At 44.3% G+C, this 121,896-nt stretch overlaps 1 protein-coding gene across 1 annotated transcript; it reads right to left on the minus strand.

Moving 5' to 3' along the window:
* Positions 1–49,595: 49,595 nt before the first annotated feature.
* Positions 49,596–121,090, minus strand: CLIC4 (chloride intracellular channel 4). Its single transcript, XM_031962571.1, has 6 exons — positions 121,050–121,090; positions 77,556–77,665; positions 66,475–66,600; positions 58,572–58,678; positions 54,054–54,235; positions 49,596–52,856 (listed from the first exon to the last, which is right to left on the minus strand). Exons 2-6 carry the CDS (start codon positions 77,609–77,611, stop codon positions 52,692–52,694), a joined length of 636 nt encoding a protein of 211 aa, XP_031818431.1. The 5' UTR covers positions 77,612–77,665; positions 121,050–121,090; the 3' UTR covers positions 49,596–52,691.
* Between the last annotated feature and the right edge of the window lie 806 nt (positions 121,091–121,896).

The raw sequence follows: 121,896 nt of genomic DNA on the forward strand, positions 1-121,896 counted from the left end.
AAACTGGGTCCAAAATGCACAAAAAGAGCCTTTCTTAAGGCAAAGAAAAAAGAAAGAAAACACAGCACACATGGTCAAGTCTCTGAAAAATGGAATACTTTTCTGTGGCTCTCAGTGGAAAGCACCTTTCGAAGGGGAGGCAGCAGGCCAAGGGGAAACAGCTGGAGCTAGAGCCAGGAGCCCTGGATTCAAATCCTGCCTCTGATATTTTCTAGCTGTGGAATCTGGGACCCATCACTCCTGTTCTGGATGCCAGAAAAAAAAAGTGGGTGGGACTAGACCATCTCAAAAGTCTTTCCCAATTTATTAATAAGCCACCTACTGTGTGCCAGGTTCTGTAAGGACACAATAACAAAACTGGGACAGTCCCAGCCCTCAAGAAGTGTCCGATCTATTGGGTGAAAGACAAATGGCCAGAGGTGGGAAAATGCAAAATATAAGGAGAAGGGATGGACTGAGTTTCAATAACGAAGGAATTCTGGGGTAAGGAAATCACTCTGTCAAGGCTAGAGGACACCTGCTCAGTCAGTCCAGGATAACTTTCTACTTATTGATTACCTTCAGTATGCGAGTCACTGTATTAAGTGCTGGGGTTATAAAGAAAGGCAAAAGCCAGTTCCTGCCTCTGAGAAGTTTAGAGTCTAATGGCAGAGACAGCACGCAATATCTGAGAACAAGGGAGCTCTAGGGATGCATTTGCTCTGCAACTTGCCTAGAGCACTGACTTGCTCAGGGTCACACAGTCAGTATATGTCAGAGGCAGAATTTGAATGCATGTCTTCCTGACTGTAAGGCCATCTTTATATCTATTTACCAGGGAAGGAAGGAAGGAAGGAAGGAAGGAAGGAAGGAAGGAAGGAAGGAAGGAAGGAAGGAAGGAAGGAAGGAAGGAAGGAAGCACTTGTACTTTCTTGTATCCTAAGGTCACACAGCTCCTATATGTCAGTGATGGAGCTCAGCATGTCTTCCTTCCTCTGATAGTGGGCAACCCTCCATCACCCACAGCAGTCTCCCAGTCCTTCAGAGAACAAGCTCTGCACAAGATCCTGGGTTGGACTGAAGCCATTGAAAGGACAAACTGCCTTTGGCCAGCTGGATGGCCTTGGGTTAGTCCTTTTACAATGTCCCAGTCATGGTTTCCTCATCTCTACAAGAAAAAGGTTGGACCAGGTTCTGGTCGGTAGGTACTCCCAGTCCTAACACTGCTCCGACCTTGACATTCCCTGTGCTCACGTGGTATTATGTCAGGTCTCCCTGACTCCGACTAACAATTCTACTATTGACACCCAGAGTGCACTGGGTGCAGTGGTTCTCAGGAGCACTTTTTCCTGACTGGGATCTGAAGCAATCGGGGCTGAAGCTCCCAAATTTTGATTTTCTGTTTCTCTTTGGAGAGGATAATAACAGTTACCTCAACAAAGGCATCCCACTTTCCCTGGCTCACTGACCACAGAGACTGAGCCCTTGCTATAGCACGCAGGACTTAGTGGGATTTTCTGGCATTAAAATACATCCATTTAGAAAAGGTTATTTTTAAAGCGCCCTTCATTTCACGCCCCACCCTCTACTGCTCCCTAAGGAAGGGCCTAGACTGCCCAGCCCTCGTCTCAGCTTTGACCGACGTTCCTAAGTTCGGTTGTCTTCTCCCTCACTTTCCAAAAATAGCATCGCCACAGTCCAGGACTTTCCAAAAGGAGCCATTTCCATAAGTTACCACATGTGAAGGGAAAAGTCTCTTCACCACAGCCCTCCCCACCTTGAAGCCCCCTCTGCCCGGTTACCTACGGAAAAGGCCGAGAATCCTTCAGCCCCGGGGGGCAAGGCGGCAGGCCCAGAACACAAGGGGCAGGGAATGGCTCTTCCCCGATGGGTCTGTCCCCCCATGTCAAGTGGTGACACAGGAATGATCTAGGAGGTTTCCAGGCTCCCTGTGCCCAAGTCCAGAGCAGCAAGGTAAACACCGGCAGGAATGTCTCACCTTCCCCAGGAGCGCCCGGGCCCAAGCAGGGCCATTAATCTTGAGGGGAGAGAGAGAAGGAATGTGGGAGTCAGCAGCCGTCTGGAGGCGTGGGGGGACCAGGCCGGCCTGGTGGGTGGTTCTGGTTCTCCCCAGCATGGCGATGGACTGGCCCAAAGCTCGGGAGACCAGAGCGGGGGTGCTGGCCCCTGGTGCTGCTGGCTACTAGGAGCTCTCAGCACCATTCGTCCAGCCGATTGTGCCGGCCTCCAGCCTGGCTCCCAGGCTTGCCCTTTGGCAGCCCTTGGGTGCCCAACCATCATCCTGAGGCACTTCCTAAGTGGCCGGGAGCCTCTCCTGCTCGTGGGCCCTGAGTGTAGCCCTATCGCCACAGGATGGGAATTTCTCAGCCTGGAATTTAAAGACGTTCACATTCTAGCTCTAATTACTTTTCCAGCCTTTTCGCACTCTCGTCTGGAGAGATCCGGCTGTTTCTTCACCTGATCCTGCCTTCCCCAGGCTTACTGTATTTGCCTAAGCCGGCCCGTACATGCAATCGTCCCACTGTCTCTTGTGAAATCCTTCTCTTCTTGAAAGCTGAGAGGCCCCGTTTGGGGGCCACACGCTCCGGGAGAGCCTTCCTTGACCCTGCTCCCTAAGCTGAAGGCCTCTTTGCTTCTTCAGATTTCCTAAAGTTCCTTGATTTTTTTTCTTTTTTTGTTACTTGTTTTTCAAACTCATGAACACACATGTTCATATGTTTTCAATCATCATATCTTTACATTTAGCGGGTTTTATGGCAGAAATGCTCTATCTTCTCTTCTGTTTCTTAGTACCCCTGGTTTCCTTTAAGGGAGGGAGGAAGGAAGGAAAGATGGAAGGAAGGAAGGAAGGAAGGAAGGAAGGAAGGAAGGAAGGAAGGAAGGAAGGAAGGAAGGAAGGAAGGAAGGAAGGGAGAGAAGGAAGGAAGGAAGGTCTCTTCAAACTGGAAGTCTAATAATTTTAATAAAATGTATCATCTCCATAGAGCCTAGAAGCCCTCAATAAACCTTGAACTTGAACTCAAAACCTGCAGTCACCACGAGCTGCTATAGCATTCAATGCAGTAATGGTCTGAAGCCAAACTTAAGAAATGTCATTGGGGTCAGTTCATAAATGGACTGGTCCACTCTCCTCACAGATTAATTCTGCCTCTCCTTTGGCTCTGCTCACATCTGCCAGCACTTTTTTTCCTTCTGCTAATTATCTCTTTCTATAGGTTTTCCTCCCTTTTCTTCACCTCCATAACTTCGAGCAGAGAGCACAACCATAGCACAAAGGTCTGGAAGGTGCCCTTGGCATCTAATCACTTTGTCATCTAGATTCTGGCCATCCCTCCCCGCTTCCCCCTGGGGCATCTCCACCCTTGCTCTGACAGGTGAGTTTTTGCCTCCTCAGGCCTATGGGTCATTTCCCCGGCTCCTGAACTCCTACCATCCTGCTCATCTCTCCCACATTAAAACCTTGGAATCGTCTGAGGCTTATTCCCTATCCTCCTCCATAGGTGAGCTTTTGCTCTAGCTTGCTGAGAAGTTGGATTTTGTACCATTTCTCAAATATTTTTGACAAATCCCAAAAAAAAGCTTTCCAATTCTCCCTCAGGTGCTGTTTTCCCTCCTTAGACTATAAGCTCCTTGAGGTTGAGGGCTAGAATGGTCACTTGAATGGACATTTTGTCTGACTAATGTTGTCATTTGGTCATTTTCAGTTGTGTCCAATTTTTGGTGTCCCATTTAGTGTTTGGCAAAGTGGAATCTTTGCCATTTTCTTCTCTGGCTCATTTTCCAAATGAGAAAAGCAGGCTTAAGTGACTTGCCCAGGGTCACACAGCCAGTAAGTGTCTGAGGCTGGATTTGAACTTGGGGAAAATGAGAGTTCCTGACTCCAGGGCTGTCACTCTATGCATTGTGCCATCTAACTGGCTGGCTAATATTAAGTGCTTCATAAATGTCCATCTGTCTATCTGTCTCTGTCTATCCACCTCCATGTGTCAGTCCTCAATCTGTTTGTCCGTCTGTCTAGTCCATCTTTACTTCGGGACCTCCAGAGCAGTGACGGACCACTGGGTTTCCCAGGCTGGGAGGGGAGTAAAGTATGGTTGACCTGGGCCTGTCCACAAATTGTGGCCCCCTAGAAAGAGCTCACCAATGAGAGAAGGAGGCAGCACGGCAAAGCACAAAAGGCTGCTGAGTTACGGTGACAAAATCCAGGGTAGTTGGAGGAATAGTCAGGTGGAAAAGGAAGGGTTTCTGGGACACGCTTTTGATAAGGGCTTGTTGGCTCTGTCTTCACAGGGCTTGTGCAGAGCCTTTCCAGTCTGGCGGGGCCTCCCAAGAGTCTTCTGTTAGCAGAGCCCTAGACCAGGGACTTCTTGAATTTTTTCCTCTCATAACCTCTTTTGATCCGAGAAATTTTTACTCATCCTCAGATACAGATACATAGGGAAATAAAACAGGTACACAAATCAAACACTTACTGATAATAAGTCACAATTCAGTTATGTGACCCCTATGGAGTTAAGAAGCTTTGCCCCAGAGAACCCAAAGTCCCCTCCATGGCCCAGTAAGCCAGTGACTTCAGGAAGGAGAGCTTTGATTAAAATTGAGCAAGTATTATTACCCTAAGAGAAATCTCCAGGGCAGAATGCTCAACCTGAGCTCCGTGGATCAGCAAGGGAGTCTGTGAGTAGATGTCAGAGGAAAAATTTAGATGGAGGAAAAATTTATTATTTCAATATGTCAAATCAGATCAGATCAAAAAGCAATTATGATGTGCCTACTATATACCTGTGCTAAACCAAGGAAGTCAAAAATTGGCCCTGCCCTCAAGGAGCTTACCATTTAAGGGGGGAGAGATGCAACCATGCACGGGTTTCTTTTGTCATGTTGTAGATCTTATTTTATAGATTTTTAAACATCATTTGGAGAAGGGATCCACAGGCTCCAGCAGACCAAGGGCTTGTGACCTTGAAAAGATTAAGATCTCCTGCTCCGGGTGGCCGATAAATAGGAGAGAGATGAGTTTCAGAACCTGACATCCATTGTGTAAAACAAGCATTTTGCTCAGTCCCAACTTGGAGCATTTCCAAATCCTGTGGGCTTTTGTAACGAACTTGTAAAAATCACAACTGGTCTGCCAGAAGGGGAGCCTCTGTCCACACGCCAGCATCACTGTTAGCCAGGATCCATCTGGGGATAGATGATGGAAAATGCGCCATTGTCTGAAGGGCCCGGGGAGGGGGCCCTGAAATGTCGGGCCCACTTCAGAGCAGACCCCGTCATCAAGCTGGCTTTGTCAGGAGGCAGAGGTGCAACAGGGTCTGCTCTAGACGAGGGGTCAGTGGAGGCTTAAAGATATACATGTTTTGATAACTTATTTCAGTGTAGTGTTTCCTTTGCAATTGCACGCATTTTATTCTAATCCCTTAATAAATGTTGTTATGAGAAGGGATTTCCCAGGCTGCCAAAGTGGGGAGGTGGGTCCGTGACACAAAAGTAGTTTAAGATCCCCTGTTCTAGAAGGAGATCCTCTCCCATGAAGCCGGGTGGTATCAGGTAGGTCTGAAGCCAGGGGCCCCTCCGGCCAGATAGCAGCTCTGTTCTTTTACTTACAGCCTGCATCCCAATGGGCCAATGGCTTTGTCTCTTGGAGCCTCCGTTTCTTTATCTATAAAATGGAGATGATAATACTTACAATACTCACCTGACAATGATTTCTCTCACAGGGTTGTTGCAAGGATTTCCCTGTGAAAGGAAGGTGAGACAAAAAAGAATAAAAGGCAGAATGTTGTATATGTTGTCAAACATGTTGTGAAGTAATTTTTTCAGTCATGTCTGACTCTTCATGACCCCATTTGGGGTTTTCTTGGAGAGTTTGCCATTCCCTTCTTCAGCCCATTTTACAGATGGGGAAACTGAGGCAGTGTGAAGTGACTTGCCCAGGGTCACACAGCTAATAAATATCTGGGGTCACATTTGAACTCAGGAAGATGAATTTTTCTGACTCAAGACCTGACCTTGCTGCCCCTAATGTCAGACCTGGCCATTTTTTGAAGTGTTTTTCTATCCTCATCATCATCATCACTCCTCCTCCTATTCATCCTCCTGCTCCTTCTCCTCATACTACTACTGCTAGGACTCCTACTCCTACTGCAATTCCTACTCCTACTACTTCAAGGGAGGGCTTAAGTCAGTTGGAGGGAAAGAGGGAAAGGGCCATAGTTCTATAAATAACTCTGCTGTAAGAACAAAAGACATTTTTTAAAAATATTTTTGTATGAGTAGGGAGCTCAGAACTTAAAGTGTAGCCAAAAATAAATAAATTTAATTTAATTTAAAAATATGTTTAAAAAAGAAATGATATATAATATTAGATTTTATATATTAATATTTTTGTTGAATTTTTTCTTCTTTTTTAATCTTTGTTATAAGGGATGGCTCCCTGGCGAAGGGGTAAAGAAGGCCTAACAGGGGAAATTGGGTTACATTAAAACAAAAGATAAGAATGAAATCTATTTTAAAAGAAGAAAAGGGACTAGATAGAAATCAGCCCAGCCCGGCAGAATGAGAGAGAGTGCTTTGGAATCAGGCGTCCTGGGCATGAATTCTAACTCCAATTCTTGGAAGTGAGATGGCCCGACAAGTTCCTTCTTCTCTGAACCCTAACTTCCTCTCCCTACAAAAATGGAAATCCTGCACTGCCCCATGGGGAGCTGTTGCTTCGGGGTCGATTACTCCTCTGATTATTCGGTGAAGCCTTTGGTACCAACCAGGATGCTGCCGGCGGGAAAGTTCTCTTAGCTATGTAGGGGTTTGGATGTGAGTATTTGGAATTTGTGTTTAGATAAAACCTAATAATAAGAGCTAAATTTTACATAGTGAAATAATTTCCCCGCCACACAAGCCGTATTCCCGGTCACAGGATTAAACTTGGAGTTGGAAGCAAAGGATTTAAGTCATATTTCCGGACCCTGACCCCAAGCTCTTTTTCTACACTGGAGTCCCTTGGCAGGAGTATTTCCAGGACCCTGATTCATGTCCACAAACAGTGGCGCGAAGACAACTGGCCGTGTGGCTGAGGAGATGAACAGAGAGGGATCATCAGGGAGTCTTTCCCCAGTGGTTGTCCTGCGGAAAAGTCTTCAAGAACTTGGGGTCGGGGCAGTTAGATGGTGCAATGGGTAGAGCACTGACCCTGAAGTCAGGAAGACCCGAGTTCAAATCTGGTCTCCGACACTTAACACTTCCTGGCTGTGTGACCCTGGGAAAGTCACTTAACCCTAACTGCCTCAGCAAAAAAAATAACTTGGGTCCCCTCTACCCCACCAAGAAGCCCCTTTCTGACTCCCCCTAGTCTCTGCCCTTTATTTCCTGAGAGACACTGGGCCAATCCTTGTACCTCTGTGGTCTCTACTTCCTCGCTGACTAAATGTAGAAGCCGGACCCCATCCAAGCTCTGAGGGCGGGTCCTGGGCCCTTGTACTTCCCCAGTGCCTTATGGGGCTTTACGTGGCCTGCCTGTGTCACTTAAATGTGTGCACAGATGGGACTCAGCCCCGGGGCTTCAGCCTCCAAAGATGGCTCCATCCTTGTCTCCCAGAGCAACACCAGAACGCAGAGGCGACTCTGGCTCAACAATCAGGGTCCTGGGTTCACGTCTCGACTCTAACACACACTGACTGTGGGTGACCCTTGGGGGTCTCAGGCAACTGTTCTAAAGAGACGTGCTAACATAGACTCACAGGTCAAAGCTGGTTCAGAGATAACAGGGCTAATAAAGAGCAGAGCTAGGATTGATCCCCAAACCCCAAACTCCAGCTGCCTCCAATCCCCTAGAGCCTGGGGGAGCACCATGAGAAACAGGGCTGACGGGGTGACGGGGCTGGCAGGAGTCCCTAATAAAGGCTCCTTGTGTCGTTTGAGAGCTTGTGTGAAGCACTTGGAAACCTTACAGCATTTCATAAACGTGCTGTCTCAGAATATAGATACATACGTGAACATGTGTGTGAGTGCAGATGTGTCTGACACACGTATGTGTGCGGGCGTCCTGTGTGGGTGGGTGTGTTTGCAGAGTAACAGCCAAAAGCAACAACAAAGCCCCATGCTCGTTCCACCGCCCGGTCCAAGGTGGACATCAAGAGAGGACCAGAGATAACAGGAGCTGAGTGTTTGAGTGGTGCTCCTCTCTCTGAGAGAAAGAGACAGACACAGAGAGACAGAGACAGAGACAAAGAGAGAAACAGAGAGACAGAGAAAGAGAGAGAGACAGAGACAGAGTGAGACAGAGACAGAGACACAGAGAAAGAGACACAGAAACAGAGAGACAGAGAAAGAGAGAGAGACAGAGACAGAGTGAGACAGAGACAGAGACAGAGAGAGACAGAGACAGAGACAAAGAGAGAGACAGAGAGTCAGAGACAGAGACAAAAAGAGAATCTCAAGCTTCTGACCCACAGCCACAGAATTCCGGGAGGGATCAGGATAGATTAAGAGAGCTTCTTTGGCATTAAAATATTAAGGGAATGAAAAGAAGCTATAAAACCAAAAAGTGTTTCCGATTAAGGCAGGGAGTGGAGATGGGGGCTGGGGGAGGAGAGCAGAATTTTTCTTCTGACACCGTCTTCCTTTGTAGGACACCATGGAGCAGCCAGAAAACAGGAAAATGCTGCCGTGTTGGAGACCAAGAAGGCTGGTGCCTTGGCTTACAGTGACCCCTACAGACATCAGTGATCTGAGCCGCTCTTTCTGAAACAGAGACCTTGATTTGGTCTCGGGTTTGCTGCACTTGGTTAATCACATGGAGAATGTCAGAGCTGGGAGGGCCCTTAGAACATGGGATGCCAGAGCTGGGAGGGCCCTTAGAGCCCAGGAGGTCAGAGCTGGGAGGGCCCTTAGAACCCAGGAGGTCAGAGAGCTGGGAGGGCCCTTAGAACCCGGGAGGTCAGAGCTGGGAGGGCCTTAGAGCCCAGGAGGCCAGAGCTGGGAGGGCCCTTAGAGCCCAGGAGGTCAGAGCTGGGAGGGCCCTTAGAACCCAGGAGGTCAGAGCTGGGAGGGCCCTTAGAACCCGGGAGGCCAGAGCTGGGAGGGCCCTTAGAGCCCAGGTCAGAGCTGGGAGGGAGATGAGAACAGAGAACTCGTGTCTGGAATGCTCTCCCCCCTCATCTCTGCCTCTTCCTTTCATTTTTTTCAAAACTCAGCTTAAATGCCATCTTTTGCAGGAAATCATCCCCCTGCTTCCCAGAACTTCCAGTGGTTACAATCTTCCCCACTACAGTTACTGCTGTTTTGCTCTGTATAGATCTTGTATATTCCCCATCAGAATATATGCTCTTTGAGGGCAAAGAATGTTTTTGCCTTCTTTATATTCTCATGGCTTAGTACAGTCCCCAATATACAGTAGATGTCTAATAAATGCTTCTTGATTTATTGAATTGAGAGGAACCTTAGAATATAGAATGACAGCAGTAGAATTTTAGAACACAACGTTAGAACATAGAATGTCGGCATGGCAATGGCCAGTAACTAGAAGGGACCTAATGACACAGAATACTGGAGCAAAAAATGTTGTAACAAAAAAATCTTAGAACATAGAAAGTCAAAGCCAAAAGAATATATGTGAGAGCTGAAAGGGTCTTTGGAACACAGAATATTAAAACATAGAATGTCATGGCTGAAATGGCCTTTAGACTGTTAGAACACAGAATAGCTCTGTTGGGAAGCACATGAGGATTAGAAAAAGGTTCGAGAGCCATAGTTTCTGGATAACTTCATCGTTTTATTAATAAGGTCGGCATGTAATTAATATAAGGATGTAATTTGGCCATTTCTCTTAGACCAAAGACCCTTACTGGTGGTGGGCTCACAGTTCATACACCCTTCAAAGAATAGGTATCCCTGAGAGATGGAAATCCGCTCAGATTGATTAACACACTAGGAGGAGTGGGCTATAGTAAAATAAAAGCTTTGGAGTACCTGACTTAGGTCATTCAAATCTTGGTCAGAGAGACATCAATTTCCACATCATCCATCTTGATGATGGGGAGAATCAACTTTTCTCCAGACCTGTCTGAGCAAACACAATCAGCAGGAATACACCCATTAGCCCAAACTTAGAATTTTGTTTACTGTGTGATGAGATCTTGTCCTGGGTAAATCTTTTTTTTTTTTTTTTACAGATTTAATAGTTTTTTTTTTTATAGTAACTTTTTACTGACAGAATCCATGCCAGGGTAATTTTTTTTTTTACAACATTATCCCTTGCACTCACTTCTGTTCCGATTTTTCCTCCCACCTCCACCCTCCCTAGATGGCAAGCAGTCCTATATATGTTGAATATGTCCTAGTGTATCCTAGATACAATGTATGTGTGCAGATCCAAACAGTTTTCTTGTTGTACAGAAAGAATTGATCTAAAGGTAGAAATAACCTGGAAGAAAAATAAAAATGCAAACAGTTTACATTCATTTCCCAGTGTTTCTTTTTTTTCTTTTGGGTGTAGCTGCTTCTGTCCATCATTGATCAATTGAAACTGAGTTAGGTCTTCTCTTTGTCAAAGAAATCCGCTTCCATCAAATTACATCTTCATACAGTATCGTTGTTGACATATATAATGATCTCTTGGTTCTGCTCATTTCACTTAGCATCAGTTCATGTAATTCTCTCCAAGCCTCTCTGTATTCATCTTGCTGGTCATTTCTTACAGAACAGTAATATTCCATAACATTCATATACCACAATTTACCCAACCATTCTCCAATTGATTATTGTCATTTTCTTGGGTGAAGTTATTAATTATGTCTATGATTTAGGGTTTAAGAGAGATTTCCCACACAGATCGGTTTCTGGATGAGGAAGAAAATCTTGGCCCTAACGCAATAATTAGTTATTAAATATGAGAGAAATATTCGTTTCTCACAGAGATGCCTTAGAACACAGAATTTCAGAGCTAGATGGGAGCCTATAACACAGAATATTGGGATAAAATATGCTATCAGAATGTTAGAACACAAAATGTCAGAGTTGAAAGAGCCTTTAGAACATAGAATGTCAGAATGAAGACTTAGAACAAAAAATGTCAGAGAACTTTTAGAACACAGAAGGATGTTGGAGCTGAAAGGGATCTCACATTATAGAATATTGGTACAGAATATTGGGATGTAGAATGTTAGAGCATGAAATATGAGAGCCAGGAAGGATCTTAGAACACAGAATGTCAGAACCAAAAGGGACTTTAACTCCAAATCCCTCATTTTATAGAGTAGGTAACCCCAATCCACTATATAGAAGTGGCTTTTTTATAGATTAGGTAACCTCTCTATATAAAACCTCTCTCTCTCTCTTTCTCTCTCTCCCTGTCTCTCTCTGTTCTTGTTTCTTCTTCTTCTTCTTCTTCTCTCTATATATATATATATATATAGAGAGAGAGAGAGAGAGAGAGAGAGAGAGAGAGAGAAGTATCTTGCCCACATTCCACAATAAATGAACAGCTGGGGGTCCTTGAATTCAGGTCTCCTGACTCACTTTGTGTTCTTTGTTGTCCTTATCTGGCATCAATAGGCAATGCCCCAAACAGGAGTTGGCTGGACAGGATTAATCATCCTTCAGGTGAATCTTTAAAGCTTTGGAAATCTGGAGTCAACAGCGAAGAGACCTCAGGAAGCCGTTGCCCTACAAATAGTGAGAACCAGTGGTTAGAACCAAAATCAAGCCCAAGTTCCAGAGCCAGCTTCATAAATAAAGTCACTGTGTGACCTTGGCCAAATCAGCCCTTGATCTGGACTTGAGCTTCATCAATGAAGTGAGACAGCTGGACTAGAGGGATTCTAAAGTGCCTGATGAGGAGACAAGAGACTAATGTATATGAAAATCAGCTAAGGGAACTGGGACCTAGAAAAGAAATTTGGGGAGCACATGAGAGCTGTCTCTGGTATATAAAGGATTAGCTTGTGGAAGGAAATTATGCTAATTTTTCTTGGTCTTCAAGCAAAACTGGATTAACCCCTTGTCCCATAGGGCTCTGGAGCGGACTCTGTTGTTGAAGGTACATGGATGAACTAAATCCTTTCCAACTCTGGGATTTGGTGACTGATCCTCTAAGTTAGAGGACAGAATATTGCTCGATGGAAGGCCATATTGTAAGGCCATGAGAGCTGTCCAGCAGAAGAAGTAGCAGACCCTCCGCCACTTGGAGCTCAAGCCTATGGCTGACCATTTGTCCAGGTAATTATAGAGCAAAGTTTCTTAATTTGGGGGTCTGTGATTTTTAAATAGCTTGCTCATTTTGTTTCAATATTAACTGGTTTCCTTTGTAATTTAATGTGTATCATTTTATGCATTTAAAAATATTCTTCTGAGAAGAGGCACATGGACTTCAAAATCCAAAGGGTTCATGATACAAAAAAAAAAAAAAAAAGTTACAAACCCCTGGAAATCCACGTATCAACTGAGTTATTCCTATAGTTCTTCCTATTCAGTAGCTCCCAGAGCCAGGAGCCTCAGAAAAAAAGGGAAAAGGGATTTTTTTATCTTTCCTTGATAACATTTCTCTGGTACTTTTCTCGAGGCTTTAGGCAGATCCTTGTTTGATCTGCAGGAAGACCCTGTGAAACCCTTTGGATTCTTTGCATTTTACAAATGAAAAAACTGAGGTTTTACGAGATTAAGGAGCAGATTCTAGACCAGAGTACTGCAGTCCAAATCTAGGCCTTCTGAATTGAGGTTAGAAACTTATTTTGCCACGCCAAAAGGACAAAGCAAGACCAAAAGCATCTTTGTTTGAAGAGGTCTCCAGCTATATTACCTAGCTGGGTATTGGTACCTGCAACATAGTGAAGCAGAACTGGATAGTTCTGAGTTCAAGTGCTGGCTCACTTTAATTCAATTTTTAAAATATTAATCCCATAAACACTGTGTATTAGGCACAAACATTAAAAAAAAAAAAAAAACTCACATTCCCTGTCAAGGAGTTTACATTTAATTTACATTTAAAAGATCATCTATGTGAGCATGAATAAGTCACTTCCCTGTTTCTTTATCAATTAGGAAGTGGTCTCCAACATCCCTTTCGTTCCTATAATCCTTTAGTATCCAACATGACTCTCTATTGGAAAATAGGCAGCTCAAAGCTTCCCCCAACTTGTAGTCCTGTTTTGAATGCCCTTCTCTGGGAACTTTTCCAAGGCTTCTTGGGGGAAGCCTTGGATGATTTCCTTTGATCCCCATCTTCCCTCAGTCTGTCTGCCACACCCTCCATCTGGGTCCCAGCAGATGATAGGGAATCCTATCGAGGGGAAGTCATTTCCCAAGCACCTTCTGACAAGTTCAATGCTTTTGAAATAAAATCCAGGGGCCAGTAATAATTCAGAAACAGCCTGAACCACCTCACTCCCCAGTCTGCACTGGCAGAGGGAGGAAAGAGCAAGAAGACAATCCTTGACAAATTTAGCAGAGAAAGGGTAAAGGGAAGAGCAAATGCAGATTTTCTATCCCACTGAATTCCAAGCATCTCTCAAGCACCAGAGCCAGAAACCCCCCTAAGGCCCCGCTCACCCTGGGTCTTTCTCCTTCTCCACCTTTGTCTAGACTAATCCTACAGGCGTAGAATCCCTCTTTTTCTTTCACCTTTCCATGGACACTTCCTAACCCAATGGCTGAACGAACCTTTGGGGAGACACAAATGAAGCAGAATATTGTTGGACAAGAAGAAATGAGGGATTTGAGGAATTCAGAGAAACTACATGAACCGATGTAAAGCAAAATAAGGAGGGCCAGAACACATACTATGATTTACAACAATGTAAAGGGCAGCGGGGGTGGGGGTGGGGGGGTGGGAAGTAAAGGAATAAATAGGAGAGAAATAAAAGGAGGACAAATTCTGAGCAAGAACCTGGATGTGAAGGTCAGGAAAACCTAAGATTGAACTCTACTTCAGATGCTTCCTGGCTATATGACCCCTGGCAAGTCACTTCATTTTTGCCTCAGTTTTCCTATCTGTAAAATGGGGATTAAAAACACATATCTCCCTTGGTGTTAGAAGTTGATGAAAAGGGTATTCCAAAAATCTGAGTGAAGTTTTAAGTTATTTTGTAGAATCCTTTGCAAATTCCTTAAAAACCTACATAAATTTGGTTTCATTGACTAGTAAATGATTGTATTTTTAGTAGTCATATATTTATTTAAATGTTATTATATATATATTAGTAATTATTGTTATATTATTATTACCTTGCCCAGTTCTCTCCACAAATCTCGGACAAGTAGTCATCTAGTCCCTTTTAAATATTTCCAGTAACTAAGAATTTCACGTGGAAGAGGACATAACCATAGAATTTATTAAGTACTTTAAGGTTTGCAAAATGCTTTATAAATGTTATCCCATTTGATCTTCACAATTACAAAGATGATCATCGTCCTCAACTATTACAGGATCCCCTATATCACCAGATTCCAAACTGGTCATTTATAGGCATAAAAATAATAGCTTGATCATCTCATGAAAGAGGGATTAGCCATGGCATTGAGATTCTAATATTGAGATATTAAGTTTAATTATTAATTAATTTTAATGTTGAGATATTAAAGTGGATAAAACTCTTAGCCCGGAGTCAGGAAGATGAGTTCGAATTCAGCCTCAGATACCTGCTAATTGTGGGACCGTGAGTAACTTTCTTCCTCAATTTCAACTATAAAATGGGGATAAATAATAACATCTATATTCCAAGATTGTTGTGAATTTCAATTAAGATATTTAAGTACTCAACCAAATGCCTGGCACACAGCGGGTATTTTAAAAGTCTTTATTTCTTTTTCCCCTTGTCTGTCTTGGTTCCAAAAGACAGAAATAGGAATTATGAATAGAAATCAGAAAGGGACAGATTTAACTTTGTCAGAGAAAACTTGCTAACATTTTGAGTTATCCTAAAGTAAAATGAAGGGTCAGGTGATGAAAGCAGTAGGTTCCCCTTCAGAAAAGGTAAACTGAGTTTTTGTCAGATTTATTGAAGAAGGAGTAGTGCTCTTCAGGTATCTTCCTACTCTGAGATTCTGGGAAGGCAGCCCCATTCAATGGCTGACTAGTCAATCAAACGACGCATTTTTCTAAGAACAACTCTAAAAATCAGTAAGATTTCCATGTGGAACTGAAATTTGCCTCCCCAATACTTCCTCTCCTTGTTTCCAATTCTGCTCTCTGAAGCTAAAAAGTCTAATTGCACTTCCCCAAGAGAATGACTGTGTCCTTCAACTCATTCTCCCATGGGGAGCAGTCAAGTCTTGTCACTCTCCTGGCTACCCTCCCTAAATTTATTCTCAATTATTTTTCATCAATTATTTGTGTAAATGTTTGTCTTCAGCACTTAATATAGTGCCGAGCATATAGCAGGTGTTTAATAATTGCTAATTGTCCTCCTTATTAGACTGTAATCTTCCAGAGGGTAAGGCCCCCAATTTCTAGGCCTTACATCTAATATTCTAAGGTCAATCACCCCAAGATGATCAAAGAAATAAGAGAAAGACCCTTACGCATGAGAATATTGATGTGATTAAAGAACTGCAACTAAAGGAGAGAATGGCTGAACAAGTTGTAGTACAGGAACAGAATGTCACTGGGAAGTGTGGGATAAGAGAGAGGACAAGAGGGGCAGTATTTGGGAAACCCACAGAAGATCTGTCTCCACTGATACAGAGCTGGATGAATAGAAATCAAAGGAGCGGTTTGTACAATAACAACAATAAAAGACAAAGATTTAAGAATTCTGAGCATCACAACGACCAACCACGACTCAGAAGATGAATGAGGAAGATTGCTTCCCATCTCCTGACAAAAAGGGCAAGATTTAAGGGGGCAGCCAGGTGGGGCAGGACGTGGAGCCCAGTCCTGAAGTCAGGAGGATCTGAGTTCAAATCTGCCCTCAGACAATTAACACTTCCTGGCTGTGTGACCCTGGGCAAGTCACTTAATCCCAAGGCAAGATTTAAAACTAAGACATAGGCTTCTTTCAAGGTCAACGTGGAAATTTGGGTATTTCTAACTGAAATTTTGTTTTTCTTTTATCTTTTTTGTAATAGGGAGCAAAAATAAACACTTATTTAAAAAATTAATTTTTAAAAAATGGAAGAATTTGCTTTCTCTGGTTCCAAAAGAACAGAACTTAGAGCATTGTTCTTAAAACAATAGATGGGAAGTATAAGGAAGCATATATTTATCAGAGAAAATCCTTAACACTAAGAGCAGACCAAAAAGGGAGTGGGCTACTTTAATAAATAGTGACCCATCGCTGAGGAGGTATTCAAGCAGAGGAGGGCTGTCTCTGGTCGTCCTCATCTATTTCTGGCCACTGGACCTAGATGGCCCTGGAGGGGAAAGTGAGGCAGGGGACCTTGCACAGCCCTCCCCCACTTCAATCCAACCCACTTGTATGTCATGGCGTTCCCTCCCTGAAGTCAGGGTCCTCTTCAAGAAGGAAGGACCAGTCCCAATTGTTCAGTGAAGAATAAAGCCATCTGCATCCAGAAAGAGGACCATGAGAGGACTGAGTGAGGACCACAACATAGCATTTTTACTCTTTTTGTTGTTGTTTGCTTGCATTTTGTTTTCTTTCTCAGTTTTTTCCCTTCTTGATCTGAATTTTCTTGTGCAGCAAGATAATTGTATAAATACGTATACATACATTGGGTTTAACATAATTTGACTTATTTAACACGTATTGGATTACCTGCCATCTAGGGGAGAGGGTGCGGGGAAGAGGGGAAGACTTTGCAAGGGTCAATGTTGAAAAATTACCCATGCATATGTTTTGTAAATAAAAAGCTTTAATAAAAAAAAAAGGACAAACAATAACAATAAGTATTTTTTACTACCTATTGGAGATATAGGCAGGGCAAGGCAATAAGTATTTAAGTGATTAATATGTTCCAGGTACTACCCTAAATCCTAAATATATAAGCAAAAACAAAAACAAAAACAAAACCCTAACTCCTGCTCTCAAGGAGCTTACATTCTAAGAAGTGACATTTATGTAGCACTTCCCATGTGCCAGGCACTGTACTAAGGATTTTATAATTATCTCAGGTGATCTTCACAACAACCCTGGAAGATTGGTATAATTATTACAGGTGAGGAAACTGAGATGAAGTGACTTGTCTGGAGTCACACAACTTATTAGTCTCTGAAGCCAAATTTGAATTCAGGTTTCCTGAGTCCAGGCCCTGTGCTTCTATCCACTGTTCCATCTAGGGGCAATGTACCCCCCCCCAAAAAAAAGGAGCTAAAAGGGGAAAGAGGTTAGGGTACCTGTGTGGAAATATGATATTGGAGTCCACAAAGTCAGAAGCACAGCCAGAAAGGGACTGGTTTGGTTGCACTGCGCCATTCCCTAAAATGGAAGCAAGGGGTCAGCATGGCCAAGAGAGACTCCACTGTGAAAAGACTGAAGGGTATGTGGATATTCTGGATATATAAGGTCCCAAGGCTGAGGAAACTTCTTTTTTTTAATTTTTAAATTAAAGCTTTTTATTTTCAAAATATATACATGGATAATTTTCAGCATCCATGCTATAAAACCCTGTGTTCTAATTTTTTATCTCTCTTTGCCCCACCTCCTTCCCCAGTCAGCAAGTGATAAATGTGTTATATTAAATATATATTTATATTATGTATGTTAACCATGTGCAATTTCTCCATACATAATTCCACAAATATCAAGCTGCACAAGAAAAATCAGATCAAAAAGGAAAAAATGAGAAAGAAAGCACAATGCAAGTGAACAACAACAAAAAGAGTGAGAATACTATGTTGTGGTCCACACTCAGTCCCCACAGGCTCCTCGCTGGGTGCAGATGCTCTCTTCATCACAAGATCATTGGAACTGGGAATTTCTAAAAGGATTCCTGCTTCAAGTAGAACCTGCACTCGGTACACCCTCTGAGATTCTTTCTAACTTTGAGACTTGATTCTCCCTTTGCAAGTGTTTGCTGAAAAAAGTAAGTAATTTATCCAAGTCAGCTCCTACTGAAGACCGGAGCGAGGGTCCCTCCCTGGGCTTTCCCCCGCTCCACCCCCATGGCTTTCCCCATCCTGGTAAGGCTGAAGTGGCGACCGCTTCTCCGGGACATTGTCGGGATTGTTGTTCAAATATGGGTGGCTCAGGGGCTCCAAGGCTCTCGTCCCACCTGGGGGTTCCATGATGTTGTGAGGCCCCATGGAAGTCAGACAATATACCACTGATCCTAGGTCAGGCCTGGGTTCTCCTCAGGCTCCTTCCTTCTTGTGGGCATTTCATCTCCCTCATTCACAGCCTCTTCACCTGTAAATGAGAAGGTCAGCAGATGTGTTGCTGTTCAAAATTAGCATCTTTCTCTTTTTTTCTTCTTTTTAAAATGATTCAAGGTAGGCTGAGAGGGATTAGGATCTCCCCGGCAGAGTCACTCACAAAGGGGTTGTGTGCATTGTACCTTTGCTGTTGTAGCCCTGACTTCCTCGGTGGGGACAACACAGCCATTCAGCAAGAGGGGCCTCCAGGTTCTTAAAGTCTCCTGGCCTTTCTTGTCCCACCCACGGGGCATGAATAGACCCCTTTACACTCACTGGGGAAATTGTATCATGACGCCAGGAAGATGAGGGGGCTGGACCAAATGGTCTCTGGGGTCTCTCCTATACAGCTCCGGAACTATGAGCCTGGGAGCCTCTGAAGATGCCTCCTGGGGCCATTGCACGGAGCTCAACACACGGACAAAAAGAGTAGTGAGAGAGATGGAGACAGAGAGATGTATAGATAGACAGACAGACAGATGGACCAACAGATTGAGAAAGGGATCAATGGATAGATGATGGATGGATGGATGGGGAGAGGGAGAGAGAGAGAGAGACAGAGAGAGAGAGAGACAGAGACAGAGAGAGAGACAGAGAGAAAGAGTGAGAGACAGAAAGAGAGAGAGAGAGACAGAGAGAGACAGAGAGACAAAGAGAGAGAGACAGAGAGAAAGAGTGAGAGACAAAGAGAGAGAGAGACAGAGAGACAAAGAGAGAGACAGAGAGACACAGAGAGACAGAGACAGAGAGAGGGTGAGAGACACAGAGACAAAGAGAGAGAGACATAGAGAGACAGAGACAGACAGAGACAGAGACAGAGAGATGATGATGGATGGATGGATGAGATCAACAGATAGAGAAAGGGATAGACAGATGGATGGCTAGATGGCTGGATGATGGATGGATGGATAAACTATTGTTTATTGTTATTGTTTGCAAAATAAAAAACCGTTGTACGGATAGACATGAGACTGACAGACAAATGTGAGTGAGAGAAGGGAACATGATAAGTAGCTGTAACTAACAGGTCAGGGAGACAGGAGGCGAGGATGTCAGTAAGTCAGCACTGCAGTAACCTGCTATGAGCCGGGCTCGGAGCTAATGGGCAGGGAATCAGAACAAACAAAGCCCCGGCGTCTCAGCGCCAGCCCAGTCTCTCAGCGCCCGGACGGAGTAACGCGCAGCCCAGCTGGAGCGAGACCGCACCAGGCTCCTGGCCACGGAACAGCCTCCTTAAAACCCAGCTGTGGCAAACGCCCGCTGCCCGGACTTCACAAGCATCTCCACCGGCTGCCTTTCAAAAGTGAATGAATGAAGGGACGGACGGACGGTCAAACAAAGTAACAAGAGATAAAGAAAGAACAAATAACTGAATGGACAAATAAAGGGGTGGGTGGGCGCCTAAACAGAAATGAATAGTAACTGAATGGAGAGCAAATAAATGGATGCGTGAATAAACGGATGAATAAATAATGTGTGAATGAATGAATAAATGCACGCATAGACAGACAGATGACAGGCAGAGATCCGATTTCGCGGATGTGCCGCTTTTGCAGGTGTTTAAAGCCTCTTAGGAAGCCGCTTTCCTCTTGGCCCTGGGGTCTGGGATAAGCGAGGGGGGGGGGAGAAGTGGGGGGATCCCAGCGAGAGCTAAGCCCTCCAGACCCTTCCGCGCTGCGCCCCCCCAGGGGGCGGCCCCCAGGGGGGGCCCCCCAGGGGGGGTGGCGCCCAGGTGACGGCCCCTCAGGGGAACCCCGGGTGGGTGGCGCCCAGGGGTGGGGCCCCAGGGGTGGTTGGCCCCCAGGGGTGAGCGGCCCCCCGGGGTGAGCGGCCCCCCAGGGGGGCCCCAGGGGTAGGCCGCCCCAGGGTGAGCGGCCCCTCGGGGGAGCGGCCCCCAGGGGAGGGCCCCCAGGGGGAGCGCCCCTCAGGGTGAGCGGGCCCCAGGGGAGGCCCCCAGGGGTGAGGGGGCCCCCCGGGGAGAGGCCCCGGGGTGAGGTGGCGCCTCCCAGGGTGGCGGCCCCTCGGGGGAGGCCCCAGGGGTGAGTTGGCGCCCCCGGGGGTGAGCGGGGCCCTCAGGGGAGGCCCCCAGGGTGGGTGGGCCCCAGGGTGAGGGCCCCCAGGGGAGAGGCCCCCAGGGGTGGGGCGCCCCCAGGGGTGGCGGGCCCCTAGGGGGAGGCCCCAGGGGTGGGTGGGCCCCCGGTGACCCCTCAGGGGTGAACCCTCAGGGGTGGGTGGCCCCAGGGTGGCCCCCCAGGGTAGCGGCCCCAGGGTGACGCCCCCGGGGAGAAGGCCCCCGGGGGGGTGGCCCCAGGGGTGAGGCCCCAGGGGTGAGGTGGCGCCCCCCAGGGGTGAGCGGCCCCCCAGGGGTGAGGTGGCGCCCCCAGGGGAGGGCCCCAGGGGTGAGAGGCCCCCTCAGGGGTGGTTGGGCGCCCCAGGGAGCGGCCCCCTGGGTGGCGCCCCCAGGGGTGAAAGGGGGCCCTCCCCCCTCCCCGGCCCGCCCACTGGCCCGCCGCCAAAGGCGGAGGACTGCCGCCCCCGGATCGCCACCCACAGGGGGGAGGGGAGGGGAGGGGAGGAGAAGGGGCGCCGCCGCCGCGGGGGAGGGGCGGTGCGGCCGCGGCTGAGGGCAAAGGAAGGAAGGGAAGATGCTTCCGGCGCTCCGGGAGAAAACCCAACTTGCGGCCGCCCGAGGAAGGCGGGGGTGGGGCCGTCCCTTGGACAGCTTCGGAGCCGCGGTGGGAGAGGGAACCGGGAGCGCAGCGAGTTCGAATTTGATGGAGCGCCCCTTCTCCTCGTTATTGCGGAGGAGTTTTTCCCCTAGGCAACGGGGTTGACTTCTCCGGGAAGGGTTATGTCTGAGGGGGTTTGAACTCAGGCCCTCCTGACTTGGGGCTGGGGCCACCCCCCCTGGGCCCCAAGGGGAGAAGCCTGACTGGACCGCCCCTCCCACCCCAGTCCCTATAAAAGGGAGCGTTTAAGAGGGACTTGGTCAACTTCTCCCGCCACCGCTTCCCTGCGCCTGCGCACCGAGGTTTTGGTCTCTGTTCCCTCCCACTGGTAGGATCAGAGGCGGGTCCTGTTTAACTTTCAGCGCCCTTCCGGCTGGGCCCGCCCTCCCTCCCTCCCCCCTCCGGGAAGACATTTTCCCCCAGAACTCAAAAGGTGAAACAGAACAAATAACTGGGGGCAAAGTTGCCCCCCGCCTCAGCCTTAGGTCAGAGGGCGCGGCTCGCGGAGGGATGTCTGCTCCGCCGGGTCCCAGGACGCGCTGCGCGGCGCTCCGAGGGGCGCCCACCCCACGAGGGCGGCTGCCCGACCTGAGCCATAATCTACGTCAGAGCCTCTGCGGCGGCGCCTTCGTCCTGTAAACCTCCCGGTTCCGCCTCCAAGCGGGAAAACCGAGTCACCGATTAATGTCAACATGCAGCAGCAGCAGCAGGGCAGGCGGGGGTTTCCGGGGGAACCCCTTGGCCCCCCATGGCCCCCCTGGGCCAGGGCCATTCCCCGGGGCCCCACAGATGGCCTGGCCCGGCCCCCCACCCCCGGGGAAGGGGGCGGATCCTGGGGCGGCCCTGGTGTCCCCGGATCTCCGGGCCGGGACCGGACCCGAGCGCCCGGCCTAGGGCGGGAGGGGTTTGCGGGCGCTGACCGGTTTGGCCTCCGGGGCCGGGGGGTGGCCCTGGCTAACGGGTTCCGCCTGGGGTTCGGCCCTGTTCCGGGCCATGTCGGTGTGGTCCCCCCCGGGTTCCTTTTCTGCTGTCTGTCTTCCGAAGAGCCGCTAAAGGTAGAAGATACAACGGCCCCTTTCTCACCCGTTGCACTAATTTATAAGCAAAAGCAACAAGACAAAGGGCTTTTCCCTGAGAAATCGGGGGATCGAAAAAGTTCTCAAACCCTGCTAGTTTCAAATTAATTAATTTAGTTAGAATCATTAAGGAATTAAAAGGAAAAGGGTAGCCAGGACCCGCCCGATAGGGCGGGCAGGGCTTACTAACCCCTCTGGGAACCCGAGCGGCCTGATTTTCCGCGTGCCGGGGCTCGGGGTGGGTTAAGGTCGGTTCCAACTCAAACTGGGCGGGGGATGGGCCCGGAGGGTCAACCCCGTCAGTCGACGCGCCTTAAGGAGATTATCTTTGGGGAGCCCGGCTCAAACCCCGGACATGTGGGCTTGGGCGGAGCTCAAACCCCCTTCTAGCAGAGTCCAGGTACAAGTTCTGGGCCGTCCTGGTCCCCGGCTCTGGGACAAAGAGAACCGTCACAAAGTCTGAGAGTCCGGGCGGCACGGACTCTCTAGCCCCTCTGTATGCTGTCTCGCCTTCCCCTTCAGAGAGCCTAGGCCCGGTGGATCCGCTTTCTCTCTCCCCTCTTGATTCTTCTCCTTCAGCTGCTGTTTCTGCCCCCCCCCCCCATGCACCGGCCAGTCTCCCCTTCTGCGTTATCCCCTGCCCGTACTAGGGGGAGGCTCCACGAATGGAGTGTTGGAAGCCGCAGATTCTACCTCCCATCACCCCTGCACTCGTTCCACCCCCACTCCTCCTGCAGGCCCGTCCCACACCCCACTTTTCCCCTTCCGACAGATCCCTCCTAGTGGGGCGCGTCCCGGCCCCTTCATGCTGTAGGTTCCCCGCCTGATCTCTATAATAAGCCGAGAACCCTCCTCTCTGAGAAGCCGAACCCCTATTTCCTGTTGGAATCTCCTTTTCCCACTTAAGATGGCCGGGCAGCTCCCTGCCTCCCCCAGTAGGGAGGGAGAGTTTGGGAGGCCCAAAACAGGTCCTGCCGGGTGGCCCCCGACAGATTTGGGGACTGCCCCCTGCCCGAGTCCCCCTTTGGGACCCCAACACCGCCAAGGAAGGTATCCCACTGTTAGAAGGGGCAAACCACCAAATGTCCAAAGAGGAGGTTAGAAGGGAAGGATGGTTTGCAGGGACTTAGAACCCATGGAAGCTTAGAACCTGCCCCTACTGAAGGGAATCCCACAATCAGCGGGCAATTGTTATAGATTCTGTCCACCCCCCGCATCCATAAAAAATCCAAAGTTGGATTTAGGAAAGGGTTGACAGAACTCTTGGAAGTGGCCAAGAGAGTCTTTAACAATAGAGAAGACAGGCCTGAAAAACACACAAAGACTGTCCCAGGTTGGGGTCGATTGGCTAAACTCAGGCCAGCGCCCCGCCGGGGCCCGGAGGAACGGGAGTTCCAGATTCACCCAAAGCGGGAGGGGCCAACAGGGCCCCTGAGTCGGGCCACTTTGCCCAAAAATTGGGTCACTGGAAGCCCCAAACCGGGGCCCCAGCCTTTCCTGTCCCCTAGGGGGCCCCAGTCCAGATGGTGCCCCCCCAGGAGCCAGGTCAAGTGGGGCTCCTTCCTTCTGGGTTGGGCCCCTTTTGGGCCTTCAGCAGCCTTTCCTTAGTTCTCCCTTCTCCGTTCAGGGAGCCCCGGAAAGTTCCCGTTGCCCAACCCAAACCTGGAAGGGGGGGGCGACCTCCTCGCTGGGATGTCCCTTTCCCCGAGAACCCCTCCCTGCACAAGCCCCTTACCCTCTGAGGGGTTTTCCCGGGACCCCGGGCCCCCGTTTGACATACTTGTCCTATTGGGGAACCGGCTTGTTAACCCTAACCATGGCCGGGCGGCGGTCCTGCCTCGCTGAGTTTCGAGTTTTCCGAGGTTGGGCGAGTCCAACCCTTGGTTTTCTCCTCTCGACCAGTGGTGGTACAACCCCCCCCCGTTGAGTTGCCCACCCTCTGGGACCACTTGAGGGGAAAACCCCACATTGATCAACTACTTCTGGGGTCTGGACCGCCCAGCCCCCTAACCCCCTAATCCCCACGCAACCTGGGTCTGGGGACCCGGGCCGGTGCAGGACCTCTGGAAGCAACCCCGTTGACCACCCCAGAATCCCAAACCCTTAACCCTTCCTCTTTGACCCCGCCAAAAGTTAAATTGAAAGATCCCTTTTCCATTCCCGGCTCCGGAGCAGCTACTTCCTTCCACCCGAAGACCCACAGGGATTAACCCACCTTACCGGACTAAGGCCAAGGGCCCAAGGATTCACCCCCGGGGCAGTTTATGAAGCCCCATTTCCCCCTGGCAACCTCCCTCCAAATGCGAAGTCCCTGGTCGCTCTAGACTTTCTTACCCCCTACCTCCTTGAAGGGCAGTGAAAAACCCCGAAGAGACAGCCTTGCCCTGCAAAACGGTCCCGCCCATTGGGAAGGTTTTTGGCTTTGGGAAAAGAAGTGGGAATGAATAGACCCCCCGGGTTGACGTTCCCAAAGGACCACGGGTAAGGGTTTCCGACCCAGATGGAAGGGGACCTGTTCAGAAAACGGACAACCCGCGGGGGGGGCCCCGACCAGAAACCCCCAAGTTCCCATAAAGGTCCAGGCCCCAGGGGCCCCACCCTAAACAGTTAAAACAAGGAGTTGGGGAAGGAATCCCCGGGGTAATATCCTGAAGTTTCCCTTGAATGGTTTGACACCCCCACTGGGGGGAGGGCCCCTAATTTTAACCACTTTTAGGTCCTTCACAGGCCCGGGGATGGGGTGTCCAAAGGTGGCCCAGGCCAACCGCCTTCCCTGAAAGAACCCCGGGGGTACCCTCCTGAGAATTGGGAGATTTCCTGAAATGGGACAGAAGGGGGGGTTTGCCTGAACTTTACTGGGGGCCAGGGGCATTTTAAACAACACTGAAACCCAGCAGTGGTGCTAAGGTTTTTCTTTAAATGCTCCCCAGTTAAAGGGACCCTTTTTCAATAACCGGCCATTGACTGTGGGAAAGTGGAGCCCATTCTACAGACCCCAGGTTCAGGGCGGTGGAAAGGAGAAAGGACCCAAGGAAACAACAAATTAAAAGGGGTTTGGAAACAGGCGAGTCCTGGGTGAGCCTCCTTCCCTTTACCCTTTTCCGGCAGGTGCCCTCCTAATCCATCGACTCTCTCTCTCCTTTTGAAAGTCTGTTTGGGACACCTCCTCCTATTGTTTCCTGTGTAGGGGAACAGCCCCCCCTCAATTTCACTAACAAATCTTTGCTTCAGTCCTTACAGGCCCTGTTGGAAGTCCAGAGTGCTCCAAAAAGCCTTTACCGCGCTGCAGCCAAACCTGCATCTCCCAAGTCTGATAAATCTGGACATCGAACGGGGGACTGGGTCCTCACCAGGAAGCTGCCCCGAGGATCTTCCCTGGAAGCAGGTGGACAGGGCCCTACCAAGTGATACTTAGTGACCCTTCGGCTGTGAAAGTAGCAGGACGAAAAGCCTGGATTCTCCAGTTGCATATTAAGAGAACGGAGGCCCCAGACAGCTGGACATCCACTCACACTGGTGACCTAAGACTGTGCCTGGCTAAGCCATAATGTTCTTCCTAATTTCGTCTTGTTGCCCCTAGCTTTAGGGAACAACCCTTACCTCCCTACTCAATATAACTGGACATTGACTGGAACCAGTGGTGGGACAGTGGTGGCCTTCAGTGCCACATATGGCCAGCCCATCCTGTATTTTGATTTACGCTCCCTGCCAGGTCCTGGTTGGAATGTAGCAAACGACTGGGGGAGCAAGAACACAATGACTTGGTCTGAAAATGATGGGAAGTGGAATGGGGACCCAGGTGTGGGGGAGGGGTGCTGGCCCCTGCTGAGCATGAGCGGCCCTCAGGGATCATGGTTTTTACATATGTCCCTCAGATGGGCCCTCAAAATGTCGGGGAAAAGATGAGTTCCATTGCGGGACCCGGGGTTGTGAGAACATCGCTAGTTGGCTGGGAGGGGAGGGCAAGGACCCTAATATCAATCTGATACAAGTGAGCCCTGAAAATCCAACCTGTAGAGTAGGTTCTTGTAATCCAATGATCCTTCATGTAAAAACTTGGACCTCTGACTCCTGGCAGACTGGTAGGTCATGGGGACTCCGAGTCTATTCAAAAGGATATGATAACAGGGGCTATTTAACCTTACAGAAGACCATCCTACTGACTCCCTCCCTTTCCATCGGGCCTAATCCTGTGCTAACTGCATCCTTGGAGGAAAACAGGCCTCCCCCTCACCACCGCCCATATCCCATAGCCCTAATGAGTGTCCAGTAACAGTGAGTGCAGGAAGAAGGGCCAGTTAGGAAGCATCTGGGAGGAAAGAATCCACAAGCCCCACACCCTGGGAGCCCAGACCCCTCCCCAATGCTGAGCACCCCGGATGCTGTCTTTGCTTTCTCACATCAGACTATCCCTCACTTAATCTCCTCGGGTTGGCTGTGTCTGAGCCCAGCACCACTGTTCTTTGTGGGGCTGGGGACCACAGGGGTCTTGGGCAGCAACGATGGCTCCATCTGGAAGCAAAGTCTGTCGGATAATATACTGGCCCCAACCCGGCCGGGTTCTCAAGGAAACCACCATCACCTATCCTGACCCCACAAGATGTGGGGGGCAGTGCCACGTGCCCGCCTCCCCAGATTTTCAGTGGTCCCGTTCCCCCTACAAGGAGCTGCCAGTTTCGGTTGCAGGTTTCTCCCGCCGACCACTCCCCCAATTAGCTTTTTGCTCCCGCCGCTGCATGGTTTGCCTGTCCTACAGGACTAGCCCCCGGCATCTCGGAGCTCAGGTTCTGTAGGAGTACCGAACTTCGCATCCTGGAACATGTGCTGCCCCACGTGTTCCTTTATTCAGAAGAGGGAGCCGAGGAACACTTTGGATTCATTTGTTTGACGCGTGGTGCCCACATTGGTTCCCCTGCCCGTAGGGACAGGTGTCGCAGGCTCAGCGGTGGGAACAGCAGCTGGTTAAGGGGAACGCAGATTTCAACCTCTGGAGCTCCTGGGTAGAGCAGATCAGGCCCTGGAAAGTCTCATCACCCATCTAGGAAAGTCAGTGAGCTCCCTGGCTGAGGTTATGTTACAGCCACCGGGGGCTAGACTTGCTGTTCATGAAACAGGGGGGGACTGTGTATGGCGCTGGGGGAATCATCGGTCGGGGTCATTAGGGCATCGCTGGCCTCCTTATGTGAGCATTTAGATGACCAGGAGGCCAGTTGTAAGGCTTCCATGTCCTGGCGTGAGTCACTCTATGACTGGCCCCCCTGGCTGACCACCCTCCTTTTGGGACTCACGGGCCCAGTCCCTTGTTCTTTCTCCTCCTCCTCATGGCTCCCTGCGTAATCAGGTGCCTCATCTCTTACGTTCAGGATCGCACGCAGACCCTGGAACTTTTCGCCCTCAAGATGACTTATCCCCCACTGGCCTCAGATGAGTCACAACTGTGAACGTAAAAAGGGGGGGAGTGAAATGGGCAAAGGACTGGCCTCCTCTCCCCTCCCTCAGTCTTAGGTCAAAGGGCCTCAGGCTTGCAGAGATATGTCTCCTCAGCCAGATTGGAGGAGTTGTTTTGTACTTCAAAGTATGTGCTCCACAACCTCCAAGGGAAATCTATTCCATGAGGGTAGTTGCCTAACCGTCTGCCATTGTGCCTTCTCCTCACATCCTGTAAACCTCCTGTTTTTCACCTGTAAGCGGAAAAACCGAATCATCGTTTAATGTCAAATGTAACAGCAAAGCTGAGCGAGAATGCTTATAAGGCTGTCTCTAGGTCTCTTCGAGGCAGAACTCTATCAGAGCTCCGGCCTGGCCAGTAAAATAAACTCTCTCTAAATTACCCCCGTCTTGGCTGTCCTGATTCTATTGCCTGGGCTGTTCCAGTAACAACATGCTATTTAAAACGTTATAACGTTTTAAGGTTTGCAAAGCACTCTACACTGGGAGGTAGGTGCTATTATCATCCCATTTTACAGATGAGAAAAACAAGGTAGAGAGATTTGTCTAAGGTCACTAGGGAACATCTGAGGCAGAATCTGGACTTGGGTTTTCCTGACTCTGTTCACGGACTCACCTAGCAGTACAATTCATTAAGGCTAATTAAAGGCTGCCTTCAAGGGTTTAAAACAATTTAAACTAAAAACAATTAAAAGTTTTAACTTTTTTAGGGTTTGAGGAGGGTTTCGGGGTTGGCGGGATTTTTCTTTATTTTCCCCTTCTGGTGAATTTGTTGTCCAAACACCCTGCATTTCCCCCCTTTCGGGGGTGGGGGGGAAAACTGGGGGGGCTTTTATTATTTTAAAAATTGAAACAATTTAAATTTATTTTTAAAGGGGGGTTTTTTCCCAATGGTCAAAACCACTTGCGTACAACTAAGGTATTAAAACTTCTCCCAGGTTTTTTGCATTAATTTTTAAAAACCCTTTTAATTTTTTTTAAATGAGGAGGGGAAAAAAATTCTGACTTGGTTTCTTTAAGTTCTTCCTAAATAGTATCCTCCCCTTGTCTCCCCCCAGGCCCCTTTCCCTTTGCCTTTTTTTTTTTTATTCCTTTTTTTCTTTTTTCATTTTTCTCCTTGAAAGGTTCTTCCTGTTTCCCATTTGCTCCCCTTTCTGTTTTCCCGCTAGCTTTTTTCTCCGTTTTTTGTAGGTGTCTCCCTGTCTCTTTTTCTTACTTTTCTTTTTTTTTTTCCCCCTTTTCCCCTTTGGCCTTTTCCCCCCTTTGTCCGTTTTTTTTTTCCCTTTTTTTATCTCCCGTTGTTTTCTTGCCCTGCCGGTGTTTTATCCTGCCTTTTTGTTTCCTTTTTTTTTTTTTTTTTCCCTTTTCTTTCTCCCTTCCCCCTCTTTTTTCTTTCCCTCTTCTCTTTTCTCTTTTTTTTTTTCGGGTTTTTTGGGTTGGTCAAATTTGTTTTCCTTTTATTTCGTCGATGAAACGAGGTTTTCCTTTTTTTAAATTTTTGAAATATAGCCCTTTCTTTTTTCTGTTCAGGGCTAATAATTTTAAATTTTTTCTTTAATTTTTAAAAGGGGAAAAGGGGGAATAGGGGGGGGGGAAAAAATTTAATTTAAAAAAAAAAAGGGCGGGGGGGGTGGTAATAAAAAGAGGACCAAGTTCAAATTGGCCCAAAAACTTCCTAGCTGTGTGACCCTGGGCAAGTCACTTAACCCCAATTGTCTCAGGGAGGAAAAAAAGAAAAAGAAAGAAAAGGTAAATCTTGTGTGTGCGCGTATGTAGGCAGAAAGAAGAAAATCTTGGAGATGAGAGGTGGGCTAATTGTGAAGGAAAATCTGCTGGAGAAGATGGAAGGGAAAGGAAAAAATGGCCACAGGGAGACCTTGATCTTGAGCAGAAGTTCCTTTGTCAGTGATGGAACGGGATGATTCAATGAGACACGCCCAGGGGGAGAAGAGAGAGACGGGGAAGGGTCTTCCCCTCAAGTAGGAGAGGAGCTCCTGTCTGAGTGGGGCAGGGCCGAAGAGCCCTAGCATAGTCATTGTGGCCGCCAGGCCGGGAGTCCCTCAGATCAGCCGGCTCTCGGCAGAGAGGTTAGATGGCCTGCGCTCGTAGAGCGCCTTCTCAGCTCGGTTCTGTGACAACCTCCCCACACACACACTGCTAAGTGATGAATGAATGGGAGCATGGGAAGCTGAGGGTGGGAGTAATCCCAGACCTGGGAGCAGGGAGTCAGGGTCAGAGCATGGAGTTGGGCTGGCCAGAAGGACAGGGAGGAGAGCACAGTCCTGAGGGCCTGGAGATCAGAAGTGCCTGGGGATGGTGGACAGATGAAGGAATTCAGGGACTCTGCTTGTGCTCGATGGCAAAACATGATCATCCCTGAGTGTGTAAAGCAAATGCCAAAAGAGACTGTGACCATAAAGAATTACTCCGGCGGCAGAAACTCAGAAGGAGGCAACGACAGCTGCAGACAGATCCTTAGAGAAAAATGCAGGTTGGGCCCAAGCCCAACAAGAATTCCTGGAAGAGTTCAAGAAAGAGACCAGAATGATAGAGGGAAAGATGGGAAATAGAAATGGAAATGATGCAAGAAAATTATGACAAGAGAATTAACAGCTTGGTAAAAGAAGCACAAAAAAAACTGGAAAAAAATCTTTAAAAATAGCATTGATTTAATAGTGAAAGAGACATAAAAATTCATTAAAGAACTTAAGAAGCAGAATAGGACAAAAAGAAAAAAAGGGGTGCAAAAATTCACTGAAGAAAATAATTCTGTGAAGAATGAAAAAATAAGGGGCAGCTAGGAGCGCAAAGGATAGCGCACTGACCCTGGAATCAGGAGGAACTGAGTTCAAATCCAGCCTCAGTTGACATTTACAAGCTATGTGACCCTAGGTAAGTCACTTAACCTTAATTGCTTTGCCTCCCTTACCAAAAAGGAAAAAGAAAAGATAAACAGAAGAAAATGTGAAATATCTTATTGGAAAAACAATTGCTCTGGAAAATAGAATTATTGGATTACTTGAAAAAAAAAAAAAAGAATCCTACACATAATATTTCTTTTCTTTCCTTTTTCTTTTTCTGAGGCAATTGGGGTTAAGTGACTTGCCCAGAGTCACACAGCCAGGACGTGTTAAGTGTCTGAGGCCAGATTTGAACTCAGCTCCTTCTGACTTCAGGGCTGGGGCTCTATCCACTGAGCAACCTAGCTGCCCCCTACACATATTTCAAAAAATATATAAAAGAAAACTGTCTCAAAATTATAGATCCAGAGGGTAAAATAGGAATTGGAAGAATCCATTAATCACTTCCTGAAACAGATCCCAGAATAAAAGCCTCCAGGAATATTGAAGCCAAATTGCAGAGCTCCTAGGGCAAGGAGAAAATATTGTAAGCAGCTAGAAACAATTAAACTACTATGGAGCCACAATCAGGATTACAAAATGTCACGAAATGACAAATGTTGGAGTGGGATGAGGAAAAAGAGCTACACTAAGGCCTTGTTAGTGGAGTTATGAACTGGTCCAACCATTTTGGAGAAATTCGGAACTACATCCAAAGGGCTGTAAAATACCCTTTGACCCAATAATTCATCTCCAAGTCTGTATCCCAAAGAGATCAAAGGAAAGGAGAAAGGACCTATTGGTACAAAAATGTTTGTAGCATCTCTTTTTATAGTGGCAAAGAACTGAAAAACAAGGAGATGCCCATCAATTGAGGAATGGTTGAATAAGGTGTAGTATGTGGTTGTGATGGAATATTATTGTGCTATAAAAAACGAAAAGGATGATTTCTTTTTTTATTAAAGCTTTTTATTTTTAAAACATATGCATGGATAATTTTCCAACATTGACCCCTGCAAAACCTTTTGTTCCAAATTTTCCCTTCCTTCTCCCCACCCCCTCCTCTGGATCGCAAGTAGTCCAATATATGTTAAACATGTTAAAATATATGATAATCCAATATGTATATATATATATATTAATACAATTATCTTATCTTGCTGCATAGGGAAAATCAGATCTAAAAGGGAAAAAAAATGAGAAAAAACAAAATGCAAGAGAACAACCACAAAAAGAGTAAAAATGCTATATTGTGATCCTCACTTGGTTCCCACAGTCCTCTCTCAAGCAGGATGATTTCAGAAAAACCTGCGAAGATTTATATGAAGTCATGCACAGTGAAGTGAACAGAATCAGCAGAACCTTATGCATAATAACAGCAAGATTTTAACAATGATCAACTGTGGAAGACTTGGACATTCTTTTTTTTTTTCTTTTTCTTCTTGAGGCAATTGGGGTTAAGTGACTTGCCCAGGGTCACACAGCCAGGGACTGTTAAGTGTCTGAGACCAAATTTGAACTCAGGTCCTCCAGACTTCAGTGCTGGTGCTCGATCCATGTGCTGCCTAGCTGCCCCAAACTTGGCTATTCTAATAAACAAAATAATCTAAGATAATTCCAAAAAACTCCCAATGGGAAAAAAATGCTATTTACCTCCAGTAGGAAATATTATTGTATACTTGTATTATTGTATACATACAAATTGATGTGTACTTTCTCACTTCCTTAATTTTTCTTCCCTTTGATAACAAGGCTATTATGGACACATTTTTGTGTGATTTTGCATGTATAATTATTATCATACTGCTTTGCCTTCTCAATGGCAGAGAGAATTTGGAACTCAAATTTTTAACAAAGAATATTTAAAATAAATTAATCCATTTTTAAAAAAGAAAACAGATCTCTCCCTTTCTCTTGACTTAAAAAAATATAAGTTCCCATCCCACTTCAAAAAAGCTGCTTGGGAAGAAGGCACTGTCTAAAATATAAAGTACTATTTCAATGTGAACTATTACTTTTTATGGATGAATAATAACTGTGAAGGTTTATTTTTTTTTTAGTTTTTTTTTTTATTTAATAGCCTTTTATTTACAGGATATATGCATGGGTAACTTTACAGCATTAACAATTGCCAAACCTCTTGTTCCAATTTTTCACCTTCTTACCCCCCCCCACCCCCCCTAAATGGCAGGATGACCAGTAGATGTTAAGTACATTAAAATATAACTTAGATACACAATAAGTATACATGACCAAAACATTATTTTGCTGTACAAAAAGAATCAGACTCTGAAATATTGTACAATTAGCTTGTGAAGGAAATCAAAAATGCAGGTGTGCATAAATATAGGGATTGGGAATTCAATGTAATGGTTTTTAGTCATCTCCCAGAGTTCTTTTTCATGCAGCTGGTTCAGTTCATTACTGCTCCATTGGAAATGATTTGTTGATCTCGTTGCTGAGGATGGCCTGGTCCATCAGAACTGGTCATCATCTAGTATTGTTGTTGAAGTATATAATGATCTCCTGGTCCTGCTCTATTTCTACCTCAGCATGAGTTCGTGTAAGTCTCTCCAGGCCTTTCTGAAATTATCCTGTTGGTCATTTCTTACAGAACAGTAATATTCCATAATTTTCATATACCACAATTTATTCAGCCATTCTCCAACTGATGGACATCCATTCAGTTTCCAGTTTTTAGCCACTACAAAAAGGGCTGCCACAAACATTCGTGCACATTCAGGTCCCTTTCCCTTCTTTATGATCTCTTTGGGATATAAGCCCAGTAGTAACACTGCTGGATCAAAGGGTATGCACAGTTTGATAACTTTTGAGCATAGTTCCAAACTACTTCTCCAAAATGGTTGGATTCTGTTCACAACTCCACCAACAATGCATCAATGTCCCAGTTTTCCCAAGATCCCCTCCAACAATCATCATATTTTTTTCCTGTCATCTTAGCCAATCTGACAGGTGTGTAGTGGTATCTTAGAGTTGTCTTAATTTGCATTTCTCTGATTAATAATGACTTGGAGCATCTTTTCATATGACTAGAAATAGTTCTGTGAAGGTTTAAGGTATGAAAAAGTAGGCCCTAGAAAACAGGGAACATGGTACCTAAAAGAATTGAAAGGTTTCAAAGCAGTAGCATGAACACGACCAGTGCAGGAAATCTCCCTTCCTTGAATAGGTCAAGCTGTGATCTGTAGCCCCTGGCAGCTGTAAAAACAACTTAAACCTAAGAGTATAGGGTCAGGTAGGATGTCGGTGGATTTGCTCTGTAGATAAATAAGTATTTGTTGAAGGGAGGGAGGAAGGGAAGAAGAAAGGAAGGAAGGAAGGAAGGAAGGAAGGAAGGAAGGAAGGAAGGAAGGAAGGAAGGAAGGAAGGAAGGAAGGAAGGAAGGAAGGAAGGAAGGAAAGAAGGAAGGAAGGAAGGAAGGAAGGAAGGAAGGAAGGAAGGAAGGAAGGAAGGAAAGGGGAAGGAAGGAAGGAAAGGGAAAGGAAGGAAGGAAAGGAAATGAAGGAAGGAAGGAAGGAAGGAAGGAAGGAAGGAAGGAAGGAAGGAAGGAAGGAAGGAAAGGAAGGAAGGAAGAAAGGAAGGAAGGGAAGGAAGGAAGGAAGGAAAGAAAGAAGGAAGGATATGGTCATAGACTTAGGAACCAGGGATGTGAGTTGGCCACTTGGATTTCTCTCTCTAGTTACAAGTAGACTACATTGTGGAACCTCTTTCTACCCTTTGGATTAGATAATTCTATGGTCAAATCACGAATTTGGTAGACAGCCCTAATACACAGAGCTACAATCTAGGAGACCCCCGTGTTTCCCAAGCCAAATATTTTAGAATAAGGCCCCAGAGGATAATTAATTAAAATTTTCCTAGGTCACACCTCCTGGAAGCTGTAACCCCAAGCTTTATTTTAAGAAAGAAAGAAAAAAAAAAACTGAACCAAGCGGAAAATCATTAAGAAATTGGTTTTTAGGGTTTCCATTGCCTAATGAATCCACTGCTAGGTTTTGGCTACCGCTGTAGTAATTTAGGACCTCCAGGCTTAGTAAAACTGCTGCTAATGACCACAGGAACTGAGCTTCAGCAGGAAATCAAGGCCTTTCATCAATAATGTCACATCATAAACAGGTTTTAAAGCCAAAGGGAAAAAAAGATGCTGAGGCTGCAAGTGAAATATCCATCTCAATTATTAAGGGAGATGAATTCTTACCACCAAAGTAAACTATAATTATTCAGCACCGAACCCTTAAGTATCTCTTGGAAAATAGACTTTCCGTACTGGGAGCCAAATTCTATTAACAAGTTGGAAGCGATGGCTGCCCCCGGCCTCAGTACCCCAACCCAGCTGAGTTCAGCTTCCTTTCTCTTTCCAGTGCCACAGGCTCCCAACAGCTCAACTTGATTAACTAGTAGATTAAACTCAAGGGCTTGAGGACAGGCTCTCCCAGGCCGGGCACAGGGTGGCCATTTGTTGAAATGATGCATTAAAATCAATAAGGAAAATCACCACTATCTCTAAAAAGACACTTGCAAATGGACCACAAGCAGCGTGTGCAGGGATTTCAGGTCAAGATGGAGCAGAGTTCCAGCAGCCATGGCTGTCCAATGACAGGAGAGGATGCCTGGGGGACTGGGGGAGAACAGGAGAATGGGGGCAACTATGGGAGGCAGGTTACTTCTGGGGGATTTAGCTCCAAGATGTAGACTTAGAGGAGGGCTGCTCGAGGAGGTGCCTTCTATGGTAACATCCCACAGTCTATGGAAGGCTTTTCTACCCCGAAAATGCTGGTTCTCAGGGGCTAAGGCTGTTTCTAGCCTTGGTGATCTTGGCCAAGGTCTCTTCCACCTCCGACTTGCTGAGTTCTTACTTCTGTTCCAGTTTTGATTTCTACATTAAGGTCTTTTTCAGCTCTGACTTTCTATGTTCTAAAGGTCTCTCTTCCAGGTCTGTTTACTATATTCTAAGGTCACTTCTAACTCTGACATCCTGGGCTCTAAGGGCCCTCCCGGCTCTGACCCCCTGGGTTCTAAGGGCCCTCCCAGCTCTGACATCCTGGGTTCTAAGGGCCCTCCTGCTCTGACCCTGTTCTAAGGGCCCTCCTGGCTCTGGACCCCTGGGTCTAAGGGCCCTCCCTAGCTCTGACCCCTGGTTCTAAGGGCCTCCCGGCTCTGACCCCTGGTTCTGACCCTCCCAGCTCTGACATCCTGGGTTCTAAGGGCCCTCCCGGCTCTGGACCCCTGGGTTCTAAGGGGCCCTCCCTGGTTCTGACCTCCGGGTTCTAAGACCCTCCCAGCTCTTGACATCCCGGTTCTAAGAGCCTCCCCAGCTCTGACCTCCTGGGTTCTAAGACCCTCCCAGCTCTGACATCCTGGGTTCTAAGGGCCCTCCCGGCTCTGACCTCCTGGGTTCTAAGGACCCTCCCAGCTCTGACCTCCTGGGTTCTAAGGGCCCTCCCAGCTCTGACCTCCTGGGTTCTAAGGACCCTCCCAGCTCTGACCTCCTGGGTTCTAAGGGCCCTCCCAGCTCTGACATCCCTGGTTCTAAGGTTCCTCTAGGTTCTTTCCACCTCTAGAATTCTCTGATTCTTGAAGAATTCTCAAGATTCTCCAGGATATACTTCTTCTATTCTTGCAGCAGACCAGGACTCAGGGGACCTAGATCCTAGACAGAGAGAGTGTGGTGTGTACAGTACAAAGCGTTGGACTTGGACTCAAGTCTCTAGTTGTCATATAAACCTGGGTAAGTTACCAACTCTGAGGCTCAGTCTCCTCCTCCACAAAATGGGCACAGTAATAGGGGCACTAATTACCTCTTGGAGATGTCATGGGAAAAGTTCTTCCTAGAGCTCCAGCCCCACCAGTGGCTGTTCTTGGCCAGCGGCTGGTTAGCGCTGTGGGTACCGTGTTTGGTCAGAAAGACCTGGACCCAAAGCCTGCCTCCGATATTCCGTGTGACCAGGGCCTAATCATTTCATCTCCCTGGACCCCCAGGGGAGGTTCTGCCCAGGGCACCGTTCCTGTGCCCCTTCCTGGTGGGGATGCCCTGGGGCCGGGAGCCCCAACTGCTGGTAGCTCTGGGAAGAATGCACTTTGTCTGCATATCCTGGCTGTCGGCTCAGTTAGAGGGACTGAGTCCTCCTGCCTCGGGTTTAAAAAAAGATTAAATAATCTAAGAGCCCAGCCCAGATTCCGTCATGCTTCACGTGGACAGAGAAAGGGGGGCTCCCACTGGGGAGATTCCCTTTGCCAAGGAGAGCTTGTTTCACTTAAGGAAGTGACAGTTGCCTCCAACACCTAGAGGTTAAGTGACCGCTCGTGGCCACGTTACCTGGACCTTGGTCTTCCTCACTGATGAAGGAGAGGCTATGAGAGCCAGAGAAAGGGGGAGCCCCCGGCAAGGGTCGTGAGGAGCCAGGAGCGCTCCCACCCCTCCCCCACCCTGACTGTGAGAACAAGTGGGGGGCAGCCAGTGCTGGAGACAAGGACTCAGGAGGCCACGAGTCAGCGAAGAGCCCGCTTCTGGTGGGAGAGGATTTAAAATGAGGGGAAGTTTATGCCCAAAGGGCTGTCAGACTGTGGACCCCCGACCCAGCAGCGCCATTCCTGGGCCTGTATGGCAAGGAAGCCATAAAGGAGGGGAAAGGACCCCACGCGCAAAAATGATTGAAGCAGCCCTTTTTGTCATGACAAAGAGTTGGAGCTTGATAGATGCCCATCCGTTGGGCAACGGCTGAACAAGCTGTGGTTCACGAAGGTAATGGAACATTACTGTCCCATAAAAAATGATGAACAAGTTGGTTTTAGAAAAGCCAGGAAAGATTTACATGAAGTGATGCTGAGGGAAACAAAGAGAACCAGGAATACACTGTACCCAGTAACAGAAAGATTGTGCAATAATCCACTAGGAAAGACGTGGTTCTGGGATCCAAAGCAATTCCAGCAGACTTTGGACAGAACCGGAGAAAGGAAACTGAATAGAAATCACCCCGTGCTATGTTCAATTCATTTGTCTGTTTTTTCATCTCTCCCACGGTTTTTCTTGTTTCCTTTTATTTTTCTCTCCCAACAAATTCATAAATAAACATAATTCATAAAACAATGTCTTGAGCTGATACAGATGGAAGTGGCTGCTTTGGGGCAGGTGGAAGAAGCCAGCCTGGCCCCAAGCAGCCTTTCTTCAGGTTCTATTCTGCACCAAGAAGGAGACGGAAGGCTTCAGGCACGGGCACATTATCACAGGCAGGAGGCCCCCAACTTTTATCCAAAGCTTTATTCTTTCTTCCCCACCGAAACCAGTTCCACAATGAATGCAAAGAATAAATAAATACATATTTATCCAAGTGAGGAACAAAACAGAAATCAGAGAAAGTAAACATGGGAGAACTGCCAGACAAGACAGAATTTCTCCCACCGGCAGCAAGGTAATTCAGCTCAGTCGTGAGAGACAGTCCTGGATCCCACTCAAGGGGCAGCTCCCCAGAGTCTCTAGTACAGCATGATGGAGACTGATCCTCCTCACCTATCAGTTTCTCCCCTAGTCTTATTCTCCCTTCAATAACCTGAGATTTTTCCTCTCTTGAAGCTGGAGGCCAGTCTCGCAGCTTGAAGAGAACCCCAAATTCTCCTCTCTCCTCTCCGACTCTGCTCCTCCCCTCTTACTGGGCAGGCCCTTTATCTCCCCCACGGAGAAGTCCCAGGGCACTCTGCAGTCTAGCTGACATTTCTTTTGCAGGACAAGGGTTGCAAAGGGCTTCATCTCTAATATCTTCATTCTAATATCAATAAAAATAATGGTTAATAATATCTAACATTAAATAGTGCTTACCATGTGCCAGGTACTGTGCCAAGTATTTTTAAAATTTTATCTCATTTGATCCTCATAACAATCCTGGGAACTAAAGTACTATTTTTATTCCCATTTTACAGATGAGGAAACTGAGGTAAACAGCGGTTAAGAGACATAGCTAGGAAGTGCCTGTGTTGGAGTCTAGCTCCTGTAGTGCTGAAAGATGTGACAGACAGGGGCCAGGCAGAGAAGTCCTGGTTTATTGATCAGAGCCATAAATATATACCTCAAATGCTCATAGGTTTGATACAAAGTACACTCTTAAAATTCCTATAGCCTAACAAAATTCTGCTGTGATATAAATGATTAAATCCCTTAAGCCCCGGATCTTGGTTACTTAGAGGTATAAATAGTTGAGATGCACATCAGAGTAAAGTTTATTATACCATTATCTCAGGTATCTTTCTCCCAAATACCTTTAGTCTCCTTGTGGACATTCTTTCCTGTCCTAAATTCAAAGGTTTAACTTTTAATCCAAAGAGCGGTGTTTGCATTTTGCTTTAGTCACTAGTTTATTAATTTATTATGTTGACAAGCAGCCTCTGCCATTTCGATGAGCCAAGTTACTATAAGACTGCAAACTCCTACCCCTCTACAATTCTTCTCTTTTTAAATTAAAAATGAAATCTATGAACTTCAGTTCTCAGAGTTGAGAATGACGACAGAACATACTTGACAGCACAAGGGCTAAGCCAATCAATAGCAAAATAAAGCATGTGAGAAGAACAAAATGCAGAAGCAGAGGGCAGATTATTTACAGGATTTATCTTTTTTAACCACTCAAATATTTGGTTAGCTACATTATCAGGATCAATTCCATGGACATTGCTTCTTGCCATGTTTTTTGCTAAAAAGTTGGCTGAAATTGAGATTCCAAATGGTTCACGTGATTCCCTAACAATATTAATGATTGTTCTAAAAGTTTAATGCTTGTTTTAACTCATAATCTATATTAATTTGTTTTTAAAAGCTTATGATGTACTTTTTGCTGATTCATCTGTGAATTAAGCAGTCTGAACAGTTTTTGTAAGAGCTGTAGCTGAAACAGCAAGTGTTATCATCGGTGATTTATCTGCTAGAATTCCGTCACTGAGTAATTCCACAAATCTCTTCTACTATTACTGTTTTCTAATTTTCTTTAATGTTGTCTCAAACCTGTTCATCTGCTGATTTATACCAATTGTGATTGATCTTATTAGACATTATCACATAGGATGGATGTTTCATAATAACAATCATAGGTATAGAATTTGACAAACATCTGAATAGAAGTAAGACATTGGGATAAAACACAATTGTAACATTTTACATCCTTCTAACACATTCATGATTTGGATTCTAGTGCCATTCCTTAAAATAGTATCTGCAGTTAGGAATACCTGTGCTTGTTTTTAAATATGTTGCACACTATATCTCTGAGGGGTTTGAAAAACATCATGGAATCCCTCGTCTGAAATGTGAAAATTTGTGCCATTCTAAGTCCCAGATACATTGAAACAGAAGACTCATCCAGAGACTGAAGGATTTGGGGTCCATTCACCAGTCAGTTCCAATTCTCCCCCTTTAAATAAATGGGGCTCAAAGTCCCCTGGGTGCCAGGGGGATGATCTCATCTTCTGAAACTGCTTCCTGCTGAGAATGGGCTTAGATTTGAGTCACTTGCAGGGTCCCATCTTTTTATGGAGGGGTGGGTGGCAAGTAGGAGCTGACTGAAGTGCCCAAAGGGTGATTTAATTCCTTGAAGCTACAAAGCAGCTGTAACAGACCAAAATCTAGAATATAAAACAATTCTAACAAATACAGGTTAGGATGATCTGAGATAAAAAGACAAGTCCATAGGGACTTCTATAAGATGTACAAAGACCAAGGTATATTGAGCAGCAATGTTCAGGTAATGAAATATATTTGTATCACAGGACATATGATATATACCAGTCTTAAAGATGTTTCTGTTTTAGTTTCAAATGAACAATAAAATAACAGTTCATTCTTATGGACAATCATGTTAATTGTTCTTACATTATTTTGGAAACCTATAAAGAATTTATTTCACCAAACATTTCTATGTATCTATAACAAATGGATGACTAGGCCAAATACTCATTCATCAAATTATTTAGGATATATCGACTACATATTTTCATATTGAAAACAACAAGAATTATATTTATATACTTGAATTTGTGTTGACCAAAATTTGCTCTTATCATAGGAATTTCTCATAAAAGGAAAATATGGAGATATGATAATATCATCAAAATACCATCAAAACTGATTCTTTAGGCCTCAGCCTGAGAGCACACACACACATAAAACTTCCTTAGTTTAGCTCGACATCTAATTCTAATCGTTTTACTTTATCAGACTCAGGGATGATCGAGTATGAAACAAAGAAACAGAATTGGGAAACTGAGTCAGAAAGATCTCACTTTGAGCAAAAGCTCCCAACTCTTATCCTATTAGATTCACATTTCTCTGAGTAGCTTATGACATTTCTCTCAAGTGGCAGGTTACTACTGCCTTAATGATCAGGCAATCAAATTCAAAAGTCAGAAATAACATATCCGTTGCTTTCCTAAGAGGTTTCATCTCCCATATTAAATTCTCCTAACTGCAACTTAAGGCTAGATAAATTATCTCTTTTACCAAAGTTCACCAAAAGTTTACCAAAATTAAACATATAAAAGATTGTTTAACTTGTTTCATATGTTAAACTCATCCTGATGTAAAGGATTGATCATTAAATGAACTTATAGAATTTTTGTAATAATTTCCTTATTATATATGTTACTATATCTCTTAAACAGGCTCTTTTCTCAGGACTGATGCCCTTATCTATCCTGAAAGTTTAAGAAAACTGACAAGCTTAGAATTGAAAGGTCGGGCAGTGGTCCCAGGGAAGGAGCTGAGCTGTTTGTTGCCTGACCCCCACCCTTCATCCAATTTTGATGGGCTATGCTGTATACAGTAATTATCAGATTTAGGTTTAACATGATGACAATAGTTCCAGATAACTTGGTTAACAAGTTTTTTTATTTTTTTTCCTGAGAATAGCCAAATACTTTTTGTTGTAAAATTTCTATTAATTTTTTGGAGGCAGTGAAACATTTACATTTACAAAATAATTTGAGATAGGATGAACAAGGCTAAATAGAGTTTTCACCTTCTTAATAGTTGCCACATCTATTCTGTCTCCAAACTGCTGAGCTGAGAAGTTCTGAGTTCTTCTCATTGTCTTAAATAATTTTACTTTTTTGTTTAGAGAGAAGGCAAAGCAATGGATGTATATATATGTAGATACACACCTGTATACACATACACACATATATACATACATATATATAGTTGTTGTTGTTGTTGTTGTTGAGCTAAAACAGATTTGAGATTTATATGACTTTAATTCATGAAATTTCCTAAATAACAGTCAAATGTTCTGGACCAACTGAATATCCATTTTGAATATTTTCCAATTTTATACAAATCATTTTTCCCTGGTGAGCCAGGAAAGAGTTAAGATGTAATTTTTTTGTTTTTTTGGTCTAGGATAACTCAAAAGCAGGCTGATTTTTTTGACAGTTTTTAAGTCAGCTGTGAAATACTTTTCTGTTTTCCTAAATTTAGTGCAAATAAATTACAGTTTACATATTCTTATAATGGGCTTTGATTAAAGTTCCTTTAAACCACTTTTATCATCACATCTCAAATAACAAATTATATTTTCTTTCTCTCCCTTTTATCCCTTCTTCAGGTCAGGGAAGGAAAAAGGAAAGAAAAAGAGATTCTATACACTATCTTCCTAGGCCTAGTGAGGTCCTAATTGAATTTGCTTAATGTAAGTTACACACCCAAAAAATTACTCATCTCAACATTAGCATTGCATATTGGTCACATCTAAAACCCATAGAGTTATCAAAATATGAAGTAATTTAACATTCATATATCATTTGCTTTTTGTTAAGCAACAATCAACATTAGTTGTCTTTACAAATCAGAAAATTGGTCAGATAGAAATTAATTTGCCAGAGATTACATAGCCAGTGCATTTCTGTAACTGAAATAAAGAATGGTGAATTTACCAAAAAAAAGAAAAGATGTTGAGTGTCTCACACACTCCCCCACGCTGACATGCTGAGTGCCACCAGGGGCACCCAGATCCTTCTCAAGCAATTGTTGGACAGAAGCTGAGGAAGCTGGGGTGGCTGGAGACAGGATTCTGAGAATGGCGGAGTTTGACCCACCACCTGCATTCCTCCAAGCCTGGTTGGGCAGGAATTTTTTGCAGGCTTCTGACTCTACCGCTATTAAAGCTTTTTCTACAATACTCATATGAGACAAGTTAGGAAATAATGATAAAGATGACAACAATCCCCTCAGCAATCCCTCCAGAATCTCATTCCCACCTGGAGCAGGACAAGATAAGATTCAAAGAAAAGTTAGTAAAAACTGCTATTTTCCTAATTGTTGTTTTTGACTAATTTCCAAATTCTGTAATCAATTTTCTCAAAAGTTTGAGACTTTTACTAAGGCGTTTTGCTCACAAAACTTTTGAAAATCTGTAAGATATTATTTTAATTTTATTTTCTATTCACTTTTTCTGAGCATAACCTTTGGCCAGAGGTTTTAAATTCATAGAAAAAAGATTAAACCCTTTTTCAGGACATTTTTCAGCATACAAACTATGGCATGGAGATTTTTTCTGGCTAGTTGCCTATGACTCCAAAATTTGGTTACACACACATATGACATGATACATTCTGCACAGAAACACACATAGACACAAACAAAAATGACATGGAAGAGAATTTTCCCAACTTTGCCTAATGCCATAAACTGAAAATTAAAAAACATCTTATCGTTATTCTCACCTGCGCAAGCACCAACCATTCTTTTACGCATTCACACATAAAAAAATTAATGTTAAGAAATCTTTTAACCAGCAGAATCTGAAGGACTTGGGTGGTTTCAAAAAGCAGAAAATTTGCTATCTGAAAAATATTAAGAAGATTTTGAGTGGTATACAGTATAGTGATTGCATAAAACTCCTACTATGTATTTTCAAGCAAAGTATTAAAAAAACATATTTAGTAATATTGTTCAAAGACAAGGATAGGGAGATAGAGATCTTGATTAAGTTTTCATTGCTATTTTTATATTAAAGAGGATTTTTACAGAAAACGAAACAAGGGTTTTTTAGATAAGCAAAAAGGGTTTGTTATTACTGGGTCATCTTAAATTTAAGGCTTTTTTCAAGGCTCTCATACCCATTTTTTCAGGAGATTTAAGGCACATTCTACAGTCCAAATAGATGGAATACCCACACAAAGAGGCTAACTTTTATTAGTCCGTTATGGAAATATCCATTGATGTTTAGTCACAAATTGTAAAATTAGTAGCTAAAAAATATTATCAATTGGACCATAGTCAATAGAACTTGCCAATCATTCAAGCTCTTTGAATCAACATCACCACCATCTGAGGACAAACAGAAAAGCCCTTCTGAGACTGGTTAGCCAAACACACCCATGCCGTCCAAGTAACAAGAATTTATTGCTCCTCCCACTGCTTGTAACTGATCCCAGCTTTTAGAATTTGGATTAGGATATCTTTGTAAAATTTGAAATAATTTTGTCAATTCATGTGTTCCTGATTTCGAATACAGTTTTATCCAATTAATATCCCTCACTAATTCCTGATAATCATTTAGAGTTACCAAATTATTTCCTCCAATTTCCATTTTAGAATTGGCCTAAAATCAGTGATAGATTGCATCCAAAATACCTCCTTTCCTGTGCTCCCAAAAACCTTCATCACCCCAAAATTTTTATTTTTATATACATGTTTTAAAATTTTTATTTTTGTGCTTTTCTTATTTTTTGTAAGGTATTATTAATACTGTGCTATTTTTCTTCCTGTATGTATTTAAGAAAAATTACCATGGTGAGAAGTAGTATAGCAAAGAATATATATTTTCTTAAAAATTCAAAATAACCTTAAACCTTGGCAATGTTTATAAATTGCACCTTAAAATAAAGCCTAGCATATCAGAAGGAAGCAGACTCGAGTGGGTCTCTAGTGAGAAGAAAATATATTTCATGTTAAGTTTTTTCTGATTTTTAAGCAGTCCCTTGAAAGGTGGAAGTAAGATATTTTGATTTTGATTAGCTGTGGCTAATGCCCCCTTAAATTAGCATTAGCATTTTTTAAAGGCAGGTTGTTTCAATGGAGTTTTAATTGGCTCCCTTTACTAATAAAAAACTGGCTAGCATTTTTTAATTTAAATTGGATTATTTAGAACAAGAGTTAGAACAGACTTTGTATAGGAACAGCCCTTTCTCTTTCTTTTATCTCTCAAAGTGTTCTGTGAACTAGTTCCCTAGGTATAAGAATTTGACTTTTCTTTGGGTCTGTGTCTATGAGAGAAATCTGAAAAGGAAGCCTGGGGAGGGGAGAAGGTGCTAATTCTTCCCCTCTTCCGGCATTTAGACTTCACAGTCTCTGCCCTTCTGTCTTCCTCCAAGGTACTGATAAAGGAATTTATTTTAAGGATTTAAGGGATCTGTCTCTGAGGGTTGGAGAAATACACCAAAATAGTGAATACAAAAATTGGAAGATCTCCCAGCCCTTTTTCTTTTAATTAATTCTTTCAGATAGTATTCTCAGTCCCTGCTATTGTAATGCCAGAGAAACTGAGACAAGATAGAGATTAGAGAGTTATAATCATTTATTTGAAAGAGAGAGATTTACTGGGGACAAATTTGGTTTGATACAAAGTACACTCTTTTAAAATTCCTATAGCCTAACAAAATTCTGCTATGCTGTAAATGATTAAATCCCTTAAGCCCCGGATCTTGGTTACTTGGAGGAGTAAATAGCTGAGATACGCGTCAGAGTAAAGTTTATTATACCATTATCTCAGGTACCTTTCTCCCAAATACCTTTAGTCTCCTTGTGGACATTCTTTCTGTCCTAAATTCGAAGGTTTAGCTTTTATTCCCAAAAGTGGTGTTTGCATTTTGCTTCAGTCACTAGATTCTTAATTTATTATATTGACAAGCAGCCCCTGGTATTTCAATGAGGGAGTTTTGGCGAGCCACGTTACTGTAAGACTCAGAAGCCGGAATGGAGTCCTACCTCCTGGCCCTCTGCATGCCTGAACATCAAAGAAAGTTCAAATTCTTGTCCCAGGGCAAGGAGGATTCAGCAGCAGGGCTGATGTAAAGGCCTAGGAGTCTGGGAGCAACCATGAGGACTTGCCATCATGGAAACTGTAGAAGACACAGGCCCAAATTTCCATCTGAGCTGAAACAGTAACTGAGAAATCCCCTGTGGGAGCTCTGTTCAATGGAAGAAGTCACTTACTGGTGTGGACCAGGCCCAGTCTAAATTTATCTCATCTCCACTATTCTAAATCTTAAAATCCCCTGATATCATCCCCCAGTCCCTCCTCCTTTACTCCAGTCTTGAATGAGGAGATAGACCATCTTGTCAAGGTCAACCCCTTTCTTTGTACCCCTGTCCAATGCCCTCTGTCTCCTCCAGACAGACTGTCCCCACCTCTCTCCCCATCAGTTCTCTGCTGCTTGCAGACACATGCAGCTGCCCCCCACCATCCTAAAACTTTCCTTGGACAATCATTCCCTCAAACTATCGTCTCCTTTTCACAACCAAATTCCTTGAAAATTCCTTCCACTCTTCTTCCTTTCTCAACTCTTAATCCCCCCTTTAACTCCGTAATCTAGTTTCCAAACTCAAAACAACTCTTCAAAGTGACCAATGATCTCTTAATTGCCAAATCTAAAGCCTGTTCTCAGTCTCCATTCTGAACTTCATCTCCACTGAAGGTCATTTCTTCTCTGAGTTTTCATGACATTGTTCTCTTGGATCTCCTGCCCTCCTGTTCTTTTCATTTTCAGTTGTTGGACCATTAACCAAATCCCACTTAGTGCAATGTCCCCAAATTCTGACATTCTCTTCCCTTTACATGCTTCCTCTCTGTGGTTACCGATGGTTTTAATTATGATCTTTATAGAGAAGACTCCCCAAATGAGTTAGAAATGAATAAAACATTTAAGCTCTTATTAGGCACAAAAAAAGCAGCAGGATCATGCAATGGCCCCTCCACCACTATCAAAGAAAAAGAAAATTCTTATAACAAAATAGCAGCAGGTCAAAGCATTTCTGCATTCCTCATATCCAAAAGTATGTCTTAATCTGGACCCTAAATACATCACCTGGCAGGCAGGTAGCAGGAGAATTGCTCTGAGGTCTCTAGCAGAGCAAGTTTGGCCATTGCAGCCATCAAACTTAAGATTTTCAGTTATTCTTTATAAGATTGCTACCAAAAAAAAAAATAATAAGATTGCCACACTGCTGTCACCATCCTGCTCGTCTCTGCATTAGTCAATACAAATTTTCCCAGGTTTCTCTGAAACCATCTCCTTAATTTCTTTCTGTAAAATAGCATCCTATTATACTCATTTGTCATAACTTGTTCAACGAATCCCCCAAAGCTGGCTGTCCCCTAAGTTTGTTTGCCACCACAAAAGGAGCAGCTATAAATATTTTGTGCATTTGAAATGGGTCTTTTCTTCTTGCTTTGATCTCTGAGGTAGAGACCTAGTAGTGATTTCTCTGGTTCAAAAAGTATACCGTTTTGTACCCTTCTGAGAAGTTACAAATTGCTTTCCAGAATGGTTGGAACAATTTACAGCTCCACTAATGAATCTGTATGCATGATATCCCTCCAGCACCAATCATTTTTCTTTTCTGTAAACTTTGCTAATTTACTGGGTGTGAAGAACTTCTGTTGTTTTCATTCACATTTATCTAATTATTTGTCATTTGGACTTTTTTTATATGGCTATTGATAGCTTGGATTTCTTCCTCTTGAAGCTGCCTATTTGTAATCTCTGTCAGTTGAAGAATGGCTCTTTATTCTTCTTAGACTTAGGTCAGTTACCTATATATCTTTGGTTTTTTTATTTAGGTTTTGTACATTTACAAAGTACTTTTATTTTTTGTATCTTTTACTTTTCTATTTCCTGTAATTTAATGAAGTACAGAAAAGATTGACATTTTTAAACCAAGTGAAAGTATGACATCCATCCATAAAAGTGATAATTACCTATATATCTTGAAATGAGACTTATCAGAGAAATGCCCCTTCCCCTAGTTCTCTGCTTCTTTTCTAACTTTAGCTACTACATCGGTTTTGTATAAAGCTTTTTTTATTGCATATCATCAAAATTGCCCATATTTAGACTGCTTGCTGTTTTGAGGAGGTAAAAGAGGGAGAAAAATTTGGGACATGTATCTTTACATGTATTTGGAAAAATAAAATCCTACTTAAAGTTTAAGAAAAAAAAAATTGCCCATTTTCTATAATCCTCTCCACCCTTTATTTAGTCTTCTATCTGTAGATCTGAAAGATATTTTCTTTTTTCTTTCTCTATTACATCAAACTTTACATTCAAGTCATGCATCCAGTTGGAATTTAAGTTGGTATATACAGTGTGTGATCTTATACCTAGTTTCTGCCTATTTTCCATTTTTCCAGCAGTTTTTTCTAAATCAATTATTGAATTCTTACTCCAATAGCTTATCAAACACTAGTGTTCATTTGATTCTGTATATTGTGTATCTCATCAGTTCCACCCAAGGATCTATTTTTTAACCAGATTCAAATCCTTCTTGATGATTATTGTTTTGTAGTCTACTTTGAAATCTAGTCATAAGTCTGTGATTGGAGATGTGGTGGATAGAGCACTGAACCTGGAACTGAAAAATAAAATGAATTGAAATCTCAAATACCAGCTGTGTGACACTGGACAAATTACTTGTCTGCCTCTTGTTTCCTCATCCGTAAAGTTGGGATAATAGTTCTTCTCCCTATTATAGTAACTGCTTCTCTAAATGTGTGTTGCTAAAGCCAGTGGTCACAACAGGGAAGAGAACCAGCACTCTAAGCACAGAGCTTTCCAAATATACTGAAGGACATTCTTTCCGACCAATAGGGCTTCAGGAAGGTTAGTGAGAAGGTTTAGGTTTCTTCTCAAAGCAGGTTCCCTTCCACTTTCTGGGCAGCCAGATGCGATGCTGAATCCGCTCCCAGGGATGCAGCCCCCACGCCAGCTTCCCAATTTCCTTTTTCTTACAGGAAAGACCTCTGATGGACATCAGTGATGTTCCTTTCCCAGAACAGGGATTAGTGGGGAAGCGAGGTCTCATCTGTACCAACGGGTTGGCAACTTTGAGGATTATAATTAGAAGGATGTAGAGAAGGAAGCAAGAGGAGTCCGGCTCTCCCCATGGATGACTACAAACTGATTGTGTGCCTTCTTGTGGTCTTAGCTGGATTCTGAAAATAATTATCAGTAAATTTCTTAGAGTGTGAGACTCATCCCTCCACAGTGAGGGTTCTAAGTTCCTTAGATAAGGGTGCAGGAAATTCAACATTAGAAGGGAAAAAAGCATCATCCAGTTTGCTCATGGTCTGAATTTCTGACTTCAACATTCACTCATGGACGTCTTCCCAGCTACCAGTTCCAAACCCTGCTGCCTCTGCTCTGACTATTATCAGTAGCCTCTCAGGCCCCCTCCTGGAATTGCCTCGGGCTCCGAGAAGTGGCCTTTGGGCTTTCTCTTGCCTCACTTCCCGGGTATCAGCCTGCATTGACCCTTACCCCCCCAGCCCCTTTGGCTTCCTTCCCCCACAAGCATGAAAGTTCGCGGAGGGCTGGTCTTAATTTCTTGTCCTCGTGCCCCCAGCATTTGGTCCATCTACTGCCTGGGGCATAGCAAGTGCTTACTTAGGTGCTCCCGGTATCAGATCCTTTTCTGGGTCCCTCACATTCTGTGCCTGGTGCTCTGCCTCTGATAGAGACAATCACTGAGGGTTGGAGCAGCTCCCACTACACTTCCCCTAAGGGAAAGCCTTTCCTATACCAAAGTGTCCTGTTTTTGTACCAATGATGCTCATATTTATGGGTTTATTCCAACATGTTGGCCATTCCAATTGGAAAATGCCATTTGTTGCTATGTGAAATGTCACAGTACCAGGAGGGATCCTCAGCCAATACCTGGTTGGTCCCATTATTTCATAGAAGCACAGAATGGTGACTTTATTCCGTTAATAACAAATCAGGTCCCTAAACTGACTGGATTCTAATTTCACAGTTGTTCTGATCAGAAAATGACATCTTGTAAGATTCAAATGTTTTTGAGGATTTTGTTCTCTGGCCACAGGGGAGAAAAAAAAAAAAAAACAAGAGCCTTGTTTGGTAGTGAAAATATAATTTTTATTTTATTTTTTTTAAACAATAGCTGCCAGCAGTATACTGGTATATCTGTAAAAGAAGTTCCAGAAAGAAAGGAAGACAAGAGGCTTACTACAATACATTTTCATTGAACTGTTCAAGTAATTCTGCAGAAAATATTCCAATTCTGTCCAATGCTATGGCTTCAGGGGCTGAGACCACTTCCACGGCAAAAATATAAACCTGGTGGCAGGACACTCACTTGGCCCCAGAGGGGCTTGACTTATGTGACTAAAGCATGACAAACTTGCTTGTCTTTGAATTCAATGCTGATTATAAATAGCACAAGAAATTGGTTCATTAGCACACTCAACCACAAGATGAGATGGATGTCAAAACAGGTACAAAATAAAATAAATGGCTATTTGTTCCAAATTTTGCCTTTTGGGGGGAGGGAGGGCTCGTTTCTAAATGGATGTTAGCTATGTGGAAATAAACACAATCCAACAACTCCCTATAGCTCTGGTGGAGCTTCCCAACATGGGGAAGAAAGGAACCCCAAGCAGCCCCCCCCCCCCTGCAGAGAGCACAGGTCCTGTGTCCCTCCGGCACCGCTGTGCCCCTCTGGTGGTCCAGAAATGGGCCGGACATATGGCAGAAGGAAAGCGGTTATGGTTGTGGACAACAGCCTTTTAATTTTCTGTTCATTTCTCAGTTTGAATTCATTTAGCCCAGTCTCAACGATCCTTACTACTTAATGTCCTTAATTAAACAAAGAACTAAAAGGGATGAAACCTAAGTTCTCACATAAGAGAAATCTGGATTCAACTTATACCGAATTAGGGAAGTTCTCTGAAGAAGGGAGGGCAAGAAGTGCTGGCAAAGGCTGGGAGGAGCCATTTAATACAGGGAACAGGGCGGGGAGGTGGGTGAGGGATGTCTCTTCCCAGCAGTGCCCTCTCTCTCACTGCCTGTGTTTTCTCATCCTGTTTGCAGAAGTGACCCTGGGAGACCCAAATCTAGGCCAGTTCTCCACCATGCTTCTCTGGGACCCCAGGCAAAAGACAGGCTGCCTGCATCTGCTGTGGCTCAAGGATCAATTTATCAAAGTATCATCAAAGGATTCACAGCTTCTGGTCAAGGCAACTCACGGAACCACCTCCCTCTCTTTCATCAGCTCTCAGTTTGGCTAAAGAGAACATGGACTCCTCCTCTCCCACGCTTTCCTCCACCCCTCTATGACTCCCAGAAATGCCATAACTTAAAAGGGAAGAAGGGAAGGTGATGGTTTGAGGAAATGTCCAGGTACAGATGCATCCCTCTGACCAAGGGAACAAGGGAAGGACAGGGGTCCCCTAAGTCCTCGAGAACCGATTTGCAGTTTTTTCCTTCTGGAGCTGAAAAAGTCTCCAGGCAAAGTTTTTGAGACAAGGGTTAAAAACAAAAACCTAAAAAAAATTTTTTGTCAACATTTGATCTGCAATGGGGGCAATAATAAAGGCAAGACCAAGGCATCTTCCTGAGCCAAATGGACACAAAACAGACCTTTTGTTGCTGTTACTTTCCTATGCTGAGTTAACTTTATGGTAAAGTAGAACATACACACAAAATAAAAAAGGCAGGATACTTTAAAGAGTCAGGCTGTCTCCACAAAGCCAATGCTCATGAAATGTTAGCATATAAGAGCATTCCCATTTTAAGGGGTATGGTCCAAAATTCTCACAAGATAGCTTAGGAGAAATAGCACTTCAGTTTTATAAAATATAAAAAGCTATTACCAAATCACTATAACCATAATCATATTCTCTGGAGCAGCACTCATGCCAGCTTTTCTCAATGCTACACTTGCTTTTCATCCCTCAGGAAAACGTGACTGACCCTGACTTAGAAGTCGGTACTCTCGGGGGTGGTGGTGGTGATTTCTAAGGTGGCGTTATTTTCAGTGTGGCTGCGGTGAGACAATTCACAGAAGGGCCAGGATCGTGGTTACTCCGGACTATCCAGCTGTGCTCATGCACAGACACTGACCGTGGCCATGGTGATGTTGCTAAGGGGGTGACGAGGACTCTCTCCTATCAAGGACTCGGCCTGGGCCTAGGCTGGGCAGGTCTGGACTTCAGGTAAGGTCCCTTTGAGTCAGTCCCTGCCCAAACCCAATCAAGCCAGGCTTTCCCTTGGGTCTCTCTGAGCTTTCTCACATCGCTGATCACTGCGCTTCTACCACTGCCCAGAGTATCTACCTCCCAGTCACCGAAAGTCTAGGCCACTAGTGAATTTACTTGCAGAAAACTTCACAAAAGACCTAAAAAGAGCAAAAGTTCTTTGCCACCTCAAGGCAAGTTTATTTCCATTCAAACCAAACTGGAGAACTCGGTGCTGTTTCCAAATCAACGGAGTCAGACTTCTTCTTGTTAGGACAAAAACTGCCAAGTCTGACCCACTTTTAAGGCCCATGCCCAAGCACTCCTCCCACCGGGGGACACAATGAGCCCCACCAGCTCTCCCTACAAACACTCTGTACAGAGAGGTCACAACTGGAATAAAGAAACAAATGCTGTTGGGGAGAAAAGAGGAGAAAAAGGATTTTTCTACAAACCAAAACTGGGAAGAGCTAGTGTGGAAAAGGGAGCAAGTCCTTCCCTAGCTCTGCAGGGAGCCTGCTCAGGAACAGCTGGATGCAGATGCTGCTGAGGCAGCAGTGCTCTTTCCGCAGTCTTGCCTACAATCAGGAAATCCCAAATCCACATAAATACAACATATATATATCACACATTGGGGCTGAGAGTCTGTGGCTGACTTGTGAAGTTCCCATCTAAGGTAAAGGTCAATCCAATTCTTTATAACTCTATCGCCAGCAGGGAACAGACAAAACAGAGAGTGCCCTGAAAAGATGATAAATACTTATGAACACCCTGTTGTGCTGGAACGTCTCCAAACTCAACAGAATGTGGAGGGGGCAGGGAAAAAATGGGGCTCAAAAAAACACCAAAAAAAGACCACTTCAACACTTGGTAGGAGTGTATATTTTTGATAGCTATTGTACCTAGTCTATCCTTTATCCTAATTTTGAGTAACTGCATATTCATGCAAAATATGACTTCTACATGATAGGAAGAGGAGCGGTATTCTGTTAAGAAGCGTGTTCTGTTAAAGGGGAGGGCAGGAGGCCCCCCGTCCCGAGGCTGCTTTACTTAGTTAGTCTCTTGGCTACATCGCTGTACGCCATCTCCACCTCCTTGTCGCTTGGACAGGTGTTGGTGAACTCATCCCGGCTGTACGCGTTCGTCAGGTAGCGCCAGATGCCAGTCATGGTCTTCGGGATAAGGAAGTTGCGGTACTTCTTGGCCACCACCTAAAACACCGACACAGATGGTGGAGTCAGTGATTCGCTTTCTCTGTGTCCTGGGGGGGTGGACTGTGCGAGCCGGGAGGCCCGGACGCAGCCCAGCCTTTGGCCGGTCAGGCTGGAAGGCTTCCGGAGGGGGCGAGCCCCGTGGGAGCCGGGGGGCTGGTCCCAGAGGGAAAGGGCTTTTCCAACCCCAGCAACTCTCGCAGCCTGTTCTGTAAGGTCACAAGTACCAGGAGACAAGCCGCGTCCTTGTTGCTCCTCCATATCTGATGCTAATTCTAAGGATCCTGGATTCTGCTTGGGGAAATGAGGTTCCCGCAGGAGCCCCAGAGAGTTAGTATAAGCACAACAAGAGGGAAGTGAAGCAAAGAAACAGGAAAGGAAAAGGTGGATTTGGGACAGTTACTGTTTCACAGCTTTTCCCACGCAGAGCCCAAATGTATTCCCACAGGTCAGGGGGGATCCACGTAAGGAACTAAAAGTGGGTCCCCAAAGCACTGAGCGAGAAGTGCTGGGCCGGGAGGGCCTGGGAGCAGCGCCACCGTCTCTGACCCCTTCGCTAGCAGGGGAGCATTGAAGGCAAGTGCTGCCTTAACCTTCCCAGCATGCGGCGGGGCCTCGGTCCCTCAGTGCATGGACCCTTCCCCTGGTTCTCCTCTGAACGTCTGCACAAAGCCACAAGCCTCCTTGTGGCCTCCTGCCTGAGGGGCGGCCCGGCTGGTCCTGGAGGCCCTCACGGAGGGAGGGGAGGTGAGACCCGCACTGCTCCCAGGCTCAGAGGCCCCAGGGGCTGTGACCCAGCTTCCTATGAAGTGGCCAACACAGCAGCCGGCCTTCCGGGGGCCTCCTCCCGGGCTCTCTGGGTGCTACCTGGCTCTCTGGGGGCCTCCTCCCAGGCCCTCCGGGGGCCTCCTCCCGGGCCCTCTGGGTGCTACCTGGCTCTCCGGGGGCCTCCTCCCGGGCTCTCCGGGGGCCTCCTCCCGGGCTCTCTGGGTGCTACCTGGCTCTCTGGGGGCCTCCTCCCGGGCCCTCCGGGGGCCTCCTCCCGGGCCCTCTGGGGGCCTCCTCCCGGGCCTCCTGGCCAAGCATGAGGTTTTTCTTACTACTGAGTCAGAGCGCGCTGGGCCGAGCCCCCCAGGTGCTGCCGGGGACAGTATGTAACGGAGGGAGGAGCACCGGGACCCCACGAAAGGGGCTCACCTTGACAATGTGCAGCTTAGGCAGCAGGTTGCAGTCGGCCAACGTCATCTCGTTGCCGTCCAGGAACTTCCGGGTGGAGAGCTTGACGTCCTCCATGCTGTTCTCATCGATTTCGTCGGGGAGGGGAGAGTTCAGGTAGTCGTCCAGTTTCTGCAGGGTTTTCAGGAGGCCCCGCTCCAAAGCTGCGCGAGAAAAGGGAACGCGGGTTATCGGGCGCAGCGGGCCTCGGCCGTCGCTTGGTAGACAAACACTGCGGCCCGATGCCCTGGACCCGGCCTGGGTGAGGGGAGCGCTGAGGCACGAGACAAGAAAGCGGGATGAGCGGCACCTAAAAGTTCCCCGACGCTGGGCCCGCCTTCTTCCTCCTCGTCCTACTCATGTTCTTCCGAAACTAAGGACTTCGTTAAAAAGCGCATCTTAAAAATGCACGACATTAAATACAAAGAAGCCACAGCAGCCGCGTAAAAATCCAAGCGTGGAGCCGCGGGACAGGCTGGGGCAGAGGGCCGGCTGCCGTGGTGCCCCGGCAGGAAGGCCCGAGTTCTATCTGGCCTCGCCCAGCCCTGCCTGCCTCAGTTTCCTCGCCTGTAGAATGGGCTGGAGAGGAACGGGCCAACTGCTGCAGCGCCTCTGCCAGAAGGCCCCAAAGGGGTCACAAAGGGTGGCAGGGCCCGACAGGAGCTGGAAGGGCACAGACCGCAGCCCTGAGTGCCCGAGCCCCCCCTGGCCCTCGGCTCGGGCCGCCACAGTCGCCAGCCCGGGAGCGGCCTCACCCCAGAACGGCACCAGAGCCGCCCCAAAGCCCTCCCGGCTCGAGCTCGGAGCCCCCGTGTTTAATGGGGGGGGGGGGGGGCCGGGGCCGGCCCCGGGGCCCCCCCCGGGGGGGGCGCCCCCCAAAAGGAAGGGACCAGAAAAGCCGTCAGGCCCCCCCCCCCGCCCCCGCCTGCTCCGGCCCCCGCCCGAGAAGCCCAAAGCCAGAAGCAGAGGCCGGGCAGGCTCCCCCTGCTTCCCGCAGACAGTGAAACTCCGAGGCAGCAGGGGGCACCAGAGATCACAGAATAACCGCCTGGGTTGGAAGGCCAAAGGGCCGGGCCCAGAGAGCCCTTCCAGCCCCGCAGCCAGGGCCTGGGGCAGCCCCTCCTCCCCCAGCACGAATTCCTTCCCTTCCTCCGTCTGAGTTGGGAGGGGCCGTGTTTTCTCTATAGATTTTGGCACTTGGGCGCCGGGTTTGTCACTAGTGTCACCGAAGAGCTGAGGCCGGAGCCCATGGACTGGACCTTGGAGCTGGGGGGGGGGGGGGGGGGGGGGGGGGGGGGGGCGGCAGGGCAGAATCTCTGGGAGGCCCTGCCCTAACGCCCACCCTGCCCACCCTCTGCTTCCCCCTCAACAAGGCCTTCCATCTTCCCAGCTCTAAAGGTCTCCACCCATCCTTCTTTAAGCCAACAGGAAACTTGCAGCATCAATCTCTTTTGCAGAGAAACCCTCACACTGACAACGTGCATGTTAGCTGATTATCAGAGGAAGTGACAAGAACAGAGATTTGGGGCAGGGGGAGAGGGGACCCAAGCCCTTACAGGGAGCTCCTCAGAGGCGTCCAACCCGCAGCCCAGCCCCAGCCCTTCCCAGGCCTCCTGAATCAGCTGGTGTCAGAAGCAGGATTTGAACAGGAGGGAAAACCTCTGCCAGCTACTGAGTGTCCTACCAAAGGCACCTCTGTCTGAAGCACAGACAAGGCTTCCTTCATTTGTCTCAGGAAAGCCCGGCCGAACACCTCGAGGCACCACAGGGCACAGGACGCTTCCAACCGTGCTGGGCGATGGGGACGCTCTGGGAATGCCCGCACTGCCCGGCTTATGAAAGGATCTTAATTGCATTTTAGAGAAGGGAAACTTTCAAACAAAAGCCCACGAGGGAGACCCGCTACACTCCACACTGAGTCCAAAGATTGTTTTCTGAATTCTCCCTGCAGTTAACAGGTCCCTGTGGTGGGAGGTTACTTAGCAACTGTGTGCTCTTATTTACTAATAGGTAATTTAATAGTAAGGTCTCAAAATCCTGCATGGGGCAGCCCATTGTGCTGGTTCTTCTCTGGTCTGAGACCAGCCAAGGTGGGCTCTCTGCTTTAGGCAGCAGCAAGTTAAAAAGGGGCAGGGGTGATAGAGCATTGGAGAGAGCGTAGTCACATGAGTCACTTCCTCCCCGCCTTCCCCCAAAGACACACAAAAAGGCAATTATTTCTAAAGGGGAAAAGGTTTCCTTCTTAAGTATCAGATGAAATCCAACCACCCTCTGAACCATAAACACCATTTTAAGATGCCAGTAGGGAAAGTAGTTAAAATGTTTAAAAAAAAAAAAAAAAAAGAAAAGGTTAAACAGTTGAAAATTTGAACAATGATGAATAGAATCATAGGATTTTTAACTGGAGGGGCTTCCTCCTCTTCCACGTAAGGAAACTGAAGTCTCATGTATATGGTCCCAAAGCCCTAGTCAGTGACTGTTGGGAATGAAAGCCAGGTTCCCTGCCTTGGAAAGAAAAGAGAAGGGATCAGAGGAGATGACGGAGACAGACGCTACAGGGAAAACCCGCCCGGGGTCTCCTGTTGGGTCTCTGTGAGGGGCCTGACATCATGGCAGCACAGTGGGGGAGGCCCAGGGCGCGGAAGCTGACTTGTCAGTGCACAAACCGTCACCAGAGATGCCAAAGTTAGTCAACAAATGACTCAAACCAGAACTTGCTATTAGAACAAGTCAGGCTGGCCACTTTTAACTGCAGGAAAACATTTCATGAAATAACACTTCTTAAAACCAAGATTAAAAAAAGGCTGAGCTTCAATAGCCAAATGGAGAAGTCCTGAAATGAATGAACACTACTTAATAATCAAGACAAGAACTGCCCAGCTCTCCACAGAGACTGGCAGGCGGCAGGGCCGAGTGTACGTTAAGAACCAGCCCCTCACTCCTTGGGAGCCACCCCTGATCCCTCTCTTCAGCATCCCCTGATACAGTTATGGGAAAAGCCAGAAGCTTGGGTGGGGACAGCCCCTACTTAGTGCATCCTCTGGATGGAGCCGAGTGCTTGTGGTTGAAGACGGAAAGAGCTGATTTGAGTCTGTCCTGACCAACAATAATGAATCCCAAGCCAGGGTCCACAAAATAAGAGCAGGTGGAAAATCATGAAAGTGAGATTTGAGAAACAATGTACTGAAATGGAGCTTAGCTTTTCAGGTCCCAGGACTTAGAGCTGGAAGGGAACACACAGATCAGTTTGAGGGTCCTCACAGATCACCAGTCTGAGGGACCTCACAGATCACTAATCCAAGGGTCCTTACAGATCATCAATGTAAAGGCTCACAGATAAGTCCTCTGAGGGTCCTCATGGATCAGCCAGACCAAGGGCCCTTCTAGATCAGCCAGTCTTAAGGTCTTCACAGATCACCGGTCTAAAGGTCCTCACAGATCAGCAGGTCTGACTCACTCATTTCACAGAGGAAGAAAGGAGGTCGGAGGAGCCGGAGAGGCACCCAAGGCTCTGCCTCCAGCACATCTCTTTGACCAAGGTCCTCTGGACATGTTTTTAAGCTTTGCCCTAACACTGCTCCCATGGTGCTTTGGAGGAAACCAGTAACATGAGGCCGCATAAGCCCATACATTAAAACTGGGGGGAACAGGGGAGAGAAGTCCCCAACAGCTGGGCCAGCCTAAACAAAGCAGGGCCTAGGAGGCAGAAAGGCTGCTGTCCTTGGACACTAGCTGTGGGGACTTGGGCAAGGAACCTCCTCTTGGGCCTCAGTTTCTTCCTGTAAATGTAGGGGTTCAATATGAAGCTACCCAAGTTCCCTTCTAATTCTACCTTCTAACTTTCACATTCTATAATTGTAGAAACTTCATTTATAAACCTCTTACAAGAAACCATCTAACTCTAAGATTTAACTCTAAGAAACTCATCATTAAAAAAAGGATTAAAAAAAAAAGAAAAGGATCCTCAAATTTATATTTTTAATATGGGTGAGAACTTCTGCATCTTGTGTGCAAAGCTGATTGTCACACAGCCCAGCAAGGCGACCAGGCCATGCAGGCTGAGGTGGGGTCTGCTGAAGCTGACCCAGCACCCAGTGCCAAGGCCAGCCAGTCCCAGCCACATCAATCTGCTGGTTGGCAGGCCACTAACAATGCTAACAATTCTAATTCAGGGGAAGCTGTCGAGTTCTGTGCAGATCACAAGCTAAGAAGAGTGCTTACACTTTTTAAATACAACCTAATTTGTGAACTCTTCGTACTAGAAGGGAGCCCTATAGGACTTGGGGCACCAGGCCAATATGTTACCATCGCATCCCAAATTTTACACACTGGCTTTCCCTTTAGAGAAGCTTCTAATTAAAGACTCATCAATGGTTCATAGAATAAAAGGGGGCACAGCTATATTGACAATCATCTTAAGAGTTTTTAATAAGTCATAAGACACTATGGATTCAAAGTGCAATCATCACCACCATTGTCATAATAACTAGTATATTTTACCTTCATTAGCTTCTGGCCTTGAATTCTTAATAAATGCAGAAAATTTGGCAAAGATGTCCATTCCAGCAGTGTTTGACTCTGGGTGCTTTGGGGAAAGTTTTAAGTATCTGCACAAGGAAAAAAAAAAAAAAAAAATTTGGTGTATGCCATTTCCAAAGAATCTTGGACACTATTTCAGGTAACAAGAAATTTCATTTACAAACACATCCCATGCTTTCTCATCTATGGGTCCTTATTCACCCAATCTATCCCTTTAAAGTATAATTCAAGTACCTCCTTCACCATGAAGCTTTTCCCAATTCCCCTCTCTATTTGAAAGTGACTTCATTTGATTTTTGTAAATTCTGAACTTAAAAACGTTTTTAAAAATTTCTATCTAGAAAAACACAAGAGATTATATGTTAAAGTATAAATTTTCTTTCATGTTGCTTCCTTTTTTAAAAAGCATGTATAATTAATTCCACATGTAACTTTCAAAACTGCCCTCCTTGCTGTACAGTGGACAGAGCATGGAGCCTGCAGTCTGGAAGCCCTAACCTCAGACAGGCCTTAAGCAGTTAACTGGAACCAGGGTGCTAGCCACTGTTGGCCATCAGCAGGGGAGCTCGCGTCACTGGTAATAAAGACATCCTACTCTTCACCATACCCCCAGAACCCCAAGAAGGAGATTAAGAAGCATCGCTAGGGGTAGAGTGAACTCAGGTCAGCCTCACTATACTAAAATTAAGGGGGAACTTGGCTAACAATTACAGGCAACTGTCCACAAGTGGGAAAAGTGAACCTTTTAAATGTGAATTATGACCACCAGAGTAAGAAGGGTTCCTACTACTGTGGATAAAGAAAGTAGGAGAGGACAAAGAATACTAAGAGTTGTAAAGGACCTTAAAGATAAATCCAATTCCATAATTAAAAAAACAAACAAACAAATAATGACGGCCCCCAGACAAAGGTTTCTCTTCTCCTTAGAACTTGTTGCCACCCAGCCCTCTTTGTAGTGGCCAGAAACTGGAAACTGAGCGGATGCCCATCAGTTGGAGAATGGCTGAATAAGTTATGGTATCTGAATGTTATGGAATATTATCGTTCTGTAAGAAATGATCTGCAGGATGATTTCAGAAAGGCCTGGAGAGACTCACATGAATTAATGTTAAGAGAAGTGAGTAGAACCAGGAGAACATTATACCTGGCAACAATAAAATTATACAATGATCAATTCTGACAGATGTGGCTCTCTTCAGTAATGAGAGGATTCAAACCAGTTCCAACTGTTCAGTGATGAAGAGAGCCATCTGTACCCTGAGAGAGAACCAGGGGAACTGAGTGTGGAATACAACATAGCATTCTCACTCTTCCTGTTGTTGTTTGCTTACATTTTTTGTTTTCCTTCTCAGGGTTTTTTTTTTTTTTTTTTTTTTCTTGCTAGATCAGATTTTTCTTGTGCAGCAAGATAACTGTATGGACATGTACACATATATTGTATTTAACATATATTTTAGCATATTTAACATGTATTGAACTACCTGCCAGCTAGGGGATGGGAAAATTTGAAACAAAGTTTTACAAGGGTTAATGTTGGAAAAATTACCCATGCATATGTTTTGTAAATAAAAAGCTTTAATAAAATAAATTTTTTTAAAAAAAATAAAGTGAGGGTGTGGCTGGAGAGGAGCCAGGAAACAAGGCACCATACCAAGTACTGAATAAGTATTGTGAAGAAATTCCAGATTCTGATGCAACGTACTAACTCACAGAACCAACCGCTAATATCAGAATAAAGGCAGACTTCTGAGATAGGGAGCGGGATCTTGCTGTCTAATGTAGAGGGGATTCCTGCTTAGGTGTGGGTTGGACTAAATAATACTAAACAATATTTCTACAATACTAATTCTAAATATGATTCTATAATTCTAATACTAAACAAAACTCCAGTGCTTTCCAACTCAGAGATTCTATAATTCTATTAAATTACAAGTCAGAAAACCCTGTAATTTTTCTTTATTTTAAATTCCTTTAGAGTTTCAATCTTTTCTAGAGAAGAGACATTTTATTGTCAGCTCATGCAGCCAATAAGGAACTAATCAATGAGTTAATTCAACAGGTAAATTTTATGCTCTTAGTCTCCCTTTTATGCTCCCAGCCTAAATATGAAGCCCTTACGCTCCTGCCTTGAAGCAAAGGAAAGGCAGGTGGAGAGGAGGGAAGGAGGAAGCCATTCCCTTAGCCCATGAGATTGTTCTCTCCTTTCCGAGTAAATAAGTGGTTTTCAGTTGAAATGTTTTGATCAATGACTGGACAATGTAGTTACTAACTCGTTCCAAACAGGGAATGGCACAGATAGTGCCAAGGATATAAATATTTCCACACATGTGTGATTGGCTCCAGCCAAGATTCCACATCTCTCCTCCTCCTCTATCCCATCAAAACTTTGCTGTTTAATTTTCTCAAATTCAGAAGAATTAAGAGGGAAAGTCAGCTTGATAATATTACATGATATTTAATTCAAAAATTTATCAAGCACTTCCTATGTGCAATACAGTGTGCTCAGAACTGGGAGCAATACAAGAATAAATTATAGATGATCACGGCCCTTCACTGGCTTATAATTAATCATTTAAAATCATTTTAATAAAAAATGGAACATGATAAGTACATTAAATGGAGTTATGGAGAGATGGAAAGGGAACAGGTAATTAATAGATCTTAAATGTTTCTTCCATTGATTTGTGGAGGTGGCATTTGAGCTAGGCAAGAAAGGACGGGCAGGGATTTCAGCGGTGTGCCTGTGTGCCTAGGGCAGCTGTTCCTTTCAAGGAGAGAGAGATGATTCTGGGCAGGGCGGCTTAAGACCTTCTCTGGAGGACTAGATAAATGTTTCAGGAACACAGGTCTATAGTTGAAAGAGGCCTCTGAGATCAAGTAACAAATCTGACCTGCTCACTTTACAGACCTGTGAACTGAGGCCCAGAGTGACTAAATGGCTTGCACATTGCCGTGTAGGCAATAAGTAGGAGAGGCAGAATTTGAGCCCAAGTTCTCCAACTCTAAGAGTTGGGGTTTTTACTCCACAACTCTCCTTTCCTCTGTTGATCATTCCCTAAGGAACTACTCAAAGCAGTTCTCTAAATGAACGGGAGATGGGTGAGAGAATAAGCTAAAGAATAGGATGACCCTGGTTTCTCAAAAACAATACCCACAGAGCCAAGCTCAAACTCCAGCTGCTGTCAAGCTGGGAAGGGCTCAGTACGGGCACATTAACTGTGTAAAACGAGAATCAGCCCATAAGACTGGTTTATTATGAACTCATTAGGGTTCTATGCTCATAAGAAATGGGAGGCTGCTGTCTTCATTACTACAAGGAATACCTACACCAAGGAAATCATGATTCCTTGGAGGACTGAAACATGTATTCATAGAACTTTAGAACCAAAAGGAACAATAGAGATGACCTAAGGCAGAAGCCTCACTTTTTTGATCTTTTTTTTTTTTTAATTAATTTTTTCTAATTAACACAAATGTATTTTATTTCTTCTTCCCACCTTCCCCTCAAAAAAGAAAAATAACATACAGAATGATATATGTAATATAATAATTATTATTATATTGCTTATAATAAGCAAAACAAATTCTCATATTGGCTATGTCTAAAACAATATATGTTAATCAGCATTCTACTATCTCTGTGTTGGTCATTGTATGGGTCAGAATTTGTCAGTTTTCCAAAATTTCTCACCTTATAACATTGTTGTTAATGTTGTATGAACTGCTCCCTTCAATCTGCATCAACTCATACAAATCTTCCACAGTTCTCCAAGATCATCCTTTCTACCATTTTTACAGCATGATCATTTTCCATCAAACTCCTCCATCTTAGAGGTGAGGAGACTGAGACCCTAAAACAGACATGACTAATCTAAGGAAGCACACCTAGCTAGAAATAGAACCAAGACTAGAACTGAGGTCTTCTAACTCCATACAGAGTTGCTTAACCTGGGGTCTGTGAATGTTTAAAATAAAGTTGATAAAAATTTTTTTTGCTGAATTAGTTTCCTTTATAATACCATATTTTTTATTTTATGCATTTAAAAACACAGGCTTCAGCGGACTGCCAATGCGCAAAAGGGCAGCTGATGGTGCAGCGGACAGAATACCCAGGCCTAGAGTCAGGAAGGCCTGGGTTAAAATATGACCTCAGACACTAGATGGGTGATTCTGAGCAAGTCACTTTACCTCCTTTTGCCTCAGTTTTCTCATGAGGGAGGGAGGAAGCATACAATACAGGTTGATACAATTTATTTTTACTACTCTTTATCACTAATTTTTACCGCACACTGCTTCTTGAAAGTACACTGGCTTAACCTCTTTTTGGACAATGACAAAGTCTAAATATGTGGGTGCCCAGTAACAAGATGCTGATGGGTGATGGGAAATCCCATGGATGTTCAGGGTGGATGCCACTTTTAGAAGCATGGGGTGTCTTGGGGGTGTGGGAGACTCGGGGTGAAGAACAGGACAGAAATAGATCTAAACCCGAGGCACTTCACTCCCCCAAAGTCCACCCCCCCATACACACCTGAGTAGTGGCTGACAGTGTAAACATTTGTTTAAAAAGGGCTAGAAGAGTCTATTTGGGCTCCAGGGTCAAGGAAGAATCAGGCCATCAGGGACAAACACAACAAAGAACACTGGCTCCAGAGCCAGAGGACCTTTACTCAAACGCTGGCTCTGCCATTGAGCTGCGTGATCCCGGGCAAGTTGCTTAACTAACTCAGGTCTCAGTTTCCTCATCTCTAAGATGGCATAGAACCTCTTGATCATGGTGGACCATTAATATTAGCTTGGCAAACTTCCTTCCTCTTTTCTTCTGCTAAAGATCCAGGCCTGTGAACCAGCATTCCTGGGACTCCAAGGCGCACTGGACAATTTGGCCAGAACCGCTACCACCCGTGTCCTGTGGCAGACAGCGGGTGTCAGGTGGTCAGCTACTACCCTCGTGTTCTCTGCAGAAAGAGCGGGCACCCAAAGCTGGCGGCTTCCAGCCCATTCTCTCCCTCAACAGCTGGACAAACTCAGTTTCCTTGTCTGTAAGATGATGAGACTTAACTAAGGGACCTCCACAGTCTCTTGCTGGCCATGGCACTCAAAGACCCTGCTGAAGAACTTCCCCTTTCTCAGTTTCTCACCAGAGGGAAGGCGGGGGGTAGGGATGCCTTAAGGCTTTGCTTTCCCTCACAGACCAGACCCTGCAGAAACGCCAGCCCCATCCTTCTGATGGCAGCCTGCCCATTCCCCAGTCTCAAGGTGGAAACAGGACTGCTTCTGCCCCAAATCTAAGTCTCAGACGTTCTCTCCATCAGCTGGGGGAAGAGAGGAAGTCCTTTCCCCAGAACAAAGAACTCAACAAACCAAGTGGTCAAGTCTGTCATTACAAGGACAGGGAGAAGCGGCTCTTTCACCAAGGGTCTGAATTCGGATCCTTCTAGATTTGAGAGAAGGCCTTGACTGGAACCTTTCACTGGTTTCTTAAATCACTCCAGAGAGGGCAGCTTCCTACACTGACCCTTCCACCCGCTGTTAATCAGCAGTCATGATGGAATAGACAGGAGTTGGGTCAAGTACAAGCTTGATAACATTACATGATTTTTAATTCAAACATTTATCAAGCACTTCCTATATGCAATACAGCGTGTTCAGTATACTGAGAAATACATTGCCCTTTACTGGCTTATAATTAATCATTTAAAAATCATTTTAATAAAAAATGAAACATAAGTACACTGAACAAAGTTGTGGAAAGGTGGGTAGGGACACATAATTAATAAATCTTAAATGTTTCTTCAATTGATTAGTGGAGGTGGCATTTTTCATATCACCATATGAAATGATGTGAAGAAAAGTTTCAGAGAAACCTGGGAAGATTTGTATGAGCTGAGGCTGAGTGAAGAGAACAGAAACATAGAGAATGATTTATACAATAACAACCTTGTAAATAAAAACAAATAATTTCGAAAGCCTCTGGAGCTCTAATCACTGCGATCACCAACCGTGACTCCAGAAGATTGATGTCTGGACAAAGAGGGGATGGACTCAAGGTCCAGAATAAGACATGTCTCTGGACATGGCCAACGCAAGGATTTCCATCTTTGTCTCTCTTTTAAAGTAGCTATAGTTGTAAAAAGGGACACCACCATCCCCACCCGCCAATCCCTCAGGTTCCCAACCTAGTTGTCCTTCTGGATCCTCCCTCCCTTGCCTATCCAAGCCGTAGCTGAGGTCTGCAGTACGCCCAGCCTCCTCCCATCTTTCCTGTCAGGATACTTGATGTTCCACAAAGAACTGCATGTCTTTTCTTGGCTGTCTCTCCTGCCTGGAAGCTCTCCCTTCTCTGCTCTGACCCATGACCTCTCTGGCTTCCTTCAGATCCTCACTCAGGTCCTCCCTTCTCCAGGAAGCCTTCCCAGCCCCTCTGAACGCCTTCCCTCTGGTATATATCTTCTATTTATATTGCCGAGCACTTGCTTTGTCTAGGCTGGCTTCCATGCTGTCTCCCCAGAGCTCAAGGACCAGCACTGTCTCTTACCTCTTGGGGTCCCCTCCAGCACTTAGAGTGAAGGGCGCATGGAAGGCACCTAATAAAATGTTGAGTGATGTGGCTGACTGAAGAAAAAGGAAAGGTGAGTGAACATGTGACAGGGAGAGAAGATCACCCCGGCCTTGATGAGGAGGGAGAAGTCCCAGAGGCCCCTCCTTGGGGCATGCAGCTTGGTGGGATGGGAGAAGATGGGCTTCTCCTCGTCAAAGATAAGGACTGTCTGTCACAAACGGGAAAGGGAAGAAGAAAGTAAGAGATGATGTCCAGGGATCCTGAGAGAGAGAGGACGATTTCCACCAAGTAAGGGGCAAAGTCCTTGCCTTCCTGGGGGCCTGCAGGAGGGCCTCTGCAGCGCACTTCCACCCCTGACTTTCTGGGGTCCAAAGGTTCTTTCAGCCTTGACAGGCCAAGCTTTCAGGCCCCTTTAACAGGCTCTGGTCAAAAGTCCCTTTCAGTTCTGAAATTCTATGTTTAAGGTGTCCTACAACTCCGTCTCTGCCCCTTCTCACAGCCCTCCAGCTCAGACTTTGCACTGATGCTATTTGTTAGGAGCACTGATGGAATGATTGTTAGAGCATGGCAGAGCTATTACCTAAATTAAAGTCTGAAATTATCTGCAGATTTAAATTATTCAGCTGAACAGTAAGTACTGTATGCTAGGCAAGGAAGAGTCAGAGATAAACAGATCTGGTGCCTACCCCCCAGAGCTTATAATCCAGGAGGGGGAAGAGAAGAGCACAGGACACGAGCACACATACAAACGGGTGCCCACAATAAAGGGTAAAGGACGAGACCACTTCCAGCCAGAGTGAATTATGCAACGAGAACATGACCTTAGGAAAGGGGCTGAGACGCTTTGTAAAAGGGACTGCTGCTGTTTGACAGACATCAACCAACCACCTGCCCTGCCTGCCTCTGACCCTGCTGGGGCCTTTGGCTAATGGTGCCTGGGATACAACTGCTGCCTTCCCCTTGGACTCCATTTAAGTCATGCTCTTCTCTCAAACCTAGCCCAGCTTCCTTCACCTGCTCTGATCCTCCTTTCTCTCCAGTCCAGCCAACCCTTCTTTTTGTGACTCATCCTGCCAAAGTCTAAACTTTAGCTCAAGCAGCCATTCAGTTATATTTAACAGAAAGTAAATACTTTGAGGGGATACTCCTAAAGTATTTGCACATGAATGAGATGTTAAGGCCTTTTAATGTATCAGAAGATAGGATTTTCTTTTTCAAAGACCAGTTGTTCCATTTATTCAGTGAAAAAATAATTTCAACAGTAGCATTATTTCCATGCATTATTTTTCTTTTGATACTCACTTAGGTGGGCATAAAACTGACTCAAGGAACTCCTCAATCTTGTTCACATCCGTTTTGACTTCATTGTTGAAAGTTATAAATGGTGGGTGAGTCCCTGGAGCCAAATTCTGCAGGTCTGCAGGTTTCCTAATAAAAAGGAAAAAAAGAAAGTGTCAAAATGTAATTACTTCTTCTCATAGTCAGAGAGTGGTAATATTCTCCAGCTCCCCAGAAAAAAAAAATTGATTGTTATAGACAATAAGATGAAATTTACTTCTTTAATTAAGTGAGTTATCTCTAACTTTACTTGGATTCAAAATAAATTTGCATTACATTGAATAAAGTACATTATGAAGGTATGATGTTTTTCATTATAATGAATTTTCAGGACTGAATTGATAATCTTAATGAATTTCCCCAAACACACTTTATTGCATAATCCCATATTACAAATATTCCAAGCACTTCATCATTCTACCACTAAATCAAGCCAGTACTTCTCTTTTGATAGTCCAATCTAATTAAGAAATGAGAAAACTTGGTGAATTAAGTCCCCTACGTAGGCTATGCTGTTTATGCCTTTTCAAATCAAGCAAATATTTTACAGAAAATTTAATAGAATCTTGTCTTTTTTTTTTTAATTGAAAATTCTATCTTTTCTTTGACTTTCTATTCTCCCTCAACCATGACTTTTTCCATTAGGTACAGATGGAAATATACCTATATGTGTGTGTATATGGTGAAGAAGAGCAAGAGATTTAAAATTTTAAAAGATCTTAGAATTCAAAATGGTTAACTGGAGGGGACCTCAGAAAGCATCCACTCTAAAGTCCCTTGTTTTACAGATTAGGAAACTGAGGCTCATGAAAGTTACATGACTTTCCAAAGGTCACAGGTAAGTAACCAGCAGAGGTGATGCAGCACATTAAATCTAACCCAAAATTATATGAAAATAGGAATGTTGAATTTAGAAAACAGCAATCTACAAGGCATGCTATTTGGGAAGCAACATGGAAGAAGACTGGATTTGGTAGCTAGGAGCTGTGAGGGGTGGTCTCTTCATTGTTCTGACTTTAAGTTTCTGGGATATAATGAAAGGAGCCCTGGATTTAGAATCCAGAAGGCAGGAAGTAAAATGGGATAATACACAATTGGATTTTTGGAAGCAAAGACCCGGGAGCCATTTAGTTTTCATCTAAATTATCTCTATACAAAGTTTTTTTTGTTTTTTGTTTTGTTTTTGTGGTTCTAGACCCTATAATTCTAGAAAAATGGAAATAATACTTATGTCACCTCCTTTTAGGGGTTGCTGGATCAAAAGACATAAGATCTGGTAAATATCATGTAATAATAAAGCACCCTATAAATGCAATGTATATGTAAGTGGAGGGGGAACTAGAAAACCACAGGCGCGCTAAAGAGGAATGGGAGCATTTGCTGTCTGTTACTTCCTTCCACTTAGCCTTGAGACCACCTGCTTTCCCTTCCCTTGGTTACCCAAGAGTGAATTCCAGCACGGACATCCTGTGCATGCTCCATCCCCACTGGCCCCTCCCCCACACACAAGGTCTCTCTCCCTCAGGGAGCTTCAGCTGTTTCCTCCTGCATTACCTGCTCTCCCCAGGGCTCCAGGAATGTGAAAGCGTTGCTCAATAGCTCAGAAATTCCAAGACTTTAAGCGTTTAACTTTTCTTAGCTCAATATTCAAAAGTGAGAGATTCTTTCACTTTGTTTTTAAGGGAGGAGGAAGAGGGTGATGATGAGAAAGAAAATTGGTGTTTGACACTAAGGGACCATTCACTGTCCATCATTCGTGTAAAACAGAAAGGTCCAGTAAGTCTTGTTTTTAAATCTGCAGTAGGAAGACTACCTTAACTTCACATATACAAACTGATTCTTTACTAGTACTTGTTCAGTCCAAATTTTAACATGTTATATCTGCCCATCCTTTTATGACAAACTGAAAGGTCAATAAAACTTAGAAAGCCATAAGGCAAATCATGAAGCCAAACCATCCCAACAAACAGGATCTCGCAGCTACCCAGCAGCACTTTACATTTAGCAGATTCTTTCCTTAGAGTAAGCTTCAAAGGCAGGTATTGCATGCTTTATCCCCATTCTACAAAACTCATTATCTTTTCCCCTAAAGCCTCTCTTCCTCCAAACTTCCCAATTCTTTTTGATGACACTGCCATTTTCATCAGCAACTTTCCAGGGCACCCCCAGGTCAAGCACAGGCAGCCTCGGCCTCAGCTTCTCATTCTCTCTCACTCCACGTAGCCAATCTGTGCCAACACCTGACAATTTTATGCCCATCCAAGGAGCTGGAAGCTGAGTGGATGCCCATCAGTTGAAGAATGGCTGAATAAGTCAGAGTACATGAATGTAATGGAATATTATTGTTCTATGAAAAATGATGAGCAAGGCAGATTTCAGAAAAGCCTGGAGAGACTTACAGGAACTGATGCTGAATGAAGGGAGCAGAACCAGGAGAACATGGTCCAGAGTAACAAGAAGATTATGTGCTGATCAACTGTGATGGACTTGGCTCTTTTCAATAATGAGGTCATTCAAGGTAATCCCAATAGACTTGTGATGGAAAGAGCCATTCACAGAGAGAGAGAGAGAGAGAGAGAGAGAGAGAGAGAGAGAGAGAGAACTGTGAACATTGAATGTGAATCAATGCATAGTCACCTTTGTTGTTGTTGTCTGTTTACTGTTTTTTCCTCTCTTTTTTCCCCTTTTGATTTGATTTTTCTTGCACAGTATGACAAATACGGAAATATGTTTAGAAAAACTGCACATGTTTAACCTAAGTTGGATTGCTTCCTGTCTAGGGGAAGGAAGTGAGGTGAAGGGAAGGAGAAAAATTTGGAACTCAAGATTTTGCAAAGGTAAATGCTGAAAACTATCTTTGCTTGTATTTGGAAAAACAAAAAGCTATTAAAAATTTATGTCCATTACATCTCCTGTATACTCCCTTTTTTCTTGATGACACTGCCCTCACTCTGGTGCAGGCCCTTACCATTTCATTAAGGGACCATTGCTACATCCTTCTGATTGCTCTTTCTGCAACTCCCCATTCCAAATGATCCCCCAATCAGCTGTCAAAAGAATCTTGCTAAAACATAGGTCTGACTCTCCTGCTTTTCAATAAACTTAGTGACTCCTTATTAGCTCTAGGACCAAATATAAAGTCCTCTGTTTGGTTATTAAAGCTCTTCATTCTGTGGTTCTCTCCTCCCTCTCCAGCCTTCTATGTGCCTCCTGTGAAGGGATGCCTGGCCCCCGGCCTTCTGGCTCCTCCCTCCTCGGACCAGGTACTCTTTCTCTTGCCCACAGCCATTTTTACAGATTATCCTCCATTTCTGGATGCTCGCCCTCCTTAGCTCCCCCACCTTCTTTCAAGTCCATCTAAAATCTCATTTTCTTCAAGAAGCTCTTCCAGGGTTTTCTTAATGGCAGCGCCTGCCTAGACTCTGTCTCTCTCAGCAGTTCTCATGTCTGTGACCTCTTGTCTTCTCAGCACCCTTAGCACAGTACGTGGCATGGAGTATGTGTCTAATATGCGAAGTTTCATGAATCACTGAGCGACTGTGATACTGTAGAAAATTCACTGAAGAAGCTGGGGTTTCAAAATGTCCTCATTTGAACATTCTCAGAGTAAGACATTATCTCTCTGCTCTTCCTATCTGTCATGTGCAAGATGAGGGGGGGATACCTACATTTATGCACACTGTCATGCTAAGAGTCCTCTGCCCTAGCTCTAAAATGCTACTCTGTGGAAGACACTCTATGAGACACTGCAGGATTTATAAAGTTGGAAGGGCCTTGAGTGGCCATCGTGGCTACCTCATGAACTGGCCGTGCAGCCTCCACCTGTGCTTCCCAGTAACATCCCATTTCTTCCAAGGCAGTTGGCTTAATTGTTAGGGAATTTTTCCTGGCATCGAGTCTAAGTTGGCCTCTTTGTTATCCCCAGCTATTTCTGAAGCCCTCTTCTCTATGACACTTTGAAGATGGCAGCCCTAGAGTTTATCTCTCCAGGTTAAATATCTCTGAAGGATCGTCAGGCTAGACCGTTCTGCTTGGCCCTTGGGCACAGGGGACAAGGTAAAAACTGATGACGAGCAGGTTTACCTAAGGGAAAGATTTGGGCAACATGGTTCTCCCTTCCTGGGGCCTGGAGATGGAGCTAGGTTCTGCTTCCGATGTTGTGGAGGCAAATCCCGCTCAGGTACAGAAGGCATCTGTTGCAAGTTGGAACTCTTCCAATATTAAAATTTTGAACCTTAACACAGGATTACTGTCAGGGTCAAGAGAAAGCACTTTACAATCCTTCAAGAGATTCAGAAATATGAGGTATTGTTACTAGTGTCTCAGTTATTAAAGGCACAGGGAGCAGAACTCAAGCCTTGAAATAAGAGCTTGGTCTGATTGTTTTTGTTTGTAAAATCTAGAAGTGGTAAATTATTCTTTTCTTTCTGCTTTGATTCTGGATTCAAAAAAGGAGATGTTGGGGGGAGGGGAAGAAAGAATAGCCAGAGAAGGAGGCAGGAAGAAAGTCAAGAAAAGGGAACAGAAGTGAAAGAAGATAGTAAAAGATGGGGGAAACCAAGGTTGGAAAGGAAAAAAAAGAAAAAGAGAGTGGAAGGAAAAAAGGAAAGGAAGAAGAGGAGAGCAGTGAGCTAGAAAATGGCCATTAGTCACCTCAATTAAAACGTGTTTCTAACAGGTGTTTTGTTTCAGCCAGCCCAGTTCCAAGCCATCTACTGAAAATCTAGTTGTAGCTCATTAGTCCTCCAAACAGAGAAAGACAAAATACTTAATGTAATGGTGATGTTTTCAATCCTAATTCTTTTACATCATAAAATCAAATCCATTAAAACGATAGACCTACAAAATAAGAGTTAAGAGAACTCTGGACTCAAGCATTCATGTGCAAAAACTTTCTATTTCTATTGCTTGAGTTATTGACCCAACATTTTGATTCCCATGAGGACTCTGGTAAGTGAAGTGCTGAAAAGATGTCTGTCTCAATGGGATCAAAAAGTATTTTGTATTTATCTACTCTGAAATAACCTTGAAAGGTATTAACTTATTTTAAATAGCACATTACTGAAGGTACAATAAATACCTCTAAAAACACACAAAGAATGACAGTTCCTGCCCAGAAACTGAGATTCCACAGGAGTGTGATCCACATATGAGCAAGATCTGCTCTAGAAGGTGAGGAAAGATGGACCTGAAACAAAAGGGATGTAGGAAAAAGGTGATGGTGCTTTCTGTTGGGAGACAGGAAAAAGGGGGCTTCACATCTACAGAAAAGTATTTCTACAGGCAGAAGAGGAAGGAGGCAGAGCCCTGCAGAAAAACAGAGAAAGCCTCTGTAAAACATGCCCCCATCACAGTAAGGAGGAATATGAGTCTCAGCAACTGTCCAGATCATCCTGCCAAAAAGCAGCAGAGCTGCGCCAAGCACACCGGGCTTCTCTGGCCCCACCTTTTCACTGTGGGACCCTGCTGCTTCCTGGAGACCAGCTTATTCAGGCCCTGAGGAGATGCTTGTGAAAACCCCCACAGAGAAAAAGAATTTGTGGCCTTGCCTCTGACCTCCTGCCCCAGCCATCTCTACAGACACATCTCTGGGCCCAGCAGCAGGTGCAAGTGCAGACCCAGAGCTGAAGACCCTCTTTGGGAGAAAGACGAGGCCATGGGCTGCCCAGGTGGAAGGCTGGGCCTGGAACCTCAGACAAAGGAAGGCATGGGGCTCTCCTTTGTCCTCCTAGGGAGTCCCACTCACTAGATGGTCAGCAGGGAAGCGCCCTGAGTAGCTCTTCTCAGCTTCCTCCATAACCCCCCCCCCCATTTGATCGATCCTGGCATTCAAGGCCCTGCCCCAGCTGGCTCCCAGGTAGTCCTCAGGCTCACAGGTACTCCCCTCAGACTGGGGTCACTCCCAGCAACCACCACCTTAGATGCTTCACAAAGACTCAGGTCCTGCCAGCTTGGGTACCCACAAAGGCAACACACAAGAGAAGCCCCTTCAAGCCCCGCCCCCCAGGGTGGATGAGTGACATTGGCCACTAACTGCCTGAAGCCAGGATGTTGGAGGTCCGAGGGGATGAGATCACCTCCCTCCCCCCCACTTCCCACTGTGCTGCCCTTGCAAGAGAGGGCCCTGAAGGCCGGGGCCGGCTTTGTTTCTGATTCTGCACCAAAAGCAAACCAATTGCTTCTTCCCTGATTCACCCTGAATAACCTTGGACAACAGAAGACATTTTCTCATGAGTGATGGTGCTCACATTGACAATTCTGGAAAAGGATGGGTTTCTTGTCAGTGTAAGGGATCCTCTCCCTCCCCCATGAACCAGCAGCTCTCCCCAGGGCCTGGCCCCTTTCCCTATCCCACCCACCCCCATCCCTCAGCCTCGGGACAAAGCAAACCCGGATCCCAAGCCAGTTCTGGCTCCCCTTAATTAGCTCGGGACCTTAGCAAGTCACGCTCCAGCTGCCAGGTCTCAGTCTCCTGATCCTCTCAAGTGAGAACCCTCCCAGCTCTCCCTTCCCACTGCAAGAGCACTTAGCCAGGGCTGGGACTTTCTTAGAACAGAGCCCCAGAGAAAAGATTCTCCTCTGCTTTCCCCACAGACAAGGGGTTACCATCCCCAGGCAGCACGCTGCATTACTGAACACGGCTTCAGCTTCAAGGATTTTATGGCTTCCATTTGCCCCTTACAGCCTCTACCCCCTGGTCCTAGTTCTCTCTCTTAGGATTGTGAATAGTAACTCCCTGTGCTTCTGGTGTACAAAAGATAACAGAAAAGGCTGTTGGTCACTGACATGAAGAATGTCAGGTACCCTGGAAGGTGGAAGGAGTTGTGTAAGGATCCTGGCCTGGATTGCTTATCCGATGGAAAAGAAAGGAAGGAGGGAAGGAGAAAGGATGGAGGGGGAAAGGAAGAGGGGCAAGGAGGAAGGAAAATAAAGAAGCACTGAAGCACCCATTCTGTGCTGTTAGTGTATAAAATACTTTACAGACATTATCTCATTTGATGACCAAAGATCAAGCCCTAAACATTCCTGGCACTGACACCACCTGACTTAAGTAATATTAACAGACACATTAATGTTTTAGCCCTCTGAAGTATACAGGAAGACAGCAGTGGAGCCTCTCCTGCAGGCCGTCCCAGGACCAGCCAGCCTCTGCCCTTGGAGACCCCCTGCCCCTTTTCCTAAGCTGTCCACAGGGGAAACCCTACAGGCCTCCCTCCAGGCTCTGGGAGCGGCGGTCCTATGCATCCTCACTGACAGACGCCATTCTCCTACACGGATCCTCCCTTCCAACGCGCCCCAGCCATGCCCATGTCAACCTTTGGAGTCCCCGACAATTTTAATCCTCCGAACTGCTGAAGCTCATCACCACTGAGAGAGCCCTGGGCAGGCAGCAGCGGGCAGCCTGCATCCCTTTACCTTCAGCCAAGGGCCCATGTCAGGGGAACTCTAAATTCTTTTTGGGCTTTTGAGTCTTTGAAATCTGTTTTGCCTCTAAGTTCTCTAAACACAATATGCAGCATGAATAAAAAGTAAGGTTCAGATTTGCTTTTTTCTTTTTCATAAAAACAACTCCCACAAAAGCACTCATGGTACCAGCCATGTTTATACTGGCAATCAAGCTAAGGAAACTAATTCAAAGACTCCATAGGGTTCTATGAATACCAGCGGAGTTATTAGCACAGACAGCAACTCAAAAAAAGATCTCCCACAGGGCCAACCACAGCTGGAAAAGGATTTGTTCTTATGGAAAAGGTGTCATGTGACAATCATTTCATCCACAAGTAGAATGGGTTTCTAAGAGTTCCTTTACTCCCCATTGGTCTCTTTAGGGGACTGTTTTTGTCTCAAGCCCTCTAGAATTGAGCACTTATCCTTAAAGGCAGAAAACTGAGGACATTAAAGGCTTCTTTTCACCCACACATATGCAAAAAATATAATCATAATTTTTTAATCCAGGACATTTCACAAAAGACATTTTAGACTCTTTGTGCTTTGCTTTCAATAATCTCAAAGTACTCACTGATGCAAAAGTTCATCTTTTTTAAAACCAGTATTCTCTCCTGATAATGCTACCATGGCTGCAAATCACAGTCCACTATGATCTCAGAAAGTCAGAGAGCCATGATGGTGAAATATCCCTAATTACCCCTCATACTTAAGAAGTTATATAAAGGGCCTATATCAAAGGTATATCTATTCAGAAAAGACCAGTTGTAGGTTGAAAAATAGTAATAACAGATGGGCAGCTACTATCCTCAATTAAAGAAGCTCTCTCTCTCTCTCTCTCTCTTTAAACATTTTGATCTGATTTTTCTTGGGCAGCAAGCAAGATAACTGTATAAATATGTATGCCTATATTGGATTTAATATATAAATTTTTACCATGTCTAACATATATTGGATTACATGCCATGTGGGGAGGGGGTACAGGGAAGGGGGGGGGGAATTGGAATACAAGATTTTTCAAAGGTCAGTGTTGAAAAATTATCCTTGCATATGTTTTGAAAAAAAAAAACTTCAATAAAAAAATAAAATTAGGGAAAAAAACCACAAGAAGGCCCAATAAGTAGACTGCTTACAAAGGGCTCAGAGAAGGACATGGGTAAAATGTGCAAAAAAGATGAGTGTACATGAAGCAAGAAATCACTGGGATAATAAGCTCACAGTCTCAACTAATACATTGGAGCATTTTAGGCTGCGAATTTGGATTTTAAAAACAAAGCAGTATATAAATTGTTTTTTGTTGTTTCTTCCCTTTTCCTGTGGATTACACAATGTGCTTAAAAGTTACTTTGTAAGTGTGTTAGAAAAAAGAATGATTTCCAGAGCCAAGAATTTGAAGGAAAAAAAAGAAAGGTGCTAGAAAGTTCTACATCCCCCAGTCTTGTATTCCCTAGTGTGAGTAGTGTTTACACAAGTTTCTTTGCACGCAAATATTCCCCTATTTTAGTGTCAACTAATATGTCTGAGGAATGGAGAAATCAAAGGCAAATATAGCATTATTCAAATTCAAGCACACTGTTACTCAAATATTCAGATAGGTCCCCATCCTCTTGGGAACTGTGGATTTCCATAGCTCATTTCAGAATTCCTGAATAAAGTATCACAATCGAGCATTGTATGGAGTAAAGTAACTCATTCAGAGTACAGCCGACTCACTTGTTCCAAGCCAAAAATGGGATAGGAAAAATCCAAGTATTTCAGCCGCAGTCAGGGCGTGTGCCTGGTGGCAAGGGCTATTCTTAGGAACTGTACCAGGATGTTTCCTTTTGGGGTTGGGATCCATCCAGGGGTCTCCCTGAGAGATCTGAATGCATGGAGAATTCACTCCAAATGCAAGGTGACCTGCCCCACCCCCCCCCAGGACTGCCTTCCTCCAAGAGCACTAGAGTGAGGTCACCTCACCCTGAGACCATGCAATTAAGGCTTGCTCTCCCCCATGTGCCGTGGCAGAGATCCCAGCACAGAGCCCAGGCTAAAAGCGGCTTCTCAGACCTGGGTGACTCCAGCCAAATCACTTCCCTTCCCTGGACCATCTACTCTCCTCCTCTGAAAAATAGTTAAAAGCAGCATCAGACCCCGCAAGGCTGGGGGTGGGGAGAAAGCTCTCTGAGCCACCTGCCTGCAGGGCCTCGACACCCCAAGGCTCCAAAGAGGGACCTGCTTCTTTGGGGTTTTCCGAGGCACCTCACAACTCCACACTTTCTCCTTCTACAGCTTCTTTCATTATAAAAGACCTTTTCCACTTTACACCCCAAATTTGCCTTCCCGTGAAAGACATGGTAACAGCAAGAAGGGATTTCTTCCCAGGACTCCCAAAAGCAGCAGCAGGGAAGCACAGGGGACAAGTTGGGGCAACTGAGGCACTGAAATAGCTCCCTGGAAGTCATCCTCACCTGCCTGCTATAAACAAACTCCACATCTATGAAACCCGAGAGAGGGAAGGAGGGAGGGAGGGAAGGCTGTCATGTGCAAGACGGCCTGATTCTGGGAAGCTTTATGAAGGCTCTGGGATGATCCCAGGATAGCTGAGGAGACACCCCACCTTGGGGCAGCTCTCACCACCAGGCCCATTCTGAGAACACCTAAGAGTTCTTACAGTGAGAACGTGGCCAAACTGTCACAGACACTGACCAGGGCTCCAGGTGCAGCACAGCACTCCCCACTCAAAGCCCACCGGGGGACAAGCACGCAGGCCCCCTGACCGGGCCTCCTCCCGGAGGCCTGCCCTGGGCACGGCCACTAGGAAGGGGCCCGGCTCCCAGGCTTGTTTGCCACCTGAGGTCAGACCGGGACAGCCCCTGAGCACCGCCCTGTCCAATGGACGGCCCGTGCCTGCTGACTCTCTCCCAAGACCCTTTCCGAGGGCTCCAAGCAGCTCCCGCCACACCATGGAGAGGGAGTCTTACTTCAGCATCCCATGGAAGCCAGATCTTTCAAGTCACAGGGCGGATAATTCCAGCTATACTCCACTCAGGAAAAACTCAACATCGTACCCATCGGTACATTTTAGAAATGGAGACAACCCAAGAGATTCCTCAAGTTCCCCACCCACCCAATTTCACAGATGAAAGTCCCAGAGCACCGACGAGTGGGCAACCCCAGACCAAGGGGGACCCCAGGTGTGCGGCACTTCTCCACTAAACAGATGGCTCCTGCTCCTCAGCAAGAGCTGGAGCTTCTGCTCCAGAAGCTCAGCCCTCGGCCTCCCCACCCACTCCCGGGTATCTCGAGAGCCTGGCAGGAAAGCAGCTTTGTTACGGATTCCTGCCATCTTGGAGCGATTTCATGATTTCTAAGCTAAAGCTCAGCTACTCGATAAATCTATGGTGGAACTGAAGAAAGTTCTAGCAGGAGCACTTGTGAGGGGAGATACATAAGCGCTGACTCTGGCTTCTGAATAGGGATTATTACATCCAAGTGGCTCCAATTTGACCAGGGCTTTCTGGCTATGATGCTTCCAGAGGAGGGAAAACCCAGCAAAGTTTGTGCAATAACTCAGGAGAGACAGAGTTTAGTGGGGGGGAAGGGCGCAGCTTCCTTACCTTTTCAGATCAACAGTGGTGACACTGAATACCACGCCTTTGAGCCAAAGGATCATGAAAAGCCTCTGGGAGAAGGGGCAGTTTCCTATGCTCTCGCCATCACTGCCAGCCTGAGGAACACAGAAGACCAAAGTTAGATTAAATTAAAGTTAGATTAAAAATTAACACAGAATTAATGGGAAAGGAAATAGGACATTCAGAGAAAGAATAATTTAATTCAGCCATCTACTATGAGTCAAGTCTGCCTTCTAGACACTGTACATGGTATACTAGGTGAAAAAAAATCAAACCTAGAACCTCAGGTGTCAGAGGAATCTCAGGGGCCAGCTGGTCCCTAAACAAGGATCTCTACACCATATTCTTGTTCTCAAGGAGCTTCTACACTAATGGGGGGAGATAATAGGGGATCATTTAACTAGAATGCAATGAGGTCATAAGATCATGAGTCAGAGGACAGAAAATTTGTTGCCAGGTTATAGGCGGGTGAAGCAGACATGAAGAAGCTCTATGGAGATGATGCCATTTGAGTCGGAAAATTGTTGAGTAATCCCAACAAGCAAAGATGGCCAGGGGAGGGGTTTGGGGAGAAGAGGGTACACGTGGCCAGCATAAGGAGTAATATGAGCAAAGAGGTGGAAATGAAAAAGAATAATATATGTTCAGTAATCACAAAATCAGAGTTGGAGCTAGCTTCTTAACCTGTGTGTGAATTTATCTTGTTTTTTGAAAACATTTTGATCACAGGTTTTCAATAGAATTTACTTTCTTTGCAAATCCTATGTGCTTTAGTTCATGCATTAAAAAATATTCTGATATAGAAATCCAAATTTCACCGGATTGCCAAAAGATTAAAAAAAAAAAAAAAAAAAAAAGATTAAGAACTCCTGAATCAGAGGCAGAAGCAGCCCTCAAGAAACATCTAAACAATCCTCTTCTTTTACAGATAAGGAAACTGAGATTACCAGAGGTGAAGTGACCCAAGATCATGAAACACTGAGAGTCAGAGATAAGATTAAAACTTGGGTCTTGGGGGGGAGGAGGGGAGAACCTTAGGTCTTGATCTTAGTTCAAATTCAACTCTTTTAATATCACACAATTGCAGTGGGTGAAAGGGAATAGTGTGGGTTAAGGTTAGAAAAAACAAAGCAGACCCAGATTAGGAAGGCCTTGAATACCAGGCTATGAAATAAGAACTTTGTTTGGTAGACAACAGGGAACCATGGAGGGTCACTCTGTCATCCCTGAAGCCAGGAAAGGTCCCTTCAGTGTGGTTTATAGCAGCTCTCTTTATAGAGAACTAGAAATTGAGGGGATGCCTCAATTGGAGAATGGCTAACCAAGTTGTGGTACATGATTATGACAGAATACTACTGGACTGTAAGAAATGACAAGTTGGTTGATTTTAGAAAAACCCGCATGAAATAATGAAGAGAAAAATCAGCAGAACCAAAAGAATGTTGTATACAGCAACCATAAATTATTCTTCAAGTATATAAATACTCAAACCAACTACAAAAAACCTATGAAAACTCCAGAGAAAGAACTGATAAACAGAAGTATGTAAAATATGGTTTTATATTTATTTATAAAACTGTGTCAAATAGTGGTTTTTCTCTAGTGTAAGGTAGGAGAGAGAGAGACGGTTTAGAACTTAAAGTGTGACAATAATAAAGAAATAAAATTTAAATAAAAAAGAAAGAAATACAATGACAAACTACAATAAGTGACTTCTCCTACTCCAGAAGAATTGCACAAGTCAACCAGAAGCTCACAAGAGCTAGAAAAGGGAGCCACCTAAACTAGTACCTGCATGGGCAAACCAGACTACCATCTCCCAATGTGTTTAGGGACTGATATGGGGACCTTGGAAACCCTTAGACTCAACTAAGGGATTACAAATGAAACAAAAGATCTGGAAGAAAGAACTGGAAGAACACAAACTGATTGAAAAGATGGTATCCAAGAATGAGATTTGGATACTTGAAATAAAGCTTATAAAACATAAGAATAACAGGCTCCTTGCCACAGATGAAGGGCACCTAACAAAGGTTGGCAATGACATTATTTAAATAATTGAAGTTGAATAACCAAGCTTGGACCCAAAGAGGCATAAGAAGGTACCTTCCTTCCCTTGCCCCCCCCTTTTTTTTTACAAAGATGGGAGAATTATGTGTGTGGAACACTTCAGATAGATGTCCGATTTCTCTGATGTGCTGATTAGCTTTGCTAAAAAAATTTTTTTTTCTTCCTCTGGAAGAATAAGAGAGAAGAATAACTTAGAAAATTTAGATGATGTAAAAAAATTTTTTTAAATTTTTTAAATACTGTTATTGCCTAGAATCTCGTAAATATAACTAAGAAGAGTTTAAACTAAAAAGATAGGAGGGAGAAAACTGTCTATGAAAGCCAGTAAGCAAAATAACATAGTAAATAGCTACACTATACAAATCATAGTTGCTCCAGTTCTCCAGCAGATTTAAGAACGTTAGTGATGAGTTACTGCTGTTCTTATTATTAATAAAAGTTTGTCTGCAAAGTAGTAATTTACAATTATTTTTCCATGATAAGTTTTATAAGTTAAATTTTAGTTACCTAACTTATCTTAGACCATTCTAGACTATAACCATAGGCAAGCTGCAAATGAGATGAATTAGGAAAAAATGCTACCTTTTTCTACACCCCCTATTTCAGTGGCAACAAAACACCCATATGGGCAGCTTCTCTGTTCTTCCCCTGGAAAGGCTCGCCCGGGTTCACCTCTGCCAGAACGCTCCTCCAGACTCTAGCTTCCACTTCTCCCTCTTACAAAAAAGGAACACAAACGGCCTCTGCAATGGGGATTTCTCCCTTAGCTTCTCTTCCTCACTTTCCCTCCTCAAGTTATAGGGAAGCTCACCCAGCAACCCCTGAACAGCAGCCCATGGCTTTGGATCGAAAGAACAACAGCTCTAGGCCACTCCTGGTCCCCAGCCCCGAGGTGAGTCACACAGCTGGCCTTTGGAAGGGGCCGGCGGTCCCGCTCACGGCCTCTGTGGCCTGGCAGAAAATGCCCAGCGCTGCACTCCACCACCATCTCCTTGGAGACAGTGATTACCACCCCCTCATGAAAAGCCATTGTCAAGTGGTTTTAGGGGAGGGAGCTGGTTTATATGTTTAAAAGGAAAGGGTGGCTTCCACTGTATTGTTTTCTACCAAGTTTTCCCCTCCAAACAGCAAGTATACAGTGTTCTCTGAGCTCTATGACGGCTCACAAACCAGTCTTTGTGGGCTGCCGGGCACCCAGCCACCATTAGAAGGTTGTTTATAGAAATGTGTTCAGGACCCCAAACACCTAAGTTACAAATGAACTTTAAAAACACAATCCACTTGTCAGTTCGAACAGCCTGTGAATTTTAAAAGCCATAGGCAATACCAATGGCACACGGTTCCATCATTAATTACATTTAATCAGTCAACTGTCACATCAAACTCATCCATCCAAACAGAGCTTCCCTCTCCCCATCCCCGCCCCCCAGTGCTGCCCCCTCCGGGAGGTTTCCCCCCACCCTCAGAGGGCTGCACCTTCTAGGGAGGCTCTGCCCGCGTCCAGTCAGGGGCCAGTTGGGTCCGTTTCACCCTCACACCCTGGCACCATCCTCCTGCCTGGACTCCTCCCACCCTTCTGCCCTGGAGGCCCCGGCCCTGGGGACAGTCCCCAGTGAGAGCTTTCCTTCCCGTTCAATCCTCACTCCTCTCACGGCTCTGGCTGGCAATCCGGACTTCTCCACCACACGGTCCCTTCGGCCTTTTCCCATCAGAGCCTAGGATTCTTGAGGCAGCCCTCAAAGAGGGAAGGTGAGAGACCACCTTCCTTTCTGCTTAATTTGCATTCCCAGCACTTACTACAGGGCCAGGCCCACAGCAAGAGCTATTAACCAGGGCTTGTGGGCACCTCATCTCCGTGCAGGGCGCACTGCTTGTTTATCTATTTGGCCCCCTGTATTTATCTGTCTAGAAGTGTCCCAAATCATGCAGATTGGGATAAGAGGCAAAAACCATTCAGGGGCCCAGATTCCCTGCACAGGAGAAGTTGCTGTTCCCCATCCACCACAGGCAATCCCAATGAAATAAATAACTTAATGTATTTAGGGAAGAGAAAGATGGTTATCCAGGTTTAGCAGCCTTTCCAGTCACTGAACTAGGAAGCCAATTGTTCACCTCTCGCTCCTTTGTGGTTCTGAGAGATAACAAATGCTTCATTCTGATTTATCACTTAACTGTGCAAATACAAAAAAAATTTGCAGAGTTTGCCTACTAAAGTTGCAATAGCCTTACAAAAAGTCTATATAATGCATGATACTTTCCTTGAAGACTATTACTAAGTCACTGACCAAAAAAAGGAACTAGATAATGTCAATTCTTGTTCCATTTTCCAGATAACTTACAGTTATACAACTTACGCGTACAAATAATATTTGCCTGTTTCATGTTATAACAGTGTGGAATTGTTCAAATTGGGAAGAAAATAGTTTGGAGGCATGATTCAAATGGGGATAATAAAAATGCAATCCCTCATTTTACAGATGAGGAAACTGAGACCCAGAGAGGTGAATGTCCAAAGCCATCCAACTGGGTATGTAGCTCAGGGGTCTCCATTCAAAAGCAGGCATCTAGTTCTTTATAGACTGTATACTTATACAGATACCTCACAGATCTGTGAGAATAAATATGAAAAGACTACAGGCAAAAGATATGGCATTGTTCTACCTAAAACTTTACATTTCATTCCACCTATCAAACTTCTCCCCAATTCATATGCAATAGGAACGCACTATAGATTCTTAAATGAGTATTAAAATTCTTATTCTATGAATGGACCCCAGACCATAAAATTAATCAGGATCATTATTAAAATGATACTTTAAACCAGATGCACCACTACCATATGACAAATCCCCCAGAGAAGAAACAGTTAATGTTATAGCATTTGCATGAGATTTGTTGACACCCACCCTAGATTTTTCATTGAGGAAATGTTCACAGATTCTGAAAATCTAAACTATGAAAGGGAAAGTATGCAAGGTCAGACTGATCTGCTTTTGATCCAGGAGCATTTCTCAACAATTTTTTGCTAAAAATGATTCAGCTTTTATTTTCTAATATCTTGACAATAACAGAAGCAATTTTCATACCACAAATGCTGTTACTCTTCAACAACACAGAATCAAGTACTCTAAAGACACAATATGGTGAAAAACTAAAGTTCAAATTGTAGCTATACTAGTAACTTTGAAAGAATGGCAGGGATATTAATAGTGACAGATTTAAAAAAAAAAAAAGGAAAATTCAAGCTATTAGCAACAGTGTGGAAAAAATGTCCCCCAAAAAAGAAATGGAAACTCAAAAATCTCAATGGTTCCACTCATCAGATTGGCACAGATGGCAAAAAAAAAAAATTGATACTTCTTGGCAGGGTCTGGGAGGACCAACACATTAATGCACTTCTGGTAGTCCTGTGAATTTAGAATTATGTCCCCCCCCAAAGTCGCTAAATTTAACCCTAAAAACACACACACACACACACACACACACACACACATATGTAGGGGGAAAAAAAAACCCAACTTTCAGTTATAGCGATAAACTGATAACTAAGAATGAAAGGAGACAAAACTGGGATAGAAACCTATGATTTCATTGGCAGTAATAATGATTACATTATTAAAAATACAAGAAAATAAGAAAGAAAAGTGTCAATGAAACAGAAGAGGGAAGCAAGTTTAGAAGGAGAAAGATAAGCAGAGCAGTGGCAGTCCTATGTGTCAAAATGAATATGTAATTTAAAACAAAAGATGTACATAATAGAGATTCATAGTTTCATACACAATTCTTCTATTACTCTTTGTAAATTTCATGCTTATTGATGTTTCTTAACTTCACAAAAGTAAAAATAAAACAAATAACCTTGAAAACAATCAAACCCACATTCAATTTTACAAATGATTACAAAATAGAATTCATAGTTCAATTTTCTCACTGAACAGATAAGAAAACGAATTTGTCAAAATAGACCAAATATGTTGATGATACGATGAAGAAACAAAAGAAAAGATATGCTAAGAATTGTGCTAAGAGAAAATGATAAACACTATAGAACAGCTATGAAATGGACATCTAGGGCACATTGTAAAGAAAGGAGACTGGGTCTCCATTTCCCTGTCCAAAATTTCTCAAGTTTTGTTCAGAATCCTTGGGCAAGAAATGATACATCTTCAGAAGGTATCAAGTACCCTCTAAACTGTTAAGTGCACTTTTACAAGCCATTCTCTCTTTTCTCATCCTTTATGCTGAGAGTGATCAAATTTCCCTAGACTCTTCTAAATAAACCTTTCCTAAAAGTACAGCTGCAGGGAGAAAAAATAAACATTAGAAAAGCAACTCTGACAACACACTCAGATTAAAAGGTAGCTGGGCAGGTTAGCCTTCTCCCCAGATATACAGATCCGGCTAATAAAAACAGAACAAAAAGCATGCCCTAGCTCATAGATCCCGCACAGACACAGACACACACATTCTTTCTCTCCTCCTTCCCACCTTGGTTCCCTCTCTCCTCCCTCCCTCTGTCTCTCTCCTTCCTTTCCTCCCTCTCTCTGTCTCCCTTCCTCTCTCCCTCTATGTTTCTCTCCCTCTCTCCATATTTCCCTTCCTCCTCCCACCTCTCTCTCTCTCTCTCTCTCTTATCATAACCATCTCTACATCAATGGATTTACTCTATATTCTCAACCAAGAAAAAACAAACTCTCTAATAACTTTTTATCTTAAAGTTCTCAAACCAGCAAAAAATATTTCCTTGTCCTATCAGCTTCTTGTATCCAAGTCAACAAGAAGTCCAAACTTTCCCTTCATATTGAATGTGCACATTAATCCTATCTCCCATTTCATCAGTGCTTTAAAATTGCTAAAGTGCTTTTTCTCACCACCACTATGAGATTGGGAATTTAGGAGTAGTTTGTGATCCCCATTTTAGAGAATGAGGAAACTGAGGCTTAAATACTAAAGGCATGGAGCTGGGATGGATCTGAGCCAGGGCTCAGCTCCAAGCCTCCCAGGGCCAAGTTCGGCAGGCTCTCCATTATGCCCTGTGGCCAACCAGAGAAGAAGAAGGGACACGTAGACTAAGGGCAAGTCCAGGATGAGCAATTCAATAAACACGGCACCCCCCTCTCCCTGGCTCCCTTCCCCACAGGGCTGGGATGAAGCCACCGTGCCAACTGTTAAAGGCCAAAGACAAAAACTTCCTATTCTCTTCTAAACCTGGAAACTCGACTGGACGTGAGGTGGAGGCAGCCAGGGACAGGAGAGAAAGGACAGCAATATTCTGTCGACACAGGGCAGGAACCCGGGGTGAGCTGAGGAATAAGGCAAATGCCTTCAGAAAGCTCCAGCTCCTCCAACAGTGTAGGACAACTTAGCTCTGTGAACAGCTTAAGGATGCTTTCAGGTTATTGACCCTCCTTGAGAAACCAGCCTGTGGCTAATTCAACCCATTAGTTTACAACTATTTTTAATATAAATCCAGTCCAGTTGTGGAGTTAACAATGGAGTCTTAACAAATGCACCTCATATGTTTGCATCTGCTATTTGAGATTTTTTCAGAAAAACAATGCAAAAATAATTTTCCCAGTTTCCTGATCTTCATCTAATTTTAGGTATGCCAGTTTTGTTTGTGCAAAATCTTTTTAATTTTATGTAATCAAAACAATTAGCTATCTCCTATAAATGCTTTTTTCTCTTGTTTGGTACTGAAATCTTTCCTTAACCATATATATGACAGATAATTTATTTCATGTTCCATTAATAGGGGCTTATGGTGTCACCCTTTATGCCTAATTCATGTACCTATTCTGAACTTATTTCGGCATGTGGTTTCAGGTGTTGGTCTATGCCCAATTCCTTCCAGACTACTAATTTTTGTTAAACAGCAGTTTATCAAAATTTAGGTTGCGCTACTGCTTCTATATACTGTATATCTAATCTTTTCTACCAATCAACCTCTGTATTTCTTATCTAGTGCTAAAAAGTTTTGATACAGCATTGTAGTCTTGATAATTGATTGGTAGGGCACTGATCAAGTCAATTAATATAGGTAGCACTATCATTTTTATGATATTGGCCTGGCCTACCTCTAAGCAATTAAAATTTCTTGGATCTAAGCCTAGGTCCTTTGCCTTCTGGAATACCATGTTCCAAGACCTCAGCTCTTTTTTATATAATGGTGGCTGATAAATCTTGTGTGGTCCTGACAACGTTTATGCTGTACTTGGATTCTTTCTTTCTGGCCGTGTACAGTATTTTTTTCCTTCACCTGGGTACCAGCTATGATAATTGCTGAGAATTCTCATTTTAAGGTTTTTTTTTAGCAAGTGACTTATGGATTTTTTTCCATTTCTACTTTGTCCTCTGGTTCTAAGATACTGGGATATATTCTTTTCTAAATATATAATTTATAATTATAATATAATATACATTCTTTTATAATTTCCTGAAATAGGATGTGTAGACTCTCCAGTGATCCTTAAATTATTTATACTCGATCTATTTTTCAATTCAAATGTCTTTCTTATGAAATATTTCACATTTTCTTTTATTTTTTTATTATTTTGATTTTTTTTTTAATTTCTTAAGATTTCATGGCGTCATTACCATCCATTTGGCCAATTCTAATTTTCAAATAATTTTCTTAAGTGAGGTCTTGTGCCTCTATTATGAAATTCTCTTTTCTTGCAAATCAGAAGACCTGGTCACAGTTCTGGGACCAAAAGGAATGCTTTGTGCTTAAGGCTGCAGGGGAGCAGGGGCCCTTCCTAGTTAGAGCCCAGAGCACAGACCAGGACAGTAGTGACCACACCACCTTAGAAGATTATTGTGCATATTAATGGTGATGTTGTAAAAATGATCAACTATTAAAGACTTGGTTACTCTGATCAATACAATGATACAAGACAATTCCAAAGAACTCTTAATGAAAAAATGAACTGATGAACTCTGATTGCAAATTAGAGTATAATTTTCTTACTTTTTTTATGTTTTTTGTAATGTGGCTAATATGGAAATATGTTTTGCATCATTTCCTATGAATAAGTTAATATTATTTTGCTTGCCTTCTCAATGGGTAGGCCATGAGGAAGGAAAATCATTTGAAAACTAAAATTTAAAAGGAAAAGTGTTAAAAACAAATACATATTTTTTAAAAACTAGTACTACTGTGCTTCAAGAAATGATGAACATGATGCTTTCAGAAAACTCTGGAAATACTTTACTGATGCAAAGTGAATTTAATAGAACCAGAACACAATCACAGCAGTGTTGTATGATGGTAACTGTGAACAACTTAACTATTCTCAGCAATACAATGATCTAAGAGAGTTCCCAAGGAATTATGATGAAAAATACAATCCCATCCAGAGAAAGAACTGATAGAGTCTGAATATAGACCAAAGCACACTTTTTTTTTTTTTTTTTTTTTGCTTTTTCTTTCGCAACAAGATTAATAAGGAAATGTGTTTTGTGTGACTGAATGCATATGTTATATCAACTGTTTGCCATCTCAGGGAGGAGAGGGAGAAGGGAGAGATAATTTAGAACTCAAAATTTTTTTAATGATTACTTAACATATTTAACATGTATTTGACTACCTGCCATCTAGGGGAGGGGAGGTGGAGAGAAGGAGGGGGTAATTTGTAACAAAAGGCTTTACAAGGATCAATGTTGAAAAATTACCCATGCATATATTTTGTAAATAAAAACTTTTAATTAAAAATAAATAAATGATTTTGTTTAAAATTGTTTTTATATGTAATTAGAAAAAAATAATTTAACAAAGTAACAAACCAGCCACAAAAGTCTCCTCTCCAATAGGATAGGAAGGAGCCAATGTAAATACCTGTCTTACAGGACTTTTTATTCATAAAGATCACTGGGAGTATATCAGCAAAGCAATCTTGACCAGAGACTGGCTGCTGAGCACTGGAAATAATTTTCTTAAACAAAAGCCTATAATCATAAATGGCATTCACTAAAATGAAATTTTACCCATTAACTATAAGGAAAGAAGCCCATTAAGGGAACAACTGTGCTCAAGATATTGTAGAACAATTCTTTGGTTGCAACATTCTGCTTTAGGAGATTTCTAGCCCAGCTAAACATCCATTTTCTGGAACGCTGCCCAGAATCCTAAGTTGTATTTCCGGGCCACGGAAAGTCGCCACTCCTAAAATCAAGTTTCAGAGCTCTAAGAAGGGCCCTTGTTTTATGATCTAGATTTGTCACATGCCTGCCCAGCATCGGCAAAGGGTAAGTTTAAGGACGTGATTAGGTAAAGATGGAAAGCGAAGGTAAAAGAAAAACAACATTTTCAAATGCTGGGTGGTTTTGCTGAGGTCAGGGTCAGAATAATGCAGGGAAGAGAGATGTGGGCTGGCCTGCAAGGATGCCTATAACAAGCTGCAGCTCTCCCTTCCTGGACTCCAGAGCAAAGAGAATCGTCCTCCAGGCAGAAGACCCCCATTTGAGAGCCCGCCTGTGACTCTCCCCTGTATCCCAGGGCATCATTGCTCAGGGTCAGCCCAGTCCTGCTTTCTCCAATGGTCCTCCATAGAAGGACATTTAGGCACTAGGGCCTGGGCCCCCCATGGCCCACCCCCTCGTTTTCTCAGCAGACAAGTGGAAGGAATACTATTAGATAGGAACCCTATCTGGCGGTCCAGACAAGCGGCATGAAGGAATCTGAAGGGCCAAGGCCACAGACGGGGTGACAGATGGCGCCAGCGGGGTGAGAAGGGGAGTGCCCACCGGAAGGAGTCTCCAAACCCATAGGGCACCCAGTGGGCAGCTGCCAGGCCAGACACACAGCCGGGAGCCCTATGCACAGGTTTTAGGGTTAAAACCATAAAAGCTGAAAAGTGCCATGGAAGAGACCTCAAGGCGGGGTGTGGGGCGGGAAGGGGAAAGGTCAGACAGGGAAAAGGAGAACTGAATGAGAAACGTGGACATCAGTTTAGAAGAACTGCACCTGTTTAACACTGACTGGATTACTAAATGTCTGGGGGAGAGGGGAAAGAAGGGAGAAAAATTTGGAATACAAGGATTTGCAAGGTTGAATGTTGAAAAATGATCTCTATATGTATTTGATAAACAAGCTTTTATTAAAAAAGAAAAAACTTCCAAAGTGCACCAGGCTCTAGGACCATGAGCAGCCATGTTATCACCTTCCCGATCTCTAAAACGGGAGTGACACTTATCCGATTGTTGTGAGGAGAATACTTTGAAAACCTTAAAGCCCCTATAACAGGCGAGTCATTATGACACAAATAAAGGTTTGTGTAAAAAAGAGCTGTCAGTTTCAGTAGACTCCAAGTCCAACATGTTAAAAGTGCATCCTAACAACTAAATAAACAAACAGATAAAAGTAGAGAATCACAGGAGAAGACATCTCCCAGAAGGGAGCCACATTTTGGGAAGGACAATGACAAATGAGCTGACATGAGATGGCGTCAGTTAGAAAGGTGCGCTAAGAATTAGGCAGGAAGCAGCACCACGTAGCCTGGAAAAGAAGGCAGTGGGAGGCCGGAAGCCGGTCGAGGAGGGTCCAGCAGAGGCAGATTTAGATCTACAGGAAAAACAGCTTAACAATACTCACCGTCCAAATGGGGAATGGGGAATGCCACCAGGGGGCACTGACTCCCATAATTAGAGGCCTTCCCCCAGAGGACCCCTTGTCAAGGATGCTGTCCAAGGGATCTTTCTCAGGTAAAGGACTAGATAATTTCTAATTCTATTGACTCCCAAGACTTGAAGAAAGTTTCGAAAATCTTTCCCCATGGATTTTCTCTATGATACCCAATTAACTGTCAGGGTCATCATCCCAACCCTAACCCAGCCATGCTTTCCCAAAAATGTTGTAATACCTACTCAAATTTGCACAACTCTAGGATGGAACCAAAGGCCAAGGGATTAATCCCAGCACTGCCCCGAGTAGACAGGGGGCCACTAGGGGATGCCATAAATATTTTAATGTTTTACTCATTCAAAGTTAAAGGATCGCTCACTTGGAAAACTGAGCTTAACCCATCTAGAAGAGTTAAAACATTGTGGGGGGAGAGAGAGAGGGAAGGAAGGAGGAAGAAAAATTGGTTCAGGACTGGACAGGATTAAGAAGTATCTCTGCAATTGGATCAGTTTCCTCAAGAATTAGACCAAAGCTTCTGGAATTGTATGATTTAGAATAAAAGGGACTTTAATTGCAGATGAAAAAAGTGACTCCTGGAGTGGCCCTGTGAACTGACCAAGATTTCGCAGGTGGAATCTCTCTCAACTGACCAGGGCAGGAAACCAACCAAACTTGGTCATCTGTCAATGGCAGAAGTTCCAAAGAGGCCAATTTAGAATGGACATGAGGAAAAGCTCACTAGTGATCACTATTGAAGCGTTTCAGCCTTTGTGATCCCATTTGGAGTCTTCTTGGCAAAGAGAGATTTTCTGTTTCCTTCTTCAGCTCATTTTACTGATGGGGAACAGAGTGATTTTTCCAGGTCTCACAATTAATGAGTGATACCAAGTTCGAACTCAGGAAGCCGGATGCTCTATCCACCACCTCTAACAATGAAAGCATTCCCAAAGTGGAGAGAGTGGCTTCCCTCTTATTTCTGAAGTCCTGTGGTTCTACCTTTGCAGAAATCGGGTTTCAGTCTTGTAGGCTCTTCAAACTATTCCCCTGCCACGAGGGGATTCTGTCCACAATCACCAATTCTACCCCCTGGGTCAGAGAAGAGAAAGGAGTGAGTTCCAAGCCCTTAGCAGGCCCTGTACTGAGTAGTGCTCAATAAATATTTGTTAAATTATAAGAGGGGTTTCAGCCACTGCCTTGTTAGGACATTCTAGAAAGATGAACTGGAGCACTGTGCTTTTGAGGAGGGAAAAAACTCTCGGTGAAATTACCCAGTCGCATAAAGGCAGGAAGGGGGGAGCCATTATCTAGCCCGACTCCCTGACACAGAGGAAGAACTGTCTTCTTACCATAAGCAAATCATAAAAAGTCACTAATAAATATGAAAGAAGTCAAAGGGCATGCATAGAATGGAAGAATTCCCACATCCAGAGTAAATCACATACAGCCACGGGCAGGACACTGGAGCCCTTCTGCCAGCCACAGAACAGCCTGTGTTAAATTGGAGGACCCGTCCGATAGGTTTGGGATGATGTGGGAATCACATCAGTATGGATAAATGACAGGAGCCAGGAGCAGCAGGAAGGTGTCAGGTGAAGAGGTCAGCTCCCCCAGTCAAAGCAGTAGAGGAGGGGGGAGGGGGGGGGAGAAGAGCAGAACCGTAACGTTCTTCCTGCTCTGAGAGAGCTCTTGGGGCCGCTACTAGAAATTGGGAATGCCTTTGCCCAGAAGAAAGGGCAAACTTCCTAATAATTGGGAAGGACAATGGAGGGGGCTGGGTTCAATGGCCTCTTAGATCCTTCCAGTAGGAGGTTCTGGGCTCCCAAGATGTGCTCTGATGTGCAGACTCTGGTGGCTGAAAGTATAAATGTAGGGAGGCAAAAAAAAGTCAGGTTTATGCTTTGGTATCCAAAAGCACTTTCCACAACACAACTCTGAGAGGAAAAAGCAAGGTAAAACCTCCTGTACCCAGATTCTGGATTCGAAAAGTACCGTGGAAGGACATACCTGGGAACAGAAATCCTGGTTTCAAGTCCTGTTTCTCCCAGTTAATAGCCCCCAGACCAAGATGGTTTAATCACAAGGACACTCAATTTTTTCATTTGTAAAATGAGAAGAAAACTCCAATTCTTACAAAGCTGTTGTGCAGAAAGTACTTTGAAAACCTTAAAGAATTATGTAAAACTGAACTTTTAAAATCACTTTCATCATCAACACTACCCCCTGGAATCAAATGCTGATGCTTGAGGCCCACTTGTGACCTCTCTCCTTCACTAATCCCAACAGCATCCCCCCCAAGCACCGTTTTGTGGCAGGCTGGGGGGGTTGGGGGGAGTGGGAAGGAAGGATACCAAAGCTTAATGAGAAACCAGCCTGGCCACCTCAGAGGTCACAGATCACCAGGTGGGCCTAAAGCAGAGACTGGGCTCTGAGGCACAACACACACAGGTACAAAGTAAACAAAAATCTGCATCAGGCCCGGGGGGGGGGGGGGGGGGCGGAGAACCCCTGTGGGCAGAGCCCCGGAGAGGAGACAGGCTGGGAAGCGGCAGGAGGCTTCTGTGGGAACTGGGGCCCACCAATCTGCCACCTCCCCAGCAGATTAGGGAGCACTCCCTCCAGAAGGCAGCAGGGAGCCACTGCAGCTTCCGGAGCAGGAGCAGAAAGGTCACATGGGTAACGGACTCGACACTCCAAAAGGGCAGAAGGCTGCGGGGGCCCATTTATGGGAGAAAATGCAACAAAGGCATTAAATATGGGGCAGAGCTTATTCATTAACTCTGAATTCCTTGTGACACCACTTGGACTCTGCTCTGGTGTCCAGTGACCTGAATGTTCCTTTTTATTAGCTCTTCTCAGACTAAGGGAAAGCAGGAGCAAACTGCGGACCTCTCTGCCCAGAAGGGACTGGTAGGAAAAGGATGCACAGCTCCGCCAGCACAGGAGAGATAAGACAGAGGCCTAGACTTTTTTTTTTTTTTTTTTGGCTGAGGCATTTGGGGTTAAGTGACTTGCCCAGGGTCACACAGCTAGGAAGTGTTCAGTGTCTGAGGCCAGATTTGAACTCGGGTCCTCCTGACTTCAGGGCTGGGGCTCTATTCTCTGCACCAGGCTAGCTTACTTTTCTACTAGGGGAGATAACACATATACAAAATATACATGAGATAAAAACAAGGAAAATTTGGAAAGCATGACCACTGGAAGCTGGAGAGGAACATTAGGAAAAGCTGCATCTGGAAGGCATCATTTGAGTGCTGTTTTTAAAGAAATAAAGGTAGAAGTGAGGGGACGGAATATTTGAGTTTTGTTACCTTTTTAAAAAATTAATGCACAATTATTTAATACAGAAAATTTTATTTTCTCCAAGATATGTACCTAGACATTGGTTTTTTAAGAGGCGAAGTTAAAATATTTTCCCAACATTTCACTAATATGTGAAGGCAACCAGGTTTTCAAAAGGCTGTGCCAATGGAGCCCTAGCTCTGGTAGAATCTATGTATGGATTTACAAGTCCCAATGGTCCAGGCCCTGGCTAGAGACCCAGAGACCTCTGTCACCCACAGAGTGGCTGAGGTCAGCTCAGAGAGGCTCATCCCCTGCGGAGAGGGCATTTTTTGGCTCTAGCATCTCACAAAGGTGATCTTCTAAGGTTCAGCTGATGGCGCACTGCTGGGAGTAGCACAGCTGGCAGAGCAGGTTTTAGGGGAAGTTCTAAAGCTCCAATGACCAGCCCAACATGGGAGCACACGAGTGCCTTATCCCTCCTCTGGCCAGAAGATAAATGCTCTCCTTTACTGCCATCCTGAGAAACACCCTCAAACTGACAATGCTGGCAAGAATCGTTGGAAGCAAAATTAGCAGAACTCAAAATGCTGACCCTACAAGACACACAAGCCATCTCGGCAAACCCAGGAGAATCCCAGAAATTCGTTTACAGATACATCAAGTATGATGGCAAGATCGATAGAGCCTGCAGCTCTAACAACACAGCCCACTGTAAGAAGCCCAGCTATGACAAAAAAAAAAAAAAAAAAAAAAAGAAAAAAGAAAAAAGAAAGAAAAAGAAAAATACCCACAGCAGAGGGCAGGTCTCCCAGAAATCCTGTATACTCAAAGGATTGGCAATATCATGTGCTCTAGAGAAGCTAAAAGTAAGAAACCAAAACAAAACAAAACATGATTTGCTTTTAACTTGCTCATAAAAATGCCTTTAAACAGAAAGTATCATTATATCCTAAACCAATATTCAAAGATATTGAAAGATATAGATATTTCTAATCAAACATTTGAGGTAACATGTTACTTATAATCTTTTCTAAAAAGTTTAATAGATAGGTCACATGAAGCAGTAAAATGTCTTCAGTAACCAATCCTACTGGATGTGATAGGTGATATAAGATACCTCCCAGTAAACATGGCATTCAACAAATAGGATTATATAAGATTTTTATTGATACAAATAAAAGGGACCAAAGAATTCATTGAACAAGTGGGGAAACTGAGGCCCCAGGAGATTTTAGTAAATTTTCAAATATCATAGTAAGCAGTAGATTTTTCTCACTCTAAAATTAACACTTTTTCCAAAGGACCATGCTGATTTCCTTAAAGAAATATCAAACAATATGCTGTTGACAAAAAACTTGATTCAATCTATTCTTTCTGACTGATGATTAAATCCAAATCTTAGTTTAAAGCATTAGCGTCTATGTTAGAGAAAACAAAGTTAGCAACCCAAAAGAGATCCATTAATACTGTTCAGAGTGCTGTTTGATGAATGCCTACTACTGAAGAAAATAAAGAATAAGGAAAATACTAAAAATAAATAAATAAATAAATAAGTAAAAAAAAAAAAATTCCCTATTTCCCAACCCACCCACCCCAGAGTGACTTTCTACTCAGTCAACTTTGGCCAGGATTCTTTTCCTCATGATTCTGGAAGACTTTGCTCCCTGAAGTTTCGAACATCAGCAATATTCAAAAGAACCAAATTCCAAGAGAGTGCACACTTCCCCCCTTCTTTATCCAAATACCACTGTGTGGTCAACTCGGGCCCTGTCTCGGGCCCTGATACAAGACTCTTGAGGCCGATGACTTAGGTTCTCACGGTTAATAAGGCAGCATTTTAACCTTGAATTGGCTAACTCAGTCTTCCATGTAATTACCTTGGCCTCTTTTGCCCAGACAACGGGCCGGGGCCCTCAGAGTAGAGAGACCCAGCCACGGAGGGAGGAAGACCTCTGAGCCCCATTAGCCGGCAGGTCCTGGGCAAGTCCCTTAAGTTCTCACTGCTCCCAGGCCTGAGGGCTCCCCCTCCACAATATCCTTTGGCTTCCAGGGCTTCCTCCCAGGCCGCTCCGCCCTGGGGACAGGGGGGCTGTTGGACAGCCTACCTCAGGGGAGGTGAGGCCCCAAAGGGGCCTGTAGGGGTCTTTCCTCCCAGTGCTTAGTACAAAGCCTGCCAGTCAGCCTGGTGACTCAACCCAAGGTACAATTCAGTGGCAGGTTTACATGAGTATAGAAAGTTTCCAGGACAGGAGCTCCCCACGGAGATAAAACCAGAGGCCTGAGACCCCAGCTTTATCCCCTACATCTCCACTTTTTTTTATTGTAATGTTATTATTGTGGGAGGCCAGCAGATCTCTCCTGGTTTTCTTCTGTAGCAGTTATTGCCCCTGCTCCCCACATCCCCTCCGTTCCCAACCCTGGCTGAGGACCCTAACTTTCTCCCTTGTCTTCACACTTGCTGCCCAGTGCTCTTTAATCTAAAGAATCCCCACCCTCTATCTTGCCAGCCGACCAGCCTGCTCACCAGGCACCCCTCCCTTCTGTCAGCTGTTCCCAGTGTCCACCTCCAAATACACAACACTTCACACCCAGTAAGCACTTTTTAAAATGCATCTGGTGAATGACATTGGGTGTCACTGCCTTTGTAACACTGTTAAGCATAAAGTAAACATCCGAGGAATACTTCCTGGGATGGAAAATTAATGAAACAAGAGATCCATGACATGGAGAGCTTGAAAGAATTCTCTGCTGCACCATTTAGGGAAGATATTAAAGGTCAAAACAACATCAGAGCCTAGTCCACATTTTAAAAAAACAACAAACCTAATAATCTGAAAAGAACATTTTTTTAAAGCAAAAATTCCAGTTTTAGAATAACTGGATTTATAACCTAAACACCAGCAAAATTGCAATCCACAAGATCACCTCAAATGCCTGACTAGCAAAATATAAAATTAACCATTGTGTTTTCTGAGGAAGATACAAACCTTATATATGAGCCAAAAAAAAAAAAAAAAAAAAGAGGTCTCCACCCCTATCCAATCCCCCCCATTTCCTCATGTAATTAATTCCCCTTTCTACATAAAGTCTCTATTTCCTGTTAATCAAAATGTCTCCCAGACAGTCTGGGAACCAGTTAAAAGAGATCCTGGAATAAGCCCTGAAGATTAAAGCTCCCTCTAGTAACTAGTGCAGGTCCTGAGTAGGACTACTGGGTCTCAGAATGATCTCCAATCACCATAAATGCCAGAGGAAAAATGATGATTCTGTACAAACTACTCAGAAGGGGAGGATGGTGGAGGACTAATGCTCCAGGCAGGAAATGAACGGGAACAGGAATTCTTCAGTCTACAACATAATATTATTTATCCCTGACTCTTTGGAGAGGAGGAGGCATCTTGAAAACAATTTCACCTAGCTGGAATCCCAAACTGGAATCACCAAGCCCAGGCACCAAGGCCCTAAAAACCCCTTGGGTCCTCAGTGTATGTATTCTTAATCTAAACACAATTCTAACAAACCAAGGATTGGTTTCCTAGAAATAACAAATTAAAAGGAGAGGAGGAAGGGAAAAGGGGACTGGAAGAAGGAAAAAAAATGATGGAGAATAATATACTGAATTGTGAGAGAAAAGAGAAAACTCTAATGAAAGTACAAAAGCTTCACACCCTTCTATCACTGTGTTGGGGTTCAAAGGAGACCCCAGAAAGGTTGGAGTTCCAGATCAGTGTGGCGAAGTGGCTGAAAAGAATCTGCCAGCTCAGACCCAAGGGGCAAAGTTTATTATAATTGTAATGCCAATTAAAGTGGGCTGAGTTCCAAAAGAATTTAGCAAAAAACCAGGAGTAAGAAGATAATTTTTAGGAAAGAGAGAGATCTGGTGCTTCATGTCAATGATATGCTAATTTTATGGCTTGGAGATAGAACTGAGGAATGGTCTTAAGGTAGAGTTAAGGAGTGGTCTGGTATAGATGTCATTATAGTCTCAAAACTTTTGTTATTCGTGACCAAGAGCTTGTTATCTGCCTGCCAGTAAGGGCAAGGTAGCCTCAGGTCTGATGCATCCTCCCTAGGAGCTACCCCACAAACTGAACCACAGGGCAGTGTGGACAGTGTGGACGCTGAGCCACCAAGAAGAGCCCCCAAAGGCAATGGCTGATCTGCTCATGCCCCGGGGCCCATGGCTGGCTCCCTCCTGGGCCAGGCTTCATCCCTCAGCTATCTTGCCCCAAGAATAACAGGCTCATTAACCGTCATGCCTTCTCCTATTTCCTGAGGATGACCAGCTAAGTTTTAGAGGAGCCTCTACAGCAGGAAACCACCAAAGGCCAGCTCTTGGGGGAAGCTTCTGAAGGCCCATTGCTAACTGTGAGTGTGCATTTAAGGCAGTCCTCAGGGACTTAAACTAGGATTCTGGGTCTGGATGGAGCAAAACGGGCGGGAACTTCAGAACATGGAACTCAGAGTTGGGAGGAGATCATCTGGTCCAACCTAATTTTCTTGGGAAAAACGGGTCCAGAGGCAGCCCAGGTCACATAGCTACCCAGTAGCATGCCACCATGACTCTTGACAGGATTCCTGACTCCCAGGGCAATCTCTTCTCTCCACATCACACTGCCTCCTGGCAATTTTGCTTTTGTACATAAATTAAAAACATTATCTTTCAATGTTACACCACAGAAGAGATGAGAGACTACAGGGAGAGCAGTAATGGTTGAAGAAGGGATGAGATCCAGCCTCTGGACTGCTATGCCGTTGGCACCAGAACAGCGGATATGGAACTAGTCACAAAATCACGCAGCACCTAAGTCCGGTGAACCTAATCCTACCCCGTTCTCAGGCCTTCCATCCAAAAGCCCCAAGGTTGAAATGAAGAATCCCTAACACTGAACTGTCTTCCACCTTTTACAAATAAGAATGTGACAATCAGAAACCATCACCATTGTCTCACATCACATAAAGGCTGACTTCAGAGGTCAGGTGCGATTTCTCAGAGGCCCCCAGGAAGTCCCTAAAATAAGATTCAGTCACTCAACAAACATCTTGTAGCATCTACGTGCAGAGAATTTTGCCAAATGCTCAGGAAGACACTCGAGTCAGCCAAAGGCTTCACTAGATTTATATACATTTTGCAAACCAATAACAATAAACTATGACACTTCCCAGAATCCCATTCACAGCTAACACTTGCGAACACCCCAGGGATTGATGGATTGCTTGATTCCCCAATATTTTCCTCACAACACCCTGAGAGTAAGGAGTGCAGGAATCCTGTGGCACAAAATCAGGCAGACTTAGAAGGTCCTTTTGAAAACTCCCTCACTTTGCAGATGGAGAGGCAAACCCAAAAATTAAGTGAATGGCCCAAGATCTCACTCCTTAGCCAGGGGCAGCAGCCAAGGTCTTGTATGATTCTATGACCCTCCTACCACACCAGCTGCTCTTCAAATAACACTAGCCAACTCCTGCAGCTTCTAGCAGGCTTATAAAGTGGTGTGGGCTTTGGGGGGCTCTGTAACAGAATAAGCTGTTCCAACTGAGTAGCACACACGCTTTGACCCCAGATGGGAGGCCCACTGCCTTTCTGCTCCAGCACAACTTCTAATTATAGCCGGTGGATCAAGCAGCCACATCAGAAGAACCCTGCTTTCACTTACCAACACTGAAGGCCCTTTCCAATAGTTTCCAGAGCTCCCCTCTGTCGAATGTGCATCACCACTGAGGGCCTCTCTTGAGATGGCTCCGGTGCGTCTGAGCAAGGCGAATGTTCCATGCCCAAAACAGGAGTGCCCAGCTGACAAGAAACTGATCCAAGGCCAAAGACTAAAACAAACCTCAATCGTGGTGATATGCGCACAACAGACAGGAGCTCTGACTCAGAAACTACTGGAACCAAAAAGGGCCTGAGCCCATCATGTATCCCAATACCCCTGCAGTCCACAGAGGAAGAACCGTTAGAAGGGAAGTGGCTATGGGTTAGGTCCCAATCACCAGGGAAGGAGCTGTGTTAGCACTGAAGTTTCCTGACTTCCAGACCAATGATCCTGCCCCTAGACCAGGCAGGCTGGCACCTCCCAAGGAAGGGGAAGCTTATAGTCCTTTCCCATCATTCAAAGCTGCCAAAATCTACTTTTACTTCTCTTTCTTTTATTCCTCCCAAATAAAATTAAGGGGGGAAAAAAAGGAATTAAACACTAGGTCTCATCAGGTTGGTGACATTTTCAATGAGCCAAAAGGAGGGGAGACAAAAATCTGAAGCTAACCCAGAAGTACTCACTGATCTCACTAGCCAAGCTCAAGAAACTTCACAGATGTGACTTCACCCCTGGATTACACTCCTATATTTAGTTTATACCTAATATGGATATTTAAAGTCCTAAACTGATAGGCATTTCCTCTATCCAAAAAAAGAAACTGCTTGGCTCTCTGTCAACAATAAAAGGATTAAGCTTGAGCTCCTCAGAAGAACACCCTGCAGAGAAGAGATTGCCAATAATAAACAGGCAGCTCCCTCAGACAGCAAGACCCCCACAACTCCAAGTCAGAAAGACATACCCTCATCGCCAAATGAAAATCTCACACTCAAGGCAGAGGCCACTAGCCAGTCTCTTTATAAGTTCTTAAAAGCCTTTTCAAAACCTAATTAACCAGGCCTTGGGAACACACAGGCAAAGTAATGGAATTTTCCAGTTGGCTTCTTTAGCCACCAAAGAAGAACCCAACTCATAGCAGCCCCCTCACCAGCCTAAGCCAGCCAAACGCTTTTAACACTCTACTGACGTGTTCATGAGGCGCCTGGTGTTTTGCTCCTGTTTTTATCCTTCCCCAAAGTCTTCCTCTGATGCTACATTGTAGTTCGGCCAATCAGACACAAGTTCCAGCGGTTCTAGCCAAGCTGGAAGAACTCTGACCATAGATCTAACAAAGAAAATGCATGTGTTAGCATTAGTGGTCCATCAGCTTTGTTCAGAAAGCCTCTTCCCTGGACTGGCCACAGGAACTCTAAAGAAAACTGACCAACACTACTGAGCTTTATATCAGCGAAAGAAGTACTTCTACCAACAAAATCACAAAGCCTCAAAGCATGATTAGCAATGATCTAAAAAGGGAAATAAAATTAAAAGAGCATTAGTGAAGTAAAAATTCAAGATTTAAACAAATATTTAGAGAAAGACAATATACACACACAATAATAATAATAAAAGGGAAAAAACAACCTGGTCTAGCCTTTGACTGGATAAACAATCAATTAATTATCAAGCACTGACCAAGAGCTTACTATGTGCCAGAAACGTGCTATCTGCTGGAGATACAAGGACAAGAACAAAGAAGATGATGCTTTCAGGAACCAATACAAATTCCATAAACGTGTAAATAAAGACTCATCTGAGGATGAAGAGTAGTACAAAAATCATTTGGAGGATCAGGAAAGGCTGCCAAGTCTTCAGCTAGAGAGTCCCAGAGTAGAGAGAAGGATGAAGGGCATTCCAAGGATGGAGCAGAGTAAGATGGAACCTTGCATGCTAGAAACAACTAGTGCAGACCGTTTGAGTGTGCTGCAGAGTATATTCTAAGAAAGCAGAGGAAATCAGGCTGGAAATATCTGTGTGAGCTAGTCTTATAGGAGTTTAAATGTCAGGGAGCCACTGAAGATCTGTGAGAGAGGTAATGCTGACCAAGCGTGATCAGACTTTGTTTTAGTAATATACTGATGATAGATGTGAAGAAGGTGGATTAGAGAAGGGAAAGCTTGGAAGCGAGGATACCACTTAGCAACTATTACAGTAGGGAGGGAAGAGTGATGAGAACCAGCAGGGTAATAACTGTACTGATGGAGAGAATGGGATCAGTCCAAGAGATCTGGGGGAGGAAGAATTCGAAAGACTTGGCAACTGACTATAAGTAGAAAGAGAAGGATGATAATCAGGCTATAAACTAAAGTGACTGGAAATATGGGAGGGATTTTGACAGAAATAGAGAAATTTAGGATAGGGAGAGGCCAAAGGGAAATGTGATTATTTCTGTCCTGTCAAGTGCTAATGAAACATCTAGGCAGAGATATCCAGCAGGCCAGTGGTGATATGGGAATAGAGTCAAAGGGAAAGAGAAAAGCTGGAAATAAGAGATCTGGGAGATATCTACGCCCAGATTACTAACCCAAAAGGCACTAAGATCATTCCCCCCAAGGGGATTAATCTTGAATATAATATTCAAAAAAAAATGAACCTTGTGTTTTATACACAGCATCTACCAGAAGCCCAACCAAGAATAACTTAGCCCACAAACCAGAGACAAATCTTACAAGCGGAAAAATGGATTTTCAGTGGAATAGAGGACTTGCAAATATTTCTGATAAAGTAAGGAAATGAGCATTTAAATTTAATAAGCACTAGGCATTGTTAGGTACTTTACAATAGTATCTCATTTGATATTCACAACAATACTGGAAAATATTCCCAATTCATATTTGGATATTATCTCCATTTTACAGTTTAGTGACTTGTTCAGGGTCACATAGGCTAGAAAGTTTTCTGAGGCTTCATTTGAACTCAGATCTGCACAACTCTTGGGCCCAGCATTCTATCCACTGCACCAACTAACTAGAGAAACCTAGAAAGCTGCAAGGAGTCAGAAGGGAATGAGATCAAAACATAAGTAAATATCAGTCTTGACAAGGAAAAGATCCTCTTCCAGAGAGACTGGAGCCAAGGAGAGGGCAAATAGACAATGATAAAAAGGAACTTTCAGGTGTGAATGAGATAATAAAACCTTTTCTCCTAAAGACTCAGAGTGGAAAGTCTGAGAAGAGTGAAAGGTCTCATTCACCACTTCAAAGTTGGCGAGAAAAAAATCTGTAAGAGACAAACTCATGTCCACAGAGTGACCAGGATTCAGTTACATAGTGAACAAAACAAGAGAAGGTGGATGGTGGGGAGGAAACCAGGCTTAGGGGTTGGCAAGATGGACCGCTTAGGGACTGCAGAGGGCAGAGAGAGGGGTAAAGCTGAACTAACTGGTCAAGACTCTAAGGAAGGAAAGTAAGAGAAGAAGCGGGATGAAGGCCAAAAAGAACATAGTGGGAGGAAGGACTGGAGGCCATGAGGACAGTAAAAGGGAGTTTTAAAAGAAAGGAGACAGGAAGAAATTGAAAGACACAAGATTTTGATCCAAGAGAAGAATTGCTATGTTATGCTATGCTATATGCTATGATAGTAAGAATGAGCGTGACTGTTCCCACTTACCACAAACAAAGCACCCTGTGAGTTCTAGAAAAAAGAATCCTGGCTAAGAGAATCTGACCTCACCCTAACATATGATGATATTAAGAAGGAAGGAGAATTTTAAATGTCTGGAGCACCATAGGAAAAAAGCATTAAATAAATCTAAATTATCACAATGCAACTCAATATATCCAATGGTTTTTTACCATGAGGACTATCGCCACCATGTGTCATATGGCATGACACATGATATCACTGATATGATGATCATGATATCACGTTTATTTGGCATGTTACCAAAATATTCTCAATAGTTGATCTCACTTGGACCCACTAAGAACAACTCTGAAAGGTAAAGTGAGGCTGAGGTTCACAGAACTTCACTAATAAGGTACCTGAAGCTCCTACAGGGGACTCATAAATTAGAGCATGAGAATTCAAACCCATCTCCTGGCTCCAAAGTCCCAGCCTCCAGAATGGCCCCTCTGAGGGAGGATTTGTTAGAGCACCCAGGTAAGGGATGCTGAGCTTGGACTATGACAACCCAGGTGGAGTCGCAGATTTAACTTCCCCTCCCCAAACCTCAGTGTCTTCCTGTGTAAAATGTCCTGATTACCTTGGAAGGGAGACAGAAATGCTCTCTTTGGAGCTCTCAAGTTCAATAGAAATGTGAGCTGTTATTCCTCCAAAGTGCTACAAGCAAGCCACCAGACAAGCCTGAACACGCCAGGGTTCGTTCTTTCCTCCTTTCATTAGAAAACTGCTTCCAGAGCCAATTAAACTGCTTACTAACAGTTGGGGTTTTCATCTCTTGCTCCAAGGTCTAAAGAAACCATCCTTCAGCTGATCTAGGAGGCAGAGGCTGCAAACTCCAACCTAACTTGCTTTCCTAAGCAATCTAATAAACACCGGATGGGTCAGAGTTTACAAACCACATGTCAGCAATACCTGCAAGACTAAACCATGAATTTAGCTGTGCTGAGCCTTCAAATCTGTTCCAATCCTGAGTGGAAGCTCCTTACTCATTTCCAGTTGCAGCCCAAAAGAACTCACAGAGCTGTGATACTGCCACAAAAATATCCTCTCTGGGAAATTTTCTCCCTAGTCATCCCACATGCAAAGTACAGACTAGTCAACTCCAAGATAACCTTTGTTTCACTCAGGCCCCTCTCCTGTAGCTTCACGAATCACTGTATAGCATCAGATCCAGTCTGCCAGAGAAATGAGCAATCAGAAAGTCTGTATAATAATTTTCAGTTTATTGATTCCCCACAGGGATCGCAAATGTTACTTCACATCAGAAGTATCTAGCTCTATTTCCCAACTCTATACCCACCTGGAGAGAACACCAAGCAGGTGTTCAAACTCTAAAAACACCAGGAGTTTCTTTGCTTCTAAAGTCTTTGGTTTTTCTCCAATTTTCTCAACATTCACCTGCCCATTATCTGATGACCCTGATGACCACATCTGACGATAGTGATCACAACTTCTGAAAATGTTCTCCTTTACACATCCCTTCTCTTGCTTTCTAGCTCAACTTTCCCACCACTGTCCAGACCACACAACTATCACAAAAGTCTAACTAATCACCCTGTCCTCCAGGCTCTCCCTCACATCAATGCAGGTGACATTACACCACAGATTTCTGTTCCTTATCCTTATTTCTTAATAATAGTAATTTCTTAAGTGCATATTAGATCACAGATCATATCGTACTTTTACTCAAAAAAAGTAAAGTGGCTCCATAGTCCAACCCCCTTGGCTGCCATCTCTGGCCTTCTACAATCCAGTGGCCCCTGACTCGTAGGGTCCCTCGCCCCCGTGGCTCCCCTCCCCACTCTACCCCATGCTTCCTGCTCCAGCTGGACCCAAGCACTTACTGTTTACTACGCTCTGTGCTTTCCTGCCGCCAAACCTTTGCTTAGGCCATTTAGCTACGACTACAATGCCCACCTTCCATGAGCAAACTGCACTCACTCTACAAGGCCCAATCAGAAGCACTGACCCCCTTGGTCAAAGCAATCTTTTTGCTAGAACTCACAGGGAGCTTTGTTTCTGGTAAGCAGGAACAGCCACGCTCACTCTCACTACAGAACAAGCCAGAAACCTCCGAACTGGAAGGCACTGGGAGTTCCCTGAGTTTATATAGGTCTGGCTACAAGCATGTCATATGACATTATACCATAGCCAACATCACACGCATGTGGACACATGTGCTCTATGTTATATACACACACAATGTGTCTCAGGAGGAATCACCCCCCCCTCACCAGGCCCAACAGTCCTGTCCCAGCCTCCCCAAAGCCATCCCATTCAGCTCTGGATCAGCTCTCATTGTCCCAAAGGGCTGAGCTCAAATCTGCTGCAGAGACAGTTCCCCCCTGTCCGTTTTAGCCTCTGGGGCCAGAGAGAAGGAGTTTAAGGGAAGACCTCTACTGCCCATAACTCTTCCCAAGCCGGGAGACAGCACTCCTGCCTTCTGGCCAAGGCTCCTCCTAGCATAGTGTAGTGGCTGGACATTCCCACGCACTCCAGCAGGTCCTCTCCAGAATTCTCCTGATCCCAGCCACCCTTTGCTAAAACTGCTAGTCTATAAACTGTGCTTCCAGAGAGGTCTGACCAGAATCATCACCTCCCTCATCGCACATGCATTAATACAAGGAAAGATGGAGCTGACTCTGGGCTCTCTGGCCTTGGAGCAAAGGGAGGAGAGAACAGGACACAAGCGAGCAGCTGGGTGGTTTGCTTTCTGTCCACCCATATGCCTTCACCTCAAAAGTTGGAGGATAATCTGGACAAGTAGAAAAGGAAATGTTCCCTTCCCTCCCCCCATCACCCTTTGGGTTAGAATCAAAGCCATTAATACAAACACTCATCCATCAACTAAACTGTACAAATCACTATGCAATTCCTGCTCAACTGTTTGCTTTGGCATCCAATACAAAACAAAGTTAATGAGCACATTCAAGCAGTAAATCTCAAACGATCATAAGATTTCCCCCAACTCCCATTGGAATGACACCATTAAAGAAACTGTCTGCTCTAACCCCACTGTCTCACTCTAGTGGGAAATGCAGTGAAAATGTCCAAGTTTAAAGGAAATCCACCCATTCAGGATAAGCAGGTAGCTGGAGAAAAAACTTCCCCTTCTTAACTCCATCTGAAGTTCAATGAAAACCAGACCGAGTCCAAGCAGGCTCACACCCTTTGGGTTCAAGATTGATTCTGATCTGGGCCAGCCCTAGCACACCACTGACTGCCTAGAGGGCCTGCAAGCCAAACAGCGAAATGCTCCCAAATGCTCCTGGGCAAAGTAGCCAACCTCAGAATAAGAGGTCTGCAAACAAGCCTTGATTCTGTTGGCAGCTATAAGCCCTGCTTTCTGTGGTCCTTTGGCCCCTGGCAGAGCTTTGGCAACTCCTTTTGCCCTCCTGAGCTCTCCTCACCAGCCTCAGCCACTGCCGGGCGTTCTGCTATCTCCGAGGGTCGGAGCAGCTTTGGTACCTTGTCCCTGGTGTCTACCAATGATGTGGGGGAGCTGGATGAACTGCTGTCACCTTCTGTTCCCCACCCTGCTTCCCTCTTCAGTCCATGCCTTTTGGGGTTTAAGGGGTAGGCAGAGTTCCCCAAGAATCCAAATCAAGTGATCTCCAAGGTCTCTTCCAGCTCTATCCCTACAGCAGTTATCAGTATCCCTTAGGAAACTTTTGGAGCAGGATTATAACTGTCATTTCTCCAGGGCTTTCAAAGCAAGTCTTGGGGCTTCCCACTTATGTTATCTTGAGTCAGTCACTCCATTTCTGTGAGGAGATGGGGGAAGGATTAGACTAGAAGAAAGACAGTCAGTTGTTTCTGCCACAAAAATCCAACTTTGACTTTGGGTCTTCCTAAAATTTAAATTGATGACTTATATGTGAATCTGAAAGTATTACACAGTTACTATGATGATGGTGATAACTCCCAGTGCAAAAGGAATCTGCCAAATCAATCAATACCTACAGCAAGATAAGGTTGAGATGGGTTCATGATTTAGACATAAAAGGTGATACTATGAACAAATTAGGAGAACAGGAAATAGTCTACCTCTCAGATCTATGGGAAAGGAAGGAATCTATGGCCAAAGAAGAACCAGAGTACATTATGGTATGCAAAATGAATAATTTTGATTATATTAAGTTAAAAAGTTTTGCACAAACAAAACTGATGCAGTCAATATTAGAAGGGAAGCAGAAAACTGGGGAAAAATGTTTACATCCAGGGGGTCTGATAAAGGCCTCCATTTCTAAAATATATAGAAAATTGACTCAAAATTATAAGAATACAAGCCATTTCCCAACTGATAAATGATAAAAGGATATGAACAATTTTCAGACAAAGAAATTGAAGCCATTTCTTATTACATGAAGAAATGTTCTAAATCACTTTTGACTAAAGAAATGTAAATTAAGCCAACTCTGAGGTACCATTTCATACCTCTCAGACTGGTTAAGATGATAAGAAAAGATAATGATAAATGCTGAAGGGGACATGGGAAAACTGGGATAGTAATACATTGTTGGAGCTGTGAATTAATCCAACCATTCTGCAGAACAATTTGGAACTATGCCCAAAAGACTATCAACTACACATAATCTTTAATCCAGTAGTGTTTCTACTGGATCTGTATCCTAAAGAGATCAAAAAAAAAACCAATTGATAAAACCTCCCTTCTATTCTGTCCTCTACCTCCCTTAGCTAGTAACATATAATTGTGATATTGTAGACTTAATGTTGAATGGAAAAGAAGGGAAATTGTGGCCTAATGAATCTACTGTTTTTGTAGCATTTATCAGAGATAATATTCTGGCCTGGTGGTATTTGATTTAAAATCTTAAGAGCTATCACTACTTCAGAGATAGAACTCATTTATTAATTTGGTCTAATTGCTCTTGAAAGCATGGCCTAATTACCTCTTCCACTTATGATGCTGCTGGAGGTAGGGCTCTTTTCAGGCCCCTTGTGCTTTCTCCTGAGGTTGGTGCCAGGTCCTGCTCTGGAAGATAAGCTTATCGTGGGTGAATGGCATGACACAGCCTTTTCTCTGGGAGGGCTCCTAGTCTTAGGATAACCTTCTAAGAACAACGTCTTTCTATATCTCAGAAATGACACTTGATCATGACTTAAATAAATCTGTTTGACATGTTATATGTTGGCTTACTTGCTGGCACCTTGGCAGACTCCTTTTTTTATACTAGCTTTTTATTTTTCAATATACATGCAAAGATAGTTTTCAATATTTACCTTTGCAAAACCATGTTCCATGTTTTTCTTCTTCCCTTCCTCTCTCTACCCTCCCCTAGACAGCAAGTAATCCAATATAGGTTAAACATGTGCAATTCTTCTCAATTTCCACATTTATTATGCTGAACAAGAAAAATCCAATACATGAGACTTACATGAACTGATGCTGAGCGAAATAAGCAGAACCAGGAAATCATTATATACCTCAACAACGATACTGTATGAGGATGTATTCTGAAGGAAGTGGATTTCTTCAACAAAGACAAGATCTAACTTAGTTTCAATTGATCAAGGATGGACAGAAGCAGCTACACCCAAAGAAAGAACACTAGGAAATGAATGTAAACTGCTTGCATTTTTGTTCTTCCCAAGTTATTTTTACCTTCTAAATCCAATTCTCCCTGAGCAAGAAGAAAACTGGTTCTGTACACATATATTGTATCCAAGATCTACTGTAATCTATTTAACATGTATAGGACTGCTTGCCAGCTTGGGAAGAGGGTGGAGGGAGGGAGGGGGAAAATCTGAACAGAAGTGAGTTGCAAGGGATAATAATGTTGTAAAAAATTACCCTGGCATGGGTTCTGTCAATAAAAAGTTATTTAAAAAAAAAAAAAGAAAAATCCAATACAATACAAAGATTGAGGACCAAACACTCCCTATTTCACCTGAGAGTAAACAAGAGAAGAAATGGGATTTCACTTTAGAGGGGAAAAAAATTAAGTCTGACCAAAGAGAATGAGCCTTCCCAGCTTTTAGGTCAAGGAAACTTCTGAAAAGGTAAATAAGGCAGGTTAGTATCATATCAAGAGCACCACAAGGTGCTAAGGAGGCCTTAGATTTCATCAAAAGTTTCTGCTTCTAACTGATACAATCTAGAAGTCAGGAAAAACTACAATCTAGAAGTCAGGAAAAACTAAGAACAATCCAGAATGAAGGAAAGAAATAATCCTGTATGCTATCCAGTTCAAGTAGTTAGGACAAATGATGTCAGCAAGGTGGAGCATGTCTACATGAGGGCAACCAGGAAGGAAAGAGGACTGGAGAAGAACCTTCAAAGTATCAACGGAAGGAAGTGGCATTATTCAGGATTAATGGAGGTGGGGGGAAGAGAATGAGAGCTGTAATCCAGTATTTGAAGAGCTGGCCTGTGGAAGAGGAGGGATGTACTCTGTTCTCCTTAGCCCCAGAAACAACAGAACCTGCAGAGAAAAATTAAGAGAATTTGGGCTCAGAAAAAAAGCCTTCTAGCTGTTAGAAATAGGCTCCATACTGGGCTTCTCCTCACTTCCCCACCTTGGGGGCCCCAACCCCCTTTGCAGACTCAGTTCAGATGCCAGCGTTGACAGAGGTCTTTCTTTATCACTACTAGCTGCCATTCCTTTCCACCAAAAAAATTACTGTGTATTTTATGCATATGAGAGGAGGGCAGAATGGAACAGGTTCAAGTCCTGGCTCATACACACACTAGGGCCGTAAGCAGCTGAGCCTCTCAGTGCCCAGACCACTCTAAAAACACCAGTAACAGAAAACAAGATTCTGGGCTTCCCTCGGAGGGAGGTGGGGAGTCTGCGAGATGGGCACCCGGCTCCTCTCCCAGAGATCACAAAGCATTAGCTTTCACAACCCTTGTTCGACTTATTTTATGGGGGGAAGTGGCTAGCAGGGACAGTCCCTCACTGAAAGCTCCCTACTGGGAGGAAATCAACAACAGATTCAAGTCCAGACTTTCAAATCAGGGCACAGAATCCCCAGTCAAGTCATTCCCCTCCTCAGGACCCCAGGCAACTTCCCTAAAGCTAGACATGGCAAAGAAAGCATGGAGTCTCCTCATTGGAAGGCTCCAGCTGGATCCATCTCCTCTCCCTGCTCCCCCTAAAATCAAACAAAATAAAGTAGAGTAGGATTGTAAAGATAGTGGGCCACCTCGGCCGACATCCCTGAGCAGCCCAGAAGCCGCTCAGACAGATTCACTTCAGAGAGGACACCTGCTGAGACCCAGCAGGGACAGCCCTCAATACCAGATTGGAGAACGCAGAGGCGACCCCGACTGACTTCCAAAGGCTAGGTTAACCCTCGAGGTCAACCTCGGTTGACCCCGAGCTCTGGTCAACCCTCCCAAGAGGAAAGGGCCCCAGTGTCTGCCCAGACACTACCCATCATCTGAGCTCATGACAGAGAAGTTCATCAACAAGCATTTATTAATCATCTAATAACAGCTGAGCTGAGCCCTGGGAGCACACACACACACAGGACAAAAACAGCTTCTAACTTCAAAGCCTTGACACTATAAGGGCAGAAACCCTGGAAACAATTAGGCCATCCAAGATACTGATGGGAAGTGGAAGGAGATCTGCCACAGAAGGCAGAATGTGAGCTGAGCCAAAAGGCCACTACCAGGAAATTTGTTTTTGCTTTTTAACATGGCAGTCTATGAAACTGATGCTGGTAGACTAAACTGAGTTTAAATAAAAATCAGGGTCTTGAACTTGGTTCGGCACCACTGAAGTAGAAATGTTTTCAACTGTCAAATGATGGGGTTGGACTCAATGGCCTCTGAAGTCTCTTCCAGCTTGAAATCTGTGATCCTGTGAAGCCAGACATTTATAGTTGGTATATCCGTACCATGCCATTAAGCTGTCTTTTTTTTTTTTGCTTTTAGGACATTATGTGCTTTGTTTCTCATGGAGTGAAATTATGCTGCCCAAAGAAAGAAGGACCTTAACTAAAAAGTGATCCTGAACTGCTTTAACTCTTTCTCCTGGGATAATAAAAAAGATGTCAATCATCTTCCAGGCTGGTATTTCCATTTTCATAGCCAATTAAACATGAGAAAAGCAAGGTGTTTTAATTCAGCTGGAAAAGAACAAAGGATTTCAGACAAAAGCTGGAGGGCCATTTGTCAGGACAATGCTGAACTCCTGTCCAGGCTGCCCGAGATGGCCTAGGAAGTCCCTTCCAACTCATAGAGTCAGTCTGTGGCCACATACCTAAAACTCAGAATATAAGTTTGAATGCTAATTCCAACTCATCCATTTCCATTAAAATTCTTCGTGGAATAATCAGTTCATTGGATAAAAAAGGAAAATGAATAATGTTGCTTGAGAAATGAGCCTTTTCCTCTCCTCATCTAGCCCCAAATTTCTGTTCACTGGATGAACTCTCAGGTGTCTAAATAATTCGAGAAGCATTTGTTAAGTACTGACAGTGTTTCAGGTCTCAGGGTGATCCCTGGGCTTGCTGATTCTGTACAGTTGTTCACTTTAAATTCAAATACTTATTAATCACCCACTATACTCACAGACTGATGAAACAAAAATGGAAATGACAGTCTTAGTCCTTCTTTAAGGAGCTCACAGCACAGTAAAAGAGAACTAAAACATGCTAACAATTAGACAACTACCATAAAAGAAAGACACAAAATGACGGTTTGAGGAGAACCTGGGAAAGTGTGAAACAAAGAGGCTGGATTGACACCTCCAGCTCTCCTTGAATCTTAACCACAAGGCCCATGTTGCATGTTGCCAGATTTCACAAAACATGTCAATTTGTCCCTTTCTTGAAAAGATCAAATTGGGTCAATGGCCTTTCTGGCTTGTTAGAACATCCAACCCAGAAAATATCAGAGTTTGCTTCACAAAATCCAAACTAGCGGGGGAGGAAAGAAGAAAGAGCTCGTTTCCTGAGCAGGCCACCTGCCATAACTAACCAAGCTCTTCCCTCCTCTCAGGTGGTGGCTGCTATTCTCTCTTCACTCCCACTCAGAGAAGACTTCCAATATTTTGAGTAAACTTTCAGTTAATGCTACATATCTGTGCCCAGGTTAGAAAGCAGAGAGGAACATGACATTACTTTTCCAGGGAAAGCCATATCTGATGAGCCAATATGAAACTCAGTAATTAAAAGGTAAGTTAGGCCAACTGCCAAGAGTTAGCAGGTGGGAGCAGAGATAACAGGCTTCTGATGCATTCTGGCTGCATCCTGGGGAGGTCATTTAACCTATTAGAAGTCCTCGGGCAATCCTGAGCCTATCAGGTGTGAATGACATGCCAGAGAAGAATCCCCTACACCACTAAAATCAGAGTGAGGCCAAAAGAAAGATTTTAAAATTCAGTCTTCCCATAATTAAACTGGGGGAAAGAAATCAAGGTTTGTTTGCCATCGTAGACTCATCTACCAGTACAGCCAACAATGCTGGGCATCCCTTCTGTATTTCTGGCCCCACTAACATAGAATCATCTGTCATCAGAAGGAAAAGGGATCACAGGGATAACTATGTTATTCAAGGGCCTCATTTGGGCACAAGGAAACTGAAGCCCAGGAATTAGGGAGTAGTAGAAGAAAGCACACTGACTTCTTAGAGTCAGTGACTTGGACTGCAAGCTCAGCTGTTACTTTCTGTCACCTTGGCTCAGTCACTTCACATCACTACATCTGTTTCCTAACCTGTAAAATAAAGGAATTAGCTGAGATTAATGGATCCTTTTCTCCCTCCTCCTGCTGCTAACTAGTAGCCAGAACTCACACCCAGGTCTCTGGACTTCTAGGCCAACTCTTTCTCCTTTGGTTAACATGGGAGGCAAATAAAAATTACAATATTAAGACTCTATTTTCTAATACAATCTGAACCAAACATATACTAAGCACCTGGCATTGTCAATTTGGGCTTTGAAAATATAAAGATTAAAAAAAATTAGTTCCTGATCTCAAGGAGTAAACTCCTATACTAGCAAAAATCCATATTAATCTCTCTCCTGACCCTTCCTCCCATCCTACCCCAGTTCGGCCCCCATTTCCCTGACCCCATGACACTAGGAAATCACTGAAACTCTCTAAGCCTAAAGCTTTTCATCTATAAAATACCAGGGTTTGACTAAACTACCTTTTATACTCCTTCTTACCCTAAGTCTACAATCCTCCAATAGATGCCATTTAAAAAGACTGCATTCCTTCAGCATCCCTCCAATCATTAGATTTCACATTCACTGTTCAGACTCCTTCTCCCTTCCCTCCTTCCCATTTCCTCTACACCCCAGTGACAGATGGCCCACACAACTGCATTTCTGGGTCAGTTTCACAAAATCGGGGCATCGAAGGGACCTCAAAGGCCCCTCAAAGTACAAATCACAGCTGGGTAAGAACCTTCCAAAAAGCCTGCCTCCACACAGAGCCCTCCAAGGAGGAAGAGGTCATAAGAAGGCTTTGGGTGGCCTTTGGGGCTGGCTAAGCCCTTGACATAGCCTCTTTGATTTTCACACTGTACAATCTTTAGATGAGGAGACTGAGGCCTTTGCCCAGTCCCACAGCCATTGCAAGCCCAAGGCAAGGGTCAGACTGGGAAAGCCTTCTTCCTCACAGGTGTGCTGTGGGACAAAAAAAAGTATGCATCATTACCTCTCATAAAGCTTCCCTGAGAAAGTACCTCCACATGATCAGTGCTGGGCCCTTTCACAAGGGCCACTTAGTCTACCCACTTCTGTCCTCTAAGGCTTCGAAGGCACTTGAATCTCTCCCTGTGAATAAGTCTAACTTGATTACAGAGTACTGACCTTTAGGCCAATACTATCAGGAGGAGGAGGAGAAGGAGTGGCAAGGGAACAGCTCACCCCAGGTTTGTTATATATGAATGTGCTCTCTCTGTTTCTAAGTGACTGAAATGGAGCCATTTGCAAGCCCCTCTGAGGAGGGCCAAGAAGGCAGCTTGGAAGCCTCGGGAATACACTGGAGATGAAGATGCTGAGGAGAGGAGAGGCCCCAGGGGCCACTCTCCAGCTTCCTCAGGGCAGCTGGACAGCATCATGGCCTGGCCTGAGCCCCTCCAGCTTCCCAGTTGCCTCCCTTCTCAGTAGCATTCTTCATTGTCATTAGCAGTACTCTCACAAGGCTGCAATTAGATACACCAGAAGAGAAAAGGGAGATGAAGGAAGAGCAGAAAGAGGACTTAAATAGGGCTAATTGTCATTTCATCACCAGAGTTTGGGGCCAAGAGGGGCCTGAGGCCAATTAGAGCTAATTTTCAGATTAGAAAATGAAGACAAGGTAAAAAGTTAGATTTAGGAGTCAGACTAAGTAGACATCTCCAGACCCCATTTGGGGTTTTCTTGGCAGAGATACTGGATTAGTTGGGTATTTCCTTTTCCAGCTCATTTTACAGATGAGGAACCTGAGGCAAACAGGGTGACATGATTGCCCAGGGGCACACAATTAGGAAGTATCTGAGCCCATATTTGAACTCAGGATGATGGGTCTCCCTATGCTCTATCCATTGTAACACCTACTTAAATACATAGAGGTGGTATAGCTAGAAACAGAGGCAGTCATGACCTGGCTGCTATTTTCCATCAGCTATTTCCATGCTTTGCAAGGCTGCTTAGTGGTTCAGTTCTAAAACTGCCAAACCCATCCGGACTCTCCTCCTACTTGGAAGAAATTTTTATTCATGCCTTAATCACTTCCTGTCCTGCCTAATGCAATTCCCTTTTATGGTCTTTCTAAGTCCCTCTTGCACAGCTCCAACAGCACAGGAAGTGGGCAAGTCAGGCATCACCCTCAGCACACTTAGATCCAGGTTTTCCTCTTACTTCTCCTTTTACTAGAAATGTTCAATAGAATGGGGGATAGGGGCACTGGGGGTGGGTTGCGAATTTCTCGCTTATTTTGCCTCCAAGACTCAGAACGAACTCACCACTTATAAGCAAGTCACTGTCATCGCTCTGAGTCTCAGTTTCCTCATCTGTAAAGTGAGAGCAACAGACCTCTAAAGGTCAGTCCAGCTCTAATGGTGAAATTCTGCAACACTGTGAATTGATAATTGATTGTAAACTGAATAAGAAACAGCTGGCTTCTTCTCCTCTGGGTTCTCTCACCTTTAAAAACCAAACCTAAACCTTAGCTCCATCAAAAAAAAACCACTGGGAAGTCTCCAAGGATAGTCCAAGCAAAAGGAAAAAAGGTCAAGATGTTCACCATTCCAACTGGGGAGCAAGGAGCACAAAAGCTTAGAAGCCTGAATGAAAGTTCAGTAACAATCTCAAGAAGCTCAGTTACAATCTGACCAACTCTCCAGACTCAAAGTATCATTCTCTTGCCACTAGCCCAGGTGTTTTCTGTTCAGTTACTTCACTCAGGAGGCTTCTATCCCCTCATCATGGAGACAGGAGGTGGCCTGCTCCAACCTTAACTAGGCCATTTGTTTTATCTCAGTTGCTCCTGACCAGGACAACCTAGGGAAAGGGATTCAGAAAGAAGCTGCATCCCAAGATGGGATGCAGTGCTGGGGCTGCTCTGAGAGAGGTTTTTCCAAGTCTGATGGTATCACTTTATAAATAGCCGTCTCAATGGCACCACAATCTTGAATCATTCCCATGCTCAGCCTTCTTCCTTCCAAGCTATCCTGCAACAGTTTCCTGCCTCTGTATGATGTCAAGAGTCAGCCCCCTTGCCATTCTCTGCTTTTCCTCTTTCTGTTGAATGGTTTGCCTCCTCCTCTGTACTCAGTTCAATTTATTTCAAACATTTATTAAGCACATACACTACATGAAATGCAGGCCACACACTGACTGCATAAAGATAAAAAAGCAAAGTCTGTAACCTCAGGGAGTTTGCATTTTACTGGTGGAGGGAAATCATACAGATTCAGAGAAGTAAAAATGGAAAAGGAGAATGCAGAATCCCCTGATTTGGGGGGAAGGCTCCCCACAGGGGAAGGCCTCTCAGCTGAGCCTTAAATGAGTCAGGTTTTTGAAAAGTAGGGAGGAGAATGCATTCTAGACATGGGGTGAAGAGGAATGGCTGAAAGAGAATGAGGAGTTTGGGGGACAGCAGTTAGGCTAACTGGGCTGGAATGCAGTGTATGCAGGGGAAATATGAAATACATTTGGAAAAGTATGTTGGAAGCAGATCTGAAGAGCTTTAAATACCAAGCTGAGGAGTCTGTCTTTTCCTAGACACCATGGGGCAGGGAAGTGATAGGAAAGTTCTTCTGATGGCAGTGTGAAGATAAACTGAAGAGCAAAGAGACAACTGATTATTGCAATAATCCCAGCAAGAAGGAATGAGTGCCTGAACTGGGCTGTATCCAGATGTTACTAAGGCAGAAGTGCCAAGGAAGGAAAATTTAAAAGTACTTCCAAGCCTTCAATCTTGGGGCTATAATTGAAAAGGAGGTTTCTGGTGGCAGACCCTAAGGATCAAGGAATGGCCCTATGGTTTTTATCAATGATCAGAATAGATCCAAACAGATTGCATTTCAAATCAGCAAATGACACAAAACTGAAGACACTAGCAATTACAGCTAGAATCCAAAAAAAAAATCAGGCTTAACTGATTAGAATGAAAATCAACAGAAACAGAGATAAATGTGAAATCCAACACTCAGGTTCAAGAACTCAGTTTCACAAGTAAAAGATGAGAGGACCTGATCAGATAGCAGTTAATCTGTAGATAAAGGGCTGGGGATCTTAGTGGACTGAAAGCTTCAGGCATCAACCAAGTGCTCAGGCAACCCAAAAAGCCAGCATGACCTTGAGGTGCAAAAGATACGTGGCCTCCAGACAAAACCCGCCTCATTCTGAGACCCTGAGCTGGAGGACCTGGGTCAGCGGTGGGCCACATGTTTGGGGAAGAACACTGATAAAGTGAAGAATGTTCACAGCAGGGGCAGCCAGGAAGGTGAAGGGCCTTGAGTGTATGCAGGCCTGCAGAATTCCATGAGCCTGGCAAGCCCAGAGGTCAAGCCCATTGACTTGCATGTCTCCAGAACTTACTGCCCATGTAGCTTTAACTCCCCTGCAGAGTACAAATTACCCAGTGACAGGAAGGCCTGCTTCTCCCGGGACGTGCAGAATGCTCCAGACACAGCGATCCCATAATGAATGAGGGCTCTGCTGACGGAGTGCAGGAATTGGGCCTGTTCTCTTTGGCCTCTCATACAGTAACTGGATGTAGTAACAGCCATACTATACAAGATCAACTATAAAAGACTTTGCTGCTCTGACAAAGACAACACACAGGAACTGATGCAAAGTGAAAACGGGCAGAACCAGGGAAACATTGTATATAGTACATTGTATACTATATAACCATCAACTGTAAAAGACTTGGCTACTCTGATGAAGGCGCTGATCCAACACAATTCCAAAGGACCCAAGGTAAAAAACATTCTCCACTTCCGGAGAGTCAACTGATGAACTCTAAATACAGACTGAAGCATACTTTTTTTAAACTTCATTTTTCTTTTTCTTTTTTTTTTTTTATGTTTTCTTTTGCAATGTAGCTAATATTGGAAATATGTTCTAGAAGGGAAAGAGGATGGAAAGAATTTGGAACTCAAATTTTTAAAAAATGAGTGTTAATTTTTTGCATCTAACTGGGAAATATTTAATAAAATAAAAAATATACTTTCAAAATGTCTGACATACATAATAGGCATTTTAAATCCTTTTTCATTCATTTATTCATTAATTAAAAAAAAAAAAGGGTTGGAATTAGAAACAGAGGTTTAAAAGAGGCACAGAATCCAAATGTCTCTTCTTGATGCTGATTTCCTGCATGATCTTTCACCTTACTTATCTGGGTCTACTCCTCCATAATAAATGAGGGAATGGTATCGAGTGGCCTTTGAAGCCCCTTCCAGCTCTGAGCTTCCTGATTCTAACATGATGCCTGGCACTTCCTTTCAATGTGTTTCAATTTCTGTATCTATAAAAATAAGGAACTTGGTCTAAATGAGCTCTGAAGTCTTCTAATCTACTTTGTAATACTAAAATAGATGGCATTTATCTAGCAGTTACAGAACTGCCTTGATGACTCCCCAATAAATTACAAGTTGGGCAGGGCAGTTATTATTATTCTTTATTTTATAAAAAGGCCTTAGAAAAATATCTTGACCAACCTCATGAATAACAAAGAGCTAGGACTAAAACCTATATTTTCTGTCTATTCAGGTTATTCAAACATCTTTAATCTTTCCTCCAAAAAAAAAGTTTTAAATCTATTTCATCTAGATTAGATGCTTTAAGTAGCAATAATAATATTCTGTTACAAATTCAGAGTAAAACAAGTTAACAGCAATCTCCTTCCACCCTCACTGTTTTTAAAAAAATATTTTATAACTCTTGTTATATAAGAAAGGATGAGCAGACTGATTTCAGAAAAACCTGGAAAGACTTACATGAACTGATGCTGAGTGAAGTGGAAGAACCAGAACACTGTATACAGTAACAGCAAGATTATGTGATGATTAACTTTGATAATCTTAGTTCTTTCTCCAATAGACTTGGGATGGAAAATACCATTCGCTTTCAGAGAGAGAAATAAGGAGATTGAATATGGACTGAAGGCTCACCTTTTTTGATTTGCTTTTTGTTTCTTGTAGGTTTTTTCCTTTTGTTAATGGATTTTTCTTTCACAACATGACTAATGTGGAAATATGTTAAAAATGACTGTATGTGTATGACCTATATTAGATTGCTTGCTGTCTTGGAGAGGAGGAAGGTAAGAAGAAGTTAGGAAGAGAGAAAAAAATTTGGAACTCAAAATCTTAGAAAAATTAATGTTGAGATGAAATTAGATGATTCAAATGAATATAGCACCAGTCCAGAAGTCAGCAGGACTTGAGTTCAAATCCAGTCTCAGATGCTTAATACTTACTTACTAGCTATGTGACCCTAGGCAAATCATTTAACCCCAACTATCACACACACACACACACACACACACACACAAGAATGTTGAAAATTGCCTTTACATGTAATTGAAAAAATAAAAATACTATTGAGAAAAGATTAATATTCTACTTACTTGAATAGTTCTACTACCACCACTTCACATATTTTCCACATGGGTTTTAAAAAAAGAATCTGGGGGGAAAAAAAGTAATAACCTGTTCCTTCTGGTTTTTGAACTGCTCCTGTTGGCTGTCAACACAGATACTTGCCTAAAATGTTCTCTGTCCATCTCCACCTCCCTTCCTTCAAGGTTTCTACAAAAATTCTCCCCAGTCCTCCTTCATCTCAGCATTCCCCTCAGTGATAATCCTGCAGCTAGCTGGCACACATATATTGTAGACAAAGTTGTTTGCATATAATCTCATGCATTTGAATGTGAACTTCTTGAAGACAGGCACTATCTTTTACCTTTCTTTGTTAGCTTAAAGAGTGGAAAAGAACCAGACACACAGGAAATGCAAGTTAACTAACAAAATTATGAAGGTTGATTGGCCTGTAGCAAGGTAATTCAAGTATGATCAAATTAGTCTCTCAACTCTATCCGTCTATCTTTCCCTTTTGATTTAAATTACACATAAATTCAATGAAAATTGCCAAATTTAAAACAAGGCTTCTGGAACTCAAGAAGAGTAAAAGTTTAGAACCTATCCCTGCCCTCCAAACATTCCCTTCTCTCCTAATTTCAGATCCTTTTGAAGGGAAGACCTGCCACCCCAAATACCTCCAAGACCATGGAATGACCTCAGAGCTGCTTAACCGGCTGGTCCTTCTCTGAATCTCTAAAAGAAAATCTTCCATTTAAGGTTCTTTTAGATCACCTGCAAAATAGCACCTTCTCTCCCAAGTCAACCCCTCCCTGGTTTCACTCAGAAAACTCCTGAAACAGAGAAATATGAATTCAAAATTTCAAATTTTGCTGTCATTGAAGTGATGATGGCCATCTTCTATAAGTTCTCTCTAGCTATTTTCTCATAACACTTGGGTTGAACTTACCTATCATGTAATATCATATATTAAGGTAAGCTGTGCTCATGTCTACGCCTCAGGAGGGCAGTTATCTAAGTGTTACATTTGCCTTCTAAGATGGCCCAAAGCACAGCTTGATATACAATTGATTGTCATTAATAAAAGTTTGCTGGATGAGTGAATGTAGAATTAATTGCTGTTAACATCTAAAAATCTCTGTTCTTTAACAAACCAGGTTAAAAATTTTCAAATATTTTAAAAAGGCTGACCACAGACCTTGACATTTATAAAATTTCTCTCCCTCCTTCATTTTAGAGTACAAACATCAAGATATGAGAGACAGAGAATGAGAATGAATAGTTATTTTGGTAGTCTAGAAACTGCAAAATATTGTGAAGCGACAAGGAAGAAAAGAATAGTAGTATAAAACCCCCATCCACAGTGGCTATGGATGTTTTTGTCATCACAATTTCTCTACTAAAACAAAAGAAAACACACAATTGGTCCTGTGACAGCAACACATGGTACAGTGGCCAAAATGTTGAATCATGCAAATAGTCAATGTTTGAGAAAGAAGAAAACCAGATGGTCAAAGAATTAACTAGGAAAGTTCTATTATTTTTTCCAGAGACTAGGGAATCATTTTTATAGTAATTTTTCAAAGTTATGTTTTAATCCCAGCCAGCCAAATTAGTTAATAGGATGGTACAGAAGCTACCAATTTTTTTTTTCTAATACTATGACTCACAACATATTTATATAGAACTTTAGGATCAACAAAACTCTGAACATATTTTATCGCATTTGAGGTTTGAAGCAGCACTTATCCCCAACTGACAGATAAGAAGTCAAATGACTTAGCTCAGTCAGGCAACTATAAAGTATCAAGAATAGATTAGAATTCAGTTTTAACTCTGAAAATCTTTCCACTAGATTGTCATTTCCTAAAATGTTTTGTTCTCAAAAAACATTTCTCTTCTCCTAAGTGCCTTGTCTAGATGTTACTGACTCTGTGCCTTTCTTAAGCTCCTCCTGATTCCATGACCAAAGGAACTGTCGATAAATAGCTTCAGTGACTTCCCACAAATGGAGGAAGAAGCTCAGAGTGGGTTAAAGACCATAGGAAATCCTCTAATCAGAGGAAAAAGGAAACAAGCTAGGGAAGAAATCTACACAGAAGGGTTCTTGGAAGAACAGAGAGAAGGAGAGAAAGAAGGAAACAACCAGACAATGTGCCAAGCGCTTTACAGAGATCTCATCTGAACTGAACACAACTACCCTGGGAGGTAGGTGCTGTTATTAGTCCCCTCTCAAAGCTGAGCAAACTGAGGCAATGAGTACAATGACTTGCCTGTGATTACACAGCTCTAGGTGTCTGAGGCTGGACTTGAACTGTCTTTCTGACTGCAGGAGAGTGGGAGAAGCCCAGCTAGGGAGAGGTTAGGGAACAGTTTCACCACAGAAGCTTCCCACATCTCCACAAGACACTCCCAACAGAATCACCCTTAAAGACTTCTAGTTTTCAGGAAGAGTCTTACCCACCCACAAACCTCCCTCAGCACCTTGTCATAGTGGAAAGAGCTTAGAATTCGGTGCCACAAGACCAGAGTTTAAATCTCACCTTCACCGATTGATCGGGTTACCTCGGGGAGTCATTGCTATCTCTGAGGTCGCTTGGTGAAAAGGCACAAAATGGGGGAGGAGGGAAGGGGAATGGTCGCCTCATAGCCTTGAATAAGAATGGCTCGTTCCAGCTCCCTCTAGCCCCTCCAGATTTAAGGTCTGTCATTCTGTCAAATTCTCACCTCCAAGTTCTGCGGTTCTAAGGCCTCAATCCTGCAGCCCTCCCGGGTTCCAATGGGCCTCGCTCCTCTCACCTCCAGAGTCTCGGTCCTCCTCCACAAGGCCCTCTCTCCCTGCCCCACGGTTCAAGGGTCCTCCCGGTCTCCCTCCTCCCACGCTCCAAGGGTCCTCCCGGTCTCCCTCCTCCCACGCTCCAAGAGTCCTCCCGGTCTCCCTCCTCCCACAGCCTCTAACAGTCCTCCGCAGGTCTCCCTCTCCACGCTCACAAGGTCCTCGCAGTCTCCCCGTCCCGACAGCTCCTAAGGGTCAATGGCCCGGTCTCCTCCTCCCGCTCCAGGGCCTCCCGTCATGCCCCTCAGGCGCCCCCACCTTGACGAGCTGACAGGCTCCTCTGCACCCTCCTTAACAAAGGTTCCCTGGCCCGGGTCCCGGACAAGACTCTTTAAAGGCAATGGGCCGGTCCCGCCGCGCGCCCCGTCCCTCCCGTCGGCCCCCAGGCGCCCCTCACCTTGACGAAGAGCTCGATAACAGGCTCTTTGTCCTCCTGCGCTGGCCTCAGGCCTGGATCCGGGCTGGCGGCCCTCCGCCCAGCCCCGGGCTCGACTCTCCGCCTCCCGGCGCGTGCCAACAGGAGCCCGCCTCCGCGAGGGCGTGCCGGCGTTGGTGCTCTCTCTTAACGGCCGGCAGGGGCGGGGTCAGGGCGCCTCGTGCCGCCCGCCCCTCCGCCTATCCCCACGCCGAGCTTGCCCCGAGCCCCGCCCCCTCCTTGGGATTCCTCCCACGGCCTCCGCCCCGCCCACATCCCTCTCCATGCCCCGCCCCGCCCCTCGTCCCCTGCCCTCGGCTCCTTTCTGCTCCAATTGCCCCCCACCTCCCCCTCTTCACTCCCTTCCCTTCTCAGCCTCCATTCCCTTTGCTCTTCCTCCTCCCCGATGTTATCTCCTTTCCCCCTCTACCCACTTCCTTTATTCTCTTTTCCTCGACCTTTAATAATAAGCATTTATTAAGAGCTTACTATGTGCCATGCATTGTGCTGAATACAATACAGCCAAAAGAAAAGCAGGATCTGCCTGCTCGCTCGCTCGCGCTCTCTCTCTCTCTCTCTCTCTCTCCTCTTCTCTTCTCTCTTTCTTTTCTCTCTCTTTCTCTTTTCTCTCTCTCTCTTTGTCTCTCTCTCTCTCTCTTCTCTTCTCTTTCTTTTCTCTCTCTTTTCTTTCTTTTCTCTCTCTTTGTCTCTCTCTCTATGTCTCTGTCTTTCTCCCTTCCTTTCTCTCTCTCTCTTCTCTTTCTTTTCTCTCTTTCTCTTTTCTCTCTCTCTCTCTTTGTCTCTCCTCTCTCTCTCTCTTTCTCTCTCT

Source organism: Sarcophilus harrisii, chromosome 3 (assembly GCF_902635505.1).
Source record: "Sarcophilus harrisii chromosome 3, mSarHar1.11, whole genome shotgun sequence".
Classification (NCBI taxonomy): Eukaryota; Metazoa; Chordata; class Mammalia; order Dasyuromorphia; family Dasyuridae; genus Sarcophilus; species Sarcophilus harrisii.

Bases quoted from the DNA above. Each gene is read 5' to 3' on its own strand.
- CLIC4 (XM_031962571.1), bottom strand. From the start codon at position 77,611: ATGATCCTTTGGCTCAAAGGCGTGGTATTCAGTGTCACCACTGTTGAT. The intron at 66,601-77,555 runs GTAAGGAAGCTG...CCTTTTTATTAG, and splicing joins ACCACTGTTGATCTGAAAAG to GAAACCTGCAGACCTGCAGA. The intron at 52,857-54,053 runs GTGAGCCCCTTT...TCGGTGTTTTAG, and splicing joins CTAAGCTGCACATTGTCAAG to GTGGTGGCCAAGAAGTACCG.